This window comes from Carya illinoinensis, chromosome 16, assembly GCF_018687715.1.
Source record: "Carya illinoinensis cultivar Pawnee chromosome 16, C.illinoinensisPawnee_v1, whole genome shotgun sequence".
In the NCBI taxonomy this organism is placed as follows: Eukaryota; Viridiplantae; Streptophyta; class Magnoliopsida; order Fagales; family Juglandaceae; genus Carya; species Carya illinoinensis.
Window position 1 is genome coordinate 5,486,748 of NC_056767.1, and position 124,660 is coordinate 5,611,407.

At 35.2% G+C, this 124,660-nt stretch overlaps 6 protein-coding genes and 4 pseudogenes across 6 annotated transcripts in view; 9 read left to right on the forward strand and 1 right to left on the reverse strand.

The window, feature by feature from the left end:
- The window catches only part of LOC122298488 (cytochrome b5-like), a 995-nt gene extending 506 nt beyond the window's left edge, over positions 1-489 (forward strand). The window contains exon 2 of the mRNA XM_043108249.1: positions 1-489. This exon is cut by the window's left edge and continues 150 nt beyond it. Within this exon, the coding sequence (XP_042964183.1) occupies positions 1-198 (198 nt within the window). The 3' untranslated portion in view covers positions 199-489.
- Positions 490-16,277: 15,788 nt separating this feature from the next.
- LOC122298730 lies at positions 16,278-17,900 on the forward strand. The gene has a single exon (XM_043108597.1). The coding sequence runs from the start codon at positions 16,278-16,280 to the stop codon at positions 17,898-17,900; it is 1,623 nt and encodes a 540-aa protein (XP_042964531.1).
- Positions 17,901-21,005: 3,105 nt separating this feature from the next.
- On the forward strand, positions 21,006-26,752 carry LOC122298731 (annotated as a pseudogene).
- Positions 26,753-46,108: 19,356 nt separating this feature from the next.
- LOC122298732 lies at positions 46,109-47,355 on the forward strand (annotated as a pseudogene).
- A 6,527-nt stretch (positions 47,356-53,882) lies between these two features.
- On the forward strand, positions 53,883-56,377 carry LOC122298611 (3-oxo-Delta(4,5)-steroid 5-beta-reductase-like). Its single transcript, XM_043108432.1, has 2 exons — positions 53,883-54,022; positions 54,906-56,377. Exons 1-2 carry the CDS (start codon positions 53,984-53,986, stop codon positions 56,034-56,036), a joined length of 1,170 nt encoding a protein of 389 aa, XP_042964366.1. The 5' UTR covers positions 53,883-53,983; the 3' UTR covers positions 56,037-56,377.
- A 1,803-nt stretch (positions 56,378-58,180) lies between these two features.
- Positions 58,181-74,050, forward strand: LOC122298733 (annotated as a pseudogene).
- Positions 74,051-75,191: 1,141 nt separating this feature from the next.
- On the reverse strand, positions 75,192-77,197 carry LOC122298734. Its single transcript, XM_043108598.1, has 3 exons — positions 76,958-77,197; positions 75,890-76,080; positions 75,192-75,576 (listed from the first exon to the last, which is right to left on the reverse strand). The coding sequence occupies exons 1-3, from the start codon at positions 77,195-77,197 to the stop codon at positions 75,192-75,194; spliced, it is 816 nt and encodes a 271-aa protein (XP_042964532.1).
- Positions 77,198-86,847: 9,650 nt separating this feature from the next.
- On the forward strand, positions 86,848-87,827 carry LOC122299544 (cytochrome b5-like). Its single transcript, XM_043109908.1, has 2 exons — positions 86,848-87,133; positions 87,238-87,827. Exons 1-2 carry the CDS (start codon positions 87,053-87,055, stop codon positions 87,586-87,588), a joined length of 432 nt encoding a protein of 143 aa, XP_042965842.1. The 5' UTR covers positions 86,848-87,052; the 3' UTR covers positions 87,589-87,827.
- A 7,779-nt stretch (positions 87,828-95,606) lies between these two features.
- LOC122298735 lies at positions 95,607-101,901 on the forward strand (annotated as a pseudogene).
- Positions 101,902-116,843: 14,942 nt separating this feature from the next.
- LOC122299515 (3-oxo-Delta(4,5)-steroid 5-beta-reductase-like) lies at positions 116,844-118,487 on the forward strand. The gene is made up of 2 exons (XM_043109874.1): positions 116,844-117,072; positions 117,196-118,487. The coding sequence occupies exons 1-2, from the start codon at positions 117,034-117,036 to the stop codon at positions 118,324-118,326; spliced, it is 1,170 nt and encodes a 389-aa protein (XP_042965808.1). The 5' UTR covers positions 116,844-117,033; the 3' UTR covers positions 118,327-118,487.
- The last annotated feature ends 6,173 nt before the right edge of the window (positions 118,488-124,660 follow it).

Genomic DNA, 124,660 nt, shown 5'->3' on the forward strand with positions numbered 1-124,660 from the left:
CTTCAAGGACACATATTCCAAGACGGAGACTCCGAGGAAGTTGCCTATGAGGAATCCGAGAACAAAGCTGAGATGACTGCTTTTGTGATCAAGCATGACCGACTGTCCAAGTTTCTGCGTCTCCTCCTCGAGTACTTCGTCCCTTTCTTGATTGGTGCCTCCTATTTCTGTTACAGATACTTCACCAGAGCACCCTAGATCGCCAATCAGATGATTCAGACATCTTCCTCTAATCACCTCTCTTGGTACTGAACTTTGTATTTTGGAGTTAAGGTTTTATAAATATTATGTTTACTTGTCAAAATAAAAAATAAAAAAGAAAGAAAAGAGATCATGATCTTCCTCTAATTAATTTAAATAATTTATTCGCCACTCATCATGTCTTAAATATGACATTTAGTAGTATGGATGAAAACATGTGTAAGTCATGCCCATTACTTGAAAAAATGTGAAGTCTCTACTGTTATAAAAATAATCTTTTGTCGTAAATTTCAAATTTATCTTCTTTTTTTAAATATGGTACATAAAGCTCGCACATTCTTAACATGCAAAGGCACTCAGAGTAGTGCTACAATCACAAAAATAATCTTAAAAAAGTAAATTCACAAATTGATATTGTTTTATATATTACATTAAATTTATTTTATAATAAAAATATATTTATAATTTAACGTATAATTGCATCATGCCACATAAATTGATAGATTTATTTTTATAAAATCTGTGGCTAAGGCATTTCTGGAAGTACGTTAGATGAATTTGAACATGGTATCCAAAGTCCACTTACACTGCAAAATAAGCAAATAGCCTTGCAATCCCACTACACTATATTTACAACTTATCAATAAACTAATATTTTATAAAAATTTAAACATATGGAATTAAAATTAAAACTAAAATATATATTTTAAAAAATATTATTTTATTAGAAGGTTGTAGAGCAATATTATTTTAAAAATGTAAAGCAGTAGTTGTTTTATCATTTCTCATAAAAACAAATATCTAGGTAGTGACTTGAGTCGATATGTACATGATCTATAGCCAGAAACAAATCTTCACATTTAGGGCTAAGCAGAAATCCAAAAATTCGATTCCAGCCCCGGTTCCGCTCCGACAAATCAAAGTCGAAGTCGGAGACAGAGTCGAAGGTGGAGATTTGCTGACTCTGACTCCAACTTCTCATTCTGACTCCAATTTCGACTTCGCTCCAATATTGTACATATTTTATAAAAATGTATGTGTTTTTCTATATGTTAATCATATAAATATAAATATAATAACATATAATAATAATGTATAAATACTAAAATACATAATAACATGTTATACTAATGGATAAACACTAATATATAAATAATAAATTTATAATAACATGTTGGTTAGCCCGGTTTGTGCGCATGTTTTTTTTTTTTTATTAGTTTTGTATAGAGTTGATTTGCTCTTTGGCTTGAGTTTTGGGATGTTTATACGGTTTTCTTCCGCCATAAGTAAGGGTTTTTAATAAATTGGGAGGAGGTCACTCGTGGACAGGTGACCTTCGTCTCTTTAGAAATATTTAGTACATGTGAGCATTATGCTATTTCAATATTACTACCATGTAACACTAAATTACTAATGTATAAACATGTGTAACATGTAATACAAATGTATAAATGCTATAATGCATAATAACATGTAACATTATAATACTAATGTATGATAACATGTAATACTAATATATAAATAATAAATTTATAATAATAAGTAATACTAATGTATAATAACTAAAGTATTGATTATATAGATTTTATATAACTATATCTTTTATAGTTAGTTAAACTCAATAATATACTTGCATGGCCCCATGGGTTAATTATTATAAGCTAGTTATTGTTCCTAAATAATATAAGTAGACTAAATTGACTAATAATAATGTATGACTAATAATACATTCATCTTAGAGCATCCACATTGGTTTATGCATATGCATATCCAAAATCACCTCTTTTGGAGATCCAATTTACCATACAAGCAAAACTTTCACATTAACTTATTTAAATTTGAAACAAAATAATAATAAAATATTATTATTATTATTATTATTATTTTTTTTGCTTTTTTTTTTATAGAGTTTGCAATTTCCATGTAATGGGTTATATATACATGCAATTAGCCCAAAGAAATTTCATTAGCACCCAATACATGTACTCAGAACGTGTGAGAGAGAGGTGCACAAGTTTGATCTTTAAATATGTAAACTATTTGAGTAAAATATTTTTTAGGGAGTGAATGAGTAAAATATGTAAAGGTAAAATATGTAGAAAGAGATTGGGAGGAGAGAGAAAGAATGAGTAAAATATCTAACTGTTAGCTGTTATAACTGATTACGAGCCATTTTCTTCTTTTTACTGAAAGTTACATGCATAAGCTGATCTGGGTAGCTGCAAAAAAGCATTTTGAAGAAAATATTGGACGTGGTATCCATAAATTCTACCACTTCAAGATGAGAGAATTAAGCTTTTGTTGAAAAGCTTGAAATAGAACTGTGAATTAATTAATGGGGATAGGTTGAAACCAAAAGTTATACATAGCTAGCTAAAAAGGATAAAAACCACCAAGATATATTTATAGCTAGGTACTTAATATATATAGTGAGATGAGTTTCATGATGGATTACAAAGGAGTACAATATTCAAGTATATCAAGCCAATTCTCTACAAATATCGAGACTTAGTTGAATAACATATACTCGAGATGGGATTAAAATATAAAAATAAAAACCAATCAAGAGTCAACTAATTGGATTTGAAAAATCACGAAAAAACCGAGTATGGTGGAGAAAAATGCATGGTTATGAACCTCCTATACTAAAGAAAAAAGTGCATATTTTGATGCTTAGTTTGGGTTTTAACTATACTTAGAAACCATGTGCAGATGTGATATGTGCTTAGTTTGATGCTTAGTTTGGGTTTTAACTAATACTTAGAACCCATGTGCAGATGTGATATGCGCTTACTTTGATGACAGCCATTTTAAGCTGCAATTAGAATAACAAATGGGTTTTAAGCATACTACACAATTGATATTTGTGTCTGGCTTTTTTCCCATACTGCTAACATGCTTCGACTCACCCATATACTTCATAATAATCCAAAACAAATATCAAAGCAGCCATTAGAAAAGGCCAAAAGTTCAAGTTTAAATAATGTAAAGCTTTGTTGAAATATTTGCAGTGGTAGAAAGAAAGATGAATCAAAATAGAAAGAAGAATAGAAAATATTGTCTTTTATTTTGGAGATAGGTAAAAAAAAAAAAAGAAATGCAAAGAAAAGAAAGAAACAAAGTTGTACACAGAACAAGACATCATGCAGATATTGGGATAAAGTATTAATGCTTCTAAAATATGCAGAGAAAGACATTTTAATATTAAATCCATGAAGATTACGAATATAACTTACATATCAGTAAAATTCACACACCAACAGTTGTTAGTGTAACAACTTAGGTTGTTAACATTGCAGTCACAAGTTTCCATTCTTAGAAGTCTATAAACCAGTATCAAAGGTCAATTATGCTACACAAATTCTATCCATGAACATGCAAAAACATCACACACAATCCATATACCTGAACCCCCCACATATATGGGAGAGCTTGGGGACTTGAAGCCAAGAATCCATGTGGAGGTATAAGAGTGGAGGAAATGAGCAAATCAGACCAATGAAACAAAGAAACAAGCACAAGCTCTATCACATTAACCAAATTATTTGGGAACAAGAGGAATGTAAATCTCTGAAGCACCAAAACAGAGTGCATAGCAAAATATTCAGCACAATCATGAGGATAGCTAGGTGCTTTAGTACTAAGCAATTCTCTTAAACATCCCTCATTTAACCTCAGTCTTCTCAACTACATAAACCAAGCATACTATTTTTTTTTTTTTTTTTGAGAAAAACCCTTAGGCCATTTCATTGAACTAGATTAGAAACACAAGTAGGAAGTTCCTCCATAGTTACAATAACATCAGAAATGGTAAGAGCACTTTTTGCTAGTAAGTGGGCTACTGTGTTGCCATTTCTCCTAACATGAGAAACAATCCACTTTACAAAAAAATTAAGACAAGTTTGAGCTTCACAAAGGAACATGCTAGAACTACTCCAATCTTCTACTTCTTCTTGAAGAGATTTAGTAACTTGTAAAGAGTCCCCTTCCAAAATAACTTCAGTTAACCCCAAGTCTCTAGCAAACTGGGCTGCAACTAATGCCCCATAAGATTCAGCTAGAAGAGGGTCAGGAAAGACACTTTTCCTTTGTCTCATTATTGCTATTGTCTGGCCTTTGTCATCTCTTACAACTACCCCTACTCCAACAAGTCCTTTAGCTTTGTCCACTGCTCCATCCCAATTTACTTTGAACCAAGTCGTTGGTGGGGCCTGCCACACTTTTGCTGAGAGGCACTGGTGTTGGAATTTGCTTTGTTTCTGTGATTGGCCCTCCTCAAACAGCAACTCCAATCTCAGTTTTGATTCTCTTATCAATATGTCAGGAGGCATGAAAGGTTTGTTGAAGATGAATGAATTCCTTCTCAACCATAGTTGTCTTGCTACCACCACGAACTCTTACAGCTCTTCTAAATTGAGAGCATCAATCAAAGCCTCAAAGAATTCTAACATAGGCACGTAAGAGCTTTTACTTTTCTGTAGTTTTTTGAAGCACAGGCTCCAGACATCCTTTGCAGTCTCACAGTTCCACAGGATATGCATGGTACTTTCTTCTTCTCTACTACACAAAGGGCATAGTGGTTCACTCACTATCTTCCTTTTGAACAGGTTGAGTTGAGTAGGGAGGGAGTCTTGACATGCTCTCCACAAAAACATCTTTTCACTTGGTGCAGTACAAAACTACCATATCTTGTTCGACACAACTTTGAAGCATTTACTGGTTGATGCTTGACCTTTGTTTGCTACTTCTGTTTCCGTCTCCATGTGGTATGCACTCCTCACTGAGAAAGATCCTCCCTTTGTACCATGCCAAATGAATCTGTCTCTCGAGTTCATAGAGCTGACAGGTCTTTGAAGAATCACTGCAACTTCCCCTTCTTCAAAGATTTCTTTTACAAGTTCTATTTTCCAACTCATTGTTGTAAGGTCAATGAGTTCTGCCACTGTTGCCTTGCCATCGAGCACCTTAACTGGACTTGTTACCTTTGTTGGCTTAGTTTTAACTAACCATTTGTCTGTCCAAATGTGTACTTTGTCTCCTGAACCCACCATCCAAAAGGACCCTGCCTCTACTATTTTTCTTGCAGCCAACAGACTTCTCCATACAAAAGAAGGCTTAGATCCCACCTTAGCTGATTGGAAGTTTGATTGAGGGAAATACTTGGCTTTTAAGACTTTGGTTGCGAGGGAGGAGGAATCTTGAATTATTCTCCAACATTGCTTGTATAGCAAAGCTTTGTTGAAAATTTCAAGGTCCTTAAAAACCAAACCCCCCTCAGCTTTTGATTGCCCCATCCTTTTCCATGAAAGCCAATGTATTTTTTGCTCTTTTTCTTGCTGTCCCCACCAGTACTTTTGAATGACACTGTTTATAGCTTGTATGAGGGTTAAAGGGAGCTTGAACACACTCATTGTGAAAGTTGGAAAAGCTTAAATCACTGCCTTTAGATAAATTTCTTTTCCTGCCTGAGAGAGGGTCTTGATTCTTTGACTATTAAGCTTTAGATTGATATTGTCTAGTAGGGTCTTGAAGGTTTTGAATCTGTCCTTTCCAACCATTGGGGGCAATCCCAGATACCTCTCATATGGCATGGTGGTCCTCATTCCTGCTATTGACAAGATGAATCTTTAAGTAATTCTGCTGGTATTCTTGCTGAAAGCTACAGAAGTTTTCTCCACATTTAATCATTGGCCCGAGTCCTTTTCATAAGCTCTCAGTAGACTTACCATCCTACCTCATTCTTCTGCATTGGCCTTGCAGAACAACAAGTTATCATCTGCAAAGAAGAGATGGGATACCCTCATCTGTCCACAAGCCACTAGTACCCCATGTATTAACTCCTTCTCTTCAGCTTTGCATATCAAACTACTCAAGGCTTCAGCACACAATATGAAAAGGTAAGGTGATAGGGGATCACCTTGCCTTATGCCTCGAGTGGGGGAGAAGGATTTCTGAGGTTCACCATTCACCAGTAAGGAGTAGTTGACTGTTTCAACACAGTGCATCACCAAGTCTACCCATTTTTTGCCAAAACCCAGCTTGATAAGAACTGCTCTCAGAAAACACCACTCCACTCGGTCGTAGGCTTTACTCATGTCTAGTTTCAAAGCTATATGGCCTTCTCTACCTGCCATTCTACATTTCATAGTATGCAATGCCTCAAAGGCAATAATAATATTATCTAAAATAAGTATGTTAGGTACAAAGGCTGATTGAGAAGCAGAAATGACACTAGGGAGCACTTTTTTCAATCTATTTGCTATAACTTTTGAGATAAGTTTATAGAGGACATTACATAGGGATATAGTTCTGAATTCTATCACCTTTGTTGGTGCCCTCTTCTTTGGTATCAAAGCAATGAGAGTGTTGTTGATGCTCCCCATGCTCTCCTTCCCATTTAGCACATTCAATACAGCTTCACACACTTTAGGACCCACTATAGACCAGTGTTTATGGTAGAAAATTGCAGGAAAACCATCTGGTCCTGGCGAGCTTAGCCCATTCATGCTTAATAAAGCTTCTTCCACTTCCTGAGTGCAGTAGGATCTGTTAAGAGACTCATTTTGGGACTCAATCACTCACGCCTCTAATGAAGAGATGCAATTGAAGGGTTAAGTAGGGTTTGAGGAAGTGAAAAGGTCAGTGAAGTAGCTTTGGAACATTTCACAAATTCCCTTACTCGAGGTTACAGTCTGGTCATTGCTATCCACCAACTTCTTGATCATATTTGTTTTTCTTCTCTGTGATGCAGCTTGGTGGAAGAACTTAATATTCCTATCTCCCTCCTTCAGCCACCTCTGTTTGGCCCTTTGCTTCCACTTTATGTTATCAGACTCTAAGATTACATCCACCTCTCTTTGTACTTTCTTAATTTCATCAATGAGATGGCGTGAGTTTCTGTCCTGAAGATAGGATAGATGTGCCAACTGATCTTGGATTCTTTTCTTAGAATTACCAAACTTTTGTTTGCTCCACTGAGTAAGTTTTTGTTGGCAGTGTTGCAGGTTTTTTGAAATGAGGTTTATTATGTTACCAGCCACGGATGGGGCCTTCCATGCCTCTTCCACTATTTTGTAACAGTCTTCACTAAAGGTCCAGCTAGCTTCAAACCTAAAAGGCCTCCTACTTCTGTTGGGTGCAGAACTTAGTTGATCCATAGTGATCCAAATTGGGTTGTGATCTAAGCTTAATGAGGGGAGGGTAAGAACCTTAGGGTCTGTGTACAGCTCAAGCCACTTCCCATTGCAGAGAGCCCTATCTAATCTCTCTTTTGTGAAAGTCATCCCTTGCCTTCCATTTGTCTAGGTGAACTTGTTTCTTGAATACCCCATATCAAACAGGCCACATTTGTCTATGGCCTCTCTAAATAGCTTCATTTGTTTAAAAAGCCTCAGGGGACCTCCACACTTCTCTCCATAGTGTAGAATTTCATTGAAATCTCCTACACATAGCCATCCAGAATTTGTGGTTGGCTTAAGGGCTTCAAGTAGTAACCAATTCTCGTGCCTTTTTTCTATTTTTGGGTGGCCATAGAAGCCAGTTAGGGTCCAGGTTGTTCCCTCTATCATGCCAGTGATAGACAGAGAGATGTGGGACTGAGTATAGGACAAAACCTCAGCCTCAATTCCTTCCTTCCAGAAAAAAGCTAGACCTCCTCTAGTTCCAACTGGATTGACTATGCAGCCATGATTATAATTTAGCAACCTCTTTACTGATTCCACCTTGATTCTCTTACTCTTTGTTTTCATTAAGAAAACAAAGGATGGGGACTTATTTTGCACCATAAGGAGCAAATTATTAACTGACCGAGCGTTCCCAAGCCCTCGGCAGTTCCAGCTTAAGCAACTCATCTCAAGTGGTGGGGCTGGAATCTAGCCACCACCATGTCATCCTTGTTTAAAGACAAGGCAGGTCTTTGCTCACTCTTTGCCTTCTTAAGGGACCTTGTTGTAACTGCACTGGTAATGTGAATCCCATCTCTCTTAGAGCCACAGTGCCTATTCTCTTTGTCTTGTTCAATCTCTGTAAGCAGACCATCACTACTTCTGTCTCTTACTTTCCTCTTCTAGGTTGCTTGCCTCTACATCTTCTGCAGGACTTGGACTTGGTCTGAAACTAAATGGGCCAGAGATGTGGTTTGGGCCTTCAGGTCACGGCTGATCTCGTGGCCCAATTTTTTGTTGTGGGCCTTTTCTTGATTAGTGTTATTTGGTTTGCAGCTAAGAGGTTCAGATACTTCAACACCTTACATCAGACAATTTTCTGCAACCAGAAAAGGCTTCTCTGGTATGTCCCAAATTAGATGTCCATCTGTTTCCTTAATTGGTGTCTGCTTACACTGCACTTTCTGGACATTAGAAAGTTCTAATTTAGTTACGATTTTGGCAGTTGAGAGGTCCCCATCTTGTAGGCTAGCTTTCTGACCACCTGAGCTGGTCCCATGTTTCTTGAATGGAGAGTCATCCCTGACCTCTCTCTCCTCCTCCCACGACTGCTTCTCTGGTTCTTCAGGTGAGCCTTCTGAACCATACTTCTTTGTTAAGAAGTCACTCTCTCTAGCTGCTGGGGCTCGGAGCCAAGTCCCATATTGCAGCTTGTTACTGTCTGAGAGTATAGCAGAACAGCCCTTCTGTGCATGCATAATCACACCACATTTAAAGCAAAAAGAAGGCAAACTTTTATATTTGAGAGGGATCCAAATTCTTTTACCTTCAACAAACAGAAAAAGACCTCTTTGGAGAGCTTTGGAAATATCCAGTTCCACCTTTATCCTCAAGAATTTACCCCATCCAATACCCTCTCATCTGCTTGGACCATTAAAAACTTTCCAATGGCATTACCAATCCTAGTTCCAACTTCCTCAATCATGCTTGCTAATGGCATATTAAAGGCCTACACCCAGAACTCCTCTGTGGAAAAAGGGACTTCATTAATGGAGCTATTCCCTTCATATAAATTCAGACATAGTAGCCACCTATCAAAGGACCATGGTCTTCCACGTATGACCTGTTGGAGATCCCTCTCAAGGTGGAACTCTACTAAGTATTTGTTTGTTCCCACTTCTATAAACTGAATCCAACTCTTGCATCTCCACACCTTTGACATTGTGGTTTTGAAAGCTTCTCTATTCACTGGTCTTTCAACAATGATCATAACCAGAACACAGAACTGGCTTTGTTTCTTGACTTTGCCTACCAAGTTTGAAGGCATAACCACCTCTCCTTTTTCCTTCTTAGTTAGACTGAGACCTTCCCATTGTCTAGCTAAGTCTTCCTCCATGTTTCCTCTTCAAACCAGCTGAAAACTAGTTTAAGAGACTAGGCTCTCCTAGAGAGAAAAATCTCCACCTTCAAGGAAAGGACGTTGAAACCAAGCATACTAGAGTTGAAGAAAACATGAGAAGAAACGTCATTTTTTTGTGAAACTATAGCATAAACAGCAATAGTGGCTCAAGGTTTCCCAAAAATTCCAATTGAACCTACTAGTATGTTATAAATCCTTGGTTGATTACTTAGGCTAGAATAATTGAAGAAAATTGTTGAAAAATACAATCTCATCTCCAACCAGGTTTAACACATATAAATAAAGGGTTAAACATAATCAAAACATTATTCAAACTCAAGAAAAGGCAATCTTATATTCATTGTTTTATTTATCCTCTAAATGTAATCCCAAACTCAATGGTAGCTGGCCATATACATATATATAAACAAAACTCTAACAGAAAGTGATCACTTAATTTCTTAAGATGAAACAATAATTCAGTCTTCCAGATTGGTGAGACAATTTGTGACATCAAAGTAAAGTATGCATATGGTTCAAAGTTGCTCCTCAATCGATCAAGTAAATCAAATATATATGAGTTATGCGATGTGGTAAGAAAGGTGTGGCACAAATCCCTAAAATGAATTTAATTTTATCAGGACATGAAGAAATGGAAGTTGTTGATTCTTAAAGAGACAAGAACCACTTGCAACAGGACCACTGGTTTTAAGTTACCAAATTGATAGTCATACATGGTAGATTATCTGATCATATCAGACTCTACTGCAAAGTTGGCTCTTCCAGCAGTCCAGAATAATTTGATCTGAATGACTAGAAGCATGATGCATGCATGGGATCATCAATTAATAGTTACGTACGTATATTTATGACCAAAACCTATACATCAAGTGAAATTTGTTATGGCACAAAAATGAGCATGTATTTAATTTGACTAGAGGTGTAAGCATCAATTAACGTGGCCAATTAGTCTTGCTAGTCTGTTGTATATGTTGGAATATAATATTTTCGGTTAGATGGTCTATTGTGCACATGCTTGATTTATTGTACATCTTTCAGCCTCGTTTGTTTTCAGAGATGAAATGAGATGAGATAAGATAAGTTGAGATAAGTTAAATAAAATATTATTGGAATATATTATTTTTGTATTGGGATTTAAAAAAGTTGTATTGAGATTTGAAAAAGTTAAATTATTTATTTTATTTTGTATGGGGATTTGAAAAAGTTGTAATGATTAAGATGAGATGAGATGAAAGTTTTGTAAAAACAAACAAGGCTGTACTTCAAGTTCATTTAGTGTTCAACTAGAGATATATCTTTGACAATATTGACATTCAATTATGTCAAGTCAACTACACAAAGTTAGAGTTCAGAATTCTAGTGGCCTATGTATTAGAATCCTAGCTATTAGCATAAATCTTTCCATTTATTGTAAATTGTATTCTTGCAAAATTACAGCAAACCGTACATATGTATTAGTTACCTAAAATAGGTTCTCTCTATTGAATATGTCTTATTCAATAGATTAGAAAATCAATAATAGTTTTGAGCCTATGATAAAGAGAGGGGAAAAGTTTAAAATATTTTTCCCTCTCAGTGCCTTTGATGACAGAATTAAGAAAAATATACAAATTCAACCAACATCACAATAAAACAAATTTCAAACATACTTACCTAGTTTTACCCGGATGAATCAAGGCAGGATGTGCTCATAGATGTAAAGGGATACAAATACTGACATTCAACTGTTGCAATGAAACCAAATGCAAAGTGAAATGGGGCGATTTTATTTCTTAGTTCAAACAAATAATAATTTAAGCGCACGATCCTATGGAAAGATTCAAGTGCACGATCCTCCTTTCACGGAGGACCTTCCCCGATTGGACATGCCGAATTTCTATCACACTCTCAAAGATATTCTATTTGAGGAGGCCAACAAAAAAGAGGGCTTGATTTGGTCCATTCACAGACCCAACATCATATTCGGGTTCTCGCCGTATAGCTTGATGAACCTCACTGGCAAGTGGGCTGTACTTGTAATATATACAAAGAAAGGAAACAAATTATTTGTTATGTGCAAGAGTGAGAGCATGAGGATTCGAAATAATTTCTGAGATAGAGAGTATAAACACGAACGAGGTGGAGAAGCGTACCGGAGAAGACAAACGAGGGAATGTTGTCGATGGACACAAGAGCTTGGAGAGTTGAGAGCGGAGTAGCGCACGAGAGAAAGTGAGAAACACATATAGGTGAAGAACACAAGGAAAAAGTAATTTTTTATTCTATTGGGGATCTACTATATATATATAGATGCCCCCAAAATATTTTTCCCAAATGGTCATCCGGATGTGGAGCTCAAACGGAACACTCTCCAAATGTTTGGCTATATTTTGCTCAGAAACATGTTTTGATATGCCGGATGCTCATCTCATTTATTTTATACGAAGGAAGAAATTACATCACATTACAAGACATTGATATTGTAAAATATCAAAAGGTATCGGGATATTGCATGTTCATTAGTAGTTAAAAAGAGTATCTAAAAATAAATATAAAAAAAAACTATTTAAATAATATATAAAAACAAAGTATGGATAAGCTAATATAGGATTCATGATCAAATTCATTAGTTACAACAAGAAAAAAAAGTACGTTTAAATTAATTATTTTGCATCAAACAAAAACAAAAATTCTATGTAAAAAAAAAAAAAAACACAGTCACTTTTGCATATTTTTTACATACTATACTGATGTAATCAAATGCATAATTTTTTTTAATATAAAATAATTAATTTAACTAATCACATTAATAAAATATACAAAAATTACATAAAAATAATTGCATCTAACAAAACTCAAACAAAAAACATGTGATTATTGGGATAGTCGAAGTCATTTTGCATTTGTACGCAAAATGAATAAACTATCGCTTTCGGTATGTGAGATTGGAAAGAATAACGAGACGTGACATACAGACGTATACGCATACAATTTCGAGATATCAATTCATTTGTCCCAGAATCTTCAAAGTATTAAATTGAATTTGAACCTATCCAAAAAATAAAGTCACTTTGAAAGATAGATCGTAATTTAACTCTACATTGGTACGTGGCAAAATAATTTTATTTATAAGTCGGCGTGATAATACAATGATAAAGTATTTATAAAGCATAATTTTTAAATTTTTAAATTTAAATTTTATAAATTAAAATTTATCATTTAAATAATAGAAATATAGTATTTTATATACCAACTCAAAAAATATATAAGTAACTGTTATATAATCGTCAAAACGAATGAAAACTAAAATTACAAGGTACCGTACTTTTAGAAAAATTTTATTCATCATTTTCATAGACTATACACCATATTTTTATTTTTTTTACCAAATTTTTTGTAGATAAATAATGAGTAGAAGAATTCAAGTAGTTTAAAAAGAATAAATAAAAAAATTTAAAAAAAAATTAAAAAAAAATGTGATGTGTGGTATGTGAGAATGATAAGTAACAAAGCTCATAGTTCTAACAATAAGATCTTAAACTAAGGGACAGATTATTAGTTTTTCAAATTAGGGCTAAAAGATACAATGGTTTATTTATATATGGGAGGAAAAACAGAGTAAACTAACTAGTTGTGAGCTGGATAAATACATGTGCAAACTAGAAAATGAATTTTTCCAAACACAAAACACGTATTTTAATAAAATATTTGGACTTAATTGCAAAATCAATACCTTAATTTTTATATTTTTACAATTCGAAAATTTAATTTCCAACTTTTACAAAATCAGTATATTAACACATGGCATCGATCTAGTGCGCCGTGGCATCCATGTGCCATGTGTCAATCTTTGATTGGCTAACTTGGATATTGATTTCACATGTATGCCAATCAATGATTGATATGTGACGTATCATAATAACAAAAAATTAATAGAAATATTATTTGAATGTTTTTTTAAGTAAAAATTCTATGTGCATTTATTTTTACGTACTCTTTTGTGCACTCCAGTGATATGATTAGTTGTGTATTAAAGGAAAATTAATCTAGTCAATCATATTAATGGAGTGCACAGGGAGTACATAAAAGTGACTGTATGTAGCATTACTCTTTTTTAAGTTCGGGCCTCAAACTGCAAAAACGTACGAAGATGGGTGCTAATTTTGTAATTAATCCTAATATTTATCCTAATTATAATAATAGTAACGAAAATTATAAATTGAAGGAAAACGCTACTATGTCGTCTCACCTTGTCCCTTCAAAGTGACTGCTAGTCGTAATTTTTTTTATTTAGTGATTAAGGAAGTGATTTTAAGTATATTAGTGCATTTTTTTATTTTTTAAAAATATTTAAAAAATGTGAAAAAAGGAAAAAAAAAAAAAAAAAACCGTTTAGCGATCAACTTGAGCAGTGCAATCTAAACGGCTGTGTAGCACCGCTCTAAACTAAATTGTTTTAAATAGAATTTTTATTTTATATATAATTTTAGGCTGTGCAAAACGTGCACAATTCTTTTGAAAAAAAGGTAAACCCTACTGTAAAGAAGCCAAGGTTGGGTGGGAGAAGAAGGGGTGGCAAATCGTGTTAAGTCACGAACATTCGACTATACAGGTCAATCCAAACCCAACTCATTAATCTAAACGTGTTAAATTTTTAAATCCTAACTCAACTCATTTAAATAACGGGTCGGGTCGTATCACTTATTTTTACTCGTTTAATAATTAATTAAAAATAAATTAACACAATATGACTCATTTAAACTTGTTTCATGTAAATGAAATGAACTAACACGCATAACTTATTTAACCTGATTAACATAATTTCAAATAAAAGTTAAAATTTATATTTATTAGTAGTTACAAGATGTTAAAAAATATATATATCAATACTTTTCAAATTTTTACATATAATAAAACCAATATTACAAACTATACAATAACAAATATAAGCATAGATCTAAAATTACAATCCCAATAATAAATATATAAACATACTAAAAAATACCAATATTACAATTTAACAATAACAAAATTTTAATTTTGAAATAAAATATAAACAAATCAAAACGAGTTTATTTCATGTTAAACAGGTTAACCTGTTATTGATCCATTAATAAATTGTATTTTAACGGTTCAATGGAACGTGAAACACTCTGCTAGGGCTTCACGTTTTCGATCTCGGTTACGCTCACGTACATTCTCTGCATGGTGGCCGTTGAAGGCCAGCCTTCCATGGCTGGTCCTCCACAGTCGTTCGCCGACCTAGTTTCATCCGTGCCTCAACCACTACCAGAGGTGGTGGTTCCTTTCCGGCAACCAAAGTACATCGACGATGAGCCTTTTTTCTCCTTTTCAGCCGAGGAACTTGCTAAAACTGCAGAACCGTTCAGATTTTCCATGGTTGTGAAGTTTCTTCGACAAAGACCATCCCTTGATAGCATCTGTGCCTTCATACGCAGCCACTGGGGTTTGTCCTCCTTGCCAATCGTCTCTGCCATGCAACGCCCCAGAAATATATTCATTTGCATGTCTTCTGAATCCGATCTACACAAGGCTTTGTCAAGGGAATCGTGTGACATAGAGGGAATCCCTTACCGTGCCTTTGCATGGTCTCCTGATTTCGATGAAGACATTGAGCCGCCGACTGTGCCTGTTTGGGTTTTCTTGCCGGGCCTTCCGCCCAACTTCTATCACTCCTCCCTCTTAAAGATGCTCACGGCACCAATCGGGAATTACATTCGCCGCGATAATCCTACGAAGTGTGCTACCCGCATAGATGGAGCCCGCGTTTGTCTAGAAATTGATGCCTCTCAGCAGCCCATCTCCCACTTCTGGATTGGTATTCCTGGAATGCCGAGAAGCCGCAGACAGGAGATTCTTTACGAGACTTTGCCGGCTTATTTTTTGAACTGTCGCTGCCAAGGCCATAACCAAAGTACCTGTCAAAATGGAGGGGAAAAAAAACAAATGGTGAAAGGTGGAAAAATCTGGAAACCGAAAGCTGAAAAACCGAGTGCCAAGGAGGACAACGTCAATGGAGGTTTATCGATTACAGTGGATGTGTCTAACTCGGATAATATTGAGAAGAGGGTGGAGCCTTTTGTTGGTGTTGTGACTGCTGAACAGGGTGAACCCAGTAAAGTACCTCAACTGGATCACTCCAAACTAGTAGCCGCTGAAGCTCTTCAGAGCTTGGAAGATGTGGAGCAGATGCAAGAAGATTCAGAGAAGACTGCTTTGAAGGAGGCTGTTCCCGTTCTGGTCGGTGAGCCTATTCCTATGGTTGACCTCTCGCTGGACAGGCATGCTCACGTTGATGCTGCGGGTCTAGGGACTGTATGTACTTCTACGTCTGGATTGTGTGAGAAAAATCATAAAGGAGTGCTGCTACACTCGGGTGCTGAAGTCTTGGGAGGTACTTTGAACTCAGTGGGTCCTGAACCCGTGGCTACTACCTTGGAACATGGCAAAACTGGGCACATCTCCAAGGCTCAACCGGATCCGATCATTATTGAAGAGCTTGAAGAGGAAGACGCCGATGATATGGTCCATGATGGGCCTCCCATGGTCCCGGACGAAAGTGCACCTCTTTGTGAGGAGATTGAACGTAAAACAACCTGCTCTGATGGTCAAGTTTGTTCAGATACCGACTCTGAAGGGCCCTTGGAGCATTTAGCTAAAAACAACCTTGTGGTCTCGGACTCGGATATTCCTTCGGGATTTAAACGGAATGGGAAAGGCATTAAACTAAGGGGTTCTTCCAAGGTTGTAAGCAAGCCCTCCCACCTTAATTTATGAAGGTCTCTTACCTATATTGGAATGCTCGGGGTCTCGGAAAGTCGAGAAAGCGTCTTAAAAATTTGGTAACAAAGTTTCACCCTAAACTTCTTGTTATTGCTGAGCCTATGGCTAGAATCTCTCGTTTAGATATGTGGCATGATAGATTGCATTTTGATGGTTGTTGCTCTAATGTTGAGGAAGGCGGCAAATTATGGTTGTTTTGGTCTCAAGATTTACACCTTGTTGTCGAGAACATGGGTGATCAATTTTTGACTGTTAGAATCACTAATCTGAATGATTTTCGTATTACTTTTGTTTATGCGAAATGTTCCTATTTGGAGCGTAGAAGATTGTGGGATTCTTTGATGGGGGCTAATATTCATCATCTTCCTTGGATGGTCATGGGTGATTTTAATATTATTAGAAATGACTCGGAGCGTAGAGGGGGCAGGCCAAGGTTGGCTTTGGCTATGGAGGAGTTTAACAGTTGGGTGGGTTCTTGTGGGCTTCTTGACATGCCTTCCTGTGGGAATTCTCTTTCTTGGTGTAATGGTCATTCTGGTAGATCACGGCACTGGGCTCGTCTTGATCGTTGTCTTTTCAACACAGTGGCTCTCGATGCTTTTCCTGGTGCTAATATGGAATACTTGGCGCGCACTTCTTCTGATCATGCGCCGATGGCAGTCTCGTTGGAGAATCAGCTTATTCGGTATGGCTTTCCTTCCTTTAAATTTCAGCAAATGTGGGTTTCTCATGCTCAGTTTTTTTATTGTGTCTCGCACTCTTGGAATGGTGATGATGTTGGGGGATCTCGTTTGTATATGCTTGTTACTAAACTTAAACGTCTCAAAATTGCTTTGAGAACTTGGAACAAACACACCTTTGGTAAAACTGTCTCTCACATAGCGGCTCTTAAGAATCGTATAAAGGGCTTGGAGGCAAGTTTACAAACTGAGTATGCTGAAGACGTGGAGGATGATCTTGTTGCCTCCCAGTTGGAGCTATCAGTCTGGTTGAATAGGGAAGAACAACGCCTAGCCCAACAAGCCAAACAACGCTGGATTCAGAAGGGTGAAGCAAATTCTGCTTTCTTTCGTGCTGTTAGTCGTCGTAATCATAAAGAGGTTAAAGCGATGCAGCTAGAGGATGGTTCTATTCTCTCCTCACCTAAACAAATTCATGACGGGGCTATCACTTATTTTTCAAATTTCTTGAAAGCAGGTAACAGTTGTGATGAGCCTAATCTGGGGGACTTAGTTCAACTGACTATTTCACAAGATGACAACGATCTCCTTTCTTGTGTTCCTTTGTCTCAAGAAGTCTATGATGCTCTTTGCTCCATTCCGGAAGATAGTAGCTCGGGTCCTGACGGTTTTGGGTCGGGTTTCTATCGATCTTGTTGGCATATTGTGGGCACCGATGTTGTTGCTGCTGTGTCAGAGTTTTTTCAAGGTATGGCTCTCCCTCGGTTTTTCAATGCTACTCATCTGGTTTTAATCCCAAAAGTTGAAAATCCGACGAGTTTTGATAAGTTTAGACCGATTAGCTTGTGCAATGTCTTCTACAAAATTTGCACTAAAATCATGGTTAATCGCTTATCCCCCCTGCTTGCTAATTTTATTTCTCCTGAACAATGAGCCTTTCTCCCGGGCCGTAGCATCTTTGATAACATTAGCATGACTCAAGAGATGATTCACTCTATTAATAAACCTGTTTATGGTGGGAATGTTGTCTTGAAGATTGACATGGCAAAGGCCTTCGATAGTGTAGACTGGTCCTTTCTTTTGCAGGTTCTTAAAGCTTTCGGTTTCTCAGATTTTTTCTGTAATTTGATTCGTCAATGCATCACGAATCCTTGGTTCTCTGTGGTCATGAACGGAGTCCCCAAAGGTTTCTTTAAAGGTGGTCAGGGGTTACATCAAGGTAACCCCATTTCTCCCTACCTCTTCATTCTTGTGGAAGACATTTTCTCACGGATGATTAATAATCAGATCCATATGGGCAAGATCATTCTGTTTCACCACCCGCGAGGCTCCCCTATTATCTCACATCTGCTTTATGCGGATAACATTGTCCTATTTTGTAATGGGGGAAAGGCTTCTTTGAAAGCTATTACTGATGTGTTGAAGACTTATGAACAGTGGTCAGGGCAAGCTGTGAACAAAAATAAGTCCCATATTTTTTTCTCTACTCAGATCTCTGTATCTAGGCGTCGGGCTCTCCTTCGTTTCACTGGTTTTACGGAAGGAAGTTTTCCTTTTAAATATCTGGGAGTTCCTATTATCACAGGAAGACTGAAGATTGCTCACTTTGATGACTTAATTGCTAAAGTTCAGTCTAAATTGGAGGGTTGGCAGGCCAGATTGTTATCCAGTGGGGCACGTTTGACTCTCATTAAACATGTTCTTCAAAGTATTCCCGTGCACAACCTTTCTATCTTAAGAACTCCGAAAGCCGTGATTGAGAAAATTCACAGAATCATCAGTACCTTCTTATGGGGTGTTAAAGATGGGAAACCTAAGAAAAAATGGCGCTCTTGGGTGGATATTTGTAAGCCTGTCTCGGAAGGCGGTCTGGGCCTTCGTAACCTTCAAGACGTCCAGTCTGCTCTTCACATGAAGCTAGCCTGGAACCTTCTGCAAGGTACTTCTTTCTGGTCCAAGTTTTTTCATGCTAAATATATTGGTGATAGACATATTTCCATGGTGGATCATAAGAAAGGGTCTCTTTTTTGGAAGATGATTTTGAACAGTATTTCTTTAGTGCAAGCTAATTCTAAATGGAAAGTTCGAGAGGGTAATGTTCTCTTTTGGCATGACCATTGGGCTGATGATGCTCCTCTTAGTGATAATATTCTGATTTCTGATATGCCAAATCTTAAATTGGAGGATTGTAAAGCTGGGTTGGGTTGGAATATAGATTTGTTTACTCGGTTGGTTGGTCATCACAAAGCTGAGGACCTTATTTTGCAATTGGGTCGGATTAAAAACGGGAAGGATTTGTTGATTTGGCTTCCTTTAGCTGACGGTCTTTTCTCTACTAAAAGCGCGTGGAATTGTATTCGTATAAGAGCCCCTGTTTTTCCTTGGGCTAATTGGGTCTGGCATTCCGCTCTTCCCAATAATATTTCGATTACTATGTGGAAGGCCATTCACAATTGTCTTCCTGTGGATGACAGAATCTGTAATCTTGGTATTTCTATTGTCTCCCGCTGCGATTGCTACTCTAATTCCAAATATGAAGATCTCAATCACTATCTTGCTATAGGAGATTTTGCTGAAAAAATTTGGCATATTTGTTCTGTTGTTCTTGGAATTCCTTGGTTAGAAGGTAGTTCTTGGAAACAGAGGGTGGAGTGCTGTTATAGGCGGGCAAAAAATTCTAATCGCCCAGGTCAATTGTTGGGTCTTCTTCCGGCTATCATTACTTGGTGTCTATGGAGACGTCGCTGTAAAGCCAGAATGGAAGGCCTGATGGAATCGGTCCAACAGGTTTGGTGTTCTATTAAATATTGGGTCTCTTGGATCGGGTTAAAGCTTAAGGATGTCAACTTGCTCTCTAGACGTGACGAAGGTGTTTTACATTGCTTTAATATGCCTTTAAATGTTACGAGGAAAGAGTTTATTATTCCAGTCAAGTGGAAGCTTCCTAAGCTAGGTTGGGTCAAATTGAATGTTGATGGCTCTTCTCTAGGCAATCCATGCCCGTCGGGCGCAGGAGGCATCATTCGTGATGATAACGGTAACTTTCTTTGCGGGTTTGCAGCTGCCACTGGGCACAACTCCAACAACTATGCTGAACTGATGGGTTTACTTCATGGGCTTCGTCATATTGGCCTGTTGGGTGTTTCATCTGTGGAAATCGAACTTGACTCCATGCTTGTGCTTAACTGGTTGAGGACTCAGAGATGTGGCCTGTGGTACATGGAAGATTATTGGGATGAGATTCAGAGTCGTCTTGCAGGGCTCAATGTTTCTCTTGTTCACTGCTATAGAGAATGTAACTCGGTTGTGGATGGGCTTGCTAAACTGGGTGCTAAGGGCCATACCCTCTCATGGTTTTCTTTATCTGATCTACCTGCTTCCATAAGAGGCAATATTCGGCTGGACAAAGGGGGTCTTCCCTACATTCAGAAAATCAGAAGACGATGTTAATGTGCCTCGGTTGACGGCTTTATCTTCAGGTACGTCCTTTTCTTTACACTCAATTTTTTCTATTCTTACTTTTTGTCTGTGCAGGTTGTTTCTTGCAGGTTGTGGTTCTGCGTCTTTTTTTTTTTTTATGTTTTTTTGTGCTTTGTGGTTGTGGTTGTGGTTTCTTTATGGTTTTTTTAGGCCTGGGTTTTGGTTTTTATTTGTAGCCCCCAGGCCAAGGGTTGTAACCACGGTATTCCTCCACTACAAGTGAGGGCTTTTTAATAAACTTGGGACGGGGCTACTATGTGGGTGGCTACCGGCTCTTCTCAAAAAAAAAAAAAAAAAACCTTTCAAATCTAAATCTGTTAATTTTTATAATATTTGTATTAGGTTCACAAATTGTATTATATATTATCACCCTTAATTTTAGATAAAGATGTTGCTACAGCCACGAGGGTGGCTACTAAACGCGAAATTTTCTTTTAAAACACCTTTTTAATCTTCAAGTTAAAAATAAATAAATAAATAAAATCAAATCAATAGGTTTATCGGTAGGGATGCTTGGTGGCCTAAATTTACCTCAATTGTTTTTAAAATAATTACACGAAATGTGTATATCAAGAAATATTACAAACATTTTTTGTCTCCGACACACTAGGTGGGCCATGGAAGGTCTACAGTGTGGCACGCCGGCCGCGTCCCGACTGGAATGCCGATCACCCGATTGAGTACATCCAGTGCGAGGTCTCAGATCTGGAGGACACCCAGGCCAAGCTCTCTCCATTGACCGATGTCACCCACATCTTCTACGTCACTTGGATCTGCTGATCGACAGAGGCTGAGAACTGCTGGACAACGGCGTCATGTTCCACAACGTGCTCCGTGCGGTGATTCCGAACGCTCTGAATCTCCACCACGTCTGCCTCCAGACCGGGACCAAGCATTACATCGAACCCTTCGAGACCTTCCATAAGACTCAGACCCACGATCCTCCTTTCACGGAGGACCTGCCCCGATTGGAGGTGCTGAATCTCTATTACACACTTGAAGATGTTCTGTTCGAGGAAGCCAACAAAAAAGATGGCTTGACTTGGTCCATTCACAGACTCACCTACATATTCGGGTTCTCTCCATATAGCAAGCTATATGCAAGCACGAGCTGCTCCCCTTGAAATTCCCTGGCACCAAAGCGGCATGGGACTGTTACGCGGTGGCTTCGGATGCGGACACTACAACAAAAAACATTTTTTGGGATGAAAATTTTCATCCCACAATATATAGATTTCATTCCGCAATATTTTTTAGGATGAAAAAATTTCATCCCAAGGTCGTCCCAACATCACTGTCCTAGAAGATATATTGGGACGAAAATCACAATTTCATCCCAAAATATATCTTTTGGAACGAATTTGAAATTCACCGTTCGATACCGTTCGAACGATGGATTTTTTTGTCCCGGTTAACATTTGTTCCAGAATGGTGTTCGAATGCTTCTCATATACCATTCGAACGTTAACATTTCTTTTGAACGGTTACCAAGATACATTCAAACGATCAATAGAATTACGTTTGAACGTTAAAGGAACCGATCGAACGGTATGGGAGATCGAACGGTGCTGATCAACGTTCGAACGATATGGTAATGTCCTGTGTTTGAACGTTTTTTTGAGCATCTGGTATCGTTCGAACGGTTTGCTCATTAATGTTTGAACGGTACATTATCGTTTGAACGGCATACCCATTAATGTTCGAACGTGACAAGGTCGTTCGAACGGATATTATTTTTATTAAACCCAATAATTATAAAAAAACTAAATAGACATCCATATTAATTGAAAAACATAAATTAGGAACTGTTTAATTACTCACAAAAGTTTTATAATAAGTGCGAAGAAATAAATAACCATAAGACTAGCATTGTTCATACATAATTAGATAATGTCATAAGCTAGACGTAAAAAACCATCAGTTGGTTGGAGGCCTGTACTGTTGCATAAGCTGTTGCATTTGGAGTTGCATATCTCTCCTAAACTCTGCTTGTTCTTCTTCATGTTGTTTGAGGAGCATCTCCATGTCTCCTTGTCTCGCCAATTGAGCCTCTAACTCTTGTTGTTTTGCAACCAATTCTTCAATTTTGCGATTCGCATTCTCTTGAGCTATAGAGGCAAACCCGGAAGAAGAGGAAGAGGGAGAAGGTTTTACACAGCGACCCAAACCCCTCAAATATCCTGAACGTTCACCCAGAACTTGTGTAAAAACGTCAACATCAGTATTTGAGGAATTTTGATCTGACGCAGATTCAGCACGCAGGGCAACCATTTTATCCTACACATAAGATAAAGAGTTTTCATGGGCATCAGGATGACTCCACTCTCCATTACGATTAGTATGTGATGCATCATATAATTTTGTCAGATCATAATTGGCATCTAAATCTTGTTATAATAAAGATTTGTTAAGATATAAAGTCATTATGATTCATATATTCAGTTAACTATATACAAATAAAAGAATAGCAATACCAATTTCTTAGAGAAGCGGTGGAAAGATCTTGAGCCTGCATGATGAGTAATCTTCAATTTTGATCTATTTGTTTTGTTTATAAACTTCGCTCCTACATAAGAATTGAAAATATTATAAAGCAAAATTAGAAATAGGACGACTAAAATAATTAAATTAATTATACCTTATATGATGGATCCTTAAACATGTCACAAAGTTTTTTCCAATCAGAAGGTTGCACATCTTGAAAAGGATGTTGGCGTGCTTCTTCACTATTCTCAAACTTATTATAATGCTCATAACACCTCGCCTTATACTTGCGGAATGCATTACTCATAAGCTCTTCCACAATTTTACGCTCCTCTCTCCGACCAAAATTTAATTCGAAATCATTCTTACAGAAAAAAATTTAGACAAAAATATTATCATTTATAATATTCTAACTTTAATGTAAAATAAAATCATTTACCAATTAAATTTCGTTTATTAAACATTACCAAACAACATCACCGAAACTGCATATCTAGAGAACAAGGGATAAATCTGTCAAAATCTTAATGCTGGCGTATAACAAATATAGATCGATAGTTTGCGAGAATGATCTTACAATTCTAAACTGTCCACTCTGGACAATTCAAGAGTTATCAATATTTCAATTAAGGTGGATTGATAACTTTCGAACGGGTCTAAGGCTAATTTTGATGAATAAGCAATATAAGATATGCCAATATTTAACATATATCAAACAAACAATGCAAGATATGTTAATTAAGTATTTATATTATTAAATAATTAGATAGTTGTTTTATATCTTTCAAAATATTTTATTAATTATAACTATTTGTATTTTAATTAACATTTTAGTTAATAATTATAACTATTTGTATTTTAATTAACATTCTAGTTAATAATTATAACTATTTGTATTGTAATTAACATTTTAGTTAATTATTATAACTATTTGTATTGTAATTAACATTCATTTTATTAATTACAATTCAGAATTTATATTTTAATTCAAATTCATTTGATTACTTTTAACTTTTAAGTATTCAAGTATTATTAAATCTAGATTATTTGTATTTTATTTAAAATTCATTTTATTAATTCAAAGATTAAGTATTTTTGTGTTATTAAAACAAAACTATTTGTATTAACCTATAGTTGAATAATTCAACTATTAAATATTTAAGTATTATTAAATCTTAGATGATTTGTAATTTAATTTATTCTCATTTAATTACTTTAATCTTTTAAGTATTTAAGTATTATTAAATGTAGATTATAAATAATTAATTTTTAAGTCAATTCCTGCATTTAAAGTATTAATTATTTTAACACTGACCAACATAATGTTCAAACAGTGCTAGTCACCGTTCGATCTAAGGACATACGTTCGAACGGCACACGGATACCATTCGAACGGATTAATTCCAGATTACAATCGTCTTCAACCTCCAAAAACCTTAACATTTACAGTCCAAATTACATCAAAAGACAACAAACTATATGACAAACTCATTATAGCAAACAAAAACACTTATATAAAATCTAAAATGAGAATATATTTAAGGAGAATACCTGATTTGGAGAAATAAACCGGAAAATCCACCCGTACCCAATACCCAAAACTTAAATACTCTTCACCAAACGGTAAAAACAACCTCTTACTCCGAAAATATAAGAGATTGATAGAAGTTGGTAATATTTGAGGGCTGGATTGAAGAATAATGGCGTTGGTTGGAAGAAAATGAGCGCGGGAGCGACTGGAAGTCGACTGGAACGAGTGCGAGATTGTGAGGTTCTGTCATATAAATGTAGAACATTGACGTTCGGACGGTTATTTAATGAACGTTCGAACGTCAAATAGATTAGTGGGAAAATTTTCCCCCTCTAATTAAACGTTCGAACGTGAAAATGGCCGTTCGAACGTTTTCTTATACGTTTGAACGGTTATTTTAAACCGTTCAAACGTCAAATTAAAATGTTGCTTATTGTATTTTTTTTCACTATACCTTTAAATATAATAACTTGTAAATATACTATAGTTTAGAGACATAGTAATATAACTATATAATATATAATCAAACATATATTATATAGTTTAGTAACATATATAGTATAAAATATCATATTACACCTAGTATTATAGTCAAGTACATATATTAACCTATTATATATAACATATATATGGTATCATAGCATAGGGTTATATGTATCACATGCATATATATATAGTGTTTATTATATTATATTATTATTATAATATTATTTAATAATAGGATATCTACTATTATATATAGTGTCATCTATACTACTAGTAATTAGAGTGTATTATAATGATACAAAAGCTAAAATTGAGTATATATATAGTGTCATCTATAGTGCTAGAATAGAGAGTGTCATCTCATTAGCCTATAACCGCAATATAATATGAAAAATATACTAAACAAGTCATGTAATACATATACTATTAAATATATATATATATATATTAGTTAATATCACATATAATATATATGTTATATAAATACATGAACATAGTTTCATGTATATAGTAGTCTATATTATATTAATTATACTATATAATATAACTTATACTATATACTATATAATATACAATAGTATAATATATTTTAATTAAATATAATATAATATATACTATATATATAAAAAATTATAAATATAATATATACTGTTTAATAATATATAAGTGCATTAAATATATTGCATTTAATATATTTAACAGTTAAAATATATTATAATTGAATTAATTATTATATTTAATATAATTAATACCGAATATTGCATTTAAATAACATTTATTATCATGAAATTTGGATTAATTAGGGAAGGGTATTAATTTTCAGTTAATACATTCGAACGGTATTAACTTACCGTTCGAACGGTACTACGTTCAAACGCTTCATATAACGTTTGAATGGTGAATATGCGTTCGAACGGTTTGTCAATTTCCCTCTAAAATAATTTTGCCTATCGCGCCAATATTACGTTCAAACGATAACAATTAAACGTTCGAATGGTTAATCATTAACGGTCGAACGGTTAACTTATTTGGGACAAAAAATTTCGTCCCTAAGAATAGCGTTCGAATGCGTTCGAACAGTCTGGCATTTCGTCGTTATTTTGGAACGAAATTCAAATTTCATTCCAAAATCTCACTTTTTGGGACGATTTCCAATTCGTCCCAAATCAATTTCGTCCCAAAAAATGATTTTTGTTGTAGTGCTAGTTAATGGATTTGTATTTTAGTTTCAACCTGTCCGATTGTCTGAGTATAAAAGCATACTTATCTTCATTCTCCAACCCTCATCGCCCAATGTTTACTTGCAAGTTTGCCCAATCAGGAAAGGTCTCCTTCACTCAAGAGGAACTTGAAAAGACGTGATATTAAAAGCTTCTAATGCATCCAACCTTAAACTTGTGCAGGTACATATTTTCCCAATGCTCATCACCTTGCATATAGTATAACAAGTTGGTATGGCATTAATTTGAGGTGATGCAACTTCATGGAAATGGTTCTCGAGAGGCTTCTCCAGTTATATTGCATGAGAAGCAATTGATATATGTTATTTGTGCATATGAAGATGGAAACCTTCTAAACCAAATTTCTAATGAAGAATGCTCTCTGGTTGATTCGATTCTTGTGGATAATGCAGAGTGACTCGAAGGGGTCGAAATCGGACGGACATGAGGGTCTCATATTGAACGAAGTATTTGCTCCAATTGGAATCGAGGACTATGCTAGAGAACTAGGAGCCCACAAATCTGGTGTCATGCAAGCCGATCTCCTTGGGGGTGCCTTGGGAAGAAGGAAGAAGGTATTGTGATAGTGGGTTTAGGAAGCATCTAGTTACAGAGGATATGGGCTCAAGGGGGCAAAAAAAAAAAAAAAAAAAAAATACAGCATGGTCGAAACATACAAGTTCGACCCTGGTTTATTTTGATCGGATCGGATTGACTCCTTAGCTAGAAACGCTTCGGGTCAGGTCGAGTATAAACCCGACTGTTCTAGGCCGGGTTGCACGCTTAGTATTAATAGTACTATTTAATGAATCATGATGAGAATGAAAAGCAATCAAACTTGTCCATCTATGATTAAGTCGAACTTATAAACTTAATACAGCCAATTATATTACTAATTTTTATTTATAAGTGGTAGTTTTTTAGCTTGTTTAATGCCTTTTTTTAATATTCTTTCAACTTGCATCATTTTATTTTGGATACTGTATAAGTAATTTTTAGTATCTGATCTTTTCATGAAAAAAAAAAAAATTGTGCAATTGCTCATAAATAACATAGAAAGAAAGAAGAGTGAACATGTAATAGAACAGGTTGCTAATAAAAAGTTAGGAGATCAAAATATTAACGTCGACACTCTTTTAAAAATTATATATTTTTATATATCATAAGCGGCTATCCACTTAGCGACGGTGTCTTTTTGACCATTTGTTTTTCAAGTTTGCCCCTTCCCTTTTACGATTTCCTGTTTTAATGCCTTAGTTTTTCTTTCATTTGCTCACACTTTTACCGTTTTACGTTTTTGTCCCTTTTATTATTTTATACTTTGGTCTTTTACTATCTGCTTATAAACAGTGTTTTTAGGCAAATGATTTATCTCATCTCTCTCTCCATTAACCTGTTCTGTGAGAATAGTGATTCAAGCTTGCTAATGAGAGAGAAACCAGAGAATATGCAAAATATATACTTATGCATTGTGTTTCATCATTTATAGTGTTGCTACTTTATACACAGAAAAACAAACATGGCAACCTTTCTAAAAGAAAACTAAGGAATATTCCAGCCTTCCTATCTATACAGCCATGAAATGTAACAACCTCTAAAATTACATAATGATACATAACAGATCATCTATGATGAGGACAATTTGGTCAATGAACCGTGGTATTACTATAAGAACTGATTCTATTTGATGATCCACGTTGCTGCACATCAGAGACGTTGATGTGCATGGTTTCAGCTGCATTCACTTGATCGAGATCTTTGCAAGAGCTGGTACCATGTTGCTCTAATAGCCCCCAACAAGATGGAGAATAGATATTAACTATTCCCATCTTGGAGAGGTATAAGTAAAGCAAGTAAGAAGGCAGGGACTTAGTGAACATATCGGCAAGCTAGGAAGAAGTGTGAACATGTGCAGTTTGAATAGCCCCTTCTTGGATTTTATATCTAATAAGGTGGCAGTCCACCTCAATATGTTTTGTCCTCTTGTGGAAGACAGGATTTGTTGCAATGTGTAAAGCAACTTGGTTGCCACAGACAAGCTCAACAGGTTGAGGGTGAGTAATGGAAAGGTCACGAAGCAGATGTCTCAGCCAAGTAAATTCAGTGGTAACCAATGTCATGCTGCGGTATTCTGCCTCAGCAGAAGATCTTGAGACAATTTGTTGTTTCTTTGATCTCTAGGAGATAAGACAATGCCCCAAGAAAATGACTTGCAGGTGTCCGGGTATGAGGCCCAATTCGAATCACAGTAACCTTTGAGGTGTATAGGGGAGGTAGAAGAGAGAAGGATGCCCTGGCCAGGTGCATTTTTAAGGTATCTCAATACTCGATGAGCGGCAGCAAGATGAGAGGAAGTGGGATGGTCCATGAATTGGCTGAGTACTTGAATGGGATAACTAATGTCAGATCTAGTTAAGGTAAGGTAAAGTAATCTGCCAATGAGCTGCCTATATGGAGTAGGATCAGATAATGGGGTGCCAGATGTTTTTGACAATTTATCATTTTGATCCATGGGAAGTGTCAATGGTTTGGAGGCTAAGTGAGCTGAATCAGCAAGGAGATCCAATGTGTATTTCCGTTGGCAAAGATGGATACCAACTAGAGAACGGGCAGCCTCAATGCCAAGAAAATACCTTAAAATACTAAGGTCTTTTATTTTGAAATGAGTGTTTGATTGAGCTGAATTATTGCATTTTTAATGCTTTTGGAATCAATATATATTAATTCTTTCATTACTTTATCATTGGTTTTATATGGAAAAATGAATAAATCAAAGTTGTGATTTTAATTGATTAAAAGCATGAATTTCTGCTCTAATTTTATCAACTGTTGATTAATATAGTTTATGGTACATATCGCTCGAGCGGCCAGAAGCCGCCGCTCGAGCGAAGTCAGGCAGATTCAAACGCTCAACTTCTGCTCGACAGTGGGCTCGAGCAAGTTGCTAGAAAAGAGATCGCTCGAGCGAAGGCATTTGGCCACTCGAGTGAATTCAGGCAGAGTCGAACGCTCGATGCTCACTCGACAGGCTGCTCGAGCGAATTCAGGTAGAGTCGAACGCTCGATGTTCGCTCGACAGGCCGCTCGAGCGAACTTAGGCAGAGTCGAACGCTCGATGTTCGCTCGACACTCCGCTCGAGCGAATATCGTATTTTACAAATCAGGGTTTATTCCGCCGTCAGAGTATATAAATGATTTTTTACATCTTATAGCCGACTCTTGGCTGGGAAAACTCAATTTTGAGTAGAGAAATACTTAGAATTCATTATTTTCCATTGATTTTCATTCAGATTTGGAGAGGAGGATTCATACAATTGATCATTCACGCAGCTACACAATTTCCACTGGATCATTCACTCACACTGCAACAGATTGAAGAACTCCTTGAAGGGTCTAATTGCCACTGCAGCTCAGCCTCCTCCACCATTTCGAATCTTCATCTCCATTCAATTGGCTTGATCTTTTCAATTCCCTACTTGCTATTTCATTTCAGTTTTGAGTTTCTGAATTATTTTGGAGAATTTTGATTTAGACGTTTGAGTAATTTATTTGTTATTCATTAAATTCATGTTATTTATTTTTATCGTTCCGTTAAGTTTTTATTTTAATAGTGATTACAATTACGGTGGTTTAATTTGATAATTTATGATTTGAATATAATGATGAACCCTAGAACATTGATTTTGGGGCTTTTCAATTTTTAGTGCATGTTTTGTCAATTACTTCCTAATTTAGTTTAATTCTTAATTTAGTTTTATTAATTTCTGAATTTAATCTATTAGTCCTTTATATTCCAATCCGACAATCAAAATCTAAAAACATGAATTTAGTCCATGACTAGTACCCTTTTCCATCCATTGCACATACCATCATTTTATTTTCTCTTTGTGAAGTTTTTCACCCTTTTCAACGAGTTTGATTTTTAAACAACTTTCCCTGAGGAGACGATCTAGGAATTTATTCCAATTATTACACGACATCCTCCTGCACTTTGGATAGCTTTAGTGCTACTCATTTTTTAGTGAGTCAGTGTTCAAAAAATCTTTTAAAACTGAAATGGATTGAACAGAATTGGTGGCAACTATTATGTCATCAACATAAACTAGTAGTGTTGTAAAACTTGTATCAGTAATGCAAATGAAGAGGTTGTAGTCAGCCTTAGATTGAGTAAAACCGAATTAAATCAAGGTAGTGGAAAATTTGTCATACCATTGGCGGGAAGCTTGCTTTAAACCATATAAGCTCTTCAGCAATTTATAGACCTGGCCACGTTTAGCTTTGTTGTAGCCAGGTGGTGTCTTCATATAGATGTCTTCATGTAACTCTCCATTTAGGAAAGCATTGTTGACATCGAACTGGTGCAAATGCCAGCCTTTAATGGCTGTTAAAGCAAGAATCGTTAGGATGGTAACCATCTGTAGACAAATTTGCAATCAATGGGAGTTTTGTGAGGTGGTAAGTTTGTAAGGATCCAGGTTTGGTTAAGCTCTAAGGCTTCAAGTTCTGTTTCCATTGCCTTTCGCCAATCACTGTCCTTAGCAACTTGCTTGTAAGTGAGAGGATCAGTTTGTGATGAAATGGTAGTGTAAAATAAAGCATAAGCAGTTGAAAATTTGTGGTAAGAGAGTGAATAAGATAAGGGAAAAGGGATACCTGAAGGAGCTGATGCCATGTTGCCAGATTGGGAGGATGAGATAGAAGTTGCTTGTTGACAGTGGAATTCTTGAAGGTACTTGGGAGCACAACGTGTTCTAGTGGATTTGCGAAGGGGAGATGATGGGGAGGAATCTGGATTTTTGTATGAATGCCTATGGGAAGAGTTTTAAAGGGTCAGGTAAGGAGGAAGAGTGTGTAGGTGAGGAAGTTGGTGGGGAAGGAGAAACATGGGTTTGCATAAGATTGTTTGGTGAAGTAGAGGATTCGGCGTGGGAAGGAGTGTTTGAAAATGGGACTGGAAAGGAAGGTTGAAGAGGTTGGCAAGGAAAAGGATTAGGAGTAGGAAAAGAAGAAGGTGAGACCTGATCTGAGTGGTGAAAGGGGAACACATGTTCATGGAAGGTAATGTCTCTAGAGATGAAAATTGTTTTAGTTTGAAGATCTAAATGCTTATATCCTTTAACCCCAAAGGGGTAACCAAGAAATACGCAATATCGACCATGGGGTTCAAATTTCTGGCCGTTGTGGGATAGAGTGGAAACAAAACAAAGGCAGCCGAAGATGCGCATGTGAGAATATGTGGGAGGTTGTTGAAAGAGGAGTTCAAAAAGTGTTTTATTGGAAAGAAGAGGGGCTGGGACACAGTTAATAATGTAGACTGTTGTAAGTACATAGTCAGTCCAGTATGGTTTGGGAAGGTTGGATTGAAGTTTGAGGGATTGAGCTATATTCAAGATATGCTGGTGTTTTCTTTCGGCTATGCCGTTTTGTTGTGGGGTTTCCACACCAATGCGTTGATGTATAATTCCTTTCTTGTTATAGAATTCTCTCATTTGAAACTCAAGTTCATTGTCGCTGCAAATTGTTTGAATTTTAGTATGGAATTGGTTCTCAACCAAATTACAAAAAGCTTCAACACAAGGCCCAGTATCTAATTTAGCTTTAAGCAAATACAACCAAGTGCTACAGGAGTAGTCATCAATGATGGTTAGAAAATATTTGGTGCCATCGTAAGCTACCACTGAGTTGAGTCCCCATATGTCGCAGTGGACAAGTTCAAATATGGTTTTGCCTTTATGAGAACTTAATGGAAAAGGAAACCTGTGATGTTTTGCAAGAGGACAAATAAGACAAGGATTATCATCAGAAATGGTAGAACACATGGTTCTGAATTAAAGGATCTTGAATTAGATGTAATTTGGAAAAGGGAGTGCAACCCATACGACAATGCCAAATATCAGAGACAAAGTTAATAGGTTTGACAATAGCTAAAGCCGAAGAATTTGTATGCAATGAGAGAGGCAAATGATCATAGAGGGTTGTTGGAGGCACTGGTGCAGCAAGTAAATGATAGAGTCCTCCTTTTATCTCACCCATGCCAATTGTTGTCCATGACAAAAGGTCTTGAATGAAACAAAATTGTGAAAGAAATAGAAAATAGTAAGGAAATTAGAGTGTTAGCTATTTGACAGAAAGTAAGTTAAACTGAAAAGAAGGGACATATAACACATTTTGTAAAGTTAATGTGTTAGAAATAGAAACTGTGCCAATGTGTGTGACAGGTGCAGTGTGACCACTGGGAAGTTTAACCATGAAAGAGACCTTATAAGTGATGGAGGAAAAATAGGAGGTGTTGATGATCATGTGATCAGTAGCACCTGTGTCAATTATCCAAGGTGTGTGTGTGTGTATGTGTGTGATTTCTGGAAATGCAATAGCTAAGGCAAGAAAAACTACCATTCATCGTGGAAGAATGTGTGCAATCGGCTTGAACTATGTTCACTGAATGATTGGCAAGAGAGACATCCTTTGACTGCAATAGATATAACAGTTGGTTGTATTGATCCTTTGTGAGGGTCATTGGGGTATCTAAGGTTGGTTCTGGGTCGAGGGAAGTCCAATTAGCAGATGGGGAAGAAAAGGTGGATTGTTTGGTTTTATTGTGGAGTTTGTGACCGATGGGATAGCCATGAAGTTTATAGCATTTTTCTGCTATATATCCGGTTATGTGGCAATGGGAGCAAGTAGGGGGTTGGGCATTTCCAACCTTGAAACAAATATCAAGAGTATGCCCTTGAATTTTGCTGTGGATACAAAATGGTCTGTCACGTTTGGATGATTGGATGGGCTTGGAAAAAGGTCTGTAGGAATTGGTGGAATATTTAACAGTAAGAGCCATTGTATCTGGTGATGGGAGGACAGAAAGCATGAGGTGCTGCATTTCTTGTTGCTGGATCATAGAGAAAATTTTATTGAGATGAGGTAAGGGATTGAGAAGTATGATTTGGTCTCGGGTGATTTGAAAAGAATCATTTAGACCCATAAGGAATTGAATAACATAATCCCTTTGGTATCTATCAAGCAACACATCTAATTTGCCACAAGTGCAATCAGGTACAAGGTCGTAAATGGTAAGTTCATCCCATAGAGTTTTAAGTTTCCCAAAATAAACACTAATAGAATCGGAATCTTGTTGCAAACCTATTAGTGCCTTCTTAAGTTGGAAAATCCGATGACCATTTTGTTGGGTAAAACGTTCTTTGAGCTCACCCCAAATCTGAGCAGCATTATCGATTAGAGCAATGCTGGATTTCAAGGAAGAATTGATGGAATTATCTATCCATAAAACAACAAGGTCATTGCACCTTTCCCACGCATCGAGAAGTGGACTAGCAGGATCAGTTGATTTGGTCAAGGTTTCATTGATGAAACCGATTTTGTTCTTGGCTCGAAAAGCTCGGCAGATCTTGACCAAGTAGTGTAGTCTACACTAGTGAGAGGGTCTGGAACCAATGGAAAGGAAGGATTATCACCATGGTCAAGGTGGTATGGGTTGGTAACACTATTGAAGTCGAAAAGTTGTTTATTGATAGGAGTCTCTTTGTCAAAAGGCATAGTGGAAAGGTTCTCACTCGCAAGCTCTGATACCATGTGAGAATAGTGATTCAAGCTTGCTAATGAGAGAGAAACCAAAGAATATGCAAAATACTTATGCGTTGTGTTTTATCATTTACAGTGCTACTACTTTATACATAGAAAAACAGAATAACCGTTCTAATAGAAAACTAAGGAATATTCCAACCTTCCTATCTGTACAGCTATAAAATGTAACAACCTCTAAAATTAAAATTACATAGTGATACATAACAGATCATCTATGATGAGGACAATTTGGTAAATGAACCGTGGTATTACTACAAGAACTAATTCTATTTGATGATCCATGTTGCTGCACATCAGAGACATTGATGTGCATGGTTTCAGATGCATTTACTTGATCGAGATCCTTGCAAGAGCTGGTACCATGTTGCTCTAATATGTTCTCTAGATCTGCATCGTATCTATACTGAAGAATGTCGGACAGCAGTTTTTCTTCAAGAAGCAGGACCTGGTTTTCTCCGCTGTGGTTTGGATATAAATTTTGTGAAAATATGGATCTTTTTTTTTTTGCATATTGTCGAAGATGATCCAAGATTGGATTTTGAGGTTTTTGTTTTTTATTTACATGTTGTGAATCTGTTCTCTGCATCTTCTCTCTTCTTTCGATATTTGTGTCTTCTTTTTCTCACTTCAAGTTTGTATTTCTTTTTTCTTTTTCTATTTGTCTTCTCTAATCATGTTAGGTGGAGAAACGATGGTGACTAACAGAGGCAGCCAGGTCGACGGAAAAGCCTTCTGATTCTTCGCATAGGGTTGTTCTTCACGTTCAACGGAATCCACCTGTGTGTCTCTCTCTTAGCACGCCATTTCTGTGTGTCTCTCTCCCATAGCTTCTCCCTCGAATTTTTTTTTTTTTTCCTTTGGTTTTGGCAGCCTTTCAAATGTATTCCTAGGAATCTAGGATGAAGCGCGAGCCGTCGATGTTGGTGCGCGAGACCACGGCGGAGCAGTTAGGGGTAGGAGTTTTTTTTTTTTTTTTTTTTGGTTTCTTTCTCAAAACACATGCATGCAAGACCAGCTTCTTTCGGTTTTGAGGCATGGACGGAAACGCAAAGGAGTTGACGCAACACGCAGAAGGCACGACAGCAGGTTCTTTGTTTCTCGGTGCTGAAACAATCACGCACGAGCAGAGTTCTTTTTCTCTCAAAAACGCGGCAGCCCATTGGGGTGTTTTGAAAAGAAACAGAAGAGGTCTTTTTGGAGTTCTTAACGCAAGACAGGAGTTTGTTTCTCTATTTAACACGAAGAAACGCAAAGGGTCAGGAGTTTTATTTTTCGAGTCTTTTTCTTTTCAGGTCATTTGGGTTGGAGAACACAAGAGGGGAAGAAGAAGAAGAGTAGTGCTGTTGTAGCCCCTCGAGGGGCCTCCATCTTCAGTAATTTGAAGTTTATGTTTGCCGCAGTCCAAAATAAATGCTTTTAGGCCCGTTGTTTGGTTATTAGCCTGCAATATATTTAGTTCACTTTAATTTTAAATTCAGTTTAATATTTAAATATATAATTCTCAAATCAAAAAATTTATCTCCATTTAAAACTTTTTTATAGGTGAAACATGCAACTTTTTTTAACTAAACACCTCTTTACATATAAGACCTATAAATTTTTTTAATTTTGAATAAATAAATCTAAACTCATCTTAACATTTAAATACCCATAAACTCATTTTAGATGGACTTTATAAAAATTACTTTATTATCTTAAGTCACTACTATTTATAAAGAACTCAACTTATATCAGCTCAATTCAAAACCTAAGCACAGCCTTAATGTAACTTTTTTAACCTGAAAACTGAAATACCAAGAAAATATTAAAAACAATTAATTAAATTGCTAGGTAATTGGTGCTGGATCAATTCTGAGAATTATCTACCATATGAGCGTCTACACTATGCATGACACTATGCAAAGTGTTGTTCTACAAACGTGAATTGCAGAGTAGTAGTGGTTGTGGGATTAAGCAGCCCAGCATGACTTAGGCATGCTGAAAATTATAAAATAAAGGCTGATTTAAGAGAAATATAATAATTATTTTGTTCTCCACTTAAGAAAATGATCATGGTATTGGCTCTTGAAGATAATCAACTACCTAACCTTGAGCCGTTACACTTTTGTACTGTTCTTTGACAATTCATGGAGAGGAAAAAAAATCAAAGCAATAGTCCATAGATAGTGCTTAGATTAATATATGTATATCTGAGGGCCCATTCTTTTGCTACTTTTCTTTTGCTTCGGAGAAAACATAGTTGAGAGTCCGTAACCGGTGAAAAGCACCGATCTTGTTTTTCCTTGAAAATGATTATAAGCACTATTTTGTCTTCTTATAAGGAATTATTGGCATTAATCACATTTTTTTTTTTTTATGTCAATTCATGGGTTGTGCAATTATAAGACCAAGTGATTCAATATTTAAAAATAAAATATTAAGATTTTCTGAGTCTATCCCCTTATGAAACGGCTTTTAATGAAAATCTCCACCCTCCTTAAAATAAATATGATTTAATTGAATTTAATACGTAGATGTTACTTGCTATTAAGATAAAAAATTTAGTTTAATTATTAATTTTTTTTTTTAACTTTGGTAACAGTCATCATAAACTTTGAAGATGCATGCAATAAGGAATTCTGCATCAAACAGCTCTTTCCTAGTGGAACTTGTAGCAACAAGCAAACCATACATAACACTGTTCACCAAGCTGAAAGTCAACCCTCAAAGTCTACTTCTTCACCACATGGTGGCAATGCAAGTCAGAAGGCAAAAAAGATGGAGCCATTAATTAGGAGCAGCCAAAATATTGTAATAACTAATCGGGTCTCCTTCATCCCAGCGAAACTGATCCCAAAAGATCCCCCCTCAACCCTCCAAGTGTCCTTTTTGGGGACAACATCTTCAATTTCACAGACTGTTATGCAGACAGCCTTAACTCAAGGGGTACCTCCTATCCCCAATTACCCTTTCATCCTGTCGACCAATCAACTGAACCAAACAATTTCATTTAGGATGAAACACTAGTTGTGCCCAAGCCCACTACTTCTTTTCTTAAACAAATCATATCCTAGCTCAAAAACAATGATGGGCCAAATAATTTTCCAAGCCCAAGCATAACATTTCTCTATTGGTCAGCCCATCGAGCAAGGCTTGTGACTCGTGGTCGAATGTGCTTCCAAGTGTAGAGGTGTCAAGTTGTATCAAGAATAAGTCCAGGATCATATTCCACAGGGACAAAGGGTTATCAAAGCGTATATAAGATTTTTGAGTAACAAATGTGTCGACTATGAGAGATGAAAATAAAATGAAAATGCAATGCAAAAATAATCGAAGTTTGAATTAGAGTTTCTAATCAAAAAAGCAAATTAACAAACACTTGGGTTGGGTTTGAGACTCTCTTTATTTTGGATTCTAGATAATTTTCTCGATTAACAACCCAATCAAGGCATTGATAATCGGAAGATAAATAGTTAAGCTCAAGTTTTGCAATATTCCTAAGGGATTCTCTACTTTACTAGCCAAACACACATTAACAAACAACTTGGTGAGGTCTTGATAATTTTCAAGCTTTTGTTGTGCCTTACTTCAACAACAAAACAAGAGCAAGAGCCGCAATCTATTTTCAATTTAAATCTGACTAGTAACATAGTGAAATCAACAATTATCAACAAAATATTGCATTAAACTAGAACCTGAAATAAATTAAATCTCATTCCACAACCCAAGTTTCTAAAATTAGCTACACATGATGTTTCTATCAATAAAAATAAATCTAAGTTGAGTCATGACAAAATCTGAGAAAATATCCGAATGAGATAAATCCTAGAGATGCTGCCACTGCCCGTAGGAAAACAAACACTAGAATGAAAACTGAAATGTAAATTGAGAAAATAAAATAAAAAAAAACAAACCAGAAGAGAAATGAAGAAACAGCCGAGTGGAACTTAAAAGAAAGGTCTTAAGAGAAATAAAATAAAAAGCAATCAACAATGCTGTCCAACCAACCGGAAATAAACTAAGACCACTGAACAAATAAACTAAAAAGCTAAAAGAAAGAATTAACACTCTGCTACAGCTGCCTCTGTCCTGCTGCGTCTCCGTCTGCTGCACCAAAGGTTTCCAATGAAATAGAGTGAACAATAAAAACAGCTATTCTACGTCTGAACCAAAAAGAAGGAAAATTAAAATAGAAACTGAAACTCCACTTCTACTGTTTTCCAGCTTAAACGAAAAAGAAAGCAAAAAGAAAGAACAAAACTAACAACTCTAAGCTAAGCTACTCCTGTAGCCGAATGAATATGAAATAAAACAGAAAATAAAACTAAAAAAAACTCCTCAGCGTTTGAAACAAAAAAGGAAAAAAAGAAAATAACAACTCAAAGCTCAGGTCCCGAACTCCTCTGAAAATCTCCAGCTATGAAGACCAAAAAGCCAAACGAAAAAAAAATGCAGAAAAATGAAAACCACCCCTCCTTCTACTGTCCGAATCCCTCCTCCTGCTCTCGGTGCTGCTGCTTCCAAAAGCTGTTTCCTCTCGCTGCTTCCCATCCACATGAAAAAGAAATAAAAAAACTGCTGCTACACGTTCAACTTCCATGTGCAGAAACAAGAAAAGTGAAGTGAACAGCCTTGCTGGTCTACATGTGTGAACTGGTTTCTTTCTGCTGCTGTCCAGCGTGTGTGAGTCTACTACATGTGTGTGTTGCATGTGTGAGTCCGAATGCTTTGCTGGTTTTGCATGTGTATTGCATGTTGGTCTGCATGTGTGCGTTGCATGTGTGCATGTGTTCCTGCATGTGTCTGAATGAGTGGTTGCTGTCCATGTGATTCTGCTGGTGTAAATGGTCTGCATGTTTGCATGTGTTGGTCCGCTACATGGTGTCCGAATGAGGCCATCTGCCAGCTTGCTCGATAGCTACATACCTCCCTCCATACGTATCTGTCAATGTCTTCCAAGCTTTTCTGGCAGTCGTAATGTTCTTAATATCCGAAAATGGCTATGGGCCGCATGAAATCTGGATCACATGTAATGCCATGAAGTTCTCCCGTCCTTTTCCTGGAAAGGGTTCGTCTGTTTGTTGAAAGTCTTGCCAAAGATCTTGAGACAGCAAGTACATTTTCACCCGAACCTTCCATTCCTCATATTTATTTTGGTCATGAAGCAGTATTGCTTAAGGAACAAACACAACACTAAAGGTGGTTGATGATATAGCACCATATGTTGTAATGGTGATGATATCCCTACATGCAATGTACGTATTGTATTATTGTGAAGGAAGATCAATCTTTTGCCAAGTACTAAATTTAAAAGTGAAAATAAATTAATTACTTATAATTTCTAGCAACCTAGCATAAATAAAACTACGCACAAAATCAGTATCATGCTTTTATGTGAGAGGAGGTGCAGTAATGATCTTACTATTTGGCCAAAGGAAGAGAGAAAATAACAAAATATATAATGAGCAATTAATGGCCAGAGGAACATGCATGCAGATTAGTAGCTAGAAAACACTTCGATTCACTTCCATGAACAACTTAGATCAGTAGTTCCATCTACATGGCCACGAACTAATTCACTTCCACACACTTTGCGGCAGACTTCCAGACTTCAATATTAGAATTTGATGCATAATTAAGTGTTCAATCTTTATTTGATAAAATAAATCACTCATTTAAACAACTTAATTATGCAATTCTAACCCTTTATCAGCTTGTATAGCCTTTAATTCGTTTAAGCTTGGTTCGACCCACTCCATTCCCCAAACTCACTTGCCCCATTCGCTAGATAACATCTCCCTGATCGAATTCCCCATCGAACGTCAAACCCTAATCAAAAGCAAAATGAAACCCTCTGTGCCAACCCCCTCCTCCAATCTCTCCTGTGAGTCTATGAAAAAGAGGACAAACTTTTTTGATGAGACAAGTAATCCCCTTTTTCCCAATAAAAAAGTTTTTCTTAGTGCAGGTCTACTAGTTGCGGATTCGTAAACCACTGAAGATGATATCGGGAGCTTCGTAGTCAACAATGAGAGACAAGAATCCAAAGAGGCTCCACCAAAAATCAAGCCTTCGATGAAGATCAACTTGGGAAAAGGAAAGGAAATCACCAAGTAACAACACCAACATCATCCGATATGCTCACTATCAAAACCAAGCTTTGAAGGCCTCCGATAATGAAGTCAAGTCCCAGACCATGAATCTATTTCCCATGAATCCAACTATTGAGGTGGCAGGGTGCTTACTACCACCCAAGAACCCATTAAGCTCTTATCATGGAATTGCCGAGAGATTGCCCGACCTCATGCAGTTCGGTCTCTTAGGGCAAATATTAGGACTTATAATCCTTATGTTATTTTCCTTTCTAAAACTTTCTTATCTAGTATTGATAATGTTAGTTTGGTTAACTGGTTGGGCTTCACCCATTTTGTACATGCCCATCCGACGGGAAATTGGGGGGGGGGGCCTTTTGATGCTATATCGCCCAGGGTCGATATAGAAATTGTAAATACCTCTTGTAATGTTATCTCTATTTTGGTGTATTATGATCCCTCCCATATGTCATGGCTTTTGAATCTGGTTTACTGCCATGCTCCCTATAGCAAAATGAAAATCTTTTAGGACCACCTTAGCCACATAACCGATCGTTTAATGGGCCTTCTTTAGCCATAGGTGACTTCAATTCTGATTTATCCCAAGCTGAAAAATCTGGTGGTAAACCCGTCGCCCAATCCTCTTGTCCAAAAGGTCTCCTTCTATTCATGGATTAGTTCAGTTTCGTGGATCTTGGGTCCTTTGGTCCCAAATTTACCTAGACTAACAACAGGCATGGCATTTCTTTGATCAAAGAAAGGCTTGATAAAGGGGTAGCTAACATTTCATGGCTGGAACTATTCCCTCAATCCTCTCTCACCCGTATCACCTCTAATCATGCTCCAATTCTCTTAGATACATCAAACAAGAACAACCATCCCAAATCTTTCAAATTTGAAAAATTTTGGCTTAGGGATCATTCTAATTTCAAAATCATCAAAGATGCTGGAAGTTTCTCTGTTGTTGGTACCCCATCTTTCATTCTTTCCAAAAAACTCAAAGCTACAAGGAAAGATTTCCGCCTTTAGAATAAAAACAGTTTTGGCCACATCCAATCTCAAATCAAACGCCTCTCTGCTGCCCTCTCTTCCCTTCAAGAGAAAGAAGCCCCCCTTCACTCTAGTTCCTTAGAGATTGACTTAAAGGAGAACATCAATGAATTGCTTCTGAGAGATTTGGAGACAAAAATCTCGAGTTACTTGGCTTACTACAACTGATTTAAACACCAAATTTTTTCATGCTTCAACTTCCATAAGACGCAGAGACAATAACATTGAGTGTCTCAAATTGGGAAGAAACCAATGCACGACCAATAAATCTATCATAATAACAAGGATTCATGACCATTTCAAAGTTGTCTACTCCTCTTCCCACCCGATCCCAATGCAAGGCCTGGAAAATCTCTTCCCATGAAAATCTCTTCGATGGATAATGATTTCTTGTGTAAAATTTCCGTGGATAGGGATATCTATTTAATTGTGAGAAAACTCCCGTCTTCAAAAGCCCCAGGCGCTGATGGGTTCACGGGTCTTTTCTACCAAACTTTTTGGAAAGTCATCAAATTTGAACTGATTGCAACAATAAAAAGCTTCTTCATTCATGGAAAACTCTTCAAAGATATAAACTATACCAATCTCTTCCTTATCCCAAAAACTGAGAACCTGAATGATGTCAATCAATTTAGGCCAATTAGTCTTAATTATAGCAAAAATTCTCGCTAATAGGCTCAAAAGCATCCTTCCAAAGATCATCTCCCCTTACCAAACAACCTTTGTTCCTGGTTGACACATCCATGAAAATACCATTTTGGCCCAAGAAATTCTTCATAAAATGAAAAAATCGAATGGCAGAATTATCCAAATGGCTACCAAAATTGACATGGCAAAAGCCTTTTACTCTATGGAATGGTCTTTCATTCTCTCCATTCTCCACCATGCTGGATTCAGTCGTCAATGGATCAATGAATGTATTTCGACTGTTTCCTACCTTATGATTATTAATGGTGCCCCTCACGGTTTCTTCCGTCCCTCAAAAGGCCTCCTGTAAAGAGATCCCTTGTCTCCCTTCCTTTTCATTCTAGGCATGGATATCCTATCTAGAATTATCACCCAAAAGGAGCATCTCCATCTCATTAAAGGGATAAAATTTTCAAAAGGAGGTCCTTCCATCTTCCACCTCTTCTTCGCTACTGATCTATTTCTCTTCGGCTCAGCTATAACACAAACTGCTCTTTCATTTGCAGAAAGTCTAGATCTCTATAGTTCCTGATTGGAATAGAGTATTAAGCAGAGGAAATCTTCCTTACACTTCAGTAGGAATGCCACTCCTATAAATATTCAGAGTGTAAAAAATTCTTTAAATTTAGAGTTTGCCCTCCATCTTTCTTTCGGATTTACTGGAAAAAATCAGATCTAAGCTCCAAAGATGGAAAACCAAAATCCTTTCACAAGCGGAAAAAATTGTCTTGGTCAGAGCTATGGCTAGTACTATTCTCTTATATGTCATGTCCACCTCCCTCATTCCAAAATTTCTATTGAAAAAAAATGGATGATCTCTTCCGTAGATTCTGGTGGGGTTATGAAAATCAAGACAAACGGAAATTTACTCCTAAATCTTGGAAAACTATTTGCATCCCAAAGTCCTTGGGGGGCTTAGGACTCAAACACATGTTTTTTTTCAATTCAGCCATAATCATGAAGTTCGCTTGGTCTTTATTTAATGGGGCTTCCAGTCTTTGGAAAGAAGCTATTTCAAAAATTATCTTAGGACCAACTCATTCTTTGATGTCCTCCCCAAACCATCGGATTCCTTGTTCTGGAAAAGCCTTCTCAAACAAAAAGAGTTCCTGAGATCCAGTATTTGCTTTCAAATTAATAATGGTGTCACCACCAATGTCTGGACTGATCCTTGGATCCCCTCCATCCCATCAAGCAAGCCTCTTCCAAAGCCCTCATACTCTGGTTTTGAGCAAAACACCAAAGCGTCTGAGCTTACCCTTGAAGATCCTAGGCATTGGAACACACTTCTCTTGGACACCCTCTTCATGGAACATACCTCTAGAGAAATTCAAAAGACTCCTTTGGCAATGTACAACTTCCATTCTGTTCCTGAAAAAAATAAGATGGCTTCATCATTCTTCAGGCAATTTCTCAATCAAATCAACCTACGCAAGGTTGGTTAGTGAGGCATACCCCTCATCTCCTACTTTCAATTGGAAAGGTTTATTGGAAATTAAATTGCAAGATCGCCTTAAATTACTTCTCTAGAAAATTTGTCATAATCTCCTTCCAACCAAGATTTTAATTAGTTTTGCCATTCCCCTTGAAGAGGAACTCATCAATTGTCCTTTATGCAATACTGAGCTTGAAGATCTCCCTTTTCCTCAAATGCTCCTATTCCTGTATCCTGTGGAGGATTTACAAATGGCCTTTAGACATCTCCCTTTTTGCAAGCCAATCTATCTCTAACTAGCTAGGTTATAATCATCCTCAATCCATCGGAGGTTAACCTCCCAAAGGAAGAGCATCATTCCATCTAGAACTTTGCCACCATTGTAATGGACAACCTCTAGTTCATCAAGAACAAACTGGATCACAAAGAGAATGTTCCCTCCCCTAGGTCTTATATAGAGTATGTCCAAAGTACTTTTCAACAACACTCAAGAGCTTGGTTCTCGAAAAGCAGCCAGGTAGGAGAAAATCAAGATATGCATCAAGCAGGGTTTCATCTTATCTTTTTTGATGTTGTGGTCAAACAACAAGGGAATATATTGGCAACCATATGTTTAAATGATACTGGTGCAATTGTAATTGTATTTGCAAAAACTGAGCTCTCTTGCAGTGGAAGCCCGAATTTAGGAGAAGCATCAATGACCTTAATGGCCATTAAAGAAGCAGCTAGTCTCAACCTGGAAAAAATTATTCTACAAGGAGATTCAAATGTGACGATCAAAGAAATTTTTCACTCCCACATCCAAGAATGGATCTTGAGCCCCATTGCCAGTGATATCAAATACCTCTTAAATTCATGCAAGGAATGGAAAGTGAGGAAAATTCATCAATTCCAAAATTGATGCACACACAATCTAGTACAATGGGCAACGGCAATGCAAGCCTTTGGTAATTTCCCTTTAATCAAAATTCCTCTATCTTTGTTGCAATTTCATAGTGGAAAAGATCCAACCCCCCTATTTGTATAATATTGGCTCTGAACAATGTATTTTGTTGTATTGGCTTATATATATGTATATAAATATAAATATATATATATATATATATCATGTTTACTTGTGGGGAAAAAAATACATTCATCTTATATATTCTATTATAAGTATAACTATAACTTAACGTATATATTCTATATAAGTATAACTTAACTTATTGTTCCTAAAGAAATATAATATACTTATACTATATAAGTAGACTAAATTGACTAACAATAACATGTAAATTTGTAATACTAAACTAATATATAATACTAGTTATTATACTTCGGCTATTATACATTATCATTATTCATTACATGTTATTATAAATTTATATTTTATAGAACTATAACTTATAAGTTTTGTAGTTAGTTAAATTCAATAATAATACGAGCTAGTTATAAATTGACTAAATTTATAAAAACCATAGTACAAGTCTATAGACTATAACATGTAATTCTTAATAACATGTAATACCAGCCTCCCTTGGAGCCGTCACCCACCCTCTCACTCTCATGACGTCACCCATTCTCTCCCTCTACATTCCAGACGTCGTCGGCCAAATTCTACTCTCCCTTCTCCTTTTTTCTTTCTTTTTTTTTTTTTCATGAGCTCCCATGTCTCAATTTTTAATCAAATCAGCTTTGGGTTTTAATTTGCTGATTGGATTTTACTTACAAGTCACAGATTTAGCCCTTTTTTCTTTTCTTCAAGCTTCAAAGATTTGGCTGTTTGTTTTCCAGTTTAGTTTCGTCTAGTTGTTTGTTTTCCAGTTTAGTTTTGTCTAGTTGTTTACATATATATTATGCTCTAAACAATATACCAGTTATATTATGTATGAGGTATCACTCCCAAGAAGCAAGAAATGTAGGATATGCAACTTCGTGGGCATAACAAAAGCTAGAAAAAATAAGCGTATTAAATTTTCAGTACTGATAATAAAGTACGTAGGAGGCAAGATCATGCTTGAGAATTAACACAACATATGCAAAAGGCCAGGTCTTCCATACTTTAAGTAGATATGAGTACTTTAAATGTGCCTGGGATGAATATATTCTGTTGCTAATTCTGCTAATTTTGATGGTTCTGTTGTAAAGACTTAGTTTTCAAGTTTTAAGAGTATTTCTGTTACTCGTAATATATATTCCAATGCTTGTTGTGATGTTTAAAATTGGCCATTTAAGTATGTACGCAAGAGTAGCTTTCAATCACGAGTGTTGGTGATATGATCTGTGTAGTGGGTTTATGTATTATTTCTTTTATATATGAATCTATGTTTTATTTATGTTATTAATGTTATTAGTTTTAGTAATAATCATGTGATTTTAGGTAGAGAAGTGAGAATGAGTGGGTGAGGAAAGGGGAGCAAGCTAGGTTTTTGTTGGGTGGGTTGGAAATGAAGCAGAACAAGCTGGAAGGCCAGAATTTGATTTATTATTAGTAAAGAATAAAAATAATTAATTATTATGCAATACATATTTTTGTATACATACAAATATATGTATACTTATCCATATATAATCTTATAAACATATTTTTGTTGATCTCCTATTTTATTTTAGTATCCAAATTCCATTTCTAAAGCATGTTAGTGCAGGAGTCAGAAACCACATTAATCTAGTGCCAAAATACATACCTTGTAGCCAGGCATTTCCTGTGCTCCTTTATGTTTTATTTACTAATCGTTTCATATTTGTATCAGCCACAACTTGGAAGTTGGAACATTTGGAAGTTTGTAACATTTACTTATTTTATTTTGGTTCATTTGTTGGGATTTAGAAGTTTGTTATTTGGAAGTTTGTAATTTAATTTATTTCGGTGCATATGGAAGTTTGTAATTTAATGTATTTCTTTTTTAAAATTTTTGAAAGCATCTTAGTATATGTTTTTAGTTGGATTTTTTGTTGTAATCAAAACTAAATTATTTAGTTTAGATTGTAATTTTTAAAGCAATCGAAATTTGAAAACCCACACAATTATTTTTTAAAAAGGGGGGCCAAATATTAAGTTTAAAGGGGGGCTCAAAATCCGACTCCGCTCTGACAAGTCGAAGTCATAGTGGAGGATGTACCTATCGGAGTCGAAGTCGAAGGTTGGCCATACCGACTCCTCCGACTTGGTCGGTGCTCAACCCTGGCATTTAGGCAGGTGCCTCAATCGCCTTATCTTTGAGTAGCCCTAACTGTTACTATGGTTTTAGGGTGAAGTTGGATAGTGAGTTGAGATGGGATGAAGTGATTGGTGTGATTGGCATCTCAGGTAACAGTCTAGCTGAAATTCTCCCTCTCTCCAACACCCCAAGTGGTGCATGGGAGGTCAACGATGTGGCACGCCGACTGCATCCCAACTAGAATGCCGACCACTCGATCGAGCAAATCCAGTGAAACATCTTGGACCCGGCGGACACCCAAGCCAAGCTTTCTCCCTTGACCGATGTCACACACATCTTCTACATCACCTCGACCAGCTGACTGACCGAGGATAAGAACTGCGAGGCCTACCTTGCCATGTTCCACAACATGCTCCGTGCAATGATTCCAAAATCGCCTAATCTCCACCAAGACTATCTCCAAACTAGGACCAAGCAATACATGGGACCCTTTGAGGCCTACGACAAGATTCAAGCACACAACCATCCTTTCACAGAGGAACTGCCCCGATTGGACATGCCAAATTTCTATCACAATCTTGGAGATATTCTGTTTGAGGAGGCCAACAAAAAAGAGGGCTTGACTTGGTCCATTCACAAACCCAACTTCATATTTGGGTTCTCACCATATAGCTTGATGAACCTCATCAGCACCCTCTGCGTGTACGTCGCTATATGCAAGCACGAGTGTCTCCCCTCAAAATTCCCTGGCACCAAAGCAGTATGGGACTATTACTCGGTGGCTTCTATGCAAATCTTATCGCCGAGCAGCAGATATGGGTTGTCATGGATCTGTATGCTAGGAATGAAGCATTTAACTACAACAGTTGGGACGTGTTGGGTGGAAACACTTATGGAAAGTGTTGGCTGAGCAATTTGGGTATGAGGATTATGGGTTTGAAGAGGGTGATAAACTAAGCCTAGTGGAGATGCCTAAGGGCAAGGATGCTATTTAGGGGGCAATTGTAAGGGAGAATTAACTGCAACCTACGAAGTTGAAAGAAGTTGAGTTGTGGTGGTTTGGAGACCTGAATATGGGAGAGGAATCTCGGATCGATAGTATGAACAAGAGGAAAGAGCATGGATTCTTGGGGTTTAAGGACTCCAAGAATTCCTTCATTTCCTAGATAGATAAGATGAAAAGCTACAAGATTGTGCCTTGAGATCCAGTGAAGTGAATAGGCCACTGTTTCTAGAGTTCTTTGTTCCATCTTTGTTGCAAATTGAGTGTTCTGCTGGTCATGATGTTCTTCAATAATAAAAGCATGAACAAAAACAGTATCTTATTGCATTGCATGGAGAAAGATTCATTAATAAGCTCCTAGGGTTATCCTTGAATGGCAAGTTTATTGATTAAGAAAATGATATAAATAACCAAAGCAGCATTAATAGTAACATTGCTTGGCTAGTGGGTTGTACTTGTAATATAACATGATTTGATCTGCCTGATGCTCATCTGATTTGTTTTATTCGAAGGAAGAAATTACATCACATTATAAGACATTGATATTGTAAACATTAAAAAAGATAAAAATTTTTATATGCAATCATTTTACGTATTATTTACGCACTCAACTGATATAATTGGCTATATCATTATTTTTAAATATAAAATAATTTTTTTAATTACTCACATTAATAAAATACATAAAAAAATATATATATACTCAAATGACTGTATATAACAGAACTAAAAGATATCGAGATATTGCAAGTTCATTAATAGTTAAAAAGAGTATTTAAAAAAATAAATAAATAAATATAAAAAATTTAATTAAATAATATTTAAAAAAAATATAGATAAACTAATATATGATAGATCAAAGTCATGATTGGTTACATTAAGTAAAAAAAATACGTTTAAATTAATTAATTTGCATTAAACAAAAAACATGTGATTATTGGGATGGTCGAAGTCATTTTGCATTTGTACGCAAAATGAATACACTATATCCCTAACGGTACGTGAGATAAGAAAGAAAAACGAGAGTACGTGAGATACAGACGTGTACGCATACAATTTCTAGATATCAATTCATTGGGGATGAATGAAAACCCAAGATCCGGTTTCATTAACTGAACCATCTCATCTGAGAGGTTTTGGGCATCCAAATAATTATTATTTCATTTCTATTTTATCTATATATAAATTTTCAATCTCATCTCGAACGATTTCGGACATAAACGGTAACATTAAATAGTAAAAAGTATAAAGTTGAATGGAAAGCAACCTGTCCCTTCGAAAGGCCAGCTGGCCTTTTGGGATTTAAATACAGAAATTATAAATTTTAACAACTTCCCAATATATTTTGGGATTTAAATTATTTTAAACATATTAAAATATTTTAGAAGAATATATTTTAAAAAAAAAGAAATTATTTTTTGGAATTATAGAGATATTTGGGCCAACAAATTCTCAATATATTTTAGAATTTAAATTTATTTATTATATATTTTTTAATTACTCACAAATATTATTTTCTTTTAATATATTCTTAACTATTAATCAATCATTATCAAATAATTTTTAATAATTGGTAAAACCTTCATATTTATCAAATTTCAAAATGTCAAAATAATCACATCTTATCTCACTATCTAAACATATATTTTTTTACAAATTATCTCATTTCAAAAAATCTTATTATAATTTAAAACATCTCATTTCATCTCATCTTAACTAGACTGCATATCCAAACAGAGCCTTAAAACTATGAGATACAGTATAATTTTAACTATAAGATCTTAAACTAAGGGACCATTTATTATTTATTCAAAAAGTTTTGTTACGTATAAATAAAATCGCATAATAATATGTGTATCAATATTAATTCATTTATATTCAAAATTTAAATTAGCACTGTTTTCAATAAAATCTACTTTTTAACTAATCATATTAAATTTATATATATTAATGCTCAGTTATACTTGTAACTAAATTTTTTCTTATTAGACTAAAAGATATAGAGTTTTGTTTATATACGAAAGGAAACACAAGAGTAAACTAACTCATTGTTAGCTGGATAAATACACGTGCAAAATAGAAAATGAACTTTTCCTAACACAAAACACGTATTTTAATATAATATTTAGAGTTAATTGCAAAATCAATACCTTAATTTTTATGCTTTAACAAAATTTTAATTTTCAACTTTTACAAAATCTATATATTAATTTTAAATTTTTAAGAAACTCTCAATTTAGTGCCTCCATTATTTTTACTGTTAAACAACTAACGGTGTGATTGACACATGGATGTGTCAGTCTCTGATTAGCTGACTTGGATATTGATGTCATATGTCCATCAATGCTTGATATGTGACATATCTTAATAACAAAAAATTAATAAAAGCATTATTTGAATGGTTTTTTGAAGTTCGAGTCTCAAATTGCGAAGGACCGTGCCACGTACACAGAGATTTTTTAATCTCTACCGATCAGTGTAAAGTTTTTTTTTTTTTTCATTTTTTCTTTCACCATTTTTTTAACCTATTTAAATATTTAAAAAAAAAATCATATATTCATTTAAAAACACTTACTTAATAGTTAAGTAAAAAAAAATTAAAAAATAAAAAAAAACATTTCGGTAGAAATTTTCGATGAAAAATTTATGTGAAAATAGTATTTTCCAATTGCAAAAGTGTGCGAAGACGAGCTACTAATTTTGTAATTAATACTAATGTTTATCCTAATTATAATAATAATATCAAAATTAAAATGAATCATTTTATATAGAATTTTTGTTTTATATATAACTTTAAGGTGTGCATAACGTCCGCAATTCTTTTAAAAATTGGTGAAGCTTGCCACAAAGAAGCCCAGGTTGGAAATTTGACAAAATTTTATATCCTTGTAATCATAAATTTGATAAAAGTTAAAAAAAAAAAAAATTATGTAATGTCCAATCATAATCAATAAAATGCACAATCAAAAATATATAATTAAAATTTTAGATTAATATCCAAGTATAAGGGATGAGGTAAACCATTTGATTCGGCCAATTAGCCCCTCAACAACTATTTCTCAAACATATACTATTTCTTTATATCATTTACTACCGTGTGACGAGAATGAAGATTAAACCTAAGTTTTACGTAATTAAAAAATGCTTGGAGTTTTCCTTTTACAAACTGAAAATATAGCTCGTCCATAATGATTATATAAGTCATATGTCTCCTACACTTATCGAGATCATATTTAGTATACTCTTTCAAAATTACATCCTCACTACTCTAATCCACCATTTTTTTAAGTACAATCTTTAGTCTTAATTGACTCTTCTCTTATAACAATTTTAATATTGAACTTTTCTTGTATTATTCTTTTATATATACATTTAATTGGGATGTACCATGTCTCTGATAGTAATATCCATACAATTTTACCACCATAATTACACTTAACTTCGGAGTTATTAGGATCACCTCTCTGTAATTTAATAAAGTGGGTCTATACTATAGAAACAGATTTCTTGCTTTGTGGGGGCAAGGGAGTGGGATAAGTGTCCATAGTGATAGGGGCAGGTTTGTAGATCCGGTAGGGTTAGGTGTTGGGGTTGGGGTAGGAGAGCTAGTACTACAATTTGACAAATTTTCCATTCCCCAAAACTAACAAATATCTTAAATGAAGCAACATAACACCAAGCTCAAGCAATTAAAACCATGCAACAATCACTCAATTTCATTAAATAATTCTTTATTTTCAGAAAAAGATCAACTTAGAGTCATAAACTGATCTGTTTTGTTATAACAAATTCATGTTGGTACAAAAATGCCCTCAATTGAAGTACAGTAATAATCCATATACATGACACAAAATTAAGGCTTAACTGGCTTATTATGATTTGTTCAAAATCATTGTTCATCTAATATATGAAGATGAATTTTTTGAATGTTTTTTAATACCAATTTAATTCATGAAATTTACAAATTACTAGGCAAAAAATTATTGTATAAAAATCAAGCAAAGGAAGTGAGAAGGCAGAGAAATAATAGGCCAATAGGCCAGGCATGTTAAACAATATCAAACATTCAACAATTTGTCACATTGTCATTCTCTAAAATATACTACCGCATATAGACTAATCGACATTCTCTAAAATATAAATTAAGTTTTATACTAACTACTTTAATCTAAGGTAAAAATTAACAATTATGATATAAATTAACAGTTATATAAATTAATAGTTATATAAATTAACAGTTTTGTTTTGTCTTCTTACACTAGTTACAAATTGATAGTTTATGATGATAAATAGTTACGATAATTTTGGGTAATAACTTGAAACCAGATTAGGGCATGAATAGTATATATAAATCAAGAGTCCTGAATGATGAAACATGTAATCCATAGATATAGATTATAGACCTGATTAAGTTAAAATGTTGCATATTTTATACATCTAGAACTAATATATTTTAATTCTTTCATTAAATTATTATTGATTTTAGATATAAAAAAATGTTTAGATGTATAAAACCAAGTTGTGATTGAAATTGGTTAATAACATGGTTTTTGCTTAATATTATAACTTGTGATTTAATTGAAAAATATTTATTTACATGCACAATATATTTTTAATATTCTATTCTTTATTTTTATTTTATTTTATTTTTATTTTTTATTTTTTTTCTATAGGCTAAGAAACGAAAAGTAAGCTGGGACACGGAGGGAATTAATTTTCATATTGAGTCTTTGTACGGCACGAGACGTTTTTTAGTTTTAAAATGGAATTGCATGCTGTACGGGAAAGGATTTCATGTTGGGATGGACTTTGACTGGAGGACGGAAGACATATTATCATTTTTAGTGAAAAGCACGCCGCACACATTGAATTGAAGGTTTTTTTTATTCAGTTTATTCACACACGGCAACACTTTTATGTGAGGGAGAATTAATTCAAGCAGCACACAATTATTCTTCTCTTGGCGCCGCATATAATTTCTTTTTAGCATTTCTTCAACGCCGCACGGTAACTGGGATAAAAAAATTCATTCTTTTTGTTTGGGGTTTTAACGCAATAGAGAAATATAGACTTTATCATCGTTAAAGAGCTCTTTGAGAGGTTCAATTGTTGCTATAGTCCATCCTCCTCCACCGTTTTTAATCTACATCTCCATTCATTTAGTTTGATCTTTTTATTTCCTACTTTTTATTTAATTTCAATTTGAAGTTTATAATATATTGTTGATATTTTTGGCTTAAAAGTATGGACATTTTATTTACTTTTTATTTTATTTTATATTAGTTATTTTTCTTATTTTTCTAAGCTTCCATTAAATATGCATTATAATTATATTTTATATTAATTTCAGTTTATTATTTAATTTTCAGTTTCTTCAAAGCCGTTGCAAATTCCACAGCTGAAGTAATTTGGATCCAAATTAAATTTGTGCTGTGACTTAGGTGTGAATCTTCCAAAAGCTCCTCTGATCTACTATGATAACATGAGCACCATTTATTTGTCATCAAACCCTGTGTTTCACGCCTACACAAAACATGTTGAAATCGACTTTCATTTTATTCATGATCGAGTCATCAACAAATCTCTTCAGGTGACATTCATCTCAAGTCAAGATTAACTTGTTGATACTTTGATATAGCCCTTTTCATCGGCTCAATTCATCAAAATGTGTACAAGTCTACGCCTTAAATACTTGCCGCTTGACTTGAGGGGGGATGTTAAGGGCATTATTGACTCTTCATCCAGTGCCAGCACACAACCTAAGGACCACAATGCAATCACGTAACAGACCTTGCCACACCCCTGCAATGCCATCCTCTGCGTGAGCTGCATCATGTAGCAACATTCCTTTTGTTACAATATTTGATTCTTCCAGAACATTCTTTGATAATCTTGTATATAAGGCAAACGTTTGTAATAGTTTTCATTATGAATGAAATATACAACCAAGTGTTTCTTCAACAAGGGATAATGAGAACTTACTGGGATAGGAAGAGCCATCAACGATTAGGCTAGGGGCAATGGCGGCAGGCAGCTGAAGAATGAGGAAGTACTAAGCGAAGCGGCAGATGAGAATGAAGAGGGCGACACGGGGTGTTTAGGAATTGAGACTTTGAGTCAATTAGGTATTTTCAATACACAGATTGGAGAGAAAAATGAGTGTGCATAGGGTTTATCGAAGGAAAAACTCGATGGTTAGAGTTGGCCAAAAAAGGTCACCTTCGACTCTAACTCGGATTCTCTACTTTCGGAGCTCTGCCTCCTCACCAACGATATGGAATTGGTGTTGGAATTAAGTTTTTGAATATTTGCTAGGTCATATCTCTATCAATTAGGTTTTAATGGTACTATACCCACCTAGTGCCTAGTATATTGAATGCGATTTCTCAAAATTTAAACACGAAAGGACAACCTAAGCTACAGTGCACATTAAAACGTGCACTAAAGTCAATGATTTATATAGCCTCAAAACAAAATTATTTTAATATCCCCAACCAACAAAAGAAAAAAATTAAAGCAATGGCATCGTGGACATCTGTTTTAGAACGAGGATTGCTCAAGTGAATAATTAAATAGTTTTCAAATATATCTTATATCAATAAATATAATAAAAATAATTTTTAGATAATCGGCCAATAATTACTTTCTTATATCTTATGTCATGGCTCTCGTTATATCATCGGCCAATAATTACTTGTTGTTAATATATATATTATAGTTGGAAGTGGTAACCAAATCCTCTCCTCCTCTCTCCCATTTAATTTGCTTTTTCTTTGGGTATTGGATATCATCTATCCTCTTCCCTAGTATCGATCTTCATCAAGAAAATGAGCTGGTGGTGTGATAGAGCCATTGGCGCCGCGAAGGTTCGATTTTTTTACTTTTTTATTTTTTTTATTTTATTTTTATATATATAGAAGGGAATCAAGATTTTGAATTCAAATTTTTCATTTCGAAAATAGGGTCATGCCATCAGAACATGAGGCTCTTAGCTTGCCAATATTAGATTGATCCAAAAACATTCCTCCACAGCATCAAAGTCTCTTTCTTTCTATGTTTTTCTTTTTAATCTTTGTTAGTTTGGTTCACACGGGCAGCTCAATGCATGGTCATGTGGCCTAAGGCAAGAAGTCAAAATGATATTACTTTTTAAAAACTTTAATATAATATTTTAATAAATTCTTCAACTAAGTATAATATAAATAAAACTGACATTATGATTTTATAGTTTGCAATTTTTTTTTTAAAGTTACAAAATTAGAATACATCTTTTCAAATCATCACCATCTAAAGCTTGGAATTTTTAAGTTCCCAAATTTCTTACTCCATTCTAATTTAAGTGTCTAAAATAACTACACTAGTATTTTAATATAGGTTTTTGGACATGTTGCTTTGATTTATTTAGAATTCATTGCAAAAAAATTAAAAGAATGTATGAGATTTTTTAATTATAAAACTTACTTTTTTTAAATATCCGTTTTGTGTAAATTTTATTTTTTTAAAAAAGAATATAAAGAGCCGGTTTCAATGATTTTAAACGAAATAATGGCTGTTTTCAGTTTCCCTTTTGAATAAACCATTTAGGCAGGCCTTGCCTCAATCGCCTTGCCTTTTCCTTTGGGCAGCCCTAAACTGTTACTTTGGTTTGATTAAAATGATGACACGAGATGAGTTAAAAGGGGTTGATAGCCCTCTCATGCAAACCGAACCTAAGTTTGTTGATGAAGTTGTTGCTGATTCGTTTAACAGAAGAAATTCGAGGAAGATGAGCAACCGAAAAGCTTCCAGAGTGTGGGACTGGTAATTGGTGTGACTGGCATCGTGGGCAACAGCCTAGCTGAAATTCTCCCTCTCTCCGACACCCTAGGTGGGCCATGGAAGGCCTACGGCGTGGCCCGCCGGCCGCGTCCCGACTGGAACACCGACCACCCGATCGAGTACATCCAGTGCAACGTCTCGGACCCGGACGATACCCAAGCCAAGCTTTCTCCCTTGACCGATGTCACCCACATTTTCTACGTCACCTGGACCAGCCGACCGACCGAGGAAGAGAATTGCGAGGCCAACGGCGCCATGTTCCTCAACGTGCTCCGTGCGGTGATTCCGAACGCGCCTAATCTCCGACACGTCTGCCTCCAGACCGGGACCAAGCAATACATGGGACCCTTCGAGGCCTATGGCAAGATTCAAGTGCACGATCCTCCTTTCACGGAGGACCTGCCCCGATTGGACCTGCCAAATTTCTATCACACTCTCGAAGATATTCTGTTTGAGGAGGGCGACAAAAAAGAGGGATTGACTTGGTCCATTCACAGACCCAACCTCATATTCGGGTTCTCGCCGTATAGCTTGATGAACCTCATCGGCACCCTCTGCGTGTACGCCTCCATATGCAAGCACGAGCGGCTCCCCTTGAAATTCCCTGGCACCAAAGCAGTATGGGACTGTTACTCGGTGGCTTCGGATGCGAATCTTATTGCTGAGCAGCAGATATGGGCGGCCGTGGATCCGTATGCTAGGAACGAAGCATTTAACTGCAACAACGGGGACGTGTTCCGGTGGAAACACTTATGGAAAGTGTTGGCTGAGCAATTTGGGATTGAGGATTATGGGTTTGAAGAGGGTGAGAAACTGAGCTTAGTGGAGATGATGAAGGGCAAGGATGCTGTTTGGGAGGAGATTGTAAGGGAGAATCAACTGCAACCTACCAAGTTGGAAGAAGTTGGGTTGTGGTGGTTTGGAGACCTGAATATGAGAGAGGAATCTCGGATCGATAGTATGAACAAGAGCAAAGAGCATGGATTCTTGGGGTTCAGGAACTCCAAGAATTCCTTCATTTCCTGGATACGTAAGATGAAAAGCTACAAGATTGTGCCTTGAGATCAAGTGAAGTGAATAGGCCAATGTTTCTGGAGTTCTCCGTTTCAACTTTGTTGCGAATTGAATGTTCTGCTGGTCATGTTCTTTTATAATAAAAACATGAACGAAAACAGTATCTTTTTGCAGTTCATGGAGCAAGATTGATTAAGAAGCTCCAAAGGTTATCCTTGAATGGCAAGTTAATTGATTAAGAAAATAATATATATAACCAAGTCAACATTCGTTAACAGTAACACTGCTTGGCAAGTGGGCTGTATTTGTAATATATCTTGTTTCTATACAAAGAAAGGAAACAAATTATTTGTTATGCGCAAGAGTTAGAGCAAGAGGATTCAAAAATAGAAAAAGTCTACTTGCAACCTGCTGGGGGAACGTCTGCATACCCAACATCCAGGTGTAGAAACGAAGTTTCGCTTCACATACCAAACGACCGCGTATTCGGCTAGAGTGCATTTCTGCCCTCCCTTTCCTTCGTCTACTCATAGAACATGTTCTTCTCATCCGAAGGGAAATGAATCAGAGGATAGTAATGATTTTGAGGTTGAGGCTTCATTTCGAATGGAGCTTGTCAGCTTGATGGTGGCGATAGGTAAATGTTTTTCTGAAATGGGTTTTTTTTTTTTTTTTTTTTAATTAAGTTATTTTTCATTTTAATTATTACTTTTCCTCCCTGTTTCATCCAATTTTCTCTTTTAATGTGATTTTCAGTTCACGAGTTACTTGCTCAGTTGCTTGGTCTTTTGAGTTTTCCTTTGGGCTTATTTGATGAAGTTTTCGGTTGTGGTTCCTGGTGTCGTTTTTCTTTAGTCTTCAAAAGTTTTTTAATGAAGTTTTGCTTTGATTTTTTTTATTACTTATGGGCTCAAGAACTTTTTGCGGGGGCTTTCAAGTTTCAAATATGCTAAATACAAAAGTTTATAGCAATGGTGATTTCACGGTGGCTTAATAAAACGGAACAGATTTTTTTGGTCGGCCTTTAGTCCTTTTGAAACTTTTGAAACCTTTTAACGATTTGTGATTTTCATTCTTGCAATTTGTAGCCTGTCTCCAACTGAGAAATACTCGGCCTTCACTGTTTCTGGTTGTATTTCTTTTTTAAATACTGCCACATCAGCCGATGCCGCGAAGGTTTCCCACATGCAGTTGTCTATAGAACAGCTAAACAAAGATATTTGGATTAACATCAGTATTGCTTGGAGGATCGTGGGGAGCTTTTACAGGAAATCAAATATTTTATGTATCCTCTCCAATATTGGTACAAAAACATATCGATATTACCGTATTAGAACATAAAACATAATATAAAACAAGTTTGATTCATAACCTAGACCGAGAATGAAAACCAGGGCTTATAAAATCAAGACAGAGCATTAGGGCTAATGAGAACTTATAACTAGGAGAGGAAGAGCCGTCAACGATTGGGCTAGGGGCAATGGAGGCAGGCAACTAAAGAATGAAGAAGCACTGAGTGCAACGGTGGATGAGGATGAAGAGGGCGACATGGGGTGTCTAGGAATTGAGACTATGAGCCTTCATTTGGATACTAAGAGTATCTCAAAGGATTTGTAAATATTAGCAAAATAGTTTATAAATAATAATGAATAGTAGTGAAGTAGTTTGAAAATATCTGATAACAATTATGATACCAGACAGGCCTTGAGTCAATTAGGTATTTTCAATACACAGGTTGGGGAGAAAAATGAGCGTGTATAGGGTTTATCAAAATAAAAACTCGGTGGTTAGAGTTGGCCAAAAAAGGTCACTGCATCCGACTCTAACTTGGATTCTATTTTTTCGGAGCTCCGACTCCGCACCAACAATACAGAATCGGTGTTGGAATTATGTTTTTGAATATTTGCTGAGCCGTATCTTAATCAATTATGTTTTAATGGCACTACACCCACCTAGTGCCCAATATATTGAATGTTATTTCTCAAATTCTAAACACGAAAGGACAACCTAAGCTACAGTACACATTAAAACTTGCACTAAAGTCAATGATTTATATAGCCTCTAAACAAAATTATTTTAATATCCCCAACCAACAAAAGAAAAAAAAATTAAAGCAATGGCATCGTGGACATCTGTTTTAGAACGAGGATTGCTCAAGTGAATAATTAAGTAGTTTTAAAATATATCTTATATCAATAAATATAATAAAAATGATTTTTAGATAATCGGCCAATAATTACTTCTTAATTATATCTTATGTCATGGCTCTCCTTATATCATCAGCTAATAATTACTTGTTGTTAATATATATATTATAGTTGGAAGTGGTAACCAAACCCTCTCCTCCTCACTCCCATTTAATTTGTATTTTCTTTGGGTATTGGATATCATCTCTCCTAGAAGAGATGATGAGGCCTCTTCCAACTAGAGCCTTTGGTGCTGCGAAACCGATCTTCATCAAGAAAATGAGCTGGTGGTGGGCTAGAGCCATTGGTGCTGCGAAGGTTAGATTTTTTTTGTATATATATACAAGGGACTGGAGATTTCGAATTCAAATTTTTCATTTCAAGAATATGGTCATATGCTATCATACCATCACGATCTTAGCCTGCCAATATTAAATTGATCCAAAAACATTCCTCCACAGCATCAAAATCTCTTTCTTTCTATGCTTTTCTTTTTAATCTTTGTTAGTTTGGTTCACATGGGCAGCTCAATGTGTACTCGTGGCCTAAGGCAAGAAGTCAAAATGATATTATTTTTTAAAAACTTTAATATAATATTTTAATAAATTCTTCAACTAAGTATAATAAAAATAAAACTGACATTATGATTTTATGGTTTGCAATTTTTTTTTTTTATAAAGTTACAAAATTAGAATACTTCTTTTCCAAATCATCACCATCTAAAACTTGGAATTTTTAAATTCCCAAATTTCTTACTCCATTCTAATTTAAGTATCTAAAAAAAAAAGAATACTCATGTGACCGGTTTCATTGATTTTTAACGAAATAAGGGCTGTTTACAATTTCCTAGCTTTTTGAAGAAACCATTTAGTCAGGCATTGCCTCAATCGCCTTGCCTTTGCCTTTGCCTTTGGGCAACCCTGAACTGTTACTTTGTTTTGGTTTTAAGGTTAAGTTTGGAAAATAAATTAAGATGAAATAAATTAAAATGAAAGTTGAATAAAATATTATTATAATATTATTTTTTTAATATTATTATTATTATCGAATTTAAAATATTAAATTATTTATTATAATATACGTGAAAATTTATAATAATTATAATAATTAAATTAAATGAATTATGAAATTTTTTAATCCAAACGGAACCTTATTAAAATGAATCAATGATGATGACACGAGATAGTTGAAATGGGTTGATAGCCCTCTCAAGCAAACCGAGCCCAAGTTTGTTGATGAAGTTGTTGCTAACTTGCTGATTCGTTTAGCTGAAGAATTCGAGGAAGATGAGCAACGGAAAAGCTTCCAGAGTGTGGGACTGGTGATTGGTGTGACTAGCATCGTGGGCAACAGCCTAGCTGAAATTCTCCCTCTCTCCGATTCCCCAGGTGGGCCATGGAAGGTCTACGGCTTGGCGCATCGGCCATGCCCCAACTGGAACACTGACCACCCGATCGAGTACATCCAGTGCAATGTCTCGGACCCGAAGGATACCCAAGCCAAGTTTTCTCCCTTGACTGATGTCACCCACATCTTCTACGTCACCTGGACCAGTAGATCGACCGAGGACGAGAACTGCAAGGCCAACGGTGCCATGCTCAACAATGTGCTCCGTGCGGTGATTCCGAACGCGCCTAATCTCCGCCACGTTTGTCTCCAGACCGGGACGAAGCAATACATGGGACCCTTCGAGGCCTATAGCAAGATTCAAGCGCACGATCCTCCTTTCATGGAGGACCTTCCCCGATTGGGCATGCCGAATTTCTATCACACTCTCGAAGATATTCTATTTGAGGAGGCCAAAAAAAGAGAGGGCTTGACCTAGTCCTTTCACAGAATACATGTAGTTCATTTAATTTATTTGAATTACATGCACTAATTCAATGACCTACAATTATATACTAAATTACAATCACTAATTGTGCAAAAAAAAAAAAAAAACATACGTATGATTTATTTGGATTTGAATCATTGGTTGCATATTTGGTTGCCTTGTTTATGTGTTTTGAGTGACATTGCACGAATATTTTGGACTCGTTTAGAAATTATTGTACACTTTGGGTGCCTATTAATTTTTGAATTGTCTAGTGTTGATAGTTTAAAATTATACTATTTATATTGCTCATCGTTTTCACTCTTGCTTTCCACATAGAGTAATGAAAATTTGGTAATCTTCCTCATTTGTTCCTCAGCAAACCGTCATTTCTTGTATGGCTACTTCACATTAAGTCGTTGTATGGGTTGTGGACGAAAGCATTTAACATGGTATTAGACTTATTTAAAGAGGTGCTTTTCAAGGATTCGGCACTACTCAAGAATTGTTATGAAATGAAACAGTTGAGAAAATGTATTGGCTTTGAGTATAAGCCGATACATAATTGTAAATACGATCGTGTATTGTTGTGGAAGGACCATGAGAATAAATAGGAATGTCCTGTATATAGAGGGTCTAGGTGGAATGGTAAGCGCAAAGTTCCAATGAAGATTTTGCGCTATTTCTCGCTAAAGCAAAGATTGGAAATGCTATATGTGTATATGTGTGCACGCACTGGCACAAAAACAATCAGAGATATGAGGTGGCATGAGGAGAATTGAGTGAAGGATAATAAATATATAAGGCATCCAGCTGACTCAAGTGCACGAAAAGACTTTGATAATAACCATGGATGATCTGCAAGCAAGTATGGTAACGTATGTCTCAACCTTACAATAAATGGGTTTAATTCGTTTTGTAATATTAGCACGAGTTAGAGCACTTGGGTTGTAGAGTAGATTCCATATAATCCAACCCCAAGAAAGTGCATGAAGGTACTAGACTTCTGCTAATTTTGCTTACTCCTGGCCCAAGATCACCTAGCAATGATATTGATGAGTTCATGCAACTGCTAATTGAAGAGATATGAGAACATGGTGTTCAAATGTTTGATGCATCAACCTTAACATCTTTTCAACTGCTCACTGCAATATTATGGACGATTAATGATTTCCAAGCTTATGGCAATCTCTTGGGTTGTGGAGTGTCAAAGGCAAGTTGGCGTGTCCTACTTGCAATAAGGAAACTGCAAGTAAGTGGTTAAAGTATTCCGAGAAGTTGTGTTTCATAGGCCATCGACAGTATTTGTCGCCAAGTCATGAATACCAATTGCAAAGTAGCGGTTCTAATGGGAGAGTGGAGGTTAGAACTTTGCCAATTCGCCAAATGAGTTGTCTGAGGATTAGATAGTGGCACAATTAACGAAACTTGAGGGGAACAAATTTGGCAATGGTCGGGAAAAGAACGAGAAAACATGGCGCAACAAGGTTGAATTGGATAAAGTGGAGTGTTTTTTAATTGCCATATTGGTCATCTTGTAAGTTGCAACATAGTTTGGATGTTATGTATACTGATAAAAACATTTTCGATAACATATTGGGAATGTTGGTGAGCATTAATAAAAATACAAAAGACATAGTGAAGACGAGGAAAATCTCAAGAAAATGGGAACTAAACATGACCTTCATCTGCATATGGAAGGCAATAGGGTGATTATGCCACTTGCATGTTTTACCAACACAAAGGATGAGAGGATGGAGTTTTGAAAATGGTTGCAAGGTGTGAAGTTGCCAGAAGCCCATGTTTCGAATGTTGCTAGATGTGTGAACACCAATTAATGGAAAATAAGTGGGGTTTTTAGCATCTAAGTTCATTTAGCATTAACCAAATTATTAATGTTTTCAAAGATTTTTGCTCACAAGTATTAGATTTGGGTATGTTGAGGAGGATGGAAGAGGATATTGCAATGATACTATGTAAATTTGAGCAAGTCTTTGCACCCATTTTGGTTTTTTATGTAATGGTTCACTTAACATTACATTTACCTCAAGAGATTGTGCTAGGTGGACCAATGCAATTTCGTTGGATGTATCTGGTTGAGAGATTTATGAGTAGGCTTTAGCACACATTTAGGAGTAAAGCCCGAGCTAATGGGCCAATAACAGAGGCTTATACAAATGATGAATAGTTGACATATTCCTTGCTATATCTCCATAGGGTTGAGACGCGTTTCAACTGACAAGAGTGGAATGTTGATTTTGGTTCCAACTACTCTTCTCGTAAACTAACTATTTTCTCCAAGAATGAACGATCATTGGGTGCACAATCAAATTATAACTTATTTGGTGGAGAATTATATAAAGCTCGGTGATGCAATTTGAATAATTATCGTGAGATTGATGAGTATCTCAAGTATGCCTTATTGGAGATCATAAATTTACTTCACATTTCAGCTAACTCAATTACCAAAAAAGTTGTTCATTATATGAATTTATTTCATTTATAGAACACATGGACAATCATAAACAACAAGGTGTAGAGAATGTAGAAGCAAAGCGTGAAGAAAAATTTTCGAAATGGTTTGAACATGTGTATGCACTTAAGCTACGTGTTAAATTCTTAGTATTTATAAACTATTCTACTTTAAATTAACAACACTAATGCTTTGTATTTCATACAGTAGATTTTACAACTACGTGAGCATAATTCAGAGTTGGTATCTTCTGAGTTGTATGCATTGGCACTTCAAAAGAGCCTAAGCGAAGCAGTCGATGAGGATGAAGAGGGCGACATAGGGTGTTTAGGTATTGAGACTTTGAGTCAATTAGGCATTTTCAATACACAGGTTGGGGAGAAAAATGAGCGTGTATAGGGTTTATCAAAGAAAAAACTCGGTGGTTAGAGTTGGCCAGAAAAGGTCACCGCCTTCAACTATAACTCGGATTCTATTTTTTTAGAGCTCCAACTCCGCACCAACGATACAGAATCAGTGTTGGAATTAAGTTTTTGAATATTTGCCGAGCCGTATCTCTATCAATTTGGTTTTAATGGCACTACACCCACCTAGTGCCCAATATATATAGACACGAAAGGACAAACTAAGCTACAGTACACATTAAAACGTGCACTAAAGTCAATGATTTATATAGCCTCAAAACTAAATTATTTTAATATCCCCAACCAACAAAAGAAAAAAATTAAAGCAATGGCATTGTGGACATCTGTTTTAGAACGAGGATTGCTCAAGTGAATAATTAAGTAGTTTTAAAATATATCTTATATCAATAAATATAATAAAAATAATGTTTAGATAATCAGCCAATAATTACTTTCTTATATCTTTTGTCATGGCTCTCGTTATATCATCGGCCAATAATTACTTCTTGTTAATATATATATTATAGTTGGAAGTGGTAACGAAATCCTCTCCTATAACAGTCCGCTAGAAATTCAATTGTGGAATTTCTATTAGCTTTAGGAACCTCGTGAAGACTCCATAAGTTTTCACGAATCCATTAATCATATAGGTTTTAGTCTAACTACATAGTTAGTGCTATTATTTACTATGATATCAGAATTGTATTTTTGATTATTAGAGATAGTTAGAAGTGTCAAAATGTATTATGATTTGTGCCATTAGACTCGGAAGGTCATTTAAGATCTTATGGCGCAATAACACTTTTTCATATTTTCAGACAAAACGTCGGTTCAAAAATTGTAGATATTATTGGATAAAAATATCTTAAGTTAATTTTGTGGATATTATTGGATAAAAATATCTTAAGCTAAATTCGTGAATATTATTGAGTAAAAAAATATCTTAAGATGATTTTTGTAGATATTATCGGGTAAGAGAGTCCTACACTTAACTCTCACTCTAGGTAAGAGAGACCTACACTCAACTCTCACTCCAGCCTCATCTCTTCCATATCTCATCCATAAGTATCTCCAGCCACCTCCCCTCCAACGAAATTATCTTCATTTGCACTTTCCATTGAAAAAATACCAAACACTCTCTCTCCGATAGCTTTTAGGTGTTCTTTTGCACGCCTATTTTGAAGTTTTTGTAAGTGTTTAATCATAAAGTCTCCTTCATATAAGTTATTCCTTTTTTAGTCTAGTTTATGTGTATATTTCCCATTTGAAGATCATTTGGTCAGTCAAATATTGTGTAAACTATAAAAAGGTCATTCTGAGAGATAAACTGGAGAATATATTATAGTTTGGAGTTTTTGACCAAGCTAATGGATAGATATTGGTCCGAAATTTTTATGGAGTATTTTTAACATGTGTATATGATTATTGGTTGAGGATTTGTGCATGATTAAAGGTTTTGATGAAATATTTTCTTAGATTTAGAAACTTAGAAACTGGAAGAGGAAAAACAGTTTCTGTTTTGAGAAAGTTTAACTCTTTGGTGGTCTAAACCTATTCCAATGACTTTGATAATTTTATTGGAGGATCCTAAGTATCTTATATACATGTTATATTATTATTTTAAAGATATTTGATGTTAATTTCAAAGATATGAAATTTTATGCAAAGAGATATTCAGATAAGCCAAAGTGTGGATATTCTTGGCTAAATTTATGTTTGGTTAATTTTTAACCATGTGATCTTGAATTAGAAGCTTATATATGTTTTAAGACATCTTTTTAAACCATGTGAAGGTTTTATTTTTTAAGATCACATCTTTATAAGTCAAAAATCAAAAGGTTAATCAAAACAAGTTAGAAACAAAAAATTAATGGAAATAGCATATAGGAATTTCAGCCCTATGGAGTTTTAATAGTTGTGATTAGTTTTAAATTTTTCTAAATTGATATTTGATTTGAGAATAAAATTTACGTGAGGCATGTAAATTTTGGTGACTTTTGGAATTAGTATGCAAAATCCTTAAGTTATGAGTAAAACGGCCATTTTCCTACATGTAGAGAGTAAAATGAAAATTTTACTCTTTAAGTTAGTATTTTTCATATTTCAAATTATTAGTGACTTAGTGCTAACTTTTAGAATCACTAATTACAGTTCCTCGTGATCGCGCTTGAGGTTTTATAAGAAACGCAGAGATGGATGTAAGTTAGTTTTTAACTTACTAGCAGTCTATTATGTATGTGTGCTAAGTAAAAGAACTACAGTGTATGTATGTGTGTTATCATTTATGTCATGCCATGCCAAGTCATCACGTAATTGTCTGTTATACAGAATTTATTCTGTCATCAGTTTTTATCTGTTACATAATATATTCTGTCATGTATTGCTGTACATTACAAGTACATCATGCTAAATATGCCATCTATTACATGTATGTCAAGTCATGTAATATTCACTGTTGCAAGTATGTCATGTTAAATATGTTGTCTATTATATGTTATGACATGTTAGAAATGTTTCTATCTCAAGTTGGTCATGTATTTCAAGTTTTGTTCAAGTCACGTTATGTTACGTCAGGGGTTCAGTCCTTTCGTATTCCAGTCATATTTCATCTTGAGTTACATTCAATTTCGTGGGATCCATAACAACTGTGGCACACGAAGTATGGGGTCATAGCAATTGTGATGCATACACTACATGAGACACAGCAATTGTGACACGTAGAATACATGGGGCCACAATAACTATGGAGTATGTATTTAACTGCATTGTGACACGTAGAAACATGGGGCCACAACAACTGTGGAGTATGTATTTAACTGCATTGTGACGTATAGAATACATGAGGCCACAACAACTGTGGAGTATGTATTTACACGTAGAATACATGGGGCCACAATAACTGTGGAGTATGTATTTACACATAGAATACATGGGGCCACAATAACTGTAGAGTATGTATTTAACTGCATTGTGATGTGTAGAATACATGGGGCCACAACAACTGTGGAGTATGTATTTACACGTAGAATACATGGGGTCACAACAACTGTGGAGTATGTATTTTTCATGTTAAGTCAAGTTTCAGAACAAGTTCATAATAAGTCAAGTTTCAGATCAAGTTCATGTCAAGTCAAGTTCAGTTCACGTTTCAATTTAAGTTATGTCAATTATGCTATGTACATGGGGCCACAACAACTGTGAAGTATGTATTTTTCACGTTAAGTCAAGTTTCAGAACAAGTTCATGTTAAGATAAGTTTCAGATCAAGTTCATGTCAAGTCAAATTTAATTCACGTTTCAATTTAAGTTATGCCAATTATGCTATGTTGTACGTCAAGTTATGCTTTAATTACTTATGAATTTGATTATACATTTATGCTTTTACTGTCATCCATGCATCATTAGCCTGTGTGGAAGTTTTTATTAATTTACTGAGATTTGTAATCAAATCTCACTGTGGTAGTCTCAACTACCATTCCTCCCAAATGGTAGATCTTGTTATAGGACCTGAAGGAGGATCAGGAGCTAACCAACTAGACACAGTTGACTAAGCGACGGTGCGACATCAATGTTAATATAGTAGTTAACGTAAATTACTACTTGTACAATGGAGTTGCATCTCTAGTACTTTTGGATCATAATCATTTTGGACTAGTATTGTGATCTTAGTTGTTCAATGAGTTTTTGTGTATAAAGTATGTTTTAAGCATTTGGGATATTTTCAATTTGGTGCATAGTATTGTTAAAGAAAAAAATTTATCCGCTGCGAATATTGCATATTGTTAAATGCATGTTAGGAACATTACATCTTATATGTCATGAACGAGGGCAGGTAACCTTATATTACATGTCTCGATGCTTCAAATGTTTATCCGATCCCAAACGGAATTTGGGGGCGTCACATCTCCTCCTCTCTCCCATTTAATTTTCTTTTTCTTTGGGTATTGGATATCATCTATCCTCTTCCCTAGTATCGATCTTCGTCAAGAAAATGAGGTGGTGGTGTGATAGAGCCATTGGCACTGCGAGGGTTAAATTTTTTTTCTTTTTTTTCTTATAGAAGGGAATTTACATTTCGAATTCAAATTTTTTATTTCAAAAATAGTGTCATGCCATCAGACCATCAAGGTCTTAGCCTGCCAATACTAGATTGATCCAAAAACATTCCTCCACAGCATCAAAGTCTCTTTCTTTCTATGATTTTCTTTTTAATCTTATATCAAGAAGTCAAAATGATATTATTTTTTAAAAACTTTAATATAATATTTTAATAAATTCTTCAACTAAGTATAATATAAATAAAACTGACATTATGATTTTATAGTTTGCAATTTTTTTAAAAAAAGTTACAAAATTAGAATACTTCTTTTCAAATCATCACCATCTAAAGCTTGGAACTTTTAAGTTCCCAAATTTCTTACTCCATTCTAATTTAAGTATCTAAAATAACTACACTAGTATTTTAATAGAGGTTTTTGGGCATGTTGCTTTGATTTATTTAGAATTCATTGCCAAAAATTAAAAGAATGTATGAGATTTGTTAATTATAAAACTTACTTTTTTAAAATATCCGTTTTGTGTTAATTTTATTTTTTAAAAAAGAATATAAATAGCCAGTTTCAATGATTTTTAACGAAATAATGGCTGTTTTCAATTTCCCTTTTGAATAAACCATTTAGGCAGGCCTTGCCTCAATCGCCTTGCCTTTGCCTTTGGGCAGCCCTGAACTGTTACTTTGGTTTGATTAAAATGATGACACGAGATGAGTTCAAATGGGTTGATAGGCCTCTCATGTAAACCAACCCTAAGTTTGTTGATGCAGTTGTTGCTGATTCGTTTAACAGAAGAAATTCGAGGAAGATGAGCAACCGAAAAGCTTCCAGAGTGTGGGACTGGTGATTGGTGTGACTAGCATCGTGGGCAACAGCCTAGCTAAAATTCTCCCTCTCCGACACCCTAGGGACTAGAACACCAACCACCTGATCGAGTACATCCAGTGCAATGTCTCGGACCCGGACGATACCCAAGCCAAGATTTCTCCCCTGACCGATGTCACCCACATTTTCTACGTCACCTGGACCAGCCGACTGACTGAGGATGAGAATTGCGAGGCCAATGGCGCCATGTTCCGCAACGTGCTCCGTGCAGTGATTCCGAACGCACCTAATCTCCGACACGTCTGCCTCCAGACCAGGACCAAGCAATACATGGGACCCTTCGAGGCCTTTGGCAAGATTCAAGTGCACGATCCTCCTTTCATGGAGGACCTGCCCCGATTGGACTAGCCAAATTTCTATCACACTCTCGAAGATATTCTGTTTGAGGAGGGCGACAAAAAAGAGGGCTTGACTTGGTCCATTCACAGACCCAACCTCATATTCGGGTTCTTGCCATATAGCTTGATGAACCTCATTGGCACCCTCTGCGTGTATGCCGCTATATGCAAGAACGAGCGGCTCCCCTTGAAATCCCCTGGCACCAAAGCAGTATGGGATTGTTACTGTTAGGAGGTTGTCGTACGGGGCATACAATTACAACTAAAGTAAAAATAAGAAAGAATAAAATGATAATAAGGAACTGTAATTGTAAAAGAATTTCACTATAGCAAAAGGATTACAAGAATTTCTCTCTAAAATAAGGAGAGCACAATTGACAATACTCTCTTTTATAAAAGGAGAAAAATACACTCTTTCTTATAAAAGGAAAGACAATATTTAGGAGAAACCTCACTATTTTTCTCTCTAAAATTCTCTCTCTTTCTCTATATTTCTCTTTTCAAAATGGGATAGGTTTTTAAGAGCAAAAACATATATTTATAGGAGTTAAAGGAGGTGGAAGATGGCGGCTTGCAAAATGTGAATGAAAGCTTGATATAGGTTGTCAACTAGTCACCATTTTTTACCCATGAAAGTGGCTTTGGCGGTGGAACATGGTGGAAAAAAATATGAACGCAAGCTTGATATAGGTTGTCAACTAGCCACCATTTTTGTCCCTTAAAAGTGGCTTTGGTGGTGGAAGATGGCTGCTTGCAAAATGTGAATGCAAGTTTGATATAGGTTGTCAACTAGCCACCAGCTTTTACCAATAAAAGTAGCTTTACCGCTATATATCTCCCACTTAAAGTGACTTTTGTAATCCTTCTATCTTTTCTACATTTTCCATCTCCATGCTGCTTACATATCCGCTAGGCCTAAGGAGAATCGACACCAAATAAACTCGTCATTATTAATTGGCTTTGTTAATATCTGCTAGGTTGTCTTTTGTATGGATTTTTTGTATATCCACACTTCCTTCTTCCACCTTCTCACGAATGAAGTGATACTGAACTCGTATGTGTTTTGTCTTTGAATGAAATGCTGGATTTTTTGCCAGATGCAAAGTGCTCTGACTATCACAAAATAAATCAACATTCTCTTGTACGTGTCCGAGCTCTTCCAGTAGCATTTGCAACCATATTGCCTCTTTGTTAGCTTGTATAGCTGCGACATATTCTGCCTCCATTGTAGAAGTAGCCACGATAGACTGCAATTTTGAAACCCAGCTTACAGCTCCTCCAGCAAGAGTAAACACATAACCTGAGGTGGACTTACTCTTGTCAAGATCACTTGCATAATCTAAATCAACATAGCCTCTTACAGTAAAGTCTGATCCTTCATAACATAATGCGACATTTGAGGTACCCTTGACATATCTCAGGATCCTCTTTATAGCACTCTAATGCTCTTTACGAGGATTCGCCATGTATCGACTAACCCACTGATTGTGCAATGTCTGGTCTTGTACAAGCATAGCGAACATCAAGCTACCCACTGCTGATGCGTATGATACTCGAGACATTTCCATCCTCTCTACTTCATTGCTAGGACTCATACTTGAGGATAACTTGAAATTAATAGGAAGAGGGGTAGAAATTGGCTCACAATCATGCATATTGAAGCGTCGCAAGATTTTCTTCAAATAATTTTTTTGAGAAAGCCATATCTTCCTATTATTTTTGTCTCAGTAAATTTGCATCCCTAGAATCTTATTTGCTGGTCCCAAGTCCTTTATTTCAAACTCCCTAGCCAACTGTGTCTTTAAGTCTGTAATACGATCTTTGTTGGGGCTTGCTACCAACATGTCGTCAACATACAACAACAGAATAATGAAATTACCATCACCAAATCTCTTGTAGTAAACACAAGGATCATGATAAAGGAATCAAATCTCTTATACCAACATCCCGGCGCCTGTTTGAGACCGTATAGAGATTTTTTCAACGTGCAAACCAAGTTCTCTTTTTCTTTTTCTTCAAAACCTTATGGTGGGAGCATGTAAATCTTTTCTTCAATTTCTCCATGAAAAAATGCAGTTTTCACGTCTAGTTGTTCTAAGTACAAGTCAAATGTAGCACACATCGCAAGGACTACTCGAACCATTGAGAGTCGAACAACAAGAGAGAATATTTTGTTGAAGTCTATGCCTTCTTTCTAAGTGAATCCTTTCACCACCAATCTAGCACGATACCGCTCCACTTGGTCATTGCTATTTCGTTTGATCTTGTAAACCCATTTGTTTCCGATGGCCTTTTGATAGTGGTACAAGATCCCATATTTTGTTTTTATGGAGAGCTTCAATTTCTTCTTGCATTGCAACCATCCACAGAGAAGCTTCTTGGCTATTTGTATCCTCGTGGAAATTTGACGGTTCTCCATCTTCTGTTAGTAGACAGTATGTGACATTTCCTTCCATGATGTACTCTGAGTGCCAAGCTGGTTATCTTCTCTCCCGAATTGACCGTCGAACTTGTGGAATTGCACACTCAGCTTGTTCTTGTTCTTCGTGCTCTAATATTGCTTCAGAAGAATTTGGAACTTCTAATTCTTGTCTTTCTTCAACTTGAACTGTAGTAGTCTCTGGTTTCTCTTTCTAAGCGCTATCATTTTCTTTCTCTTGTACCTTATATTCTACAAATACAATATCCCTGCTGATTAACACCTTGCGGGCAGTGGGATCCCACAGGCAATATCCCTTGACTCCATCAGCATACCTTAAGAAAATACATTTTCTAGATTTTGGATCTAGCTTTGATGTTTCTTGGGCGTTGTACATAACATAAACAGGACTTCCAAATGAATGTAAGTGAGAATAATCAGCTGGCTTATCAGTCCACATGTCCATCGGTGTTTTCAAATCAATTGCGGTTGATGGTGACAATTGATCACATAACAGGCAGTCTTGACTGCTTCTACCCATAATAACTTGGCCATTCCCGCAGTTCTCAACATTGCATCTGTTTGTTCTAACAAGGTTCTGTTCATCTGCTCTGCTACTCCATTTTGTTGTAGAGTGTATGCCATTGTGAGCTGCCTTTTGATACCTTCTTGTTGACAGAAGCTATCAAATTCACTACTAGTATATTCTCCTCTATTGTCTATCCTTAAACACTTGATCTTCTTTTCAGATTCAAGCTCAACCCGCGCTTTGAATATTTTTGAAAACTAGAAATACATCTGCTTTCTTTTTTATTGGATACACCCAACATCTCCTGGAGTAATCATCAATAAATGACACAAAGTATTTTGCTCCTCCTAGGGACAAAACTGGTGTTTGCCAAACATCAGAATGGATTAGCTCTAAGATAGCTTTACTTCTAACAGAGAAACTACTGAATTTCAATATGTGCTGCTTACTAGTAACACAATGCTCACAAAAGGGTAATGAAACCTTTTTGAGCCCTGGAATAAGCTTTTGTTCAGCAAGAATCTTTAAACCTCGTTCCGACATGTGGCCAAGCTCACGGTGCCACATCATTGTTAATTCTTCTGCCGAACTTGCCAACACAGTGGATGCTTCTCCTTCTTGTTGTGTTTCTCCTTTAAGCATGTACAAATTTGCAGCTATCTTTTCTGCTTTCATCATTACAAGCGCGCCTTTAACCATTTTCATGATCTCATCTTGAATATGGGTTTTACACCCACTATTATCTAATTGTTCTAAAGACAACAGATATTTCTTCAGGCCTTTTACATGTCGTACCTCCTGAATGGTGCGAACTATACCGTCACACATCTTCAATTTGATAGTACCAATACCAGCAATCAAGGCATGATCGTCTCCCATGAACATAGATCCTCCTTAGATAGGTTCATATTGATGGAACCATTCTCTCTGGGGAGTCATATGCCATGTTGCTCCTGAGTCAATAAGCCAAACATCAGCGAATCTTCTTCTACCTTTAGTAACTGTTGTTGCCTCACTGTATAAACTTTCACCATCATTTGAGGTGCTTGCTACACAACCCTGACCTTTTGACAACTCAGGGCCTTTTCCTTTGGCTTCTTGGTTCTTCTTGAGATGTCAACACTCTCTTTTGTAGTGCCCTTTCTTGCCACAATGATGACACTTGACATTCTTCTTACTTCTGGATTTTGATCTACTCTGATTTTGACTCCCACTAGAGCCACCTTCCTTTGATCTCCCTCTCGTCATTACCAAAGTTTCGGCTTGTTGTGAACCTCCTGGTCTATCTTCTTTGCTTTTGCACCGACTTTCTTCTTCAAGAACCGCAGCTGCAATATCATCGAAGACTAGAACTTCAATGTTGTTGGTTAAGTTGATGATGAGTTGATCATACGAATCAGGTAGACTTTGAAGTAGAATTTCAGCACGTTCACCCGTCTCTATGTTATGCTCCATTGCTGTGAGCTGTGAAAATAAAGTGTTGAGGGTGTTGATGCGGTCTGTCACCATAGTTGACTCCATCATCCGAAGGGTGTAGAGTTTTCTTCTCAAGAAAATTTTGTTGTGTAGTGATTTGGTCTCGTATAATTTTGTCAGAGTATCTCATATCTCTTTTGCTGTCTTTTTCTCCGCCACACTTGACAATACTCCATTAGCTAGTGCTAGGTGTAGATTAGCAATAGCATTGCCATCCATCTCGTTCCACTTGCCGTTGTCAATGATCTCGTCGGGCCTATCTCCAATTGCTGTCAAGCAATTATCTTTCCTCAAAATTGCTTTTATTCTCATTTTTCACAATGAGTAATTACTCCCATTGAACTTCTCTATTTCGTACTTCGTCGCCATTATTGAAGATGCCTCCTTTCCACTAACTGGATCCAATTGTAGCAAGAAAACCGGCTATAAACCTGATGCTCTGATACCACTGTTAGGAGGTTGTGGTACAGGACATACAATTACAACTGAAGTAGAAATGAGAAAGAATAAAATAATAATAAGAAACTCCAATGTAAAAGAATTTCACTATAGCAAAAGGATTACAATAATTTCTCTCTAAAATAAGGAGAGTAGAATTGACAATACCCTCTCTTATAAAAGGAGAAAAATACACTATTTCTTATAAAAGGAAAGACAATATCTAGGAGAACCTCACTATTTTTCTCTCTAAAATTATCTCTCTTTCTCTATATTTCTCTTTTTAAAATTGGATAGATTTTTAAGAGCAAAAACATATATTTGTAGGAGTTAAAGGAGGTGGAAGATGGCGGCTTGCAAAATGTGAATGCTAGCTTGATATAGGTTGTCAACTAGCCACCATTTTTGACCCATAAAAGTGGCTTTGGCAGTGAAAGATGGCAGAAACAAATGTGAATGCAAACTTAATATAGGTTGTCAACTAGCCACCATTTTTGTCCCGTAAAAGTGGCTTTGGTGGTGGAAGATGGCGGCTTGCAAAATGTGAACGCAAGCTTGATATAGGTTGTCAACTAGCCACCATTTTTTACCCATAAAAGTGGCTTTATCGCTACAGTTACTTGGTGGCTTCGAATGCGAATCTTATTGCCAAGCAGCAGATATGGGTGGCCGTGGATCCGTATGTTAAGAATGAAGCATTTAACTGCAACAACGGGGACGTGTTCCGGTGGAAACACTTATGGAAAGTATTGGCTGAGCAATTTGGGATTGAGGATTATGGGTTTGAAGAGAGTGAGAAACTGAGCTTAGTGGAGATGATGAAGGGCAAGGATGCTGTTTGGGAGGACATTGTAAGGGAGAATCAACTGCAACCTACCAAGTTGGAAGAAGTTGGGTTGTGGTGGTTTGGAGACCTGAATATGAGAGAGGAATCTCGGATCGATAGTATGAACAAGAGCAAAGAGCATGGATTCTTGGGGTTCAGGAACTCCAAGAATTCCTTCATTTCCTGGATACATAAGATGAAAAGCTACAAGATTGTGCCTTGAAATCAAGTGAAGTGAATAGGCCAATGTTTCTAGAGTTCTCCATTTCAACTTTGTTGCGAATTGAATGTTCTGCTGGTCATGTTCTTTAATAATAAAAACATGAACGAAAACAATATCTTTTTGCACTTCATGGAGCAAGATTGATTAATAAGCTCCAAAGGTTATCCTTGATTTATATAACCAAGTCAGCATTAGTTAACCAGCAGAACATTCAATTCGCAACAAAGGTTATATATTAATAAGCTCCAAAGGTTATATATATTATTGTTATGCGCAAGAGTTAGAGCAAGAGGATTCAAAAATAGAAAAAGTCTACTTGCTACCTGCTGGGGGAACCTCTGCATACCCAACATCCACGTGTACAAACGAAAAGTTTCGCTTCACATACCAAACGACCGCATATTCAACTAGGGTGCATTTCTACCCTCCCTTTCCTTCGTCTACTCATAGAACGTGTTCTTCTCATCCGAAGGGAAATGAATCAGAGGATAGTAATGATTTTGAGGTTGAGGCTTCATTTCGAATGGAGCTTGTCAGCTTGATGGTGGAGATAGGTAAATGTTTTCTAAAATGAGGTTTTTTTTTAATTAAGTTATTTTCCATTTTAATTATTACTTTTCCTCCCTGTTTCTTCCAATTTTTTCTTTTAATGTGATTTTCAGTTCACGAGTTACTTGTACAGTTGCTTGGCCTTTTGAGTTTTCCTTTGGGCTTATTTGATTAAGTTTTCAATTGTGGTTCCTGGTGTCGTTTTTCTTTAGTCTTCAAAAGTTTTTTAACGAAGTTTTGCTTTGATTTTTTTTATCACTTCTGGGCTCAAGAACTTTTTGCGGGGGCTTTCAAATATGCTAAATATAACACTTTATAGCAATGGTGGTTTTGGATAGAACGGGACAGATTTTTTTGGTCAGCCTTGAGTCCTTTTGAAACTTTTGAAACCTTTAACGATTTGTGATTTTCACTCTTGCAATTTGTAGCCTGTCTTCAACTGAGAAATACTCGGCCTTCATTATTTTTTATTGTATTTTTTTTTAAATACTGCCACATCAGCCAATGCCGCGAAGGTTCCTACATGTGGTTGTCTATAGAAGAGCTATTTTTTATTTTCATAAACATTTCAACTAACGTGTCTCATGATTCCTCAAACGTTCTGCATCCCGACTGTCCCTAGTTGGGAGGGGAATCTTTTATCAATAGTATGTACAAGAGCAAAGAGCATGGATTCTTGGGGTTCAGGAGCTTGCTTCAAACCATAGAGAGATTTATGAAACTTACACACAAACTCGGGGTGCACAGGATCCTCAAAGCCTTTTGGTTGTGTCATATATACCTCTTCTTCTAAAATGCCATGGAGAAAGGCATTAGAGACATCAAGTTGCCTAATATCCCAGTTGAAAGAAACGGCAAGTGCAAGAACCATATGCACGGTAGAAGGTTTGATGACGGGGCTGAACGTGTCATGAAAATCAATACCACTTCTCTGTAAATAGACAACAGCAACTAATATAGCCTTGTGATGTTCAATGCTTCCATCAGGTCAACGTTTAAGCTTAAAGACCCATTTGCAGGGAACCACATTTTTACCAGGAGGATGGGAGCATAAAGACCAGGTTTCATTCTTCAATAACGCCTGAAACTCACTGTCCATTGCCATATGCTACTCGAGTATAGATGCTGCTTGAGCATAGGTCCAGGCTCAGAGATGACCACACATGCATGCAAAGCTTAAAGAGGGTGACGGGTAGAGTAATATAATTGAAAACTGGGAAAGCTACAGGGCTTAAGATGGCCAGTTTGGGATCTGGTGATCATATGAGTGGAAGACATGATGTGAAAAACAGTGCTCTGTCTTGGTGGTCAGGAGGTTCACTGTCTTGGGAAGAAGGAAGCTGGCTAGTAGACGTAGTGGAAACAAGAGAGGCTAGAGGAATGTCAAGATGGCCAGAAGTGAAAAGGGGTGTAGAGGAATGAAGAACACGTTTCGGTGAGGTAGAATCATGAGAAACAATAGGTGAGGAAGGAGCAGGACCCTGAGAAGAAATAAGGAAAGAATTAAATATATGTGAGGGAGAAGATAAAAGTAAGTTATGAGAATTACCTAGGGGGTGCACGTTGCTGGCAGAGTCAGTGAAAATGGATTGTACATGAGCTGGAAAATTACCTTCGCCAAATATCACATTTCGAGAAATATACACAAGCCAGGAAGATGGGTCAAAGCATCAAAAACCTTTATGATTAGAGCAATAACCGATGAAAATACAGGGTGTGTTATGATAAGATAATTTATCAGTCGAGTAAGGATGAAGATATGGAAAACATTGACATCCAAAAGTTCTAAAATATGTGAAGTCTGGAGGAAGTTGAAAGAGATGTTCATACGGTGATGAATAATCAAGAACCTTGGTGGGTAAACGATTAATAATGAAAATAGAGGTTAGAAAAGCATCCACCCAAAATTTCTTAGGTAAGCCGGATTGGGCGAGAAGAGTGAGACCCATTTCCATAATATGACAATATTTTCTCTCTGCGAGGCCATTTTGTTGTGCAGTATGAGGACATGAGAAGCGATGAAAAATTCCATTGGCACCCAAAAATTGCTTAAAAATGGTGGAACAATATTCATCACCATTATCACTTTGAAATTGTTTAATGGTGTAATTAAATTGTTTTTCCACTAAAAGCTTCAATTTAACAAACGTAGAATAAACGTTGGATTTATTAGAAAGGAGAAAGAGCCAACAAAAACGAGTGAAGTCGTCAATAAAAATTACATAATATCGACAACCGCTTAACAAAGGCGTGGAAATGGACCATACATTGAAATGAATTATTTCTAGAGGAGCTGTAGATTCGCTTGAAGAATCTGAAAATGGCAATTGTTTCGACTTGAAGAATCCAGCCAAGTACCGTTTGGTCCTTATACTGCCAAACCACATAAGCAGAATTAAGAAGACCTTGGGCCTTTTGTTCATCACTGGAAAATTGAGGAGGACTAGGTTCGGAACTATCAACAATTCCCATGAGACCATAGCTTTGGAACAGAGGAATTAATTGAGCACTCCAGGCAAGAAAGTTATTTCCATCAAGTTTGGTGAAAATAACTTGAGCTGGAAGGTGAAAGGCAGAGGAAGATGTAGTAGCAGCCATAGGATCTACAAAAGCGTTAGCTATAGCCTGGCTGATACCATGAAAGAATTGAAAGAACTCTAGAAAAACATACCAGAGACGTGTATATTCTCATATATATATATATATATAAACAGAGTTTTTAAAGAGATTATGTATTTGTTACAGGAGATAAGAATTACAATATATTTAAATACAAGTTAAATGATAAAATGATAATTGCCAAACATCACGCCAGGAGGCAACGTCTGCAAGCTATCCAGTTTGAACTGGATGATCCTTATCCTTGTCAGTTTAACTTGCTCCTTTAAGCTTTCAGACAAGTATTAAATTTCGGTTTTGCCTGGTCATTGATTTTCCTTTTAATAAATTGGCCTAGACCCTCTAATGTCTTGGTCTTTTTTTAAAAATAAAAAATTAAATTTCAGGTGTTTTGCTTGTAAGGATCGATGGGGAAGAGGTCGCTAAACAAGTCGTGTATGTTTGCCGCAGTCCAAAAAAAAAAAAACGCTTTTAGGCCCGTTTGGTTGTTGGAGTGCAATAAATTCGATTCAATTTAATTTTAAATTGAGTTTAATATTTAAATACACAACTCTCAAATCATAAAATTCATCTCTATTCAAAACTTTCTTACACATGTGACACGTAACGTTTTTTAACTGAACACCTCTTTATATACGAGATCTATAAATTTTTTTAATTTTTCATAAACAAATCTAAATTTATCTTAGCATTTAAATACATATAAACTCATTTTAGGTGGAATTCATAAAAATTACTTTATTATCTCAACTTACTACTATTTATAAAGAACTCAACTTATCTCAACTCAATTCAAAACCTAAACGCAGTCTTAACGTAACTTTTCTTACCTGAAAACTGAAACCCCAAGAAAAAATTAAAACAAAAAATTAATTAATTGAATAGCTAGGTAGTTGGCGCTGGATCAATTCTGAGAATTATCTACCATATGAGCGTCTCCGCTATGCATGACACTACGCGAAGTGTTGTTCCACAACGTGAATTGCGAAGTAGTAGTGGTTGTGGGATTAGGCAGCCCAGCATGACTTAGGCATGCTGAAAATTATGAAATAAAGGCTGATTTAACAGTAATATAATAATTATTTTGTTCTCCACTTGTAGATGACCATGCACGTCTCATCTGCATGGATGTGTTCAAATGAAGAAAATGTTCATGGGGAGGAAAAAAAATTCATGGAGCGGAAAAAAAATTAAAGCAATAGTCTATAGAAAGTGCTTAGATTAATATATGTATTATGGTATATCTGAGGACCCACGTGCTACTTTTCTTTTGCTTGGGAGAAAATAGAGTTGGGTGAAAAGCATCGATCTTGTATTTTCTTGAAAATGATTATAAGTCTTATAAACTTATTGTATGATTATACATAGCCATTAATTAAGATTATTGAGCCATCAATTAAGATCAATCTTTAGCCATTAATTAAAATCATTGAGCTATCAATTAAAACCTATCTTTAGCCATCAATTAAGACTTAAGCTATACATACTTCTTTGTACTCCTATATATATGGGTATCATTCACTTGTATATGATCAAGTTTTGCATTGTATATGATCAAGTTTTGCATTGAAGAACAACTCTTTTTCTTGCAATATTCTCTCTATCTTGCTATGACATTTCTCTTTTAGTTTTATAACACGTTATCAGCATGAAGGTTCTGACGATTTTGAAACTAGTAGTCTTATACTTCAAATAAGTTTTTCAATATATTATTTACAATCTCCAATATGAGTATAAAGATTATATTCATTATTATTACTTAATAAAATTCTATATTTATTCACATAGTTTACATCTCAGTTATCTCTGTGGTAAATTTTTATTCACATAGTTTATATACAAGTTCTATTTACTTTTTATATTTGTTATGAATTATTGATGATCAGATTCATCTTGGAATAGAAATGGAGCATCCCCGAATGATCGCCCTAAACCAATAATTTTATTGGGTATCTCATATTAAGATTCATCTTGAAATAAAAATTTAGCATCCCTAAAGGATCTCTCTAAACTAATAATTTTATTGAGTATCTCATAATAAAAGATCTATTGATTTTGTGAGATAGTTTAAATGAGTGATACGTGTACCAAAATCTCATTATGATTAATGTACCTGAAGTTGCATAATTGAAATTGTATAGAAAAAAGCCACTAAAGAATATATGTTTAAAATTAATGCCTCGAATGTGCTTCTGAAATAGGAATATCGAGTGTAAAAGTTCACAATATATTCTAAATTTATATCTAGTCTTCTAGTGGCTAAGCAAAATAATGAGTTTTTGATAAGAAATTATTAGTCACGTCTTAATAGTTCCACAGCATTCCCTAAAGAAAATGATATTGGATTCATATCATTTTATTCCCTGAAATGAAGAGAATGATGCATTTTATTCAAATAAACTAAGAGATTGGACGTGGTAATGAATATTTTTATAATACTTTTATAATTTCCGGCCAGAAACTCGTATTGGAAAAACTATCAGTTTTCTCTTTGAGATGATATTATACAATTATTGAATCAAATATTATGATGCATTAAAAGTGATATGATTCGAAATATTTGTATGTTTTCATGATTATCTTGATCATCTAAAATCAATTACGATAAGTCGAATAAATTTTCGTATGGACGTCCATAAAAGAACTAAAAGATTCTTTTACTATAAAGTCTTATCACCAGGAGTGGACAGAAAAATTTGCTAGAAACAAACAAAATAAAATAATTCGGCATTATCTTAATTATCATAGGTGAACTGGAAGTTCAGATGATAATTAAATTATGGATGCAATAAGATAAAAATGTCTCATATTCTAGCTGCTAAAATCTCAGTGATGATTGAAGTCCCCGTAGGATAATTAAGAAATTTAGCAGTCTAATAAATATCAGACATGTCTAAAAGCATGTAAGACCTATTGATACAAAAGATAAAGCATTTCGAAAGATAAAAATACAAATAATTTGGTGCTCTTAAATAGGTCATACCCACAAAACAAGCAATAAGATCTATCCAAATTTTTGTATAAAATTCTCCCATATAAACTCCTAAATAGTATAAACCTCCTGAAAAGTGCCTCCTGAAGAGATTTTTCATGAAATGTCTTTACTTGAAGAGGGACAAGTACCTGAAAAAAACGATATCTCGATACATTTCATAAATATTGGAGAAATTCTGAATAAAAATAAAACCGTTGTCGACAACGTATTTTCATATAAAATGGCACTTGACATTGCCAAAAGTAATGAAAAAAGTGAACCAAGAACCGTCAAAGAATATCGATGTAAAAATATTGGCCAAATTTGAAAGAAACAATTCTTGCAGAATTGATATCACTAGTAAAATGTAATACATATGGACTCATAATCCAAATATTTAAAGAGGTGATGCTTGTTGAATATCAGTGGATATTTGTATAAAAAAAAATGAAAATGTGATATATAAATCACGAGTCGGTTTCTCACATAAACAATATTGATATTCTTTTAAAATGGTTGAAATTATATTGAGATTTTTATTAGTTTGAAAGTTACTGAGAGTTTGGATATGCATGATTAACTGCATACTTATATGGATCATTGGATCATGACATATATATGAAAATCCTTGAAAGATATAAAATGGCTGGAACTTCTAATTTAAATACATCTAGAAATATGTATTCTATTAAGTTCCAAAAATCCTTATATGATCTAAAACAATCCAAACGCAAGTGTAAATATTAACTTATTGTAGTATTTATAGTTGATTTAAATATCATTGAAGCTCCAGAAGAGCTCATGAAAACTGCACATATTTGAAATATAAATATGAAACCCTTGCGGCTTCAATGGGGAGATGAATGAAATTATTAGTTCTGAAATACCATCTCTTAAATGCAATTAGTATTTCAGATTTAATTACGATTTTGTAAGAAGTGTGCATTATTAAAAGAGAAATAAAATAGAGCACACAGAATATCTACTAGAAGATAGAAACACAAATATGAATATTTGATAAATATTATTTTATTATCTCGAAACAAAATTACATAAATTTGAAGCTTTTCGCCTAATTCTTTAAACGCTCTTATTCTTCAAAAATCTGCATGGCATTCCTATCTAAAGGAGTAGACAATCGAAAAGAAGATTTAAGTAAGGATTTTAAGTTCATATTCTCTTACTTTATTACTCCTATCTTCATGTTAGATTTTAGAAGAAGTTGCTGAAAGATAGAAATATTCTCGTGGAGTTTGTCAACCCTACAAGTTTTGGATTGTAGTCGCTGAGAAAATGCGACAATATTTGATAAGTATCGGGTACCGAGACTTACAAGCTCGTTGATAGTTTCATTATTTGACTTATTAATCAGATCATTATTGTATTGCATTATAGCACATACGGAAGAAGCAGAAACAACTGGTGAACGAGGTGCAAAATATCTCATATATTGGTCATAAGAAGATTACTGAGCCATTGCAGAATAAGAATGAAGAAAGAGATTGCAGAGTAAGAATGAAAAGAGAGATTGCAGAGTAAAAATGCAGACTAATTATAGAAAAGTGAAGAAAATGAGATGTGAATGAATATGAACTGAATATTTCTTTTATAGAGAAAATTATGATAAAACATCTCTATTGCTTCACTGTATCTCTCGTGAAGCATCTCTCTATAAAAGACAAGAGATATAGCATCATAATTCTACGGCGCTTGACAGCTACATAAGAGTTGTAAAAGCCTGTGGTGCTTGTCTGGTCTAAAAAGATGACCACCGCTTTTGTTAAAAAAATGACGTTAGCAGCTTAATTTTGATAACTTCTCCACTAACTATGTTATTTACAAGAATTCCAAAGCAGCACAACTCCAAAAGAGTAGTGAATTTAATAATCTTGAATCAATATGGTGAATTTGTTTACCAAAACATTATCAACTACATCATTTAAAGAGTTGGTACATAATATTGAGATGCATCAACGCAAAAGCTTTTCATTATAAAGTCTTAAAGTACTTTTATATGGACAAAGCTCATCCCATGAGTATTTCAATGGTTGCTCAATCATTTGATGAGCAGCAAGATCCATTTTGTCTTTATAAAGATGATGAAGAAATTCTTAGTCCTGAAATACCTTATCTCAGTGCAATTAGAGCCCTGATGTATCTTGTAAATTGTACTCGGCCTGATATTACATTTTCAGTTAATTTACTTGCAAGATATAATTTCGCACCAATTCGAAGACATTTGGATGGCATTAAACATGTCCTTCGATACCTCTGAGGTACAATTGATATGGGATTATTTTATCAATATGGTTCAAATCCACAATTAGTTGGATATGCGGATGTAGGTTATCTTTCAAATCCACACAAAGGTCGATATCAAACTAGATATGTATTTACTTATAAAAATTCTACTATATCATGGAGATCTGACAAGCAAACACAATCTGTTACCTCTTCAAATCATTAAGAGATCATTGCAGTTCATGAAGCAAGTCGAGAATGTATTTGGCTAAGATCAGTGATTCAACATATTCAAGAAAAATGTGGTCTTCCAGTGATTAATGATAGTCCAAAATTTTATACGAAGATAATGCTGCTTGTATTACTTAAATTAGAGGAGAATATATCAAAGGTGATAGAACCAAACATATTTTACCTAAATTCTTTTATACTTATGAAGTTCAAGAGAAAAGTGAAATTAATGTCAAACAGATACGATTAGGTGATAATCTAGTAGATTTATTTACAGAAGTATTACCAACTGTAACATTTAAGAAGATTGTGTAGAACATTGGAATGCAATGACTTGAAGACCTATTATCATACACTTTTCAGGGGGAGTAATGTCTTAAAGACTTGTACTGATTGTACTCTTTTTCTTTTGCTAAGGTTTTATCCCATTAGGTTTTCTTTTGCAAGGTTTTAATGAGACAATTTTAAAACACTTGGCGATATACATGAATATTGTACTCTTTTTCCTTTGCCATTATTTTTTTTTTCCACTGGGTTTTTCCTTGACAAGGTTTTAACGAGGGAGGCATATTCTTTATGTATGGTCATCCAAATGGGGAGTATTATAAACTTATTGTATGACTATACATAGCCATTAATTCAAACTATTGAGCCATCAATTAAGACTAATGTTTAGCCATTAATTAAAACTATTGAGCCACCAATTAAGACCTATCTTTAACCATCAATTATGACTTAAGTTATACATACTCATTTGTATTCCTATATATATGGGTATCATTCATTTGTATATGATCAAGTTTTGCATTGAAAAATAACTCTTTCTCTTACAATATTCTCTTTATTTTGTTATGTCATTTCTCTTTTAGTTTCATAATAATAATCACTATTTTGTCTTGAATTATTGGCATTAATCACATTTTTTTAAGTCGATTCATGGGTTGTACAATTATAAGAAGTGATTCAATATTTAAAAATAAAATATTAAGATTTTCTGTATCTGTCCCCTTATGAAACGGCTTTTAAAGATGAAAAATCAAACTGGGTTCCACCGTCCTAAACTTGCCTCTCACTGATTGCCAATTAAATAGGATTTAATTTATAAATAAATATGATTTAATTTAATACGTAGATGTTACTTTCTATTAAGATCAACAATTTTAGTTTAATTATTGTTATTATTATTATTTTTTTACTTTTCCTTGCAACACTCGTAATAAAAAAAAAGAACATGCTATTTTCCTTTTGTTTTGAAAAAAAATGGTTGGATATATAGTCGGCTGTCCAAAAATTAAAATATTATGCGAGGTAGTGTGAATAACCCTATTAGATTTGGTTGCAAGATTCAGTTGAGATCAATTTATTTCAGTCTAATTTTAACTGAGTCTAATATCTAAATTCTCAACTTTTAAATTATTAAACTCATCTTAACTCAAAATCTTCTTACGCATGAGACTCGTAACTTTTTTCAACTCAACACATCTTTATACATGGAACTCCACAACCTTTTTCAATCTCTTATAACTAGTATTAAACTTATTTTAGCATCCAAATACATTTAAACTCATTTTAAATAGACCTCACATAACTCACTTCAACCACTCAACTTATTACTATTTATAAAGAACTCAATTAAACTCAGCTCAATATCTAAACGCAGCCTAAAAGCTTGTTTTCACGACTATGGCACACATACAAGACTTGTATTCTACGCCTAATATAATAATTTACATTAAAAGTTACTGTTGAAACCGAAGTTTCAAGTTTTGTGTAAGTATATATCCACACACGAATTTTAATTATAACAAATGAATTCAAAGAATAAATGAGTCTCAAGCTCAAATTGTCTACATAATGAAGTCAAGCACATCAAAGAATCAAGCATAAGCAAGAAGCAAATTCACATTAAAATTTATAGAGTAATGTTGTAAATCTCTTAAAAATTCGAAATTAAGATTAAGGTTCAAAATTAATATTTTATCATAAAAATTAAAATACATTTTCTACATATGCATGAATATTTTGAAAATTAAATTTAAAAATTTTCAAAGATGATTGATTGTCATATTTCACATGTGCATGACATGATTAAAGATTTCAATTTTGAAAACATTAAAAATGATTGATTGTCATTTTTTACATGTACATTCTTTATTTGAATATTTTCAAAAGTAATTGATACTCTTTTTGACTTATGCAAAAAGTAAATGATTTTGTTTGAAAAAAATTTGAAAAGTTACTCATTTTGTTATATGCGAAAAGTAAAAAGGATTAGATTTAAAATTTTTGAAAAGTGAATGATGTTGTCTTTGACAAATAAAAAAGAAGAAACTTTTATTTAAATTTTTTGAAAAATCAATGACGTTGTCTTTAAAAATTAAAAAAAAAAGTTTTTATTTGAACTTTTTGAAAAAGTGAATGATGTTGTCTTTGACATGTAAATATTTTTAAATTTAAATATGAAATCTTATATACCTATAAATAGATCATTTGAGAGTTTCAAATTCAAAACATAAAGATCATACAACATTCATTCAAAAATTTCATTCTCTCTTCTCTAAGCATTGTGCCTTAAACCTTATTCATTTTGAGAAAGATATAATTTGTGCTATATTATTCTTATTTCACTCATTGAGGAGTGTTTCTCTGATAACCTACCCATTATCAGCTCTTGTATCAGTAAAAGTATGTATATAACCTTTATGAGTACAGAAAATGTTATACACGAGGAATAGTTGAATCACCATATGTAAGGTGATTGCAAATATAGAAGATGTTCTATACGAATCCTTTGTAGTGGCGTTGTTTAAATGTGTAATAGGTTTCTGTCTCCACCTGAAACATGTTGAATAATGAATTTGAGGATCCTCAAAGGATAGCTTGAGGTGAGGACGTAGGCAGTAGAGCCGAACTTCGTTAACATACTGAATTTGTTTCTCTCTTACCCTTACTCTTTATATTTATTACTGCTTCATATTTTGTTTATATTTTATATTATGTAGTTAATTGATAATTGTTCATTTTTAAATATAATCAAGTTCACCCCCTTCTTCTGTTAGTTATCTAGGCAACAGTTACATTAAAACGTGTTTTCCAAATAATCCAAAATGTGGTTTCAATTATTTTTTAAAAAAATCAAATGATGGTCATTTATATTTCAAAAATCATTTTTTAAATTTGTTTCTAAATAAATATAACATATTTTAAACATATGATTGCCAAATAATAAATAATTTTTCAATAATAAAAATTATTATTTAAATTATAAGTTATAAACTCTAAAACTATAAGGTATAGTCTTCACCGTAATTTTAAACATAGACTCTGCTCTTTTATACACGTAACATTTAACAAACTAAAATTTTATTTATAAAGGAAAATGTTGGGGAGCGCCTGTTGGGGCTACCGCTGGGGTTTCTTTTTTTTTTTTTTTAATAATTAAGTAAATATTTTTTAACAATATTATGATTTCAAAAATATATATTTTCAATTATTAAAATATATATAAAAAAAATTTTTAAAAAAAATACAAAATCAATTAACCGTAACTCCCAACGGGCGGTAATTGTAGAGCCATCATTTATAAATGGGCTTCAAAAATGGAAACTATACTCCCACTACTGATTTTTACCACTCAGTGTGATAGATGAAATTTTTAATTTTTTTAACTATTTTTAGTAATTAAGGAAATATATTTTAATAATATTGTGATTTTTTATTTATTTTAAAAATATTTAAAAGTGTTAAAAAATAACAAAAAAATAACTATTATTTAAAACTGTTAAAAAATAACAAAAAAAATTAATTATACTATAACTGTGGATGTAGTACCGTCTTAACAGAATATATCATTATGAATAATGTTGTGTATAGTCGTAAAATATGTAAATGTCACGTAATTATTTTAAAAAAATAAAATTTATAATTAAAAAATTATTTATTTTTATGTAAATCTCATATTAATTTATTTTTTTTAAAAAAACTTGATGACATTTATATAAGCACAGTTATAAATTTCATTTCCATCTCATCGTAATCATCGCATCCACGTGATTCATAAAGTATTTGAAATCTGGATCCTGCGAAATAAAAATCGTGTTACATGGAAGCGCGTCATATGACTTGCAGCTGGAACGTGATCTACGTCAACTCGGTCCAAGCACCCACCTCAATTTAACTCTACTTCCTCCCATGTTAATACCCGACAACTTGGTACTCAGAGTCGACCCCGTACGTCCACAACGTGGCTTCCCTAGTTCTAGCTCTTGCTTTGTGCCGTACAAGCCCCACCTTTCTTCTACAAAATTCTGCCCCCTCACTCCGTCGGTGCAAAATCTAGATCAATTTTCTCGCATCCAACGCACCAATCTACTCATTATTCAGGAACCATGGCGGCAAGAATTTTCACCCTCTCACAAGTTGAACGACACAGATCAAAGAAAGATTGCTGGCTTGTCATCAATGGCAGAGTAAATCCCTCTCCCTCTCTCTCTCTCTCTCTCTCTCTCTCTCTCTCTCTCTCTCTCTCTCTCTCTCTCTCTGTGTGTGAGAACTGACTCATGTTTTTCATCAGGTATTGAACGTGACAAAGTTTTTGAAGGAACACCCAGGAGGAGAGGAGGTGTTGATGGAGTCTGCAGGGAAGGACGCCTCCAAGGAGTTTGAGGCTGTTGGACACAGCAAGGGAGCTCAAAGCTTGCTCCGAAAATACCAGTTGGGTGTTCTTCAAGGACACATATTCCAAGACGGAGACTCCGAGGAAGTTGCCTATGAGGAATATTCCGAGAACAAAGCTGAGATGACTGCTTTTGTGATCAAGCATGACCGACTGTCCAAGTTTCTGCGTCTCCTCCTCGAGTACTTCGTCCCTTTCTTGATTGGTGCCTCCTATTTCTGTTACAGGTACTTCACTAGAGCACCCTAGATCGCCAATCAGATGATTCAGATCATCTTCCTCTAATCACCTCTCTTGGTACTGAACTCTGTATTTTGGAGTTATGGTTTTATAAATATCATGTTTACTTGTCAAAAAAAGAGAGAGAGAGAGAGAGAGAGAGAGGTCATGATCTTCCTCTAATTAATTTAAATAATTTATTCGCCACTGATCATGTCTTAAATATAACATTTAGTAGTATGAATGAAAACATGTGTAAGTCATGCCCATTATTTGAAAAAATGTGAAGTCTCTACTGTTATAAAAATAATTTTTTGTTGTAAATTTCAAATTTATCTTCTTTTTTTAAATAGAGTATACAAAACTTGCACATTTTTAACATGCAAAGAGTACTCAAAGTAGTGCTACAATCACAAAAAAATTTCAGAAAAGTAAACTCACAAATTGATATAATTTTATATAATATATTAAATTTATTTTACGATAAAAATAATTTTACAATCTAACGTATTGCATCATGCCACATAAATTGATAGATTTATTTTTACAAAACCTGTGGTTAAGGCATTTCTTAATATGGATGTACGTTAGATGAATTTGAACATAGCATCCAAAGTCCACTTACACTGCAAAATAAGCAAATAGCCTTGCAATCCCACTACACTTTATTTACAAATTGTCAATAAACTAATATTTTTTAAAAATTTAAGCATATGGAATTAAAATTAAAACTAAAATAAATATTTTAAAAAAATTATTTTATTAAAAGGTTGTAGAAAAATTGTAAAGTAGTAGTTGTTTTATCATTTCTCATAAAAAAAAAAAAAATACCTAGGTAGTGACTTGAGTTGATATGTACATGATTTGTAGCCAGAAACAAATTTTCACATCTAGGGCTGAGCAGAAATCTAAAAATCTGACTCTGACCTCAGTTCTGCTTCGACAAATAAGAGTCGAAGTCGGAGACGGAATCAGAGGTGGAGGTACGCTAACTCTGACTCCAACTTTCTATTATGATTCTGACTCCGCTCCAATATTGTACATATTTTATAAAAATGTATATGTTTTTCTATATGTTAATCATATAAATATAAATATAATAACATATAATAATAATGTATAAATACTAAAATACATAATAACATGTAATACTAATGGATAAACAATAATATATAAATAATAAATTTATAATAACATGTAATACTAGTGTATAATAACTAAAGTATTGATTATATAGATTTTATATAATTGTATCTTATATAGTTAGTTAAACTCAATAATATATAGCATGGTCCCATTGGTTAATTATTATAAAATAAAACATTTATACTATAATATATAGACTAAATTAACTAATAATAGTTTAGTGTATGTGATCATTATGCTATTTCCATATTACTACCATGTAACACTAAATTACTAATGTATAAATATTTGTAACATGTAATACAAATGTATAAACACTAAAATGCATAATAACATGTACCATTGTGATACTAATGTATAATAACATGTAACACTAATAGATAAACACTAACATATAAATAATAAATTTATAATAACATGTAATACTAATGTATAATAACTAAAGTATTGATTATATAAATTTTATATAACTATATCTTATATAGTTAGTTAAACTCAAAAATACACTTGCATGACACCATGCATGGGTTAATTACTATAAGCTAGCTATTGTTCCTAAATAATATAAGTAGACTAAATTGACTAATAATTATAATGTATGACTAATAATACATTCATCTTATATGATTAGTGTCATCATACCGCTCTCTGAAGATGAGTTCCTTCCTTCTCGTAGTAGATTCTGCTTTTATAACTCTTACCCAACCATCCTCAAGCCTCACCACTTACTCAGGGGACCGCCACCCCAAAGATGGTAAGGAGCAAGTCAAAAATGGATTGTGTCTTTCCCTCGTAGTTGTTTCTACCTTAAAAATCCTACCTAATCTTTCCACAACACTTCCTCCCACCTTTTTTCTTACCCTCACCTAACCTCTCCTCCCAAATATGGACAAAAAAAATTCAAACCTAGATCTTCTCATTGAACAAACGAAGGCCTTAATGTGGGATGATATCACTCTGGTCCCAACATCTGAACCTGTGGTGAAGATCTCAAATCATGCTCTAGTTGGTAAGTTGGTTTCTACCAAAGCACTAAACAAGCATATTTTTCATTCTACTATCCGTGCGGTTTGGAGTTTTGTTCTCGGGCTTACTATCAAAGATCTTGGGGTAAACACTTTCCTTTTTACCTTTCATTCCCCTCTTGAAAAATTTAAAGTCTTTCATCAAAGACCCTAGCCTTAGCTTCCAAGAGATAACCTTACTCATTCGATTTTTTTTATCCAAATTCATGGTTTACCCTGGGATATGATGACCGAAAATAATGCCGAGAAGATAGGGAGATTTTTAGGCCGTTTTGTTGACGTCAACCCATTGTATCTTCCCCACTGGTGCACAAGACAATTTCTCAAGATCAAAGTTGAGGTCCTACAAAAATACTCTCAGATATGAACGCTTATCAGAATTCTGTTATGGCTGTGGAAGATTGGGTCACTTTTAGCAGACTTGTTCTATCACATCAGCTCAGCTGAGGACCCTTGGTTTGGTCATTAGATGAGGGTTGAACCTCTGGAACAAAGGCCCATGGAAAGGCTTGAAGAGCCTCAGAGAGAACAACCTTATATTGTCCCAAATCTTGCGCAAGTTCAACATACCCCCCAACTCTGCCTCCGATCAGAATTAGAGAACCTGTAGTACCTTCCACGCCTACCAGTCCATAGCCCATAGTAGAGATAGGGAAGAAGATCCCAATTGAGCACCTTGGGAAAGGTAAAATAGTCATCATAAACTTTGAAGATGAATGCAAGAAGGAATTCTGCATCAAGCAGCTCTTTCCTAGTCCAACTTGTAGCAACAAGCAAACCATACATGACACTGTTCACCAAGCTGAAATTCAACCCTCAAAGTCTACCTCTTCACCACGTGGTGGCAATGCAAGTCACAAGGCAAAAGAGATGGAGCCATTAATTAGGAGAAGCCAAAATATCATAATCACTAATCATGTCTCATTCATCCCAGTGAAACTGATCCCAAAAGATCCCCCCTCAACCCTCCAAGTGTCCTTTTCGGGGACAACATCTTCAGTTTCATAGACTGTTATGCAGATAGCCTTAACTCAAGGGGTACCTCCTATGCCCAATTACCCTTTCATTCTGTCGACCCAGTCAACCAAACCAAACAATTTCATTTCAGATGAAACATTAGTTGAGCACAAGCCCACAACCTCTTTTCTTAAACAAATCATATGCTAGCTCAAAAATAATGATGGGCCAAAGAATTTTCCAAGCCCAAGCATAACATTTCTCTATTGGTCAGCCCATTGGGCAAGGCTTGTATAGCCTTTAATTCGTTTAAGCTTGGTTCGACCCACTCCATTCCCTAGCCTCACTTGACCCATTCGCTGGGTAACATCTCCCTGATCGGATCCCCCATCGAACGTCAAACCCTAATCAAAAGCAAAATGACACCATCTGTGCCAACCCCCTCCTCCAATCTCTCATGTGAGTCCATGAAAAAATGGATGGGCTTTTCTGATGAGACGAGTAATCCCCATTTTCCCAATAAAAAAGTTTTTCTTAGTGTAGGTTTACCAGTTGCGGACCCGCAAACCACTGAAGATGATATCGGGAGCTTCACACTCAACAATGAGAGACAAGAATCCAAAGAGGCTCCACCAAAAATCAAGGCTTCGAGGAAGATCAACTTGGGAAAAGGAAAGGAAATCACCAAGGAACAACACCAACATCATCCGATATGCTCCCTATCAGAACCAAGTTTTGAAGGCCTCCTATAATGAAGTCCAGTCCCAAACCGTGAATCTATTTCCCATGAATCCAATTACTAAGGTAGCATGGTGCTTACTGCCACCCAAGAACCCATTAAGCTCTTATCATTGAATTGCCGAGGGATTGCCCGACCTCATGCAGTTCGGTCTCTTAAGGCAAATATTAGGACTTATAATCCTGATGTTATTTTCCTTTCTAAAACTTTCTTATCTAATATTGATAATTTTAGTTTGGTTAACTGGTTAGGCTTCACCCATTTTGTACATGCCCATCCGACGAATTTTTTTTTGGAGGGGGGGGGGGGGGGGTTTTGATGCTATATCGGCCTGGGGTCAATATAGAAATTGTAAATACCTCTAGTAATGTTATCTCTATTTGGGTGTATTGTGATCCCTCCCATATGCCATGGCTTTTGAATCTGGTTTATTGCCCTGCTCCCTATAGCAAAATGAAAATCTTTTGGGACCATCTTAGCCACATAACCAATTCGTTTAATGGGCCTTCTCTAGCCATAGGTGACTTCAATTTTGATTTATCCCAAGCTAAAAAATCTAGTGGTAAACCCGTCGCCCAATCCTCTTGTCCAAAAGGTCTCTTTCTATTCAAGGATCGGTTCAGTTTGGTGGATCTTGGGTCCTTTGGTCCCAAATTTACCTGGACCAACAACAGGCATGGCCTTTCTTTGATCAAAGAAAGGCTTAACAGAGGGGTAGCTAACATTTCATGGGTGGAACTATTCCCTCAATCCTCTCTCACCACTCTCACCCGTATCACCTCTAATCACGCCCCAATTCTCTTAGATAAACAAGAACAGTCATCCCAAATCTTTCAAATTTGAAGAATTTTGGCTTAAGAATCATTCTAATTTCAAAATCATCAAAGATGCTTGAAGTTTCTCGGTTGTTGGTACCCCCTCTTTCATCCTTTCCAAAAAACTCAAAGCAACAAAGAAAGATTTCTGCCTTCGGAATAAAAATAGTTTTGGTCACTTCCAATCTCAAATCAAACACCTCTCTACTGCCCTCTCTTCCCTTCAAGAGAAAGAAGCCCCCCTTCACTCTAGTTCCTTAGAGTTTGACTTAAAGGAGAACATCAATGAATTGCTTCAAAGAGAAGAAACCCTTTGGAGACAAAAATCTCGAGTTACTTGGCTTACTACAACTCATTTGAACATCAAATTTTTTCATGCTTCAACTTCCATAAGACGTAGAGACAATAACATTGAGTGTCTCAAATTGGGAAGAAACCAATGGACGACTGATAAATCTATCATAATAACAAGGATTCATGACCATTTCAAAGTTGTCTACTCCTCTTCCTACCTGATCCCGGTGTAAGGCCTTGAAAATCTTTTTCCCATGAAAATATCTTCGAGGGATAATGATTTCTTGTGTAAAATTTCCATGGATAGGGATATCTATTAGATTGTGAGAAAACTCCCGTCTTCAAAAGCCTCAGGCCCTGATGGGTTCACGGGTCTTTTCTACCAAAATTTTTAGGAAGTCATCAAATTTGAACTGATTGCAACAATAAAAAGCTTCTTCATTCATGGAAAACTCGTCAAAGAGCAAAACTATACCAATCTCTTCCTTACCCCAAAAATTGAAAATCCGAATGATGTCAATCAATTTAGGCCAATTAGTCTTTCCAATGTGTGCTACAAAGTTATAGCAAAACTCCTCGCTAATAGGCTCAAAAGTATCCTTCCAAAGATCATCTCCCCTTACGAAACAACCTTTGTTCCTAGTTGACACATCCATGAAAAATACCATTTTGGCCCAAGAAATTCTTCATAGAACGAAAAAATTGAATGGCAGAGTTGGCCAAATGGCTATCAAAATAGACATGGCAAAAGCCTTTTACTATATGGAATGGTCTTTCATTCTCTCCATTCTCCACCATGCTTGATTTAGTCATCAATGGATCAATGAATGTATTTTGATTGTTTCCTACCTTATGATTATTAATGGTGCCCCTCACGGTTTCTTCCGTCCCTCAAAAGGCCTCCGGCAAAGAGATCCCTTATCTCCATTCCTTTTCATTCTAGGCATGGATGTCCTATCTAGAATTATCACCCAAAAGGAGCATCTCAATCTCCTTAAAGGGATAAAATTTTCAAAAGGAGGTCCTTCCATCTCCCACCTCTTCTTTGCTACTGATCTATTTCTCGTCAACTCAGCTACAACACAAACTGCTCTTTCATTTGCAGAAAGTCTAGATATCTATAGTTTCTAGTCAGGACAGAGTATTAAGCAGAGGAAATCTTCCTTACACTTCAGTAGGAATGCCACTCCTATAAATATTAAGAGTGTAAAAAATTCTTTAAATTTAGAGTTTCCCCTCCATCTTTCTTTTGGATTTATTGGAAAAAATCAGATCTAAGCTCCAAAGATGGAAGATCAAAATCCTTTCACAAGCATAAAAACTGTCCTGGTCAGAGTTGTGGCTAGTACTATTCCCTCATATGTCATGTCCACCTCCCTCATTCCAAAATTTCTACTAAAAAAAATAGATGATCTCTTCCGTAGATTCTAGTGGGGTTATGAAAATCAAGACAAGTGAAAATTTATACCTAAATCTTGGAAAACCATTTGCATCCCAAAGTCCTTAAGGGTAAGACTCGAACACATGTTTGTTTCCAATTCAGCCCTAATCATGAAGTTCGCTTGGTCTTTCTTTAATGGGGCTTTTAGTCTTTGGAAAGAAACTATTTCAAAAATTATCTTAGAACCAACTCGTTCTTTGATGTCCTCTCCAAACCATCGAATTCCTTGTTCTAGAAAAGCCTTCTCAAACAAAAAGAGTTCCTGAGATTCAGTATTTGCTTTCAAATTAATAATGGTGTCACCACCAATGGCTGGATTGATCCTTGGATCCCCTCCATCCCATCAGGCAAGCCTCTTCCAAAGCCCTCATACTCTGGTTTTGAGCAAAACACCAAAGCATCTGAGCTTACCCTTGAAGATCCTAGGCATTGGAACACACTTCTCTTGGACACCCTCTTCACGGAACATACCTCTAGAGAAATTCAAAAGACTCCTTTGGCAATGTATAACTTCCATTATGTTCCTGAAAAAAATAAGATGGCTTCATCATTCTTTAGGCAATTTCTCAGTCAAATCAACCTACGCTAGGTTGGTTAGTGAGGCCTACCCCTCCTCTTGATGGGCCCCCAGGTCTAGATTCTCCATCCATATACCTGAGTTTGGCTTTCTTGGGGTTGTTTTTCCAGTATTGTTGTTGGGTCTCAAAGCAAGTCTATTGGGGTTCACATCACCTCTCCTACATTCAATTGGAAAGGTTTATTGGAAATTAAATTGCAAGACCACCTTAAATTACTTCTCTAGAAAATTTGTCATAACCTCCTTCCAACCAAGGTTTTAATTAGTTCTGCCATTCCCCTTGAAGAGGAACTCATCAATTGTCCTTTATGCAATACTGAGCCTGAAGATCTCCCTTTTCCTCAAATGCTCCTATTCCTGTATCCTGTTGAGGATTTACAAATGGCCTATAGACATCTCCCTTTTTACAAGCCAATCTATCTCTAACTAGGTTAGAATCATCCTCAATCCATCGAAGGTTAACATCCCAAAGGAAGAGCATCATTACATCCAAAACTTTGCCACCATTGTAATGGACAACCTCTGGTTCATCAGGAACAAATTGGAGCACAAACAGAATGTTCCCTCCCATAGGTCTTATATAAAGTATGTCCAAAGTACTTTTCAACAACACTCAAGAGCTTGGTCCTCGGTCCTCGAAAAGCAACCAGGTAGAAGAAAATCAAGATATGCATCCAGCGGGGTTTCATCTCATCTTTTTTGATATTGCGGTCAGACAGTAGGGGAATATATTGGCAACCATATGTTTGAATGATAGTAGTGCAATTGTAATTGTATTTGCAAAAACTAAGCTCTCTTGCAGTGGAAGCCCGAATTTAGGAGAAGCCTCAGCGGCCTTAATGGCCATTAAAGAAGTAGCTAGTCTCAACCTGGAAAAAATTATTCTACAAGGAGATTCAAATGTGACGATCAAAGCAATTTATCACTCCCACATCCAAGAATGGATCTTGAGCCCCATTGCCAGTGATATCAAATACCTCTTAAATTCATGCAAGGAATGGAAAGTGAGGAAAATTCATCAATTCCAAAATCAATACACACACAATCTAGCACAATGGGCAACGGCAATGCAAGCCTTTGGTAATTTCCCTTTAATCAAAATTCCTCTATCCTTGTTGCAATTTCACAATGGAAAAGATACAACCCCCCCATCTATATAATATTGGCTCTGAACAATGTATTTTGTGGTATTGGCTTATATATATATATATATATATATATATATATATATATATATATATATATATATCATATTTACTTGTGGGGAAAAAAAATACATTCATCTTATATATTTTATTATAAATATAACTATAACTTAACTTATATATTCTATATAAGTATAAGTTAACTTAACTTATTGTTCCTAAATAAATATAATATACTTATACTATATAGTTTAAATTGACTAACAATGACATGTAAATTTGTAATACTAAACTAATATATAATACTAGTTATTATACTTTAGCTATTATACATTATCATTATTCATTACATGTTATTATAAATTTATATTTTATATAACTTATAAGTTTTGTAGTTAGTTAAATTCAATAATAATATGAGCTAGTTATAAATTGACAAAATTTATAAACATCATAGTACAAGTCTATAGACTATAACATGTAATTAATTACTATAGTATAAGTCTATAGACTATAACATGTAATTCTTAATAACATGTAATACTAGCCTCCCTTGGAGCCGTCACCCACACTCTCACTCTCACAACGTCACCCACTCTCTCACTCTACATTCCAGACATCGTCGACAAGATTCTGCTCTCCCTTCTCCTTTTTTCTTTCTTTGTTTTTTTTCATGAGCTCCCATGTCTCAATTCTTAATCAAATCAGCTTTGGGTTTTAATTTGTTGATTGGGTTTTACATACAAGTCATAGATTTAGCCCTTTTTTCTTTTCTTCAAGCTTCAAAGATTTGGTTGTTTGTTTTCTAGTTTAGTTTCATCTAGTTGTTTGTTTTCCAGTTTAGTTTTGTCTAGTTGTTTACATATATATTCTACTCTAAACAATATACCAGTTATATTATGCATGAGGTATCGTTCCCAAAAAGCAAGAAATGTAGGATATGCAACTTCGTGGGCATAACAAAAGCTAGAAAAAATAAATGTATTAAATTTTCAATACTGATAACAGAGTACGTAGGAGGCAAGATCATGCTTGAGAATTAACACAGCATATGCAAAAGGCCAGGTCTTCCATACTTTAAGTAGATATTAGTACTTTAAATATGCCTGGGATGAATATATTATGTTGCTGATTCTGTTAATTTTGATGGTTCTGTTGATTTTTTGGAAATTTAAGTATGCTGTTGCATTTGTTGGTTGTGCATGTGAAAAGACTTAGTTTTCAAGTTTTAAGAGTACTGCTGTTACTCGTAATATATATTCCAATGCTTGTTGTTGTGACGCCCTCAAATTCCGTTTGTGATCGAACGGACATTTGAAGCGTCGAGATATGCAACACAAGATTACCTGCCCCCGTTCATGACATATAAGATGCAATATTCCTAACATGCATCTAACATTATGCAATATTCACAGCGGATAAATTTTTTTCTTTAGCAATACTATGCATCAAACTGAAAATATCTTAAATACTTAAAACATACTTCATATATAAAGATCCATTGAATAACTAAGATTACAGCACTAGTCTAAAATAGTTATGATCCAAAAAGTACTGAAAATGCAACTCCATCGTATAAGTAGTAATTTAACTACTATATTAACATTAACGACGCACCGTCGTTCAGTCGACTGTGTCTAGTTGGTTAGCTCCTGATCCTCCTTCAGGTCCTGTAACAAGATCTATCATTTGGGAGAATGGTAGTCAGGACTACCACAGTGAGATTTGATTACAAATCTCAATAAGTTAACAAAACAAACTTCCATACAGGCTAATGATGCATGGATGACAGTAAAAGCAAGAATGCATAATCAAATTCATAAGTAATTGAAGCATATATTGACGTACAATATAGCATAATTGAGATAACTTAAATTGAAACGTGAACTGAACTAGACTTGACATGAACTTGATCTGAAACTTGACTTAACATGAAAAATACATACCCCACAGTTGTTGTGGCCCCATGTATTCTACATGTAAATACATACTCCACAGTTGTTATGACCCCATGTATTTTACACGTCATAATACAGTTAAAAACATACTCCGCAGTTATTGTGGCCCCATGTATTTTACGTATCACAATACAGTTAAATACATACTCCACAGTTATTGTGGCCCCATGTATTCTACGTATCACAATTGTTGTGTCTCACGTAGTGTATGCGTCACAATTACTGTGACCTCATGCTTCGTGTGCCACAGTTGTTGTGGACCCCACGAAACTAAATGTAACTCAAAATGAAATATGACTGGAATACGAAAGGACTAAAGCCCTAACGTAACATAACGTGACTTGAACATAACTTGAAAGATATGACCAACTTGAGATATAAATATTTTGTAACATGACATATAATAAACAACATATTTAATATGAAATACTTGCAACAGTGAATATTACATAACTTGACATACATGTAATAGATGGCATACTTAACATGACGTACTTGTAATGTATAGCAATACATGACAGAATATATTATGTAACAGTTTTCATATACATGACAGAATATATTATGTAACAGTTTTCATATACATGACAGAATATATTATGTAACAGTTTTCATATACATGACAAAATATATTATATAACAGATAAAAATCAATGACAGAATAAATTCTATGTAACAGACAATTATGTGATAACTTAGCATGGCATGACATATATGATAACACACATATATATACACAATAGTTCCTTTATTTAGCACACATACATAGTAGACTACTAGTAAGTTAAAAGCTAACTTACCTTGATCTCCGCATTTCTTATAAAACCTTAAGCGCGATCAAGAGGAACTGTTATTAGTGATTCTAAAAGTTAGCACTAAATCACTAATAAATTGAAATATGGAAAATAGGTTTAGACCACCAAAGAGTTAAACTTTCTCAAAACAGAAATTGTTTTTCCTCTCCCAGTTTCTAAGTTTCTAAATCTAAGAAAATCTTTCATCAAAACCTTTAATCATGCAAAAATCATCAACCAATAATCATATATACATGTTAACAATACTCCATAAAAATTTCGGACCAATATCTATCCATTAGCTTGGTCAAAAACTCCAAACTATAACATATTTTCTAATTTATCTCCCAGAATGACTTTTCTATAGTTTACACAATATTTGACTGACCAAATGATTTTCAAATTGGATAAATAAGATATCCACATAAACTAAACTCAAAAAGAAATAACTTATATGAATGAGACTTTATGATAAAACACTTACAAAAGTTTCGAAATGGGCATGCCAAAGAACTCCTAAAAGTTGTCCGAGAGAGAGTGTTTGATATTCCTTTAATAGAAAGTGTAAATGAAGATAATTTCGTGAGTGGTGGCTGGAGATACTTATGGACGAGATATGGAAGAGGATAAGGCTGGAGTTGAGAGTTGAGTGTAGGTTTTTCCTACCCAAAATATTTATAAAAGATCATCTCAAAATATTTCTATCCAATAATATCTACAAAAATCAGCTTAAGATATTTTTATCTAATAATATCTATAAAAATCAGTTCAAGATATTTTTACCCAATAATATTCACGAAAATTAGCTCAAGATATTTCTTTTTTTATCCAATAATATCCACAAAATCAGCTTAGGCTATTTTTCAAAAGTGGAGAGTAGACTTGGAAGAGTAAGGTGGCTAAAATCTTTCCATGTGTCCAAATAAAACTTTCTAACTATCTCCAATAATCAAAAACACACTCCTGATACCACAGTAAGTAATAACATTAACTATACGATTAATAGATTCATGAAAACTTATAGGGTTTTCACGAGATTCCTAAAGTCAATAGAAATTTTACCGTTAAATTTCTAGTGGGCTGTTACAGTTGTGATGTTTAAAATTGGCCATTTAAGTATGTATGCAAGAGTACCTTTCAATCACGAGTGTTGGTAATATGATCTGTATAGTGGGTTTATGTATTATTTCTTTTATATATGAATCTATCTTTTATTTATATTATTAATGTTATTAGTTTTAATAATAATCATGTGGGTTTTGGTAGAGAAGTGAGAATAAGTGGGTGAGGAAAGGGGAGCCAGCTGGGTTTTTGTTGGGTGGGTTGAAAATGGAGCAGAAAAAGCTTGTGTCTGGAAGGCCAAAATTTGATTTATTATTAGTAAGGAATACAACAAATTAATTATTATGCATGAGAGAATACATATTGTTGTATACATACAAATATATGTATACTTATCCATATATAATCTTATAAACATATTTTTGTTTTTCTCCTGTATTATTTTATAATTATTATGCATGAGAGAATACATATTGTTGTATACATACAAATATATGTATACTTATCCATATATAATCTTATAAACATATTTTTATTTTTCTCCTGTATTATATTAGGATCCAAATTCCTTTTCTAGAGCATGTTAGTGCAAGAGTCAAAAACCACATTAATCTAGTGCCAAAATACATACCTTGGAGCCAAGCATTTCTTGTGCTCCTTTATGTTTTATTTACTAATCGTTTCATATTTGTATCAGCTACAACTTGGAAGTTTGTAACATTTACTTATTTTATTTTCGTTCATTTGTTGGGATTTACAAGTTTGTTATTTGGAAATTTCTAATTTAATTTATTTTGATATATTTGGAAGTTTGTAATTTAATTTATTTCGGTGCATTTGAAAGTTTGTAATTTAATGTATTTTTATTTTTTTAATTTTTGAAAGCATCTTAGTATTTGTTTTTAGTTGTGTTTTTTGTTGTAATCAAAACTGAATTATTTAGTTTAAATTGTAATTTTTAAAGCAATTGAAATTTGAAAACCCACACAATTATTCTTAAAAAAAGTGGGCCAAATATTAAGTTTAAAAAAAAGGAGGGCTCAAAATCTGACTTCGCTCTGACAAGTCGGAGTCATAGTGGAGGATGTGCCTATCAAAGTCGAAGTCAGAGGTCAGATTCAATCTTTGAAAAAGTCAGAGTCGGAGTCGGAGGTTGGCCATACCTACTCCTCGGACTTGGTCGGTGCACAGCCCTGGCATTTAGGCAAGTGCCTCAATCGCCTTGTCTTTGAGTAGCCCTAATTGTTACTATGGTTTTAGGGTTAAGTTGGATAGTGAGTTAAGATGGGATGAGGTGATTGGTGTGACCGGTATCGCGGGCAACAACCTAGCTGAAATTCTCCCTCTCTCCAACACCCTAGGTCAGCCATGGGAGGTCAACAACGTGGCACACCGACTGCATCCCGACCAGAATGCCGACCACTCAATCAAGCAAATCCAGTGAAACATCTCAGACCCAGAGGACACCCAAGCCAAGCTTTCTCCCTTGACCGATGTCACACACATCTTCTACATCACCTCAACCAGTTGACCGACCGAGGATGAGAACTGCGAGGCCTACGTTGATATGTTCCACAACGTGCTCCGTGCGGTGATTCCAAAATTGCCTAATCTCAACCATGTCTATCACCAGACTAGGACCAAGCAATACATGGGACCCTTCGAGGCCTACGGCAAGATTCAAGCGCACAACCCTCCTTTCATGGAGGACCTACCCCGATTGGACATGCCGAATTTCTATCACAATCTCAGAGATTTTCTATTTGAGGAGGCCAACAAAAAAGAGGGCTTGACTTGGTCCATTCACAAACCCAACCTCATATTCGGGTTCTCACTGTATAGCTTGATGAACCTCATCAGCACCCTCTGTTTGTACGTCGCTATATGCAAGCACGAATGGCCCCCCTCGAAATTCCCTGGCACCAAAGCAGTATGGGACTGTTACTCGGTGGCTTCGAATGCAAATCTTATCGTTGAGCAGCATATATGGGTTGTCGTGGATCTGTATGCTAGGAATGAAGCATTTAACTACAACAGTTGGGACATGTTGGGTGGAAACACTTATGGAAAGTGTTGGCTGAGCAATTTGGGATTGAGGATTATGGGTTCAAAGAGGGTGAGAAACTAAGCCTAGTGGAGATGCCTAAGGGCAAGGATGCTATTTAAGGGGCGATTGTAAGGGAGAATTAACTGCAACCTACGAAATTGGAAGAAGTTGGGTTGTGGTGGTTTGGAGACCTGAGTATGGGAGAGGAATCTCGGATCGATAGTATGAACAAGAGCAAAGAGCATGGATTCTTGGGGTTTAGGAACCCCAAGAATTCCTTCATTTCCTGGATCGATAAGATGAAAAGCTACAAGATTGTGCCTTGAGATCCAGTGAAGTGAATAGGCCAATGTTTCTAGAGTTCTTTGTTGCAAATTGAATGTTCTGCTGGTCATGATGTTCTTCAATAATAAAAGCATGAACAAAAATAGTATCTTATTGCATTGCATGGAGAAAGATTGATTAATAAGCTCCTAAGGTTATCCTTGAATGGCAAGTTTATTGATTAAGAAAATAATATAAATGACCAAAGCAGCATTAACAGTAACATTGCTTGGCAAGTGGGTTGTACTTGTAATATAACATGATTTGATCTGCCTGATGCTCATCTGATATATTTTATACGTAGGAAGAAATTACATCACATTACAAGACATTGACATTCTAAAGATTAAAAAAGATCAAAAATTTTATATGCAGTCACTTTTACATATTATTTACGTACTCCACTGATATAATTGGCTATGTCATTATTTTTAAATATAAAATAATTTTTTTAACCATTCACATCAATAAAATACATAAAAAAATGTATTCAAATAACTGTATATAACAAAACTAGGGGTGTGCATCTGGATCCGGATATCAAAATCCAGGCGGTTATCTGCCCGAATTAAACCCGGACTCAATCCTGGATAACCGGATTCAATCCGGATATCCGGATTGTAACCAGATATCCCTTTTTTTTTGGGGGGGCGGGGGGGGGGGGGGGGGGGGCTTAAATCCCGGATATCCGGTTATACCCAAATTCAATCCGGGTTTTGTAAAAATAATAATAATAATAAAAATTCTAAATATATCTTTATAACTTTAAAAGAAATTATAGTACTTTTTTTTTAAAAAAATCTAATCTCATATTTAAATTGTCTAGATTTTTTTAAAAAAATAATTAAAACACTTTAAAAGAATTTTCTAAAAAATAAATTGAAGACCAAAATAAATAAAAATGCAAACTAGATATTGTTGTTACATCACAATGCAAAACATAAATTTACAAATAACAAAATAAATAATAATACATTACAACTAATTAAACTAATACAATATCATAACTCTTCACATCTTGAATATTGAATTTGGGGGAAAATTTGATTTCTTTCACCTTGATCTGGTAAATGGGTGGCCTGTAATCAATAAATTAAGAAGTAAATCATATAGACACATGAATCTCTTATAAAATATAGTTTCCAGGAGATATTGTTTGAACTTTTTTTTTTTTAATCAACACGTTAATTATAAAATATACTGATTATTCGTAAAAATTGTTTCTATCAAGGGTTCTCCAGAAAAATTCCACAAAGTTTATAAAGATATGTTCCAGAATGACTCTGCCCCTTCCATTTTACTTAGCACTCATCAAATAAAGATTTATTTACATATCCAGATGATGCATGAGTTTTCCATTTATCAGTATTTTAATGGGTTATTGAATAAACGCAGAATAAACTAGAAAGGCATGAGTATCATTAACTTATTAATATAACAGTTGAAAAACAATGAAGCACATAACCCAAGAATCAAAATAATGGAGGAATGATAATGAAATAATAAAACTTAAACAAGACAAAACAAAACCAACCCAGAAACAAAAACCAAGAAAAATTAACAGATGACTGAAGCAGGAACAATTAATAGAAAACTTCTTCAACGAATTACCTGAAGTAATTTCCTTCCAGCTGCCTTTAGATGACAAGCATAAGCATAAGCATAAGCATGAAACTACTACCAGCAAACCAAATAATAAGCATAAGCATTGAAGCATGAAAACAGAGAAATTCATTTTAGTATGCAATTAACGGTTAAGTTAAATGCATCTCATCCGTTTGAATTAAATTGACCATACTTAAAACAGCAGTTGCTCTATAAAAAAAAAAAATTGACCATACTCAAGATATGTATCCTTAGAGAATGTATCAATGTTAGATCCTTACATCTCTTTCAAAGAAATAAATTGATTCTCTCGAGCAGTCATATTGGACGTTGCATAGACTCCCATGTCTAATACATGCTTCAAAAATTCTATAGAGTTTTAAATAGGTTAATTTTGGGTATTTTTTTCTTTTTTTTTTTTTTTTTTTTTTGAAGTAAAAAAAAGACTTCATTAGTTTATTGATTTAATATCTTGCATACAAAAGATTAATTATTTCAGAACCATAAAATTTGGTTAAGCTACTATAATCACCACAAAACCTTATTCAGTGGTTAAGCATGAAAACAGAGAAATTCGACGTTGAGATGAGACATCAAGGTATTTTGTTTTTGCCAAACAGGACGTGGTTTGGCATAAAAAGGAAAATAATAGGCTAGATCTTTTGACTCTTCTCAGGAAAATATTCAGGAATTTGTTCTATAACAGATACCATCAAAGCATGTTGTTCCAAATGAGATAAGATTTAAAATTACCATCTTAAAAGTGATGCAAAATTCTGACAAAAAACTTTTAAATGCTATTTCTCAACAACCATTAGGTGCAGCCAGAGGTTAAATGCATAGAAAAACCTGCATGCTTAGATGCTATTTCCAAATGAGACAAGCAAACTGAGAAACCCCGGCCTTCCCAACTTTAAAAATCCATCTAATTTATATACCAACAACTGCGGCACTTTTGGGAAATAGCATTTAAATCCATCTATTTCTCAAAGGAAAAATATAGTTGCAAGCATAATTGTGCACTAATCTATGCACCAATATGATGTGATTGGTCAAAAAGTAAATTTTAATGAAAACAGTGTTAATTTAACTTTTAAGTATGAATAAATCAGTATTAGTACACAGATTAGTGTGTGACTGTGCTTGTATGTAGCAAAACTCTTTCTCAAATGCTATTATGGAGATAGCGAGAAATAAGATATTCTGACCCAAGCAAAAATCAAATATAAACCCAGAAAAAGGGATCCACCCAAACTGAGAGAGAGAGAGAGAGAGAGAGAGAGAGAGAGAGATTCAAATACCTTAGGTTTCGAGATAGAGATGGACGAGCGAGAGACGACAGACGAGCGGCTAGGGTTGAGAGCTTGAGAGACGACAAACGAATGGCTAGGGTTGACAGACGAGCGAGAGAGAAGACTGAAGTGTGAGATTTCTTCGAGAGAGTTCAATTTCGTTCGAAATGTGAGAGAGACGGTGTCGTTTCAGGGAAGAAAAAAAATGAGCGTGTGTATAACCCGGTTACGGATTACCAGGTTATAAAACCGGATCCACAACCGGATCCGAGTTTATAATAACTTCCCGAGTGTAATCCAGGCGGATAACCATCCGGATTCAGATTTCTGGACCAGATTGGATAAAAATCCAGTCCAGATGCACACCCTTAAACAGAACTAAAAGATATCGAGATATTACAAGTTCATTAATAGTTAAAAAGAGTATTTAAAAAAATAAATAAATATAAAAAATTTGATTAAATAATATTTAAAAAAATATAGATAAACTAATATATGATAGATCAAAGTCATGATTGGTTACATTAAGTAAAAAAAATACGTTTAAATTAATTAATTTGCATTAAACAAAAAACATGTGATTATTGGGATGGTCGAAGTCATTTTGCATTTGTACGCAAAATGAATAAACTATATCCCTTACGGTACGTGAGATAAGAAAGAAAAACGAGAGTACGTGAGATACAGACGTGTACGCATACAATTTCGAGATATCAATTCATTGGTGACGGAATCTTCAAATTGTTAAAGTCAATTTGAACCCAAGATGAATGAAAACCCAAGATCCGGTTTCATTAACTGAACCATCTCATCTGAGAGGTTTTGGGCATCCAAATAATTATTATTTCATTTCTATTTTATCTATAAATTTTCAATCTCATCTCGAACGATTTCCGACATAAACGGTAACATTAAATAGTAAAAAGCATAAAGTTGAATGGAAAGCAACCTGTCCCTTCGAAAGACCAGCTGGCCTTTTGGGATTTGAATACAGAAATTATAAATTTTAACAACTTTCCAATATATTTTGGGATTTAAATTATTTTAAATATATTAAAATATTTTAGAAGAATATATTTAAAAAAAAAATTATTTTTTGAAATTATAGAGATATTTCGGCCAACAAATTCTCAATATATTTTAGAATTTAAATTTATTTATTATATATTTTTTAATTACTCACAAATATTATTTTCTTTTAATATATTATTAACCATTAATCAATTATTATCAAATAATTTTTAATAATCGGTAAAACCTTCATATTTATCAAATTTCAAAAAGTCAAAATAATCACATCTTATCTCACTATCTAAATATATATATTTTTACAAATGATCTCATTTTAAAAAATCTTATTACAATTTAAAACATCTCATCTCATCTCATCTCAACTAAACTGCATATCCAAACAGAACCTTAAAACTATGAGATACAGTATAATTTTAACTATAAGATCTTAAACTAAGGGACCAATTATTATTTATTTAAAAAATTTTATTACATACAAGTAAAGTCGCGTAATAATATGTGTATCAATACTGATTCATTCATATTCAAAATTTAAATTAATATTTTTTAATAAAATTTACTTTTTAACTAATCACATTAAATTTATGTATATATTAATACTCAGTTATACTTATAACTAAATTTTTTCTTATTCGACTAAAAGATAAAGTGTTTTGTTTATATACTAAAGGAAACACAGAGTAAACTAACTCGTTGTTAGCTGGATAAATACACGTGCAAAATAGAAAATGAACTTTTCCTAACACAAAACACGTATTTTAATATAATATTTAGAGTTAATTGCAAAATCAATACCTTAATTTTTATGCTTTAACAAAACTTTAATTTTCAACTTTTACAAAATCTATATATTAATTTTAAATTTTTAAGAAACTCTCAATTTAGTGCCTCCATTATTTTCACTGTTAAACAACTAACGATGTGATTGACACATGGATGTGTCAGTCTCTGATTAGCTGACTTGGATATTGATGTCATTTGTCCACCAATCAACGATTGATATGTGACATATCTTAATAACAAAAAATTAATAAAAGGATTATTTGAATGTTTTTTTGAAGTTCAGTCTCAAATTGCAAAAATGTGCGAAGACGAGCTACTAATTTTGTAATTAATACTAATGTTTATCCTAATTATAATAATAACATCAAAATTAAAATTAATCGTTTTATATAGAATTTTTGTTTTATTTATAACTTTAGGGTGTGCATTACGTCCGCAATTCTTTTAAAAATTGGTAAAGCTCGCCACAAAGAAGCCCAGGTTGGAAACTTGACAAAATTTTATATCCATGTAATCATAAATTTGATAAAATCTAAAAAAAATTTATATAATGTCCAATCATAATCAACAAAATACACAATTAAAAATATATAAATAAAATTTTAGATTGATATCCAAGTATCAGGGATGAGGCAAACCATTTGACTCGCCCAATTAGCCCCTCAACAATTATTTCTCAAACATATACTATTTCTTTATACTATTTCTTTATATCATTTACTACCATGTTATGGCATGCGACAGAATTATGGAGGAACGAAGCAAGAAGGAGAGAGGGTGGCATTGAGGTACTGGGTAAGGTTAGAATTTGGAAACTTATAGAGAGAGAGAGAGAGAGAGAGAGAGAGAGAGAGAGAGAGAGAGAGATGAGAAATGGGGGTCGCGTGAGGGGGGGGGACTTAAAAACCCATCTCAACACGACGTCATTTTGAGATGGGTAGTTTTAAAAATAAACCTCCATCCATCAAAATGACACCATTTTGTCAATGGCAAAACGACGCCATTTTGATGACTGGGGTATTTTCTTAATTTAAGTATATATAATTATACATATACGGGGGAGGGGCGGGGGTTGAGGCCATTCAGCCCTTGCCCCCGCTCGGGGCGCTGGATGTGGATAGGGGCACCCTCCCCCTACATCTAGCATATGAGGGATTCGCCCGGCCCATACAGAGGCAGGGCAATGGGGTGTAGGGCCCTGCTGCCCACCCTTACGTTAAGCTAAATGTGTCAAATATTCAAATCCTAATCCAATCCATTTAGGTAATGGGTCGTGTCTGTCACTAGTTTTAATCTATTTAATAATTAATTAGAAATAAATTCATGACCTATTAAAACTCGTTTCATGTAAATGGGTTGAAGTAACACACATAACTCATTTGACTTGATTAATATAATTTCATATAAAAATTAAAATCTATATTTATTAGTAGCCACAATATCTTAAAACATACATATATCAATACTTTTCTAATTTTAACATATAATAAAATCAAAATTACAAACAATACAATAACAAACATGAGCATAGGTTTAAAATTACAACCACAATAATAACAACAATAAAAACATAAACATGTTGAAAAATACCAATATTACAACTTGAAATTAACAAAATTTTAATTTTGAAATAAAATCTAAACGGGTCAAAACGGGTTTATTTCGTATTAAGCGGATTAATTCATTATTATCTCGTTAATAAATCGTATCTTAACGGGTCAATCCATTTTAACTTATACTCATTAACATCAAATCTAAAACCGCTAATTCCGTATCTTATTCGTGACGGATTCACAGATTATGTCACATATTGTTACCCATAGTTTTCAGTAAAGATCTTGCTATAGCCATGAGGGTGCTACTAAACATGCAATTTTTTTTTTCAAATACTTTTTTTGTGACGCCCCCAAATCCCCACGCCCGAACACGGGAAAATTGAGACGTCTGGATGGTGACAACCCGGGTCACCATCCCATCGACGGGTGCCGAGTGTGTGTAAGGCAGCGGATGTGTACAGAGAAACACGCAACAGATAAAGAAAGTCATAACTAAGTACCAGAATTTTCTTAACGTAATACAAGCTGTTTAAAACATACATAAATAAAATATTACAAACACAAATACAGTTTTAAACAAATATAAAAGATAGCATCAGCAACCCGGCGGAGCCGCATCCTCGGGCTCAGCCTCCTCCTCTTCGTCTTCTAACTCTGCACCAAAAGCTACGGAACCACGAATGGTACCGCAGGTAAGTAAAACCCAAACACTACCAGATAAAAATACATAAAACTCAAACAAGATGCATGAACCATGCCCAATGCACAAAGCCCATAAAACCCAAGTTTTCCACACACGCCAAAAACCCATTTGGCCCAAAAGCATATCCTTTCTGAAAAACACGCCAAAAGTCACATTTGGCCGCCAAAAGTCCATCTGGCCCAATATCTCGCCAGAAGTCCATCCGGTCCATGCCAAAAGTCCCATTTGGCCTCATAAACCATTATCCAATTTTAACCGTATGCATCATGACCTCCCCTAGGGGTCATCTGCACACCCTGGCTCCAGTGTCACACCGTAGAGTACCACCACGCATGTGACACCTAACGAGCGATGCCCAGTTCCGCGCCCCGCGCGTGCGTAGCCAAGCATCCTCTAGCCCTCGCCAGCGAAGGGCCACGGAGTCGGTGAGTAGGGCGATGCCCGGTTCCGCGCCCGGCGCGTTCGTAGCCAAGCATCCCCTAGCCCCGCTCCCGTCATCTCTCTCGACAACTCAGGGGACATCACTCAGTTTATTCCGCTCTCGAGTGACCAGAGGAGCTCCACCGAGATAATAACCCATCCCGGCTTGGGCTCGTGATACACACGCACCCGTAAAACCACTCACGCCAAAACACAGGCTTTTCACACATGAACAAAAACACACGTGCATGCACCATGAAATGTCATATCAATGCATAATAAAATAACCAACCAACATAAATCAATTAAACAGACAACTCCGTCCTCCATCCATCCGACCCCCGAAACTCCTCGGACTCAGTCCGGAATCAACAACCAACAACAGTAAAATAATTGAATGAGCAATATATATTTAAATCTGAAAATAGGGTTTGGAAAAATACTTACAGCGCTATACGGCAATTTTAGAAAACAAGCGGCGTTGCAAACGGCGGAAAAACAGCAACGTCACAGTGAAAATTCACTGTGGCCGTGGGTCTGAAAAACCCACTTTTGAACGGGGACAAACTAGGACACGAGATTGATAGGGAATGGTCTAGGGATAGTTGTGAAGCTATTGGAAGTGATGAATGGCCGTGGGTGGTGGCGGAATGGCCGGAAATGGCCGGATTACCCAAAACGGAAACTAAGCTCGTAGGAGCTGTTCCGGTGGTCGTTGGAGGCCGGAAATGGGTGGGTTAGGACGGAAAGGAGTCGGTGATGAAGTGGTGAAGAAATGGTGGCCGGAGGTGGAGCGACGGCGGCGGATCGGAGTGAAATCCGTGCGGCCTTGTTGGGCTTTTTCCGACCAAATGGACAGCCGGTTGGGGGTGGCTTTCGGAGGGGTGGTGCGCCGGAGGGAGGGGGAACTTTTGGGACCGGTGGGGGTCCGGTTGGTGGCCGGACGGCGATGGGCTGGAAGAGAGAGAGAGCCGGCGCGAGGGAGAGGGAGGAGAGAGAGAGAGCACGGGGGGGTCCGAACGCTGGAGAAGAAGAGAGAAAAGAAAAAGAAAAAAAAAAGAAAAAAGAAAAAGAAGGAAAAAAGGAAAAGAAGGGAAAAAGAAAAAGGAAAAAGAGGAAAAAAGGAAAAAGATGTGAAAAGAGATGAGGTCCAATCCTCACTCCGGGAAAACGAAACAAACCGCCAAAAAGATTAAAACCACAAAACAACTTAAAGAAATAAAACACAACCTCAAATAAATTAAATTAAATTAAAAACTAATTTTAAAAACGCAAATAAATTAAAATAAAATAACTGATATATTAATTAAAATAAAAATAATTATTTCAGCGAAAATACACTTAAAAGTGGGTCATCACATTTTTAATCCTTAATTTAAAAAAAAAAAATCAAATCATAGCTTTATGATACTCGGTGGCCTAAACATTTTTCTTTAAGTAAATCCTAAATTTGTCTCATTTTTTTTAAAATAATTACACAAATTTGTACACCAAAGTATATTACAAATCATTTTTTGTAATATTTTTGGACAAGATTTGCTCCCTGTCTGTTTTTCTTTTAATGGCACCACCTGGTGGCCCAATGTTCTCTCCCTCATTGTTTTATTTCTTTTGAATGGTTCCCTCCCCAAATGTACACGCGAAAGGACAGCCTACGCAACACCGCACAAATTAAAACGTGCACTAATATAGTCAAAGATGTATCAGGGCTCAAAACAAAATTATTTTAATATTCCCAACAAATAAAGAAAAAATATTTTAATACGATTTAAATAATAAATTAAGATAAAATAAATTGAGACGAAAATTAATTGAATAAAATATTATTAAAATATTATTTTTAGTATTATTATTTTAAAATTTGAAAAATTAAATTATTTATTATTAAAAATCATAATAATGAGATGAGATGAGTTGATATTGTTTCTTAACTCAAACAGACCAAATCAACTTAACTGTATCCTCAAAAGTGACGTGGATTTCTTTTTTAGAGCAATGATTGTTCAAGTGAATAATCAAGAAGTTTTATAAAATATCTTACATCAATAAATATAATAAAAATAAAAACAAATTTTAGTTAAAATTCAACAACATCTTTCAAATTAAAAAAATAAAGTGCTATTATCAAAATATCATAAAAAAATTATAAAATAACTTTATAACTTAATTTATCAGGTCATAAAAAAAAACAATAAAAATGTGAAACTTCTAGACAAAACAGGGGAACTGGAGCTGTCCGTGAGATGTCATGACAATAATGTTTTTTTTAATACATTTGAGAGAGGTGGTTTCCAACTCCAAAACTCTATTTTAGATACTGAGAATTATGCTAATTAGGTCACAACTTTTTGTCGAGATGTCATGCCAATAATTAATTCTTGTTAATAATATTATAGTTGGAGAAGTAACCCAGAGCTGTCCGTGAGATGTCATGGCTAGTGTCATCTGCCAATACTTCTTGTTCATAATATAACAGTCGGAAGTGGTAACCCAGAGCTGTCCGTGAGATGTCATGGCTAGTGTCATCTGCCAATAATTACTCTTGTTACTAATATTATAGTTGGAAGTTGGTAGTAACCCAAAAGCTGCAACGCAGGATAAAACCCGGCCCATACACAGACTCGGACCATTCACCGCCCTGTGAATTTCGGATCGACACTGACCGTTAGCTACACATTCATCCAATCCTCTCCTCCTCTCTCCCATTTGTTTTTTCTTTGGTTATTGGTTGTCTTCTTTCTTCTCTTCCCTCGAGTTGGCTCCTTAGGCCGGGTTGCATACTATTAATAGAACTTTTTAATGAATCATAACGAGAATCATGAAAAGCAATCAAACTTGTCCATATATGACTAATGGAACTTGTCAAATTAATATAGCCAATTATATTACTAATTTTTATTCAAAAGTGGTAGTTTTTTTTATAGGAATGAGAATCGGCTATTCTAGAGTGGATAAACTGGCCGGACCAGACCTACCTGAGATTGGGTTCAAAATGGTTTTAGTCCGATCTCGGTCTAGGGATTTTTCACCCTAAACCAGACTGAATGAAGATTTAAAAAAAAATAATTTATTATTTATATATATTATTTATATAATAGTTGTATATAATTAATTATATAATTATATATAATATCAAAAAAAAAATATTAGTAGTCTAATATAAACAGTAGTTATACTTATACTAAAATAGTTATACTAAATCACTATAACTAATAGCTATACTAATAGTCTACTATTAATACTAATATATTATTATATAATTTATATAGTTATACTAATCACTATAATTAATACTATGCATAGCTATACAATATACTTATCACAATAATTAATACTAATCACCATAATTAATATTTACATAATTATACTAAATCACTGATTCACTATAACTAATATTTCTAATATATAACTATATTAATAGTCTAATACTATTATAATTTATATAGTTATACTAATCATAATAAGTTAATAACTAAATCACTATAAGTATAACTATATATATTTAGTATGAATGTATTATTATATTTTTTAATGTATAACTATAATATATAGTACTAATATATATTAATATATTAATATATTATAAGAGTTATGGTATAAATTATAATATACTAAATTACTAATAGTCTAATACTAATCATAAGTTCATAATAACTAAATCATTATAAGTCTATAACTATATATATTTAGTATCAATGTATTATTATATTCTTTAATATATAACTATTAACTATAATATATAGTACAAGTATATATTAATATATTAACATGTTATAAGAGTTATAGTATAAATTATAATATTACATTTATAAATAAATTTATAATAATATTAGCATAGTTAACTTAATATGTAATGTGCTAGTATTAAATCACTATAGCTATAAATTACATAGAGTATTAGTAATAAGAGTATTACTGTTATTTAATATAGTATTACATAGAGTATTAGTAAATATGTGAGGCTTGAAGAGATATAGTAATACTAGTATATTTCATATAATATTACTATTATTACATATAGTTATTAGTTATAGTATTAATACTATTGTATTATTAGTTATAGTAAATAAGGTAATAACTATTACTAATATCTACTAATAGACTAATATTATTAGTGTATTGCTAATATATATGTATATATATAATAGTATGCTATATGTAAATTATTAGTATATTATATTAATAATTTAATATATCACAATATAATTACATAAATATTAAACAAAATGTCCTTGGATTGGGAAAAAAAAAAAGTCCAAGCTCGACCTAACAAACCAATGAGACTGGACCATCCCGAATGGAATCGGACTGTCCAAACCAGACCAGGCCAGTCCTTAGATTGTTCAGTCTAGTCCAAGACGGAAAAATCCTAGACAGACCGAATAGGTCCGGTTCAGTCCGGTCCACAAAACCTCTCAGGACTAGATCGGACCGGACCGAACTCCCTCCTAATTTTTTAGTTTGTCTAATGCCTACTTTTTTTAATATTGTCTAAACTTGCATATTTTTATTTTGGACATTGTATAAGTAATTTTTAGTATCTCTTTTTATGAAAATAAGAAATTGTGAAATTTCTCATGAATAACATAGAAAGAAAGAAGAGTGAGCATGAAATAGAACAAGTTACTAATCAAAAGTTTGGAGATCAATATATAATTTTTTTAAAATATATATTATAATGTCTAGGCACTACAGCATATAGCAGTTTTTGTGGCGATTTTAATTGTCTCAAAAAGGTCAAATTGCACCGCAAATGGATTTTGGTGTCCGAGCACTTTCGCCTCTAGATGGTCAGCTCTAATTCGTCTCAAAAAGTTTTTAACAGCAATATAAAAAAGTATCACGAAAGCTATGAACTATTGTGACGATTCAAAACACCACAAAAAGTCATAAAGGTCATCGCAAAAATGCACCAACCATGTTAATTATTACCGGTAAAATTCTTTTGCAACAATTTGTTCTCCTCGGAAAAGGTAGGCTATAATATTGAGATTTCATTGCAAATTCTTGTTACAGCGTAACAAATGAGCAATTATACCACTACAAATACTTCTTTGCGACCACAAATGAGTAATAGTCGCCAATGTTTGTTTGCAGTGGTATAATCACTGTAAATAATAATTCCCGACCATTACTTCATACATTTTGTAGTGAATATTGTAAAAATTTGTCTTGTCACAAATAGATATTTTGCGTCTATGCCTGTTGCCACAAATAAGCGGTTGTGACAGAAAAGCTTAATTGCCACGATTCTAGATCACCGGAAATAATGTGTTACAAAATTAAAAATTAATATTGAAACAAAATGCATAAAAAAAATTACATACCGTACATTACATTATATTACAATCCACAAAACAATTACACAAAGTACTTTCTTTATATTCTAAGCAATTACATTATATTACAATGCATAAAGCAACTACATATATTATATTTGTGAGCAACTTTAGACTTCTCAAGACACATCAAAGTACAAAGCACATCAAATCCAACATACTTACAGAAATCTTGTCCTGCAATGGAGTGAAAGCCATTTAAATATCTAGCTGGGTGAAAATTTGCCCTCCAAAGGAGATTTTCATCTCAAAAACATATGTAGAGATGAGATAAAAACTTGAATCACAAACTTTATTGAATATTGCAAGAAAATTAAACCAAAGAACATTAAATCAAATTGAGGGAAGATGGAGAGCAGTCTACACGACTCAGAGTTCTGCAATGCATCAATCATCTTTAAAACTCGAAAGTGATGGATGCACGTCATTATTTTGTCTCGGTTTCCCTTGATCAACAAAAGTATGAAACATGAAATTCCAAAGAGATGAATTCCTGAGGACGAAGAAAAATACTAGACTTATTCTAATTAAACCAGCAGTATCTTCAAACCGCATAGGCACAAAGAATACAATGAGTTACAAGAATCCTTGGAACTAAAAGGTTGAAAATGTTGTATTGTACAAGAAAATTAAACAATTTCCATCTTACTCCTGAGAAATGCACATGGAAATCCACCTACCAAAGATGCCTCAGTGAAAGATGCCATGGCCACTCCACCTAAAATTGGCATGATGGGCCTCTGTTTGCACAAGATGGTCAAAACTCAAAATTACAAATGAATGTGTTAGTCAAATACGATCAAGGACTACCTGAACTAGTACATGTATCACAAGAACGAGGACTTTAAGAAGGCACCTTTCACAGAAGCAGAGGAAAAAAAAATGTGGCTTTGCAATCACTCATCATCAAAATGCAAAAAGTAGCATATAAAGTGATAAAACTATTGTATGATGTGGCTCATATAGAGTGAAACACGTATCCAAAGAAAGCAAGTTGATGCCGGAGTGGAGCGAGGGGAGCGGACTTTTGGGCTTGTAATTTATTGTTTTATGGGCTGGGACGATTAATAGGGATATTTTAGGATTTTCAAAATATACATGTACGGTTAGGGTTAATAAAATACACATGATGTAATCGTATTTTTTTATAGTAAAAATTTCGGTAACCGCTCATTCTTGTATATGTAGGCACACTGTCGAACCACATTACATCTATGTGCTATTCGCTTTCTCTCTTTCTTTACTTTTCCATATCATTCATCATAATTACTGCACGTTTCACAATAAAAACTCATCACATTATGCAAAGATCAACAAAATGGTAAAAGAGCTTTTTAATGCCATTCTTCCAGAGATAAAAAGTTAAGCCAATAACATAATTTGCATACATTTGAACAAGGCATCCAAGAGAAAATATCTTGAAAAAATAAGTAGGAGAAATGGAACAAGGCATAATACCTTAATTTCAATTTCTTTACCATAAGGATAGAGAGAACCAATATCTGAATTTCAGTTTCTCAGCACTGTTATTTAGCAAAGTTTCCCATTGAAACCAGACAAACAGGGAGCTAGCAAAACATTTTTTGTAAGTGATCTTTAAATAAATAATAATAATACTAATAGTAGTAGTAGTAGTATCTAACGACGAAGATGTTACAATACGTATATATTTTGGTATTTAGGTGCAGTTGAAATAGTGAGTTAAGATGAAATGTTTTGAAATAAATATTAAAAGTTGAATAAAATATTATTATAATATTATTTTTTATTATTATTATTATTTTAAAATTAAAAAAAATTAAGTTATTTATTATATTTTATATCAAAATTATAATAATGATATGAGATATGATGATATAAGTTGAGATCGTTTCTCTTTTAAAACAAGGATTACTCAAGAGAATAATTAAGTAATTTTAAAATATATCTTACATCAATAAATATAATAAAAAATTTTTTAGATAAAATTCAACAATATTGTTCAAATTAAAAAAATAAAGTGCTATAATCAAAATATTATAAAACCAATTATAAAATAACTTTATAACCTAATTTATCAGGTCATAAAATATATATATACATTAAAAAAAAACAAGAAAAAAAAACAATAAAAATGCGAAGGTTCTAGACAGAACAGGGAACACGGAACTGTCGATGACATGTCATGTCTAGTGTCATCTGCCAATAATTAATTACTTCTTGTTAATAATATTATAGTTGGAAATAGTAACCCAAAAACTGCAAAGCAAGGTCGAATCCCGTACACAGACTCAGAGCATTCACGCCCTGTGAATTTCGGATCGACACTGACCGTTAGTTACACATTCACCTAATCCTCTCCTCCTCTGTCCCATTTGTTTTTTCTTTGGTTATTGGTTATCTTCTGTTTTCTTTTCCCTCGTATCGATTTTCATCAAGAAAATGAGCTGGTGGTGGGCTGGAGCTATTGGCGCTGCCAAGGTAAAATGGATCCAAAAACATTCGTCCATAGCATCAGAATCTCTTTCTTTTATTCTTATCGTTTTAATCTTTGTTAGTTGAAATTAAGTTTGTTGATGGTCTTGTTGCTGATTCGTTTTGCAGAAGAAATTCGAGGAAGATGAGCAACCGAGAAGCTTCCAGAGTGTGGGACTGGTGATTGGTGTGACTGGCATCGTGGGCAACAGCCTAGCTGAAATTCTCCCTCTCTCCGACACCCCAGGTGGGCCATGGAAGGTCTACGGTGTGGCACGCCGGCCGCGTCCCGACTGGAACGCCGACCACCCGATTGAGTACATCCAGTGCGACGTCTCGGATCTGGAGGACACCGAGGCCAAGCTCTCTCCATTGACCGATGTCACCCACATCTTCTACGTCAGTTGGGTCAGCCGATCGACCGAGGCCGAGAACTGCGAGGCCAACGGCGCCATGTTCCGTAACGTGCTCCGTGCGGTGATTCCGAACGCGCCGAATCTCCGCCACGTCTGCCTCCAGACCGGGACCAAGCATTACTTTGGACCCTTCGAGGCCTTAGGTAAGATTGAGCCCCACGATCCTCCTTTCACGGAGGACCTGCCCCGATTGGAGGTGCCGAATTTCTATTACACACTCGAAGATATTCTGTTCGAGGAGGCCGACAAAAAAGAGGGCTTGACTTGGTCCGTTCACAGACCCAACGTCATATTCGGGTTCTCGCCGTTAAGCTTGATGAACCTCATCGGCACCCTTTGCGTGTACGCCGCTATCTGCAAGCACGAGCGGCTCCCCTTGAAATTCCCCGGCACCAAAGCGGCATGGGACTGTTACACGGTGGCTTCGGATGCGGATCTTATCGCCGAGCAGCATATATGGGCGGCCGTGGATCCGTATGCTAGGAACGAAGCATTTAACTGCAACAACGGGGACGTGTTCAGGTGGAAACACTTCTGGAAAGTGTTGGCTGAGCAATTTGGGATTGAGGATTATGGATTTGAAGAAGGTGAGAAACTGAGCCTAGTAGAGATGATGAAGGGCAAGGATGCTGTTTGGGAAGAGATTATAAGGGAGAATCAACTGCAGCCTACGAAGTTGGAAGAAGTTGGGGTGTGGTGGTTTGCAGACCTGACGCTGGGAGGGGAAGCTCTAATCGATAGTATGAACAAGAGCAAAGAGCATGGATTCTTGGGGTTCAGGAACTCCAAGAATTCCTTCATTTCCTGGATAGATAAGATGAAAAGCTACAAGATTGTACCTTGAGAAAGTGAAGTGAATAGGCCAACGTTTCTGGGGTTCTCTGTTTCACGTTTGTGAATTGAATGTTCTGCTGGTGTTCGTTAATAAAAAGGCATGAACGAAAACAGTATTGTATTGAATTTTATGGATCAAGATTAATCAATGAACTCCTATGTTGTTCTGCATTTTCTTGTAAGTTTGTAACTATTATTAGACCAAAGGTTATCCTTCAATGCCAAATTTATTGAATGAAAAAATATTATATGTATGGCAACTCGGCTATACTTGTAATATATATTGTTTTAGCATAGATAAGGGTAGTTTTTTATAACTCATTCTCATCCTATTTAGTTTATCCTATTATTATGGGGCTAACATTACTAGATAACTTTGAAAATTTTCCTTTAAAAAAAATAGAAATAAAATTATTATGTCCCTATAAGAGTATATCGAGAGTGTAATATATAATATTATTTTATAAATAACCAGTATTAGTAGTGGAGGAACTAGTTGAACCGAAAGGCCAATTCTGTCGTAAGAACCTAGAAAGGTAAAAGCCCATAGGAAAGGCCCAGGCTGGTTAGAGAAAATGAAGGAGTCCAAAGTGGATAAACACCCCCCCAACTTTGACGAAAGGATAGAGACGTCAAGCATTTACATGATTACTCAAAATACCGAGTAGTGATCTGCATTAATAAGTTCTGAATAAGATAAGTGCCATAAATCAGTCTATATATACTAGGTAATCCTTGATAGTAACAACACTTGAATTGAGATTCATTTTCGGTTTACTTTTCACTAACTTAAGCATCGGAGTGTTTTCAGGCGAAGCTCCTCTAGTCTCCTTGACGTTTCACAGGTGTACGGTTGCATATTGACAGTGAGACACGTCCTTAACATTTGGCGCCGTCTGTGGGATCGCGAGTCATTTAGTGTGGTTCTCACATACTGACTGTAACACATTCAGTAGCAAGTCGAGCAGTGGATACATTGCCGCCATCTATGGAAACGCGACTAGCAGTAGCAGAGGAAAGACTAAGGAAGGCGCTGGAGGCCATGGAAATTTTGCAAAAAGAAAACGAGGACTTGAGACAGAAGAATGCCAACTCTAGCGATACTGATGTACCCACTCACAGTGAGCAAGGTGAGGGAAAGACACATTGCAATACCGAGGCGGATACGGGATGAGCAGAAAAGGAAAGAATACATGAAGAGTTGAAGGAACTAGCGAGAAAAAACGAGGAGATGGCAAAAAGGATGGGGGGGTTTTCCTCGATAGAAAGCCTACTATACCAAACAGATCTACCATATAGCGCACGGATTATGGCCATGCCACTCCCGCCAAAGTTCAAAATTCTCCAAGTAGACATGTATGATGGATCTAGAAACCCAGTAAATCATTTGGAAAACTTCAAAACTCATATCACACTCCAAGGTTTTTTAAGAGAGATTGCATGCCGGGCTTTCCCATTGACCTTGAAGGAGACGGCAAGGGGATGGTTCTGGACCCTTAAGCCAAATTCGATAGATAGCTTTGAAGAATTGGCAAAGCAGTTCCTAACTCAATTTATGCCTAGCAGAAAATGTCGACGCCCAGCCGCCTACCTGCTAACAGTCAAACAAAAAGATGATGAGAATTTGAAGGCTTACCTGGCCCGTTTCAACAAGAAGCTCTTAACAACGATTGACTAGAATGGAAAGATCACTTTGGCCGCCCTTCTAGCAGGGGTATAGCCGCGTAGTCCTTTTATGGCAGAGCTGGCCTGAAGGACTCCTTCCACCCTTAGGAAATTCATGGACAAGGCAGATGACTTTGTTAATGCAGAAAATACTCTACAAGCTTTGGTGAATCCTTATAAGGAGGATAAGAAGATTGAGCGAAGGAGTGGACAGGTTGACAAGAAAGTTAAGGCAAGTAGACAAGAAAGAGCGCGAGAGGGGCGGTCAGATCACAACCCTAGGCTAGTGCATAATAATCTAAGCATACGAGAAGTAGATGGAAGGCCGCTGCCCTATCAATACAAGCAATCGATACTGCAAGTACCATCAAACAAGCTCACATTAGACTAAAGACTGCACGACCATGAGAAAGAGAGTAGCTGAGTTAGCATGGACGGGCGAGTTAGAGCGAATGGTCACAGAACGGTCAAAGCCCAGAAGGCGCCAAGAGTCTAGGCAAGAGACCTGGTGAAGTTGCAGTCCAGAAAAAAGGCGACAGGCTGGTGGTCGCCAAAATAAGGGAGATAGGGCACCCCCAAGAGGTTACAGGAACAGAGCGCCCATAGGGAAAATAAAGACCATAGCAAGAGGCTTTGCTAGAGGCAATATTTCCGCATCCATTCAAAAGGCATATGCACGAAAGGCAAGGTATAAGGAAGTGTTTGTAGCAGATAGGGTGCACAAGCTACCAAAACTTAGCATTGAGCGAATGGTAATGTCCTTTGGGGAGGCAGATAGAGAAGGAGTGCTATACCGGCATGATGGCCCTTTAGTAATCAACCTCGTGATAGCCAATTACACAACTAGGCAGGTGCTAGTAGATAATGAGAGCTCTGCTGATATACTATTCTAGGAGGCGTTCGTCAAGATGAGCATTGATGTTGGCAAGTTAAGGCTCTCCCCAACACCATTAAAGGGTTTCTAGGGAGATTCCATCTAGCCCACAGGAGAAATCACCCTCCCAGTAACCACAGAAACTGGAACACGGGCGATCACCACCATGACCGATCTCTTAGTGTTGAAAGCTCCCTCTTCTTACAACGCTATATTGAGAAGACCAACACTCAATCACCTAAAAGCACTAACCTCCACTTACCATTTCAAGACGAAGTTTCCAACTGATAGTGGGATGGGTGAAGTAAGAGGCGAACAGGACCAAGCGTGAGAATGCTACGTACAAGAATTGAGGAAGGTCAGAAGTGAGGTTTGCATTGTGACAGGGCAAAACAGGGCCTCGCCACCCCTTCCGCAACCTGTGGCAGTAGCTTTTGAAAAAGATAAAGAGGTCAGGGATGATTAGGGCTAGCAACATGCAAAAGTCAACGAACCATTGGAACTCGTGACATTATATGCCAACCACCCCGAGACCACCACACGTATCGGGACACAAGTCCCACCAATGGACAGGGAAGCTCAGAAGCAGCTATTGATAGAGCACATGGATTTTTTCGCATGGAGCTACCTATGGGATGGGACTGTTACTCGGTGGCTTCGGATGCGGATCTTATCACCAAGCAGCATATATGGGCGGCCGTGGATCTGTATGCTAGGAACGAAGCATTTAACTGCAACAACGGGGACGTGTTCAGGTGGAAACACTTCTGGAAAGTGTTGGCTGAGCAATTTGGGATTGAGGATTATGGATTTGAAGAAACTGAGCCTAGTAGAGATGATGAAGGGCAAGGATGCTGTTTGGAAGGAGATTATAAGGGAGAATCAACTGCAGCCTATGAAGTTGGAAGAAGTTGGGATGTGGTGGTTTGCAAACCTGACGCTGGGAGGGGAAACTCTAATTGATAGTATGAACAAGAGCAAAGAGCATGGATTCTTGGGGTTTAGGAACTCCAAGAATTCCTTCATTTCCTGGATAGATAAGATGAAAAGCTACAAGATTGTACCTTGAGAAAGTGAAGTGAATAGGCCAACGTTTCTGGGGTTCTCTGTTTCATGTTTGTGAATTGAATGTTCTGCTGGTGTTCTTTAATAAAAGCATGAACGAAAACAGTATTCTATTGCATTTTATGGATCAAGATTAATCAATGAACTCCTATGTTGTTCTGCATTTTCTTGTAAGTTTGTAACTATTATTAGACCGAAGGTTATCCTTCAATGCCAAATTTATTAAATGAAAAAATATTTATGTATAGCATATATAAGGAAAGTTTTTTAAACCTCATTCTGATCCTATTTTTTATCCTATTATTATGGGGCTAACATTACTTGATAATTTTTGAAATTTTCTTTTAAAAAAATAAAGAATAGAAATAAAATTATTCCATCACTATTAAAATATATATGAAAGTGTAATATATAACATTATTCTATAAATGACCAGTATTAGTAGCCCTATTTTAATGAATCATGACCCGTCATATATGATTAAGGGATTGTTTGGATAGTGAGATCACATAGTTTTAAATAAAAGTTGAATAAAATATTATTAAAATATTATTTTTTATATTATTATTATTTTGAAATTTGAAAATATTGAATCAAAATTTAAAAAACTTGAATTATTAATTATATTTTGTATGAAAATTTAAAAAAATTATAAAAATAAGACGAGATTATATAAAAATAACCCAATTATATTACTAGTTTTTAATTTAAAAGTGATAGTCTTTTAGTTTGTCTAATGCCTACTTTTTTTTATATATTTTCTCAAATTGCATCTTTTTATTTTGGACATTGTATAAGTAACTTTTAGTATCTCTTTTTATGAAAATAAGAAATTGTGAAATTTCTGATAAACAGTAATAGAATAAGTTGCTAGTCAAAAGTTTGGAGATCAAAATATTAACATTGACACCCTTTTAAAATATATATATATATTATATTATAATGTCTAGGGTATACTAAATTAGTTAAAGTATTTTTCATTAAAAAAATTTAGCTAATTTTAATAATAGAAAAATATATTTTGCACTCTCAAAGTATACATATTTAAACTCTTGAACTATATATTAAGAAGTTACAATTCGCAATTTGACCATATCTAAAATGACTTTTTTATAACTCAAAAATTACTTTTTTTTAATTTGTTTTTAAATAAATATAAAATATTTAAAAGTACTTTGAACATATGGTTAATAAATAATAAATAACTTTTTAATAATAAAATTTATTATTTAAATTATAAATTATAAACTCTAAAACTATAAGATATATTTTTCACTATATTTCGAAACTCTAAAATCATGTTACCAGAATCAATAACGTCCAGAAAGGAACCTTATTAATTACTAAGTTGAATAACAACATTCCCTCTCTCTGCACCCAAAGTGGAGGTTCTTTTCTCATCAACGTACGAGGGTTTACGAGGTTTTGTCTTTGAATGGCGGACGATTTGGAGACACTGTATGTTGTGCTTACTGTCACTGAGAAGGAGAATGAGGAGGTTGTGGTGGATTTTAGTAAAGTTGAAGACGTTCTTGCTCATGGAGAGCACTGCTTAGTGATGCAATTGGTTACCCGAAAGCATTATAATCATGAAACTTTTAAGCAGACCATGCGTAAGGTGTGGCGCCCCATTAAGGGGATTAAATTTCGTGATCTAAATTCTGCTTTTACTATGGTTGAATTTGATGATGTTGGGGACAAACTGAAGGTGTTAAGGGAGGGTCCTTGGTCTTTCGACAAACAATTGGTCCTCCTGCAGCCGTTTGACTGTCACATACAAACGCATTCCCTGCAGATCGTCTATGCGGCCTTTTGGGTCTGAATTTTTTATCTTCCTCTTATGGCCCGTAATGGCTATGTGGGGAACCTTGTTGGGAGTATGCTGGGGGAAGTTTTAGAAGTGGATTTGGACATGGTTGAAGTTGAGTGGGGGGAGTATATGAGGGTGCACGTTCAAATCGATATTACTCAACCGCTAACGTCGAAAGCGTCTGAAGTTTGGTGAAGGGGCTTCGTATTGGGTTTGTCTAGCGTATGAACACTTGCCGGATTTCTATCATTTTTGTGGGATTATTGGGCATACACACCGAGAATGTGAGGCTTGTCCCCTGTTGGAGTTGTCTTCCAGGAAATTACCGTATGGGGTTTGGTTGCGATCTGGATTTTCATCATCCCGGAGAGGTATTTCTGGCATGCACTCTGCGGCACCTCCTACACGACAGTCGAAGGAGGCAGTTACACTATCAACTGCTGCTGATTCTAACGTAGCGACGGGGAATCAGTTAGTGACGGGTAGAGGGAACGGAGTAACTAGTAGCGGTTTATCTTTGCCACAGTTGGAACCAACACCGAATCCGGCAGACTTCCCAATAACTGCAGGTCAACCAGTATCTGAGGAGGTTCCCGAGAAACCTAAGAAGCCGAAAGCAGGGGAATGGAGGTGATTGCAGATGGAGGAGGGTATTTCAGACTTTTTGCAAGGTGTAGATATCGGTTTGGTGGATATACCGGACATGGATTGTGGGGAGGAGATATTGGGCTTCGCTAGGCCCAAGCCCAAGGCAGTTGGCCACGTTGCCTCTCATCAAGAGCCCACAGCCAGCTCCTCTCCTCTGTCTCATAACCCGGTCATGGATTGTGGAGAGGGGTTTTTGGGCTCGACAGGGCCCAAGCCCAAGGATTTTGAATCTGATGCCTCTCAAACGAAGCCCACAACCAGCTTTCATGTGCATTCTCTGAA

Bases quoted from the DNA above. Each gene is read 5' to 3' on its own strand.
- LOC122298730 (XM_043108597.1), top strand. From the start codon at position 16,278: ATGAAGGTCTCTTACCTATATTGGAATGCTCGGGGTCTCGGAAAGTCG.
- LOC122298611 (XM_043108432.1), top strand. From the start codon at position 53,984: ATGAGCTGGTGGTGTGATAGAGCCATTGGCGCCGCGAAG. The intron at 54,023-54,905 runs GTTCGATTTTTT...TTCGTTTAACAG, and splicing joins GAGCCATTGGCGCCGCGAAG to AAGAAATTCGAGGAAGATGA.
- LOC122298734 (XM_043108598.1), bottom strand. From the start codon at position 77,197: ATGGCTGCTACTACATCTTCCTCTGCCTTTCACCTTCCAGCTCAAGTT. The intron at 76,081-76,957 runs GTACTTGGCTGG...ATTTCTTCTCAG, and splicing joins GGCAGTATAAGGACCAAACG to GGTCCTGCTCCTTCCTCACC. The intron at 75,577-75,889 runs GTTTTTCACATC...ACCTGATGGAAG, and splicing joins GACCACCAAGACAGAGCACT to CATTGAACATCACAAGGCTA.
- LOC122299544 (XM_043109908.1), top strand. From the start codon at position 87,053: ATGGCGGCAAGAATTTTCACCCTCTCACAAGTTGAACGACACAGATCA. The intron at 87,134-87,237 runs GTAAATCCCTCT...GTTTTTCATCAG, and splicing joins GGCTTGTCATCAATGGCAGA to GTATTGAACGTGACAAAGTT.
- LOC122299515 (XM_043109874.1), top strand. From the start codon at position 117,034: ATGAGCTGGTGGTGGGCTGGAGCTATTGGCGCTGCCAAG. The intron at 117,073-117,195 runs GTAAAATGGATC...TTCGTTTTGCAG, and splicing joins GAGCTATTGGCGCTGCCAAG to AAGAAATTCGAGGAAGATGA.